The sequence below is a fragment of the Ziziphus jujuba genome, chromosome 1 (assembly GCF_031755915.1).
Source record: "Ziziphus jujuba cultivar Dongzao chromosome 1, ASM3175591v1".
In the NCBI taxonomy this organism is placed as follows: Eukaryota; Viridiplantae; Streptophyta; class Magnoliopsida; order Rosales; family Rhamnaceae; genus Ziziphus; species Ziziphus jujuba.
The window spans coordinates 11,221,331-11,347,256 of NC_083379.1; the positions used below are offsets into that span (position 1 = coordinate 11,221,331).

Below are 125,926 nucleotides of genomic sequence, written 5' to 3' on the forward strand. Positions count from 1 at the left end.
ATATTAAATAAATTTATCATAATTTGGATAAACATTTTTTTTTTTTTTGCTTTTTAATCCAAATACAGTACTACTAAATATTGTTATATTGATTAGAATAAAATTTTATTGTTTTTAATGTAGATGATAAATTACTAAAACTATAGAGAATATATTAATTTATCAAATTTGGATAAATATTGTGCTTTTTATTCTTTTTTTTTAGCTCCCCACCCCCCCCCCCCCCCCCCTTCTAATGCCTCGGCTTATTCTTTTTTATCCAAAGTCCATAGATTTTAGATAAATATTGCTTCAGTCCGTTTATGGTGTGGACGGTTCTCATGCGAACTATAGTATTGGTGACAGTTTTTCATAGTATTGGTGATGATTTTCTAAAAAACCATCGTTAATACTATGAAAAACCGTCACTAATACTGAGGTCCTCATACAGACCGTCGTCACCATAGAATTTCCGAATATTGCTTATAGATTTGTCCTAGATTTTGTTATTTTTGTTTTCTCAAGAAGTAATTTGTTATTATTTTTGTTTTCTTGAGAATTATTTTGTTATTTCTTAAAAACAGGTACTTTTTTCTTTTGTTACAAATGACCAATGGATACTTTGACACATAATTTGCATTCAAAATTTAGTTCTGGTACAATATATTATCCTTTGATCGTATTACGAGTTAACATTAGATGCTGAATTGAACATTTGAGAAACGAACCAAAAGACAAAAAAGAATGGAGACAAATTAAACAATTTATTTAACTAATATAATCATCCATAAAATTATAATAATTAATAATTAAATAAATCTTTTTAATTGAGACATAATAAAGGTTCTATTTTAAGAAACTCGGTAATTTTTTTTTCAAGAAAAATTTAATCAGAATAATTATTAATTTAAACTTAACTGACCTCGTAGTATTGCCACTATAAATGTCAAGCACAAAAAACTAGAGGTTAAGATGTGCATATTTAAAGTGTCAAAAACAAAAACAGATGTTTTATCCAAGCCAGCAATAATGCTCTTTGTTTAAAGCAAACTAAGAAGCGATAAAAGAGAAAAGAAAAAACTATAGAACAACAAAGGCTATTGTACCATTAATACCATACTGAAATGTCAAGCATAGTCCACAAAAGCTCTTCAATTCTTAAAGCAGAGACAGATATAAAACAGCAGAATCTAGCACACTTTGCCCGAAAATTCAAATTGCTCAAAAATTGACGGATTACTAGTTTTATTTTTATGTAGTGAAAGTCTAAATTTATTTATTTTTTTTAAAAATGCATATAACATTTGTCCCACCAAAACAAATTTAAGACACACTAAAACTTTTAATAATTAGTTATGTAAGTAGCTTTTTTGTTCCGGCTGTCCTCAGCTAGTTTGTATGATCAGCGGCTTCCTCTTCTTCACTAATGCCCAATTGAAGTTTTCTCATCATGCAAATTCTTGTGCTAGTGGTCTGAATCACCACCAATATAACAAGGAGATTCAACAAAACGCTCAGAGATCACAGCCTTATTAACTTTTTCATGCGAATAGCATACTTAGTGACATTGTTCTCAAACTTGTTCTTCAAGGCCTTCCTTTTTCTTCTTCTCATCTTCACTTTCCTCAAGTTTCGGTCCTTCCTTGGTACATAGCCAAGAAACAAGCTTCTATAACTTTAATTTCCTTAAAAGTTAAAACCGGCAAAGAGCGAAGTAAGCTATTAATCAATAGCTTTAACCCATGTAAAGAACTTCATAACACTTTATCTTCAGCTTCTCAAGGCAGGGAGAGTTCTCAACAGCGTTTTTGCTCTCACCACTCTTACTCAAAGTTAAATTAGTAAATAATAATAATAATTCAGTAATTCAGTATCTTTTTCTTATGAAGGTTAAATTAACTTAAATTGACTGAGAGTGGATGAAGTCATTTTTTCTTTTTTTTTTTAACCTTTTTTTGGGTGCTATGAAAGCTTGGTGTCTGGATGGGAGATTCAACTGGTTACATGAAAGTGCTTGGGGTCTGGAACATGATGCAAGCAAACAAAATTTAGATGGTGGTTCACTGTAGAATCTGATTTAATTTGAGAAGATTACCTGTCCTCTGCACAGGACTTGGTGGAATCTCACACAGAAACAAAATTCAAGACATATAGAAATGTGAGGGTGATAGAGAAAGCACTTAAAATGTAAGCAACAACAAACTTAGGTGTGGATTTTCCACGAAGATTTGTTCAATGATAATGAAGTCCAATGAATAGCAGCAAGTCAAATTAATCATGGAAAAAAGGATAATGGTTACTTGCTTCACAAGTTATTCTTCATAACCTATTATTAATTCAAGTTTTCTCCAGTTTTGTGTTTAGGCTGAAATTATTTTTTTCCTCGAGTGTATAGAAGTAGAACATAAAGGGTCAAGAGAAGAAGTTTCTTGGATATCAAAAAAAGTAGAGCATAAGAGCAGTGGAGTTTTGCAGAGTTCAAGCTGTTCGACTATTCTTCAAAATTGTAGACAGCTGCTGTAAAATTACATTTTAATTTTGTACATCCTAGTTCTGATGTTTTTGGTAAATCTTTTGAGTTAACCCTACCTGAAGTAACCGGCTTCACAGGCTTCCTTGTTGAGAAAACTCAGTATGATATACGGCCATGCAGAGGAAGTGGACACACAAGGATAAATGCAAAATCTGATGGAGAAATGAGGACAAAGAAGACAAGAGTTGGTGGGTGGCCAAATCTCCAGAATTGCCGGACAGTGAGTGGGAGCTTTTTCAATGTTAATGCTTAATACTCAATGGGAGTAGGCTCATATTAACGATTAGAGAAAAATTAAACTGCTGTGTGCCTTTGCCAAATCAAAGCAGTCAGGCAAGACACCTCAGGTATTAATGTTATTTCATGGAAAAAGAAAGTAAAGGACAAAGTGAAGTGGCTATCAATAGGTCCGGAATCAGTTCTAACTGGCCATAAAACAATCCATATGATTTACTATCATGTCAAAAGACAATTTGTCAATAAAAAAAATACATGCTCAATTGTATCAGACCAAACACATTCTACAGGTGCAAACACAGATCATGAACTCTCTGCTTACTTCCGCAGTTGGGGTTTACAGCAGACACAGGTGCCATATCCCGCTCATACGGGAAAGTTGACTCCTGGTGGATCTGGAACCTGGGGGGTTGCTCTGAGAAATCCGGGGGAAATGAAAGCAGAATTCGTTCGGATCCTCCCACAGGTTTAATCTCTTTTTTAGCGGAGTTGTTTTTATAAGGTTCTTGCTGCAAATTTTTCCAAGAGATTGTATTAAACATCTTGTATCAAAGAAACAAGAAAAAGAAAGAAAAATAATCGAAACGAAACGACCAGATATATAGTGAAGATGAAGAATTAATGAAGATGGATTACACGGACCATTCGCGGCGAATCATGGTATACAATTTTAATTAGCCAGAAAACTCAAACTGGAGTTTAAAAAAATGTGTTTGGCGGGCTTGGGATTCTGAGAGAGTCAACAAGAAGAAAGGAGAAAAAAAACGGTGATGCTAAGCTAAGACATATATATATAAATGGATACAGTTTTAGCCAACTAACAAACATTGGAAAACAGTTGCACTGACTACTATATATTACCATTTACAAAGGAATGAAGACTGCCAGCGCAGCATAGACAAGTCTGACTCAGCAAGTCAGCTCTTTTTACTACTTTGTCAAAGATTTGATAAAAAGATTTTAGCCTTTTTTTTAATTTATTAATACATATAAATCCGGTTACAAAATTCTTGGGGGGTTTTTTGTTTAATTTCAAATTTATATCTTGATAAATAATCATAAATTGGATTCATTTCATTATTCTGTCCTCTCCTGCACTTTCTTGGAAGACAAACAGACTACTCGACTGCAAGCGCAACGAAATTGCCACCCACGAGGCCATGACCCTCTGCGAAATCTCCCAACGTTCCAAAATTTCGCTGTTGACTGTTGTTCCTCTTCCAAAAGCTTTCCCGGAAAATGAGTTTTCGTCTAACTGATAACTTTCTTCAATTTCCCAAGAAAGTGCGAATTGTATTTTATTTTTTTGATATTTTATTTTATTTTAATTATTAATTTGTCGTAGACCACCTGTAACGACCTAATGGGGTCCTAGTCCCCCATTTTTTTTTTTATTTTTTTTATTTTTTAAGTCAGAGTTCCTATTTACCCAAACCCCATCCTGTTTTTTAAGGTATAGATCCTCAACTAGTAAAACTATAATTAAAAGAAAGTGCAACTTAATAAGCCCACGGCCACGTCATGGACCTTGTATTTCTTAGTATAAAAATTTTCTCTATTTTCTTTAAAATGAAGAATTTCAATTTGTTTAATAAAATTGTGCCATATCAACTTTTTAGTCGTTATTAACTTGTAAACAATTACATTAATCATTAATTGGTGCAAATTTACTTATATAATTTAAAATTTAAAATTAATTAACAAAATATGTGTATTCAAAATTGAATTGCTAATTGATTATTCTTAAAAATATATATATATATATATATATATATTATATGATATATTTTCATGATAATTTCTTTTTAATAATATTTATTGTTAAAAATAAATTAAGAGTAAAGAAATATTTTCTTTGGGTTGGTCACTAAAATATTTTTCCAAACGACCAGCTTTACCATATTTGTAGAATTTTTGTCTTTTTGTTTTTTATGATCTTGCTTAGTAAATTCAATATTATCATGACCAACAACGTGCTTCCCCATAAGATGATAACAATCTTTTAATCTTATTTCAAATTCACATGCCAATTCAATTTCATCAACCTCGCTTTAGACATCTTCCTTATGATGGCATTCATTACATGTGCTGTTGTTTCAAAATGAAGATTATAATTATGCTAGTAGACAAAATCAATTACCATATATTTTCCATATTAAGAACGATCACTAAATGTGCATGACAACCAATCTTTAATTTTTGTTGACCTCGTTTTATATTATAATCCCATTTATTTTTCACTTTGATTAGCTTCTTTATCACATATAAATATTCTTGAAGTGATTATTCCAATCTTTTTTGATTTATTGGCATACTCTTTTCTAATATTAAAACTAGCTCTTCTTCCATTTTCATTATAAAAATCATAAAATTTTACTTATTGATGGTGTAAACTCTATAGACATTTCTGGAATGACAATCAGCATTTGTCATAGCCTCCTTTATTATTGAATCTTTTTCTTTACTACCAATTTTTCTGGTCAAATATCCTTACAACCAACTTTATTTTTAATTTTTTTACTTTTAATTTATTTTATTATTTAATTATAAATATTATTTTAACATAATTATCATGGAAACATATGATAGAGTATTTTTATGATTTTCTTTCAGAATAATCAATTAGCAATTCAATTTGAAATATACATATTTTATTTATTAATTTTTAATTTTAAATAACCAACTTTATTTATATTTATATTTTTACTTTTAATTTATTTTATTATTTAATTATAAATATTATTTTAATATAATTATCATGGAAATATATTATAGAGTATTTTTATTATTTTCTTTCGAAATAACCAATAAGCAATTCGATTTTAAATACATATATTTTATTTATTAATTTTAAATTTTAAATCATATAAAAAAATTAGTATCAATTAATAACTAATAGGATTGTTTCTAAATTAACAACGGTGATATGGAACAACTTTACCATCCGGAAAGTTGATGTGGCATAATTTTGTTAAGCTGAATTGAGATTGTTTTTTGAAAAACTGAATTCAGATTTTTGGTTTGACGGAAATTGAGAGGGTCTAGTCCAATGTCTTGGGCCTTGTGGATTTTTTGGTAAATAACACAAAATATAATATAAAAAACAAAAAGAAAGAAGTTGTAATTAACATGACATGGCTTTATTTCATTTGGTGCATACCAAATCAGATAGCTATAGGTGTACTGGAATATTTTCTCCACGTACACCATGCCTAATTGGCCGTACGTTATCTTTCAAGTTCCATTTTCTGGGGCTCTGCCTTTTTTCCATCGACAGCAGCTTCTGAAACTCAAAAATGGAAGCTCTCCGATCTCAAAGCTTTTTACTTCGACCCCAAATCCCATTTACCCTCCAACCTGCAAGGTGAGAAAAAAAAGGCCCTCTTTCTCACTAATTTTTGGGTGCATGTTTCTTATGCTGTTGCTCTTCTTATTAGCATCATTCAGTTTTCTTCTTGTAGTGTGTGAAATGGAGCTTCAACTCAAAACTAATTCAGTTTTCTTTTTGATTGTGTGGTTGCCAAATTAGGATTTGGGTATGCCTTTTTATTTATTATTTTGGTAATTATTTGATTTGAAATTCAGAAATGATGGTACTCTATCATGTTGCTTCATCTTTCTGAGTCTAAAACTGTCTATTGGTTCCAATTTGCGTTTAGATTGTCGCCATTTTTTATTTATTTATTTATTTTTTTTTCATGAGAGATATCTGCAATAGGGTTGGCTTTCTGGTCGAAATTTTGATTTTTTTCTTCAAAAAAGATGGGCAAATACCATAAGGACATGATGCTAATGAATATACTTGTTTTGGGTTCTTTCTATATTATCAAAACAGCAAACAAGATTGATTAAAAATGATTCCTTTCTATGGGGGGGAAAAAAAAAACAACAAGTCTTTATCTGTCGAATCATGGTAATACAAATCTGTGAAAATGTTCCATTTCCTCAGTAGTAATAGTATGGATGTTAACTGTTTGACACTCGGACGCAATGCTGATGTGTTTGGAATAGGTTATCCAAGAATGGTACAGTAGAGAACTTGCACAAGGGATTTCGCCCACTGGCTGTCCAAGGGTTGTCAAGGAGGCTGCTTCTGCAGTTTATTGGAGTCAATTCTGTCCAATTACATCCTGTTTTTGCTGTGCCCTTGCCAGAGATGAAGGAACCTGAAGTCATTGGGCAAAATGTTGTATGTGGTTTTTCATTCATTTTCAGCTTTTGAATTATCTATGATATTTATATTGTAGGTCGGAAACAGAAGGTTAATTTTGATCTTTCCTTTCTCATATATAATATTTATTTTTGGATTTGAAGTCTTCAGGACATTGAAGCTTCCCAGCGGTGTTAGGATTCAAGGTATAGCATTCATAAGATTCCGCAGAATATTTGCTCGAGAAAGATATTTAGTTCATGTTGGCAGTAGACAAAATAAATTAAGCAATAGTTTATATTTGATACAGCAATTCATTATTCTGTTTCTGTCTTTTTGCATAATTTGTTTTTCTGTTTTGCTTCTGATAAACGATATTGCTTCACTGCCCAATGTACAAATATTTTGTTTCCTTCATACATGATTTTCTGTACATAATTGGATGACCATTGGGAGATGAAGATGGTATTTCCGTACGTCTTTATAAGCATGCTATTCCAGCTCAATTACTTAGTAAAATGGCAGAGACTTTAGAATTCCATGAAATAAAAGGGCATACATAGTTTATCATGCATGCAAAAAGCGAGCTTGCACATGATGAATTTTTGGTTTTGAATTTTACATTAATCCTGAGTTTCCCTTTAATAGAGATTGTTGAAGGGAAAGGACCTGAAGCCCATGAAAGAGATCTGGTTGAAATCAATTATGTATGCAGGCGTTCAAATGGATATTTTGTTCATAGGTAACTTTGTGCACTATGTTGCCATTGTGAGGATATTGTTTGAGTTATTATAGTTTTCTGGTTCAACTTTTCATACTTACATAAGTTAGTCTATGATACTGTCTCGCCTTTTCTGAACTCGTAATGTGTTTCAACATAGCACTGTGGATCAATTTAGCGGAGAAAGCACACCTGTTATACTTCCATTAGATGAGAATCGGGTTAGTTTCTGTTCCACTTTTATATTTGCAGCCTTCAATATTGGCAATGTGATTGTTTTGATATTTTCATGAACATTTTGTAATATGCTACATAATATGAGAAGTTCCTGCTTCTGACAGATTATAAAGGGTTTGAAAGAGGTTCTAATTGGCATGAGGGTTGGAGGTATTATCTCTAGCTTCCCTTGTCTGTACACTGCTAACATTTTCTTTAATCTAATTTATTGGGAACTCATTTTCAGGAAAGAGAAGGGCATTGATTCCTCCTTCTTTGGGGTACATAAATGAGGACTTAAATCCAATACCTGAAGAGGTTTTTACATATTAACCTTATCCCTTACTTGATTCACAAAAGCTTCTATTTCGTTTGCTTTTTCTTTGTTTGCCTCCTCTTCTGTGTGGAATAATTACTCCTTAACGCTATCAGATTATGATTACTGGGTATTTGTTGCAGTTTGGCCCTCGACGCAGTCTCTTGTCCCATGCGAACGAGCCTTTGATATTTGAAGTGCAGCTTTTGAAAGTACTTTGATTTTATCCCTACATACCAATTTTTTTATTTTTATTTTATTTTATTTTAATTAATTAATTAATTTATTTATTTTGTGAAAGTTATCACTATATACCTTGAAAAGCCAAAAGTTGTTTGTTTTCCACACAGAACCAAATAGATTCTTCTTCTTGTAGCTTTAACATTTTTCAAAATACGGTAAAAGAATGCTGCATATTTTGAAGAATGGCATGAACAAAAGTTTCTTATTATAAGTGATTTGAGTAAATGAAATTGCCAATAGTTCTAAAACGCTAAATAGGTACCAGTACCACTGAAGGCTTATGGATTCAGCCATGGGTTTAGTGTAATCCACATACAAAGCTATTTGACCAAGGTTTTGACAAACCATTATTGTTACTTTCTTTTCTTTTTAAACCCCTGATAAAACATAAAAAAGCTCCTATCCATCCATCAAAAAAAGAAAAAAGAAATAAAATAAATAAGATCCTTATTCATAGCTAAACAATTAGTAAAATTAATTAGTTAAAATAAGTTAGATCTAGTTCAAATTAAATAAGATATTGACAGTTAGATGGACCTGTTTAACGGCTAAGATGATTTGTAAAAAATCCTTGGCAACTATGTTGTACATGGAACAGCCATAGTACTGTCATTATTGAATAAAATGCCGATGAATGATGGTGAATATGCAGGAACCATCATGATGGGTCAAAAGTTTGCCATGTAAGAAGCAAGATAAAATATGATTATTGCTTTTTCAGACTAAATATAGTTGAGTGCTCCTCTAATCTATGGTAGAATTTTATGATCTCATAAATTGTGGCATGGTAACCATTTGAAGTATGGAGAAAGACAAAGCCTAAATTTTGCAATCATGTGGGAGCTTTGATGGAAATCAATTTGATCTCATTCAAAGAGAAAAAAGAAGAAGATAAAATGAAAATAAAGCCTGAAAATAGAGTTTTGACTTTGTTAGATCTTTAGCAAGGGGGTTTATAGATTATTCTTATCCTTAACTTTTATTTTATTTAGAAAAATAAATAATTAATCGACTAGACATAATGATGTATGATGTATTTCAGAGTTCCATGACTGGTCTATTCTTTCATAGTTTCTCTCCGCATTTGCAAGATCAAAACCATTTTAATTTTTTAAAACTAATAAATGTCAAAAAGTTAAAAAATAAAATAAAATAAAAACGACCCCCAAATAGTTTCCGTACCAGAAAAAAAAAAAAAATGAGAAGGAAAACGTCGTCGCTTGGAGCAATTTGACTGGCTTTTCTTAATTCCTACGCAGACATGGAACAGTGAAATGATTCGAAGAGAATTCGCAGAGCATCACTCTTGATAAGGAAGGAAAAAAAAAAAAAAAAAAAAACGTTTTATATTATTTTTTCCTTTTCCTTTTAATTTTTAGATTCTTAGAAAAATCTCGGAAGAGTGAGAAAGAGGGCGTCTGATTGGTAGGCGAGAAACGATGCAGAAAATGGCACAGGGTTGGTTCTCGGGGGGTACTGGAAGTGAGGTTACAGAGAAACCCTCCTCCTCTTTGCTCTCAGATTGGAACTCATATACGGCTGCACAAGCTTCAGAAGACAGCTCCTCTCTGGGCCTCGGCTTCGATCTCGAATCTGCGGTTCGGTCCGCAAATGACACCGTTTCTGGCACTTTTAACGTGTAAGCCTTTTTATTATTATTATTATTGTTTGTTTGTTTGTTTTTTTTTTTTTTTTTCTCTCCTAATTTTCCATTTCAGTGTTTTGTCTATTCAATTCTGGGATTTTTCATACCAAGGATGTATCTTTTTGCGTATGTAATTATACATAAGCATAATTATGAATTTATAGCTCAATCTGAAAGTGGGATTTTGCTATTTGAGTATATGACTGTGATCTGAAATGGGCTTTTTGATTTTCTGCTGCTTATGGGGTTTAGTAGCTAGTGTGTTCGTAGAATGAGCTGATCTCGTGGCTGAATTATGGATTGTGATCATACGTTTATTTATTTAATTTTACCTACGGGTATATGGCTTTCTGCTTGAATTCAATAAAAGAGTATTTTTATTTTTTTTATTTATTTTTTTTTTTTTTTGTGACTGCATAAGCAAATTCGGATATAGTTTTTGTGATTGTACGTGACTGCATAAGTGAATTCGAGCAGTCTTAACTCGGTCTTTAATTTTCTTTCTCGATGAACTTTGAATGGTAAGAGAGTCAATATAAAGGGGACGCAATAGAGTGGAGGGTTTTTGGGTGGTGTAGGAAGAGATAGAAAAGTCCGTTCTGTTTTGTTCTAAGGCAAGATCTAAAAAAATTACCCTTTTCTTCTATTTTTTGTATTTTGCTGGAACTTTAGGAAGGTGGGTTGTTAATTTATTAAACAATGCAAATAACATGTAACTTCTATGGATGCGTTGGTGCATTTTGTTCTTTTGACAGATGAAGTGTGCAAAATTCCCTATTATTGAAATTCAATATATAGATCTCAGAAAGTGTAAATGCTGTGGCCTTCTCTGTAAGGATTGGATGCTGGATACCCGCTTGGGATCTGAATGGAAGAGATGGATTCTTCATGACAAACAAAAACTCTTATTCCACTTGTTAAACAAAACTATAAGACCTTCACTAGATAAAATGTTGTTCTGTTATTTTTGCTGTTCTTTGATAATTGTCAGTGGCTTCTGATAGTCTCAGGAAGCCTATGTGTTGGAGAAAAAAGTGATTAATGTTTGGAAAATTTGCCTCTTTACAAACCTTGTAGTGATCTGGATGAGGAATTCAAGTGGTTAACGTGTGCAGTATTTTCGAAAATGAACTGAAGCAACCGAGATTCTTTTTCAATACAGAAGTAGCTACCTCTAATGTGGTATTGATTCTGTAACCTGACAAAGTGTTTTGAGTGTGCTGTTTGAAGGACATTTTATTTGAAGCTGATAAGTCTGAGATAGCTGATAGACTTATGGGTTATGAAAATTGCAAATATGTAGGTTCTAGAGGAAAAATACCATTTTAAGAAGGTAATTCAGGTGACTTTGAAAAGGATTTTATTTAGATGAGGTGCGTTAAAAGTTTTTCCATATATGATGCTGTGGTGAGGCTCTATAAGCGTTGAGCAGCAATATGGTTGCCGGGTATGCAATACTTTAGTAGAGATTCTATGCTTAGGTGAATCACTGATTCTATTTCTAGATATATGCAGTAACTTAGTTGGCAATTTCATATTGTCTCACACTACTACAGATTTTTTTAATATAAATCATATCTACTTGCTCTCTTTCTGTCTCTCTCTGTCTGTGTTTCCCCCTCTGTTCTCTCTTTCTCTCTCTATTGTTGGATTGTGGACCTTGTAAACAATTATGCTCAAATTGTGATGTGAACTTCCCATTTTAGGTAGGGGATATGGCAGAGAGTTCCAATTTCTCTCCTATATATTTTACTTTTCCATTCTGTGCAAATTTGAAATCTTGTGAAGAAGCGAATCGTTAACGCCCTAAACTTTACTATGAACAGAAGGCATCAAAGCAACAAAATCCTTATTTTTTGATTGTTTTGCTATTGATAGTGAAAGAAGAATGGGATAGTATGCCTGCACTTATTTTTTTCTGCAAAATTGTTTGATTAAACTGATTCTAGCTGTTCATGAAGTTGTTGTTTGACATGTTGAAAAAACATATAGGGTTTCTAAAGGGGTTAGAGATCTTCCTGGGAACTTCCAGTCTGCCACCAGTAGCGTCCCGTCAGGGAAAGCTCTCATGTACTTTGGTTTACTTCTGGCAACGGGGGTGTTTTTTGTTTTCATTGCATTTACCATGTTCCTTCCTGTCATGGTGCTAATGCCTCAGAAATTTGCTATCTGCTTTACACTTGGATGTGGCTTTATCATTGGGTCATTCTTTGCGCTCAAGGGTCCAAAGAATCAGCTTGCTCACATGTCTTCAAAAGAGGTATCTATATAACATATATCTTCTGTCTTTGTAACATTGCTTCTGCTAATATAATGCTACTAGTATTGTTGCCTTCCTAATTTTGTGTCTGTAAATTTTTCAGAGACTTCCTTTTACAATTGGATTTATAGGCAGCATGGTTGGTACCATATATGTTTCTATGGTGCTTCACAGCTACATTCTTTCTGTGGTCTTCTCTGTTTTACAGGTATCCATAAGTAACCTTTGTTCTCATTTTCTTCACGGCCCTTGTTGAGGGGTTTTTTCTGTTGTATATTTCTGTTTGTTTTTGCATATTTTTAGTGGATTTGATACAAATCTGGTTCAACTCCTAACTTCTAAATCATTTTCTTTTGACTAAAATTCTTGTTGCCATGAAACTTCCAGGTTCTTTCCCTTGCATACTATGCTTTTTCATACTTCCCTGGTGGAGCGGCGGGTATGAAATTCCTAGCATCCGCTCTAACCTCTTCAGTAATGAAATGTTTTGGGAGGTGACCACGTCCTTTGTTCACATTTGTTGCCTTGTATATTTCGCTCATGACTTTGAGATTTTTGCCAATTTAGTTGAAATTTGGAATTGCCTGAGATAAATTGTTGGGTTCAAGCCATCGTATTTAAACCTTCCAGATTTCTATGTTTCTCAGAAAGTCCTAGTGAAAAAATGTAAATGCGCATTTCATTTACCAAACATTTTGTAAGGGTCAATGAACAAAAATATTCTATCAGTATAAGGCTATGTTGTTTTGCTCTTATGTATTCTCCCACTTGATAATGAGGGCAACACAATTATCTTTCTGTCGAGTTAAGAGAGACTTATTTTGTCATGTTGTTTGATGACAAGAATATGGTTGAAAGCTAAATGATTTTGTATATTATAAGCTCTCTGGAGAGATTTTCTTGCATGCTGAATTTCTGTTGAAGTTTTAAGAAGGAAATCCGATCTGCTGTTTTTGCATGATCTTAACTCTGTTCTGAACATACAAGATGGGCTTACATATTTTATGAAATTAGCCAGTCTAAACAAGCTACTGCGATTTACACAGTTTGTCAGAAATCAATCTACAAATATCTGATAGAAAGGAAGGCTGCAGTGGCAGATTGCTTGTTACAATTTTAGAGTTTTCTGGTATATCAGCGCTAACGAGTTATGGTAGGACAGGAAGAATCTTGAAAACACACACTGAAGAGGTTGGCTTGGTGATAATCTAATTTCACTAGAAGATAAAAAAATTGGAAGGCTTCATTGCAAATTGTCCAGGATTGGTAGGGTAGTCATTCCTAAATAAAGCTCAGATATACAATGGCTCCACCTAACATGATGGTTCCAAAGTGACCAGCAGTTGTTGCTGATAACGTAAGGTACATTATGGCAGTGTAATGCGACTTACCAGCCCGCCTTATTCGTGTTCAATGCCCTGTGAGCTTTGTTGATCTGGAATATGGGCCAAAGGTGTAGGCAGAGAAAAAAATAAAATAAAATTATATATATATATATATATATATATATATTGTCAAATTCAAATAAAGTTTATTTTATTTTAATAAAGTAAGAGATATGGCTATTGAATTGCATCAAAAGTTAGAATTTAAAATTTAAAAAGTGATCAAATATGAGATTTATGATTTATTAAAATTCTATTTAAAAAATAAATAAATCCTGTCGAAATTTATTAATCAATAAATATAATTTTAAATTCCAACCTTTAATACACTTCAAGAGCTGAAAAATAAAAATATTATATTAATCCTTGTATTAAGGATTTATATTTGATTCTAACTATATATATGTGTATGTATGTAGTATGTATGCATGTATTCCATAATGATCCGTGCTAGATGGGATCCGTACAAGGGCAATAAAGTTAGGTTGAGATAACCAATTTAACACATTGTTTTGTTGTCCTTTTTCTCTTGCTGCTATTAGCTTGAATTTAGAGAATTTTGGAATGCTCCAGTGTAAGATTTGAAATACCTTGCGGTGTTAAATTTTTCGGAAATATTGTTATCACTAAAACCATGTAGTTTGCTATATGACCTATTTATTTTCAGCAAAACCAGAGTCTGCCTAGATTCATTCATCAAAAATATTCTGCCTAGATTCATAAATACGGTAGTAACGGTACCATATTATAGTTTAAGTGCACTTTGTTACCTTCCCCTTTATTGTGCAAAGCTTGATGAGCATATGCGTTTTTGGCTAAAATACATTTTATTTTTCGGAACTTTCATATGTTTGACATTTCACCATCTAAACTTTAAAAATTGTCACATTGCCACCTGATTTATTGATTTTGTGTCATTTTGATCTAATTTCTAACAGATGTGTTAAAAGCTTAACAGAAATTTATATTAAATGGTGATTTGGAGTCATTTCCATTTTTGGCTAGGGTCTCTGGTTTAGCAGTCTTGGGAAACAAGTTATGCCAACGTAAAATTTCATTGAAGGCTTCCTTTAAAGATTGGAACTTGGATTGGATGGTTTCAAAGGATCTTAGTAATTCTTCCATCAATATATCTTTGTGGATTTAATATCAAGACCTCATTTATTAACTTTAGATGAATTACTACACAAACTTCATTTTGTTTTTTATTTTTTATTTTTATTTATCAACCTTTTAATTACTTTAAAAACTGAAATTGAATAATATAATAATGGTTTATACAGGTTTTAGTAAACTATCAAAATTTTATATGGGCAAAATGAGTCCTATATGAATTTTGTAAACTATAACAGTTTTAAATTTTAATTTGAAGCAATATAAAAGTTGATAGATGAGACTAAATAATTTTCTATCAAATGACCTGAGATCTCTAAGAGGATCTTTATGGATGTCTTTTTAACTAACTTAGCCAAAGAGAGAAAAAAAGAAGCTCCCTGAAACAAAACTTTAGTTCACATCATTCTTCACTATTTGACCAAGTATTTTATAAGTTAATGATTTCAACATATACCCATTTCACTTTCAATTATATATAATTGTTCTTAAAATCCCCCCAAAGCAAGCACCTCTCCTTCATCGAAAAAAAAAAAAAGGAAGAAATGCTAAAGTTAAAAGAGCTGACAGCATTAATTAGCCCACAAATTTTGACTGTTGGATTTTGTGATGGAATTGCTTACCAAGTTATGTGGTTTAGGTAAAGAAAAGGGTTTTATTAAGCTATATTTTAAGAACTTGTTCTACTTCTGACTCGGCATTTCATTTTCTCTGATATATAAAATGAATGAATGATATGATAAAAGGGGCGTTTGGGTACCCATATCCAGAAATTAAGGGAAAATATGGACCTCAATTCTGTGATTAGGGGACAAAGATTTGACCTTCAATATGAAGCTTTTGTAGGAAATGCATTGTATTTATATAAAGCCTTGTCTTTGGTAACCAAAAAAACAACTATAGAAAGCAAAAGGCCTCCTTCTCCACTAATTAAAACAAAGCAAAAAACAAAAGAAGCTAAGTGATGATGGGTTCAAGGAGCTTAACATGGTTCAATCAAAGTATTATTATATGTATAGCGGAAAAACCAAGAAGGCAGAGAGCCAAGATAGGGTTCAATATGGTGAACCTTAGTTAATACCAGTACCATATCAGTTGGTCACCCACTCGTTAAAAAAAAAAAAAAATTCAAAGAAAAATAAAAAGAATGGTACATTTAATTAAGCCGGCTGCAAAAGTATCATGAACTCGGAGATTAAATGGCAAATCTCAATTATAAGAGACCTGTTAAGTGAAAAAAAAGAAAAGAAAAAGATGCTGAGATGTTTCATGTAGTCAAATCTATTTGCATCATTTGCAGGCAAATTGCTACACCCAATTATGCAGCATTCACATTTTATGATTTGATTTGATTTGTGAAAAGCCAAAAGCAACACAGTGTTCCTTTCAACTACGTGTATTATTGATACCCAAAATTGAATGTCAAATAGAAAAGAATTGTAGGATCTGATTGCCAAAATCGACACTGATTTGGGATATTGATTAGAGTCCGAATTTGAGAAAGAAAAAAGGGAAATGAAGAAAAAAATATATATAAGAAAAAGAAGAGAAAAGAAAAGAAAAGAAAAGAAAAGAAAAGAAAAGGTCCTTGGTTTTCTTGTACCAAGAGTAAGCAATTTGCATGACTGATTGGAAGGGAATTCTCTTATTATTAATGGAGGATGGTTATGGGCCCTTTTGATTTGATGAGATTAAATCTATAGACTATAGGCAATGACAAATCTTGTTATGGGTCCATCATGGTATACTAATTATTACTTTTATTATAAATTATTTAGTCCTTTATTAATATTATTATTATTATGGGATTAAAAAGTTTTTTAGGGGGTTTTATCCAATTTGCTAAATCCATAGCACGTGTGGCAAGAACCAATCACAAAATGTCCTTATGACGGTACATATGATAGACCACTCTAAGGGTCCCACTTGCATTTCCAAACACACTCTCTCTCTTTCAAAAAAATAAAAAATAAAAAAATAAAAACCTTCTCTATCATGTGCTCCATGATTTTGGCAATAGGAGGAGAAGCTTTATTTATGATTTTGGGCATAGGAGGAGAAGCTTTAATATTTCTGTGTTCAATTTCAATTTCCCACATAACTGAATATTTCCTTAACCATATTTATATAAACATTTCTTTTTTCATGAACAAAACTTTGTCTTTCAAGTTTTCAACAAAGATGTGCATCTCAAATGCCATATACCCTAAGAACTGACAATACCAATTAAGAAATTGCACCCCAAGGGAACTGGGGGGTTTGTGGCTTGGCATCTCTGTGACAGCGTTAAAGTTCATAGACTAAAAAATATGAAATTTTCTATATGTAGCACCATGAAAGCTTCTAAATATAATCCAAGTTTCCAATTCAATTTTTCTTCAAGGGCCATGAGGAAAAAAAAAAAACCAGTAATGTCGAAGCCATGTCATGTGACTCTCCAATTCCTTTCATATTTTTTTTTTCCTTCTAAAATACTTGGCCATTGACAAAGATCAGATTCCATCACTCATCACTCATGCTTTTGATTCTGATAATATATAATGTACTTTGACATTACACTTGATGGGATCTAAGATGTTGTCCTCGGTTTGATCTGGATCCAAATCTCAATTCCTATCCTACCTGTGAAGCCGAATATGAGTCAATTTATATATATATATATATATGTTATGACTTTCATTTTTCTGTTAGCATTATTGATAAGTTGATCGACACGAGCGACTAGAAAACAAGAAAACCCATAATTGATTACAGAAGAAAATTAAATCAGCTAAATATTATTTTGCCTATCCACCAATTTTCAATCAAAAACTTTCTAATTGGTTAAGAAATTAAAAAATTTTGTTATGAAAATGACTCTTATGTGTTTTTTGTTGCTTAGCTTGGTATTATTGGCATAAAGTATTATGGGACTGTTTTAGCTGGGTGTACACATCTTCATCTTTTAAAATCTTATAATTAGCTTCAAATTTTAAATAAAAAAACCTTTTTCTTTCTCTTAACAAATAATGTTTGTTTAACAAGGTCATCTTTTTCTTTCAAAATCAATACGTAATATTTAATGGGAAACATTGGAATCTAGGTGTGTCAAAATTGTCAAAAACATTACCAAAATCTAAAAAGATGTTTCGCAAAGTGATCTTTCTGTTTATCCTAGTGGGCAGTTAAACTAGGGTGAAAAAGATGACATGACCTTCTCCATTCGTGCATTTCAGATATCTTACAAAAACATCCTTTTATTTCTTAGACAAGGAAGCCTCTTTTCCGTAGCTTTCTAACCCAAGAAAAAAAGTATAAAGAAAAATATTAAAAAAAATATATATCAGTAATAATATGTAGGGTGGGATTCATAGAGGGACCATTTTTCAGATAAAATAATTTTTCTCACCCCTATATTTAGCTGGTCTCTTTGTCCCTTCTTTTGATTTTGGTTTACCTTTTGCTTTTCTCCTTCTCTTGCTTTCATAGATCTTCTCTTTTTACTAACATATATTTCTTTTCCTCATTTTTTATTTTCTGTTAGTAATTTTGTATTCATAAGGTAAAGCAGTTTATAGCTCTTTCATTGTCAAGTAACAACCAAATTGACAAATGAGTTCGGTCAAGTTTTTTACTCTTCAGATCCACATCTTTGAACTCGTAAATTTAAATAATTTTTCTTTCCCTTTTAAGGTAAAAAGTATTATAAACCCGACAGTAAAAAACTGCCGATCAAAACTGTCTAAAATTGTGCACATAAAATAAGTTTCTACTGTTTATAATGAGTGAAGCATAGTGGAAAAGATTGAAACTTTCCCATCTTCTTACAAATGAAGAACATGGGGTCCATCAATGAAAGTGCGCCATAACTAAAAGGAATCTATATGGAAATTTACGGTCAAGATGAGGATAATTTAGATATTTTTCATCATCATATAGATTTTAATTTTAAAATTTTACAAAAAAAAAAAATTAGTTTTACCATTAAAATGTGACATAGAAAGAGAAAGTTGCTTCTTATATGCATACATATAGTTGTACACCTTATAATGGTCTATATCAGTGAGTATTTGTCAATTAAGGACATGGTTTGGTTATTAATTGCTCATTGGGATTTTGGGATTGTAATGAATATCTGCTTTTTGATCTATTTGAAGGGAACATTTTTGTTCAAAAACATTGTTATATGCGGAAGTTGTTTTCATACATTTTGTCTAACATGGGAGAGAACATGGCTGTAGTTATTTCAACAGATAACCATATTATCTAATTGCTATAAAAAGCAATATCTCTCAATCAACAATAAAAACCTTCAAATTAAGTTAGTCCCACCTTTTCATATCGAATTTATTTCTTCTTATACAGATCAAAATGGAGTTGAATTGCAACAACTCATAACCAACATGATAGAAAATTTAAAATCCATCTTTAACTGCAATTATGAGCTAAAAATTTAATTTCCTTGGACTTTTTTTTTTTTTTTAATAATGAAACAGAAACAAATTAAGAAAGCACATGCTACTTCCATAATTTTCCCAAGAAACAAACAACATGTAAAAGTTGAATTATTTTTATTTATTTATTTTTTTGAATTCAAACCCGTGACACCATGATAATGCTAATTGAAATGGCCGGATTACTTACCGTTTCGTGGTCCATTATTGTTATTATTATTTAATAACCATCACCTTTGTTTTTGAATGGGCTATTTGGATCTGATAGGAGACTAGGAAAATAATTAAGAACTCTTAAGTTAGTTTTATGTTGTCCCTTCCACTCAAGGCCAGCATAACTTTCTTTGTCTTCTTTTTAATTCATTAACATCAAAGACCGCCCGACAGCATGACCAGAGACTTGCATTTTTAATTTTTTTTATAAAAACCATATATTATTTTTAACATATTCCTCACTTACCATGTGCCCTTCACTACTCCACTAGATTCCAAATACATTTTCCATCACCATCTATATATATATATAAACAAATGAAAATGGATCTCCATTCCCATTTAAAAAATTACTATACATACCCATTCTGCTTCTAGAGAATAAATGATTCAAATATCTCAAATTCAGGTTAATTCACAGAACAAAAATTCATATATTTTTTTACATTTACCATGTTGACCTTTTGCTAACCTTGTTCAATAACCTGACCAAATTCTTAATGATTAATGCTAATCAAGTCCTTGACCATAGTGCTTTCCCTCAGAAAAGTTGATGGCTAAGGAAATGCAACTGGGTAACAAGCTAGCTAGCACATGGCTGGCTTAGCAATTGTGACCACAAAAATTGAATATGGACCACTTTCAGTCCTCCGTTATTTAAGAAGATACTGTCATCTTGGTTAAGGATCCTTCAGCTAATACAATCCATGGAGTCTCTGTGCTAGGTTGGTTTGATCATTAAGCTATCACTTTCTTTGAAATTAATATGTAACAATTCCGAGCCATATCCAAAAGTGTTAGCCGACAAGTTAATTTTGGGTCCTAAACTCATTCGTGTATCGTATCAAGACGTAGTTTGTAGCCAGTATGAACTTATATGATATCTATTAAGGAAATAGCACCGCTCGATTAGGTTTAAGGCTGGTTTCACTTTTTACCTTAATTCTATCATTTGCAGTAAAATTGAATACTAATATTAGTATTCTTACAAACAAAGAACTAATGAGGAATGTGGATCGAATATGGTATTATTGTCGAAGGGAGCAATAAAAAAAGTAATGTCTTTTTGTCAACACATTCAGCACCATGGAGTACATTTCTATGAGTTAAAATCAAGTTGAAAAAGAAAAAAAAAAAAAAAGAAGAAACTTAATTATATGCACAAAATAACAAAGAGAAATCCATTTAGAACGCAAAATCCAAAATTCTTTCAGGTCATTAATTGACAGGATAACAAAAGAAAATAAAACTAAAAATAAAAAAGTTCGATTTTACCAAAATAAAACCAAAAACCAATCTGCATCACTATCTCTCAATTAACAATAATAATAATAATAGAATAAAGAAGTAGCTCTTGGATCCAGAACTTCTGCTTTTCTTTCTATAAACAAAACATGGGATTCCCCCCTCTACAATCCCAAAACAGATCAACAGCTCTCTTCTCTCAGCAATGCCTGCTACTCTAAGGAATCTCTTACTTTCACCTAATATCTTCTCCTTCACCTTATTCTTAGCAATAAACATTCTTTTCTTTTCATCTTGTTACTCCATTGATGAACAAGGACAAGCTCTTCTAACATGGAAGAACAGTTTGGTCAGCTCCACAGATGCACTGAAGTCATGGAATCCTTCCGACTCAACCGCATGCAAATGGTATGGGATTCACTGCAACTCGAATGGAGAGGTGGTCGAGATAAGCTTGAAGTCAATAGCTATGCAAGGCTCACTGCCTTCAAATTTTCAATCTCTCAAGTCCTTGAAGACCATTATCCTGTCTTCAACCAACCTCACTGGAACAATTCCAAAAGAATTTGGAGATTATAATGAGCTCACTTTCATTGATGTTAGTGACAATTCACTAACCGGCGAAATTCCAGAGGAGCTATGCAGGCTAAGCAAGTTGCAAACTTTGTCCCTCAATACAAACTTTCTTGAAGGAGAAATTCCAGCAGGCATTGGAAACCTTTCGAGTCTCGAGTATCTTACCCTGTATGACAATCAACTCAGTGGTGAGATTCCAAAGAGTATTGGAGCACTGAGCAAGCTGCAAACTTTTAGAGCAGGAGGGAACAAGAATCTTAAAGGTGAGCTGCCAAGTGAGATTGGAAACTGCACCAATTTGGTCATGTTAGGCCTTGCTGCAACCAGCATTTCTGGTAGCCTACCTTCATCTATTGGAATGCTGAAAAAAATTCGAACCATAGCCTTGTACACTTCTCTGCTGTCCGGTCCTATCCCTGAAGAGATTGGAAACTGCAGTGAGTTGCAGAACCTTTTCTTGTATCAGAATTCGATCTCAGGTCCAATTCCAAGAACAATTGGGGAGCTCAGCAAGCTTCAGAGTCTACTTCTGTGGCAGAACAGCTTGGTTGGTACTATTCCAGATGAGCTTGGAAGCTGCAGAGAGCTCGAAATGATGGACTTATCAGAAAATCTTCTGACAGGAAGCATACCAAAAAGTTTTGGCAAGCTTTCCAATCTTCAAGAGCTTCAGCTGAGTGTCAATCAATTATCAGGTACTATACCTCCTGAAATCTCAAACTGTACTGCTCTGGCTCATCTTGAAGTGGACAACAACGAAATTTCGGGTGAGATTCCTACCCTTCTTGGAAACCTGAAGAGCTTAACTATATTCTTTGCCTGGCAAAATAAGTTAACGGGCAGCATTCCCGAGAGTCTCTCTGACTGTGAAGAACTTCAGGCTCTTGATCTGTCATACAACAATCTTATCGGTGCAATACCAAAACAGATTTTCGGGTTGAGGAATCTCACAAAGCTGCTTCTACTTTCCAATGATTTATCTGGTTTTATACCGCCTGATATAGGCAACTGTACTAATCTGTACAGGTTGAGATTGAATCACAACAGGTTAGGAGGTACTATTCCATCGGAGATTGGCGAGTTGAAGAGCTTGAATTTCGTTGATATGAGCAACAATCATCTTGTTGGAGGAATTCCTCCATCAATATCTGGCTGTGAGAACCTCGAGTTTCTTGATCTTCATTCAAATGGTCTAACTGGTTCTGTTCCTGATACTATGCCAGGAAGCCTGCAGTTTGTGGATATCTCAGACAACAGGCTTTCGGGTCAACTGACTCACGGCATTGGATCATTAACAGAGTTAACAAAGCTCAATCTTGGAAAAAATCAAATTTCAGGAAGAATCCCAGCTGAGATCCTTTCTTGCAAAAAGCTTCAATTGCTAGACCTCAGCAGCAATGGTTTCTCAGATGAAATTCCCAAGGAGCTTGGTCAACTCCCTTCACTTGAAATCTCTCTCAACCTAAGCTGCAACCAACTTTCGGGTAAAATCCCATCAGAATTTTCTGGTCTTAGCAAGCTTGGAGTCCTTGACCTCTCCCACAACAAGCTCTCTGGGGATTTAAATACTCTCACAGACCTTCAAAACCTTGTCTCTCTCAATGTCTCCTTCAACGACTTCTCTGGTGTATTACCAAACACCCCGTTCTTTCGAAAACTACCTCTCAGTGACCTTGCTGCAAACAGAGGCCTCTATATCTCTGGCGCTGGTGTTGCAACTCCAACGGATAGCATTGGAGGTTCCGGCCGCAGAGCAGCCATGAAGCTAATGACGTCCGTCCTCATTAGTGGCAGTGCGATTTTACTCCTGCTTGCAGCATACATGCTGGTGAAAAGCCATATGGCTAACAGCAAGCTCATGGAAGATCAAAGTTGGGAAATGACTTTGTATCAGAAGCTCGAATTCTCAATTGATGATGTTGTCAAGAATCTAACATCAGCAAATGTGATTGGCACTGGAAGCTCCGGAGTTGTCTACAGAGTGACAATTCCAAATGGGGTAACACTGGCAGTAAAGAAAATGTGGTCTTCAGAAGAATCGGGAGCATTTGCTTCTGAAATCCGGACACTTGGTTTGATACGACACAAGAACATAATCAGGCTCTTGGGATGGGGATCCAACAGGAATTTGAAACTACTGTTCTATGATTACCTACCAAATGGAAGCTTGAGCTCTCTGCTACATGGTGCTGGGAAAGGAGGGGCAGAGTGGGAAGCTAGATATGATATTGTTTTGGGAGTTGCTCATGCTCTTGCATATTTGCACCATGACTGTGTTCCTGCTATTATGCATGGCGATGTGAAAGCCATGAATGTCTTATTGGGTCCTAAACAAGAGGCTTATCTTGCTGATTTTGGGTTAGCAAGGATTGTGAATTCCAATAGCGATGAAGATGATTTTTCCAAACCAAGTCCAAGACCTCAGCTTGCTGGTTCTTATGGATACATGGCTCCAGGTATTACCATTTTTTTTTATCAAAATAGAATTAACCTTTTTTTTTTTTTTTTTTTTTCTCTTTTTCTCTAATTTTATTGAATTAAACCGCTAACTATTATCAATTTTTTTTGGGGTTATGATTTCAGAACATGCTTCAATGCAGAGGATCACAGAGAAAAGTGATGTATACAGTTTTGGAGTAGTTCTTTTAGAGGTATTAACAGGAAGGCATCCATTGGACCCAACTTTGCCTGGTGGTGCACATTTGGTTCAATGGGTTCGTGACCATTTGGCAAGCAAGAAAGACCCAACTGACATTCTTGATTCAAAGCTGAGAGGGAGAGCTGACCCAACAATGCATGAAATGCTTCAAACACTGGCTGTTTCATTCCTCTGTGTGAGCTCCAAAGCTGATGATCGTCCAACAATGAAAGACATTGTTGCAATGCTAAAGGAGATTAGGCATGTGGTCCCCATAAGACCAGAAGTTGATGTGTCAAAAGGAGGAGGAGGGTTATCAGCAATTCAGTCATGTCCTCAAGCTAGGAAGGTAGATTTACAAGGATCTTCTAACTGCTCTTTTGATTTCCCTGATGATTCCATGTCATCCTGAAAGAAAGAAGGATCTCAGAAGTGAGAGGCTATATTGTTCCATCATATTTGTGTATATTCATTGGAAAAATCCACTAGAGCAGAGGAGAATATTAAAGGAGAAAATTGTAGGTTGATTTTCTTGTTTTTATCTTTTTGATTTTCAATTGTAATTTCAGTTTATGTGGTTGTAGATTTTGAAATAATTAATCTATTTAGTATAGATGATGTATAATTTAAGAAGACAGCTTTATGAGGGTATTGAATTTTAGGAGTTGGAAGTAACACTTTAATGGTACCTCCACTAGAATAGGGGGGCTATCTTGGGAACAGTGATGGCCTTGACTGTCTTTAGGAGGTGAGAGAAACCCAAGGGGAATGTACAAGTTAAGAACAATGATTGGTACTTCTGGATTTATGTAATTAGACTTATTGAAAGGAAATGGGATTCCTTCACATCTCTTTCTCTCTCTCTCTCTCTCTCTCTCTCTCTCTCTCTCTCTCTCTCTCTCTCTGTGTATGTATGCAAAGAGCCAGTCTTTCCAGCGGTGATCACATGGTCCAAGGCTCCATAGATCACATGACAATGTGCTGTCTTTGAGTGGGACTTTCCAGCAAAGAAAACTATTTTAGAAGAATACTAATCTTGGGTTAGAAGCCTCTAAATGTCCTGATCAGGAGCACGTGGAGAAGCAGGACCAATATACTTCAAATAAATACCAAAACAAAATACCTCTTTTCTATAAGAACGCTGCACATGGTTTCCTGCATTAATTATGATCATGATGGAGAAATCTATACAAATGGACGAAGTGGTTAACTAGGAAGAACTATAATATAATATTCACTCCAACCAAAAAAAAAAAAAAAAAAGAACTCCAATATAATGTTTTTCCAAAATTTCATCATTTTTAAAGTTAACCAACAACGAAAATTGAAAACTAACTTTCTCTGCATGTGCCAAATATATGGTGATCAATGACCAGAAAGAGTACCCTTGTTGATGATCAATCATTTAGAATTCACAGACTTTCAGATTGAACCAGCCTTTTTTTTTTTCTTCTTTTTTTTTTTTTTTGGCTAACTACAGGCAACAAGTAAATGAACACAAGCAAGAATGCATGTGAACTTTTACTATCGGTAAGAAAAATGTGATTTCAGCAGAATCTAAGCAACGCCCACTTGCTTTGTCTTAGAGTAGTGTCCTTGGTATGGTAGGGCTCATCCCACCTAAACTAGATGCTGCCAGCTGAAGCCGCAATAAAAGTTTGGCTCTGACATGGGCTTCAAGCTACTAATTTTCTGGCCACAGCAATTGTTATGTGCAATAACATATACCCCAAACTGATCCAGATTACACAAATTTACATTTCAATTGGTGGTCGTGGACCCATAAAACTTTGTTCTTACATGCCTTGAGGATGAAATGGCTTAATGTGCACTAGGGAGGAAATTCAGATTCTAACTTCTTTACTATGGAGCTGATAACTTCCCAATGAAACCCGCGATATTGCAGCCATCGAATAATTCGTGATTTCCTTGTTTCTTTAGGTGCATCTTGACCTCTGAGCCATTGCTTTGAGGCCTGAACAAATAAATGATCCATTGAGAGCTTTGACAACCCATGACTTGACTTGCCATCTTCACCACATTCTTCATCCTGAAAAACCAGCTTTATTGCCTTCTCTGCTTCAACTTCACTTACTCCCTTCTGGTAAAGTGCCTGATCATAGAATAATGGTTAATACATAATTGTGGCCAATTTTCTTTGATATAGGAAAAGGAAATTGGGCCATGAACAAAATAAAAAAGCAACATAGTTCTTACAGATTGTGCATTCATTCAAGGAACATATTTAGCTAAATCAAATACTTACTTGCTTGATCCGCTTTGGTCCCCAACTTGAGGAAGACCATCTCGAACGACAAAATGCTTCCGCATACAAGCCATCATTGATTAACCCTCTACATTAAATTAAAAGGGTCAAACTTGCATAAGATACAACTAATATCCTTAGTATATGTAAAATGAGGGTGGGATTTTAGAATTCATTGGTCTAAATGAAAGAATGAGAGCAGTAAAAAAAAAAAAAAAATATCCATGCTTCGGAATCAGTTTATATGTGCACCCATATGAAATTTGGTTATTACAAGCAACTATCCTTTAATATATCCTCCAGAGAAAACAGAAATACTTAAGGATGTTTGGGTGATAAAGGAAAACTAAGGGAATAAGTATCAAGCACTCAAAATAGCCCTGTGGCTAAAGTCTTAAGATGCAATTACGTTTGGCATTTTGTTCTTTCTCTTCAAACCGATAAGAGTTTAAGAAATTCCCTCGGTGGAAAGGTACCCCCTCTTCTTGGTTTATTTGGAAATTTCAACTTTTAATCAAATCCAATAGTGAAATTCACATGACTGGTAGCCCCAAAAAAGGTATATGTCTAATGTGGGCTTTGGGCCTAGTACTAAGTATCAGAATCAGAAAGGCAGCTAAAGGAAAAGACAAAATACCCAGAATGGGTACATTATTCTCGTGTTACTTGGATTTATCCATCTCCCTTCGATTCGTCATTCTTGTGCTTCTTGTGAATGTTACTATGAGCAGATAATTTCTCTAACCCTCTGTATTAAAGCCTCCTAATAACAAGGACTGTTGTTTTAGCTGGTAACTTACTCAAGTGAAATTTTTCCAACATAATAATTTCAAAGAACTGGTAGACAAAAAACCCTAAGGCAACAACGTTCTTAATTATTAATTATGCACCTGCTCTGGAAGTCATTTATCACTGACTCAATTATATTTTCGGAGAATCTTTGTCCGTGCAATTTCTTCTTTAGTTCAACTGCAGTGAAAGCCCTGCAGAGGAAGATAATATTCTTTGAAAAACTAAAAGACTGCAACAATGAGTTTCTCTACTTGATAGCAACAGACTAAAAATCAACAATCTCTTTCATGAAAAAGATACCAAAGCAGAGATATGAAGTTACAGAAATAGTGTCAACCTTGTTGCAAGTAACTTTATTGCCAAATTTTCAGCATCATGCTTAGATTTAACAGATTGTAACACATCCTGATCATGATGTTTCTTTTGGTGACTTTCCAACTCTTCAATAACCAGCTCCGGCTCTTCAATGAGTTCATAACCCATAGCTCCAGGATCATGATCAACTTGACCTTTCAAATATAGACATGATACAAATGTGTTAAGCATGCTAATCGATATTAAATAGCCTAAATCAAAACTTGATACCAACAGATGCGACCAATGGATATGGATTTTTGGCATAAGCAAAAGCTAAAGGCATTAGTTTTTTCTTTTATTTTCTTCTCTTTTATTTATTATTATTTTTTGTTAGCTCTCATGGCCTAACAGGATATTTTCTCCCCAAACTTGATACGGAAGAATGAATTTGTTAGGTTCTCATGTTCAAAGCTGTTGTTTTTGTGCACTGAAGCTTTCCATATACCATAACCACAGTTCAAATATTAACATTACTAGCAACAACCACAAAGAGAAAAAATTTATGTTTCAGTATTTGCATTAAAAATAATATACCTTTTTCAGAAACACTAAACGGCAAGCTACTAGCAGGCCTTCTTTTATATCGAGGCTTCTCACCAAAATAAATATTTTTCTCTTCTCCACTTCCACCATATCTTATCTCATTCACCAATGCACTTGTATCTGAAAGTTTGCAATCTTCTTTCTTTTTGGAATCTTTAGGTAGCTGGTCATTTTCCAATTTGTTAATCTTAGAAGATTTCTTAGGAATGTATCTAACGGGACCTGAGGACCCGTAATCTCTGCTTTTCGAGCATGCTATTGAACTTTTCTTGACCCTGAAAATGAAATTTTTAGCATTAAAACTACCACAAAGTTTTCAATAGCCACAGACCCATTTTCTTATATGACATATTTTAGTTTTGTTACCAAGGAAACATAGGAAAAGATAAAATCTTGATGGCATATTTTATTCAGATGTTCCACTTTTTCTAGGAAACAAAACATTAATGTAAGAAAACGGATGAAGCTAAAATTAGAAGAAAGCTCGCACCAGGGAATGAGGAAAATCCGTAATTGAGGTTGTAATAGGGTTCTGAAAGTGAGCATTGCCGCCAAAATCACCACTTTTAAAATCGATTGTGAGTTTCAGAGATCGAAGATTGAAACCCTAATTTGTGATGAATTAGGGTTTCGTTTAAACTCGGGGACGCGGGGTGTTCCCGGTGTGGGCTCTCTATTCAAACCCGAAAGAATAATGCAAAAGCCCACTTTCACGAGGTAAAAAGAAATTATTATCATTACGTATATTTTTATTTATATATATGTATAAATATAAAAAAAAAATATATATATATATATAATATATATATATAAATAAATAAATAAACACACTTATCTGGGCCTGTTTCTGCGTTGGAAGATGGAAACCTTCCCTATTGTATGAAGCTTACATTGTTTTTGGAAGGATTCACCCAAAAAAAAAAAAAAAAAAAAAAAGAAAGAAAACAACATTGTTTTGGAAAGTGTCAAAAGGTTGTATCAAAAAGTTTGGATCAAAGCCTTAATAATTGCAACTAAATAGACCTTTTTCCTTTGGCTAAACTCAAATTCAAGTACTTCAATTTTTTTTTTTAATGCAATTTTTCATTTCAATTTGTTGGATATGAAGCTCATACTTGAAGAAAAAGTCAAATTGGATTATTGTTACCTGGTTCTATTATTACCTGATTAGAAAGACCCTTAATTTGGCCAAAATAAACCATAAAATTTAATTTACATCTCCTAACCCAATATTGTTATTGGCAGAAATGTCTAAACCAACCAAAAACTATGCGGGTCTTCAATAAAATTTATAGGATTAGGATAGAGGGAAAAAAAAAAAAACAAAAAAAAGAAGCCAAAACTAAAGGAAAGTGGACAATTTGTATTCTATAATAAAAGAATATTTAGTACCAAATTATAATGACTAGTCCCATAAACTTTTTGGAGAAGGATAGTTTATAAGATGAAACCTGGAATGTAATATTGACAATAATATGAACAATGATGTACAACTACTATTAGTTATTCAGTTTTCCAGGCGTATAGAAAATGGGAAAACTCAGTAATTATTCCATCACTGCAATTTCTTTCATCTGGGTTACTATTGTTAGATTCTCCATCTAGCTTTCCTGGCTTGAAGATAAACAATCCCTGGCCTGAGCCAGGGCCGCTGAACAACCAATCATGAACATCCCAGAAAATTTGCAGAGGTACATTATTCACCATCACAGTCTCATTCCCTCTGAATCTCCAATTCAAGTTCATGATCCGAACCGCCACTGCCCCATCAACTCTGATATTCATTTCCGGATCACCAGGCCCTGATAGTGAGTTCTCAATAACAATTTCATGCTCTTTATGGTCTGTACCAACCATGGTTCTGGTTGAAAACATTTTTTTCCCATATACACTCTCTTTCTTGTGCAACAAGGTAGCTTCATCCAAGGACGGTCTAGACCTAGCTCTCTTAAAAGCGTCTTTCTTTAAATCTCCCAGCAGTAAAACCACCTCTTCATTGGATACCAAGGCAACATAATAATCTGAACATGGCTCCGTGGCGCTGGTGAATTTCGCCTGTCGAAAATCCCAGAAAATGTCTGCTCTTGTTCCATCTATTTCAAAAGATTTGAGACCTTTCTTGCCCCAGAACTGCCAAGCTTTTAAATCAATTTTGCAAGTGTAGCGGTTTTCTTGGGGAGGATTTTCTACTGTGATGCTAAGGGCATGGCTAGTAAGGTTTTTGCACCATGTCACCGAGACAATGTAATACATATCGGCTAATTTGGCTTGGTATACACAGGTAACAGAACATTGAGGAGCTCCCTTGCTTGTTGTTTGAGGCTCAGAAACTTTCTCATTAGATGATGATGATGATGAGGTTGGAATGGAGAAGGTTGCAGCTTCAAGAGCCATTGTTTAATATCCTTGAATTGGTGCAGCTTTGGATTCAGCCTGCAAATTTAATATTGAAGAAGGGCTATTGTTGGTTTTTAATCATATCAAGAAATTCAAACCCCCACCCAGAAAAAGGCTTTTCTGCAGAAAAATAAAATAAAATAAAATTTGCAAAATTCATATTAACTTTTGTTACCAGAAAAAGGCAAAGTACAAGGTCATATTGAATTTGTCCACAGCATTCAAAAATAAAAAAAAAAATAAAAAAAAGGTATATGTTACCTGGAATTAGAGGGTGTTTCTTGAATTGTTGATCTTTGAATTTTACCAAATTCATGAAAACGCTTTTGAGAGATACAAAATAGGAATAATAAAGAATTGAATGAAGCCCCAGTTTACAAAATTTTGCAGGGATTAAAATTCGTTTTAGGGGGACACTTAGAGTAACCTCCAAAATGTCAATGTCTGGATGGAGCATTTGGATAGACTGACACGGAAATCTACTTTAAGGGTTTTCGTCTCAGCTTAGCCTGTAAAATGAGCTGTTTAAAACAGAAATTTTTTCTTCTTCATTTTTTTTTCCCTATAAATAGGTTGTTGCTTCTCAAATTAAAAGTTTCTAGTTATTTGTTGAAACCATTTTTGTTAGCTAAATAAGGTGTATTTTCATATATATATATATATATATATATTTTTTTTTTTTTACCTTTTAGTTATAATACCAAATGAAGATTTTAATGTTTAAATGTATTTGGGGAAAATCTGAAAAATCTCAATAAAGTAAGTTATCAAAGATTAGTTAAAAATGTTAAATTGTTTATCACTTAATAAAACCAACCTCATTAAAAACCATTTTGCTGATTTGGTAGGTAACTCTGGCACCATTGAGTATAACCCAACTTGTTTAAGACTAATTTTAGTAAGTACATTACACGTTTCTTGTTTCCTAAGGTGGACTTCTCCAGTTGAGTCCAATTGTAAAAATGCCATTTTTCAAATTCGCACGTTATTTATAGAATTTGTTGTACACAAAATATCATTTCTATGTTATATTAGAAATTTTTTCAGAAGAAGAAACAAAATTCTATGTGTCACATTGTAAGAAATGAAATTAAGTTGTTTTTTTTTTTTTTTTTTCTCTGTAGCCCTAGAAGAATACTTTCACTTATGTTCTCAAAAACATGCTCAGAAGAAATTTTTTATACAATCGACAAACTAGTTTTCAATATAAACATTTAAAGCCAAGTACTATAGCTATACAAAAAAAGTGGTCCAGAAAAATACACAGAAAATTTTAAGTTGAATTACAGAGAAAAATTTCCTATATGGTGTAAGAGAAAAGGTTTGACAATCTTATCTCAAATGAGGTCCTCTGCACCCACAAAAGTATGCAAACTGGAGCTCTAATAATCATCATAAACTCATAGTTTATAATATTCCTCAAGGTAACATAAAAAATTTCCCACGAGGTGTAGAACGGCTCCTCCTGAACTCGGGCATGGATACATTGCTGGTTTCCTTTTGGTTTGGATAACGAATTCCACCATTTGGAAGCTTGTTTTCAAGTTTACCTCCCAGTAATGGCTCCACTGCCTGCACTAGTCCTCTGCATTTATAGAATATAATTGAAAATAAGCATATTAAGTAAAACTATTCTTCTTACAACTTAACAGGATTGAGCAAAACTTTTTCTAATATGATCAAGGGTTCGTTAAAATGTTTTTCTCTACCTTTAAAAAAAAAATGTTATTAGAACAGTTATAATAATGATGCATGAAAATGTCATAGAAACCTTACTATGAAACGTTTTAAATGTCATTGAAAGATTTTTTTTTATTTTTTGGCAGTGAATTAAATGTTTTAGTCAGTTGGTTTATTAAGATTGAAGTTTTTTCTAGTTATATACCTTGGTTCAAGATTCTGCGAATTCCTTGACAAGTTTTGACGAATCCTTTTCACCTTCAATGCAGCATGCACAGGTGAACCAAGAGGAACATGCTCATTTTCTGGCTCAGAAAAGTCACTCTTGAGAGGAGGCTCCTCCACCTTTTCACTGCCAACTTCTAAGTCTGAAAGCAATGTTGTCATCACATCTGACTTTTGAAGCCTGGTTGGGATTATTTGGTGCTGCTTTGCCTTAGCTTTATTCTCAGGCTTGCTTTTCCTTATACCACCTTGTCTTATATTAAGAGCTTGTTTAAACTGTTCTTCTTCATGTTCTTGGTGTACTTTCTTGGTAGTCATCACCTTCTGAAGGCTGTACAATGTATCTGAAATGTTCTCTTGCCTTGTCTGATCTTGTGCACTAATTTGTACTCTCGAGTTGTTATCAGTTGATGGAAGTATCATTGGCATTGTTGCAAGAGATTTATTAACAGGAACTCTTGCTGGAAATGGTATTTTTGCAATTGGTTGGTTATCGGCCGCATCACCCTTAACTCTGCTTCTAATATGGGCTCCTCTATCAGTAGATATTGATCTTCTAACAGGAGGAGATGGTGATCTTGGCTTTCCAGAGCTTGCTAGTTTATCTTCAGCCATGAATGGTATCTTTGGCATAGTATCCTTCTCTGTAAAACCTGAGGGAAACCTCGACCTCCTTTGCTTTCCTGAAGAACAACTTCTAGCCTAAAGAGAAAGATGAAGCAACATATATGATCAGTGTCTTGTACTACATAAATTACATTAGCCAACATTGTGCTTGTAGTTGATCTTAGATATTTTCTGAAAAAAATATATTTCATCTCAACATGCTAGCTTTAAGCTGAGCCATGGCTTCAATACTTTGATATGTTATCAAAATCAAATAAAATGATTTAATCCTTTATGACTTACTTCAGAGATCTTAGTATCATCCAAAGGTCTTTGAGAGGTTTCAGGCTTCAATCTTGGAATGCGAAAAGGTGAAACAGCCCTTGCTTTTTGGGAGTCAATGGTGCTTTTAGTACTCCCACCTTTATGTTCTAGCTCAGCTTCCTTTTTCTCCAATGCCAGTTTAAGGTTTGATATCTAAAAAAACATACAGAGTTAGTGAGTTTTTGTTATGACAAAACCAATTAAGAATTTCATGAATGAGTGCAAGAAAATAACCTCGTCTTTAAGTTCTCGAAGTTCACCAGTTTCTTTATTGGATCGAGCTGCCCCGAGGTCTATGGAAGCAACCCTTTCAGCAAACTTAAGTGTACTAATTGTTTCCCCAAGAGCATTAACTTCAGGGTTTATATGTACAAACATCATTGTCTTGGCTTGCCCACCTGCACATAAAATTGTTTGCATGTATCAAACTTTGTGCTTAAACTTCAAACTAACTGCTTCATACATGGAATTGAAACAACTAGGTTATCATATTATAATCTTCCTCTTAAATTGACCATATTATGCATTTTGAATGTGTCAAGAGCAAAATCAGTACTCAAGGAAAAAATTAAATCATTTATGAAGAATTTCTTTTAGTATTACCTAAAGAATCTTGCAGCACTTGAGTAAGCTTGCTGTTTCTGTAAGGAACATGAGCACTCTTTTGTGCAAGAGCAGAAATGACATCTCCAAGTGCAGAAAGCGATCTATTTATATGTTGGGCTTCTTTTAGTCTCTCACCAACAGCCTCAGATTTATCCACCCTCTCGCTTCCAGCTAAATCCACAAGATGGAGGCATCCCCTAAGAATAGATCCAGACACCAACTCTTTTCCATGGACATGAACTGTTAAAACACTGTAACAGGATAGCCAAACCCCAAAATTTTACTTGTCGAAATAAATTGTTACCAGCAATAGAATTTATCAATAATGTAAAGCAAAAAAAGCCCTTAAAATTTCAAAGAAAGTGAAAGAAAGTCTCTACCTATGTGAACGGCTACTCCTCTCATTTAGAGCTGTAGCCCCTACTGCACGATTCTTTTGGCCAATCTTCATCAAATCAAGAACATCTTGGGTACAAGTAACTCGAACCAAACTGGCGTCGGGGACATTAAGGCCATTCAGTTGAGAATTGTTTCTTATGTCCAATGTTCATGTAGTTAAGGTATCAAAGTAGCAACACAAGTAATTTTTGTTATTTTGTAACACTAAAAATTAGTCTTAGTAGGAATTATTATGTAGAAAGGATTGTTATAATCAAATTGATGACTAAAAGTAGATTTTGAAAGGATATCTTCTGTTAGAACCATCACTGACTAGAAGGTCTCTCACTTGTTCATTGTATATCTCTATCATCTGCACTGCAACTTCATATCTTATTAAATCTATCCTTGCCTTCGATATTTGAAATAAGTCACGCAGGGCTCGATAGTTTACACCCCATGTTACTTCGCTTGTCAAATCCGGACCACTCTGTAAAAGAGAAACATGCAGGTTATTACATAAGTTAATCTGAAACAGCATCTCAAACTTACAGCAAAATTGTAAACTGTCTGTGCCGAAACAAAATTCAATAAAGGCTGGCTTTTACCATTGTGTATGTCTTCCCTGAGCCAGTTTGTCCATAAGCAAAGATGCAAACATTAAAACCATCTAGAACAGACCGGACCAATGGCTGAGTGTCAACGTATATTTGCTCTGCACATCACAATAAACAAAATGTCAAAGCAACATCCTTTAATTCATGGATGATCTTAAAATTTATACATTTTTACATATCTGTGATAGCAGCAAAATTTGTTATGCAGTAAGCTTTTCATTTCCATCAAGTTATGGTAGCCTTCTAAGCGTATATTTACTCTAATTTTTTAACTTAAGGGTGTTATCACATTGTGAAAATTCAAAAGAAATTCACATCTTTTAAATAAATGATGTAGGGAAAAAAAAAATGAAGAAGAAGAAGATGATGAAAGTCAATAGAAAACCCAAGTTTAAGGTAACAAAAATTACCTTGTGTGACATTCGTTCCAAAAACTTTGTTAAATGAAAACACCCTCCTTGCTTCTTTTCCCTGCTTCATGGGATTGACAATCATGATATTTCCATTTTCTCCAATGTAATCCACAGTGGACTGCCCATTTGATTGCCCTGGTAAGAAGGGCCTCACTCTACAATAAACTCTAATAGTTCCTGCAAGAAAGAAAGTTTCATCAATTAAGTTCCATACACTGTAACACTTAAGTTTAAGAAGTTGAAGATAATACCTTTAAGGTCCTGGACTTGATTGTAAAGAATGCGATTTTCCTCTAGAACTTTGTGGTAGGAGTTGGAGGCCACTTGTAGATCCTTAATATGATGCTCTGACACAAAGAAACATGTAATTTCATACTATCCTTATAACAAAAATAAGATAAGTAAAATGAAGACGTCTTTTTATGTAGACTCTTACCAAGCCTTCTAAGTTCTTCCTCCCAGTGGGAATGTTTCTGTTTGACATCCAGTTTTGTCTCATGGAAAGACGATTTGAGCTCCTAAAAATATCCCAAGACTGATGACTCCAGTACAGAATTTTAATATATGAATTGACATGTTCATAGATAAATATATAAAAAAAAAAAAACTGCAGTCGAGATCACATGCCATACAAGATTTACAAAATCAAATTGCAATCAGCAGTTTGCTTCCTCAAATTTTTCTGTTGGGAAAAGATACTGCCATTGTGACACAGCGAACGAGCAAAATGAAGGAATGATACCTGAAGATGTTTCTGTTGAATGTCAATTATCTCCCGGTCACCAGATGAGGGACTGATTATATGCCGAACAACCTCGCGTTTGCCACCACAGATACAGAATTTGGACACATCACTTGAAGCCAAACTAGTTCTTTGACTAAGATAGCGTGAAATGGCTTCTATAAATTCAGATTTAGATAGATTACCCATATCACTTTTCAGTATTTTCTTCAAGAATATTCCAAGCTGCAGAAAACACAAGAAAATAAAAAAAAGGAAAAGTTGGTTCAAGAATATTCCAAGCTGCAGAAAACACAAGAAAATACAAAAAAGGAAAAGTTGGTGAAGATGGGAGCAATGATTTTACAGTCCCATCCAAAATTCAATCACAGGGAAGTGCTTTTAGATGGTAATATCAACCTAGATATATGCATACCTGAGTTCCTTGAGAAACAAGCAATGCTGTGAAATCCTTGACTACCTTACTGAGTAAAGTGTCAATTACCTACAAATTTCCACACATATAACAGAATCAGAAGTCATAGAACAAAATATTTTCATCCCATAATTAGAGAACAGAAGCAACTGTTTTTTGTAGTTTTAATTTTGCTTAAATCATCACGATGACACAATAAAAAAGTTTGTCCCTGTTTAGTAACATGTAAATATCATAGAGAATTAATTTGTTTCTGGTGCTCTTTATCAATAATACTTCTTTCCAAATTGCTTACTTCATCATAACAGTATATGTACACAACATGAAATAAGTGGTAAGAATCTTACCTACCATTGAATTCAAAGGCAAATCATCAATCTCATTAGTCTCTTGAAGGTAGGCCTGTAGAAGTCCAAGTCCAAAACGATCGAAAAGGAAAGCAAGAACATTGGCAGTTCTAGACTCTTCAATTGAGACCTCATTAGAAAGATGGAGAAATTCTAATAGCTGTTCATACTGTGACGATTCAGAATCATCCAATGACTCATCGGTGGTTTCACTGCCAACCAAGGAGGATGGGGATCCTTTTGGGAAAGACGTGATCCTCACCGTCCCTCCATATCTCCACACTCCAATCCCACCTGCTTGCTTCCATTCATAATATCCTTTGAGGCATAGAATGCAATCCACTACTTTACTTGATGAGCCTCCCTGTAATTCCAAGTTATTCAATTTCAGGAGCAGGATAATAGCAGCACGGATAATGAACTAGAACCCCAAAAAACCAGTGACAAACAGGAAATATATGCATGTTTTCCTAGTGAATATTGAAAGTTAAGAAAGAAAGACCTTTTCCAAATCAGAGGCTTCAAATGTCAAGAGCTTCATTTCTTTAACAGCCTCAAGGAAATTCCTCATGTTCTCAAAGTATTGAATTGCAGACTGTGCAGCCCCTTCTGTTGACTGAACTGCTATAATTGGATTTTCCACCACCTTTTCCACAAACAAAAACAGAAAAAACAGAAAACAAAATCAGTACCATGAATTAGAACACACAACAATAAACCATGCATGCACGTAGATAAGTAGTTGTTGAGCACATTTCCTTGTGCCTTGGTAAAACGCAAAGTATATAACATTGAGAAAGAGGTTCAAACTATAACCTTGAGAACAGCGCCGGGATTGACTTTGTTGAGAACGTTGCAAAGAATGAGGCCATTGCGGAGTGCCAGGCAGAACTCTTCCTCGGAAGGTTCTTTGGACAGTGTTCCTGAGGCACCATGGTCCATCTGACGCAGCCATTCAGCGGCTTGGTACCTCCTTGAAGCTGAAAGACACACAATCATACACCGTTATCAGTTTCCAAATTGAGAATTTTTCTCTTCCATATATCCCTCTTTGAAGTTGTTCATCTAGTAAGGACAAGTTCAAAAAAAAAAAAAAAAATGCTAATACTAATATACATCAAATCTTTATAAATGGAATGAAATTGGCCCATTTGGATGATCCATTTTTGGATTTATGGCCTAGAAAAGGTGAAATCAATACTAGTCATCATAAATCATTTGTCAAGTATTTGGTTAACAAACGATGTAACAAAATGCTATTGGTTAATAAATAATGGAATTCACTAGTTCGATTTTTTTGTTTTTTGTTTTTTTCTTCCTTTCATCAACTTAACATGTCCACAGTATCATCGCGTGGCAAAATCTTTTTCTCTTCCCCTTTTAATTAGTTAATTCCTACACCATTTGATACTTTATCAACAAAATTGTTTTCGAAAAAAAAAAAAAAAAAAAGGGCAAAACATGAGAGACCCAGTGGCTTTCATTTCGTTGGGTTGAAATGTTTTTATTCCCACCACCCAAAGTTTGAGGGATTTGTAGTGGAAGGTCTAATCATAATCAAAGATATACAGTGGTCTTCTAAATCCAATTTTAATGTTTGACCTTTTTCTTTCGGCGAGAGTAGTCTGCAAGTATGAATAAGATTTTAATTTTGCTCATTTGGACTCACCTACACCCACTAATCACTGTGGTGGGTCCATATCAGCCAAAAAAGTGATGGGATATCACTATTCTTATTTTCTATCACCACCAGACTGCTTAACATCGTGACGTGCCCTCCATATCCCTTTTTTTTGTCAAATTATTCCAAAGCCATTTTCTCGAAAGAGATAAAAAATAAATAAATAAATAAAAGTGAAAGCAAAAAATAAAAACCTTGAAAGGAGAGTCTACAGAGTTTACATATTTGTTTTCTATTGCATTGATATATAACTATATCACTATTGAAAAGATTCTTGGTGGATTAAGCATTAAAAAAAGTGAATTTTGTTACCTGCTTCTTCGGCTTTTCTCTGAGCCAATTCAAAGTCATTGATAATCTCCTCAGTGAATGCATATGGAGCTTCATTTTGAGAGTTCAGAGCCTTTATTCCTCTCATGTTTTTGCAAGGAGAGTTGGTCGTGAAATTTGAATTGGAGTTGCCGTTTTCTTGTGGCATTTTTTGGCTTCTAGCTACCTAACTCCAATTGAAAAATGTTATTTTATTTTTTTACCACCCCAAAGTTTTGTCTTAAATAAATTAAATTAACCCCCCTGCAGAGAAAACAAAAACCAAGTATTAGACAAAATCCATAATCAAACTTCAGACCGATATCTGACACACACACACAACAATTTCAGCAGAATTTGATAAAGAAATTCAAATTCTTATATAACAAAACAAAAACTAATAAATGGGTAACAAAGAAAGAAGGTGAAGCAAGCTTTTGATGGAGAAAAGTAAACCCAAGATGTAATTCAAAAACAGATAGACTCTTAATCACCTTTCGAAGTGAAGGAACACAATGTATACATTTCAGCCAAGGATTTAAACAAAACCCAGAAAGCAAAAAATAATTCAGAAACATACAAGAATGAAAAATGCAGTAAGCTCTATAAGACTTCACCTTTAAAGGGTCTTGGAAAATTTTGAAAGAAAAACCAGAGAGAAAATGGAGAATGAGAGCAGTAGCTGGAGGTGGTGAGCTTAACTTAGATCTGATAATCCGACCCAGAAATGGAACAAGGACATGAAGCAAGAATCTCGTGTGTTTTTTGAAACAAGCATTCAAAATGGTAGTAGAGAAAGCTCAATAAATGCTCTACAATGTTGTCATCGGAGAGAGAGAGAGAGAGAGAGAGATGAGTATAGGAACAGAGAGAGTTTTGGAAGATAGAGAAATAAATTATAACAGACGACCCTGAAATTGAAACGTTGGGTTTCTCTCTTGCCAATACTTTCGCTTTAAAATATTATAAAAATGTCTTTTTTTTATCAATAAATATCATAAAATGTCACTCTGCCACAGTGCTATATATATCTAACGGTGTTATAGTTTATTACCATCTACTTTAATTAATTAATTTGACGGAGGGTTATAAATTGTGGTAGGCAGAGAAATTGAAAGAGAGTCATTGTTTTGACTATGGAGGGTGTTGTTATATCATCTCCATTGAAGCTAAGTCAAATCATATTATGCCAAGCGTAGCTACCGCGGACCCTTTTGTATATTAGACTCGACTGCAGGATCTAGCCCAAATGATGGCTTAGTCCATAATATATGCTTTAAAAAAGTGTTTTTTTTGGTGAAATACATGCTTTAAAAAAGTTTTGCTCCCTTAAGACTCCATTAGAATTATATGTATGTGTCTATGTATATATGCTAACGGTATTTGTAAAATAGATGGCCGTTATATCTGTCAGGTACTTGTCGACTATATATATATATATATATGTATACATAACACGATTTGTGCAGTTTTTTCCATGAAGATGATACCATATCTTGGTCTCATTGAATTGTTAGTTGATTGATCTGGTCAATATATATTAATTTGACTTCACATGAATTTGAGTTTCAAAGATGGTATGTATGTGTGTGTATATATCTGTACATATATATTACTTTAAACTTTTAATTCCCTTTTGTTTGGCTAAAATTTGAAATGTAATTTAGTAAGCAAAAAGGGCTTTTATTTGTAATTAATCCTGGCATTTGAAAATATTTATCAAGAAATGGCATTACTTGTAAGGGATGACCTACAAATTATGGGTTGGGAGGAAAATGTTCTAGCACAATTTAATTTTTCTATCAGAAACTTTTTGAGTTTTAGTTTTATGCTATACCCATTTTTCTACACTAAATTAACATTTTGTTTAATATATATATTCTTAAGAGTTTGGTGAGGAGGAAAAGAAAGATTACTGAAAATCCCAGTAGATTCGCCTGAGAAAACTGAAAACAGAGTATCTCTCTATTATTTATTTATCCAGTGATCCATAATTTTATTCAGTTTGGTGGATCTCATGGCGAATTCTCTCATGACTAGAGGAACACATATTTCTCAAAAAAAGAAGAAAAAAAAAAAAAAGAGAGAGAGAGGGGGGGGGAGGGGGGGGGGGGGGGGGGGGGGGGGGGGTGTGGAATGACCAATTTGTCCCCATAAGTGTAGTTGTCAATCAAATAAAGGAAGGTATGGTGCTTTCAATATCTCTGCCGGTGCTGGCTGGGTCACAGTCTTCAATCTTCATGGAATAAAGGCAGTGAAAAAATCAAATTGACAGGAAAGAAAAAAAAAAAAAAAAAAGGGAAGAAGAAAAGAAATTTAAAAAAAGAAGGAAGTCGTTATGTTTTTTTTTGAAATGAACAAGAGGCAAAGTCCTATTGAGGTCCACTTTCGAACGTTGGATCCCATCATTTAAATGATTGCAAGAGGAAAGCCTTTTCGATAGGCTTTTTCCATTTTGTACCCCATTTCATCGACCATTTAATAGAAGGTTCCCTCTATCAAATTATGGCCTAAATTTGCTTTTAATTAGCTTTTGTTTTCATTACTTAAAGCTATTCGGGAGAATACTTGTTCCATAAGCATATACTATAGTGGTCAAATTTGTCACAGTAATTTTTCTTTTTTGTTTAAAAAGAACCATTTTGGTATATTTATGTGTTTTCCAAAAAAACAAAAAAAGTATATTTATGTGTTTGTGTTTATGTGGTCGAATTCCGTTTACTATGACTTCATTTCTCATTCCTAAACTGCCCTCTCCTTTTTAAAATAAATAAATAAATGCTCTTTTTTTTTTTTTCTTTAAGTTTGGTAGGAACTAGTTAATGAGTCTTTTCCTCTTTTCCTATTTTTCTACAAGTTTGGTCCTTTTTTTTTTTTTTTTTTTTCTTCTTCTTCTTTAAAGGTTATATAATTAATCAATTTGCGAGATCAATGGAGCACTCAAAGGCACTTGGTGCTGCACATCATAACTTATATGGGTGATTTTATAATTTTTGTGCACTATAAAAAGTGAGTTCAACTACTATAAAATTCGATACCAGCACATGTTCATACATAGTTTAATTAACTTTTTTTTTTTTTGGCTTTGTATTTGTTACATCTATAGTTTAAGACTATGCTATATTTACATGTTTTGGATTTATCTGGTCTTCAAACAGGAATCAAAAGTACCATGGAATATTGTTACTTTAGCCTCTTCCATTATTATTGTTAGGTTTCCTTTTCTAGAATTGTGTTACTATGTTTCTGCATGCTTTTTTTTTTTTTTTTTTTGGCAGATGCTGATTATCTTTATAGCAAGGGTACTGGTTGATGAGATTGGTTAATTTCATGATCCTGTGTAGCTAGTTATAGGTTTCTTCCTAGCTATAGGTTTCTTAAGTGTTAAAGTAGACACAAACACATATGTGTGTCGGTGTGTATATATTCCAAAATGAAGATAAAAAGAAAGATTAATTTGTTGCCAAAAGAAACTCAGTAACTTTAGCATGTTTTTTGGTCTTATGGAGTTCCTGGGAGTGTGCAAATAGAACTCATATTGTAAATGACTCAATGGTCATCTTTTTTGGGAGGGAAAGATTATAATGTTGGTGCATGAGAGAAAATGATTCCTGAGGTCCCATTGCTATATATACATATTATCATTGCTATAGATACATATTATCATTCACGCATGCTACCTGCCCTCTTTAATGTGCGTGGTTTATATTCATAGGCACCCCAAAAACAATGGTCTTAATCTTCCTCTCCACATATGCCTTCATGACTTTGTACTCTCTAATAATTCCAAATTTTCAATTTTTCGTATATTATCTACATAAAACATGTGTATATATTAATCATATTATAGTTAGCTAGCATGCCTGCATTATGGTAGTCGTAGATCCCTAATTATAATTCGTGTGATATATAATATTAAATTATATTTAATAAGGATTTATATCTATTTTATAATGTACATGCAAATCCATTATAATAAAATTAATATATATTATGTATATCAAACTTTTAACAAAATAAAAAAAAAAAAAGAAAAAGAAAAAAAAGTAGTAGCCGCTTAGAAGATTGTAAGTGTTGTAACCTAGCCTACAAATAATGTTGTTAAAAGAAATTGGTAGGATATCCTACAATTACAATGAAATCCCGCTCCCTCCTAAAGGTGAGATCTACGGCATGTTTGGATAAAGATAAAGTTAATGGAAATCTAATTTTCTTGGAAAAATGATAACTTTTTTTTGTTTGGATACTTATTGTGAAGTAGAAAAGTATGGGCCCAGGGAATTAGATTCCCACCAATGTAGAAAAATATATGGAAATGTTTTTCCCATTTATAGGTGTCATTTTGAGAATTCCAGAAAAAATAATTTTAAATTTTTTTTAAAATACATATTTACCTTTAATTTATTATACAATATTAAATTTAATTACTTATCAATTCCAACTTTTCCATTATTCACCAAACATATCAAAAGAAAAAATAATTTTAAAAAATTAAATTCTAAAAAAATCAATTTTAAAAATCAAATTTTCTCTTAACTTTCCAAACACCCTACTATCTATCGTATGTGAAATCATAATGGCATGGAGCTTTGCAGTTGTATGGGGCTGGGATGATACACGAACCCAAATACGATGGGCTTCCATATCCACTTTTTCTGTTCTCTTTCTTGGGCAAGCAAAATATATTTGAAGAGTTTTTATCAGAAGCCCATTTCTACAACAGGCCGAAAAGGTAACAGTGAGCCTACAAAATGCAAGTATATCACCGATATTTTCAGATGCAAAGGCAGGAAATTCTGCCCGCTTGCACTTCAAGGAATAACAACCTGCTCGGTTTGAGAGAGGACTGAGAATCTTTTATCCATAGAGTATGGTCTTTCTTGCACCTATTTGACAAAAATAATAGAAAAAAATAAAATAATAATTTTGTTTCAAAAAGTTGCCGTGCCATTCTCTTGAAGATGGCTCTTTATATATATTTTTTAATATGCTGTACAAGGTAAGTATATATGCTGTACAAAGTAAGTATATCTCCCTCAATAATAAAGTCAACTATACAATAAAATATATACAGAAAAAAAGGCTGAGAATATGGGATGTGATGAAATTCCCAATTCAATAAAAAATGCTATTTAATGAGTCATGATATGCTTTAACACCCTCCCTCAAATTGATGCAGGTGAATCAAGAAGCATCAATTTGCCAACTAAGAACTGATGTCGTATCTTTGTCAAAGCCTTGGTTAGAATATCTGCTGCCTGAAATTCAGTAGAAACATAAGGCACAGTGATGATATTATCAACATATGCATCCCGAATGTAGTGACAATCTACTTCAATATGCTTAGTTCTTTCATGAAGTACAGGATTGACAGTGATTCGAATGGCACTCATATTATCAGCATAAAGAGGAGTAGGATCGGCTCGAGGAAAACCTAATTCTGATAAAAGACGACGAAGCCAAACAATTTCAGAACAAGCAGAAGACATAGCACGATATTCTGACTCAATAGAAGATTTGGATAGTTTCCTTTGCTTTTGACACTTCCAAGAAATAAGTGCATCACCAAGATACATACACCATCCAGTGGTCGATCGGCGGGTATCAGGACAGCCAGCCCAATCTGCATCACTATATGCTTGAAGAATAAGAGATGAATGTGCTTTATAGAATATTCCACGACTAGGAGTCCCAATCAAATAACGAATTATCCGTTTAACTGCTGCAAGATGGAGATGCCGAGGTTGGCGCATAAACTGACTCATCAAATTAACAGCATAAGAAATATCTGGTCTAGTAATGGTTAAATAAATCAAACTCCCAACTAGCCGACGATATATTGTGGGATCAGGAAGCAAATCACCATCCGTTTGAGAATATTTCACATTAACTTCGAGTGGGGTATCCACAGGAGTAGAATTCTCAAGTCCGGCCAAAGCAATTAAGTCATGAGTATACTTGTGCTGGTTGACAAAAATACCTCGATCAGAATGATGTACTTCAAGTCCAAGGAAATAAGTAAGAATTCCAAGATCTTTCATGTGAAATGAAGAATGTAAAGAAGCTTGTAATTCCTTAATTCCACCAGGATCAGTACCTGTAATAATAATATCATCGACATAAACAAGAAGAATGGTGATATCAGCAGCAGAATGATGAAGAAACATTGAAGGATCATTATAACTCTGCTTAAAATCCAATGTGCGAAGAAAATTGCTGAATTTTTGGAACCATGCACGTGGAGCTTGTTTAAGTCCATACAAGGAACGACGAAGACGACAGACATGATTTTGAGAATCAGATTGTACCCCAGGTGGAAGTCGCATATAAACCTCTTCTTGAAGATCTCCATGTAAAAATGCATTTTTGACATCCATCTGAAAAAGTGGCCATGATTGCGAACCTGCAATAGCTAATAAAGTGCGAACAGTCGTCATTTTGGCAACAGGTGCAAATGTCTCATGATAATTAATTCCAAATTCTTGCCAATTTCCAAGAGCAACTAGACGTGCTTTATAGCGATCTAACGATCCATCAGATTTTTGTTTAATAGAGTACACCCATTGACATCCTATAGGCTTACACCCTTTTGGACAAGGAACAACATCCCAAGTATGATTTTTTACCAGTGCATCTAATTCTTCATTCATAGCATCCCTCCAATGCTCATAATTCTTAGCTTGTGAATAAGACTTGGGAACATTGGTAACAGATAAAGCAGCCATGAGAGACAAACGATCAGGAGGTTTAATATGTCTAGTAGACCTTCGAAGAGGAGGTGCATCAGGCATATTAGAAACGTCACATTGTCCTATAGATATGTCAGGACCAAGATTAAGAAATTCACCTTGTTCAATAGGAGGATCAGAAGCAGGAATAGGATTGCGAGAAGAACCTTCAGTGTCTTAACTATTTTCTCGGTGCTGATCATCTATCCCAGTATTAAACCTTACATTCTCAAGTTGATCAAAATTAGGAAGATAAGAAGATGAAGAAGTAGAAGAATCAGACACATGTTGAAAAAAATAGATATTCTCAACAAATACTACATTCCGAGATATACGAATACGACGAGCAAGAGGATCATAACAAAGATAACCTTTTCGATCAGAGGCATAGCCAAGAAATGCACATCTTGCAGATTGAGCAGTCAATTTATTTCTATCAGATGAAGGAAGATGAGCATAACAAAGACATCCAAACACACGCAAGTGATTGTAATCAGGATTGTTGCTATATAAACGAAAATATGGGGTTTCATTATCAAGAACAGGAGATGGCAAACGATTAATCAAATGAACAGATGTAGACAAAGCTTCAACCCAAAAATGCAATGGAACTGATGCATCAAGAAGTAAAGTTCTAGTAACATCCAAAAGATGACGATTTTTCCGCTCAGCTACTCCATTTTGTTGAGGAGTATCGGGGCAAGATTTTTGAAAAAGAATACCCTCACTTTGAAGAAAAACTTTAAAAGCATCAGACATATATTCACCACCAAAATCAGAACGCAAGATTTTGATAGAAGTGGAAAATTGATTTTTAACATATGCCAAAAAACTCTTAAAGACTTCAAACACCTCTGATTTAGAATGCAAAAAATAAAGCCATGTATGACGACTATAGTCATCAATAAATGATACAAAATATTTGTGATGAGAATGAGAAGGAAATGGGGATTTACCCCAAACATCAGTATGAATTAAATCAAAGCATTTTGTACCATTGTTTTGATGAATAGGAAAAGGAAGAGTCTTACTTTTGCCAAGTTTACAACTATCACAAGCAAATGATAAATCCAAAGAAGTAATCGAACTCTTATTCAAAAATAAACCACTCTTTAACAAGGTTAATAAAGTTCTAGAATTAGGATGGCCCAAACGTTTATGCCATACCTGACTTAAAGAAACAGGACTAAACAAAGAAAATAAAGATTTATTATCAGGATAGACAGATAAGCGTAGAGGAAATAGTCTTCCACATTTAGGTCCCATCCCGATCACCTTCCCTGTTCTCTGATCCTGCACAATACAACCAGATGGTGAAAAAGAAACCTTGCAATTCTCATCAACTAATTGTCCCACAGATAAAAGGTTGGAAGTCAAATGAGGTACAAGAAACACATTATTTAATGGCAGAGAATGTGGAATATCACCAATTGCTTTAACTGGAAGTTTGTCTCCATTTGCTGTTTGGATTTCCAAATTACCAAGAGATGGTTTCACATTAACAAGAGATTTTGGAGAAGAAACCATATGATTAGAGGCACCAGAGTCAATGTAGCAAACATGAGAATGAGTAGCAGTACCTGAAATGCCAAGAGTTGAGAGAGCTGAATAAATGAGTTGTTGCACAACTTCAGGAGTTATATTGGTCATTCCTGAGCTAGATATAGATCCAGAATCAAATCCAGGTGTGGAAGAGCTGTGAGACACATGCAAAGCTTGGGAGGTTCGATTTTGAGGTCTACGACGACATTCAGCAATCAAGTGACCAGACTTTTTACAATAGTTGCAAAAGTTTTTCTTACAGTAATTAGCTATATGCCCATACTCTTTGCAGCTATAACATTGCACTTTGCTCATATCTCGTACCTTGGCTTGAGTTGCATAAGCAATCTCCATTGGATTAGCTCTCTGATGATTCTTATTTTCAAGCACACTTTGAGTGACACACCGTTGCTCTTCACGAAAAAGTTCAGCAAAACATGTTTCAAGTGATGGAGAAGGAATTCGAGACATCAAATTGACACGAATTGGTTCATATTCACGTCGCAGCTTCATAAGAAATTGATCCCGTTGAGACACTTCATGAACTTGTTGCAAAATTGGTAAGCCCTCAGGAGGTACAGACGCATAAACTAGTTCTTTATATTCAGCCCACAAATTTAGAAAGCCAGAATAATAGTCCTGTATGGATAAATTACCTTGACAGTACTCAGACAATTCTAATTCAAGCTGAAAACGTCTAGCCGAATTGTCCTGATGATAAATTTTCTTCAAAAAATCCCACATATCTTTAGCAAAATGAAAAGATCTTAAGCTAAGGACAATCTGAGATTCTACAGATCCCAAAATCCAACTGATTACTTGAGCATCATTTGAATTTCATTGAGTGATTTTACCAATATCAGATTCATCTTTAGGCTTAGAAACAGATCCATCTAAATGTCCCCACAAATTCTTTCCTTTCACAAACATTCGAAATTGAAATTCCCAAGAAAAATAATTTTTCCCATTTAATTTAACAGGCAAAATATCATATTTTTCTGCCATTATCAAAACAAATAATGAATCAAGAAAAGAAAACACCACGTACCCGAGAAGGAGAACACAACAAGGTAGCTTGAATATTTGATCCCAAAGATGCGATGCTCACCAGCAGAAAAAATTGAAAAACCCAACCAACAACACTTAGATCAACAGAACCAAAAACTAGATCGAAATACTCTGTTTTGATATCCAAGGAACAGAACTCAATTTTGCCTCAAAAATTACAAAACGAAGGCTCTGATACCATGACAAAAATAATAGAAAAAAATAAAATAATAATTTTGTTTCAAAAAGTTGCCGTGCCATTCTCTTGAAGATGGCTCTTTATATATATTTTTTAATATGCTGTACAAGGTAAGTATATATGCTGTACAAATTAAGTATATCTCCCTCAATAATAAAAAGTCAACTATACAATAAAATATATACAGAAAAAAAGGCTGAGAATATGGGATGTGATGAAATTCCCAATTCAATAAAAAATGCTATTTAATGAGTCATGATATGCTTTAACACTATTTACCCAAAAAAGGAGGAAAAAAAAAAAAAACAGGAACTTTCTTACACCTGTTAAAGGGTTATTTTATCATTTTGTACCAATTGTATTAATTTAAGTCAATAACTTTCCAAACTATGCTCATATAAAATGCATTTATTGGTAGAAGCCATTTTTATTGTAGTGGTGATTTTTAAATAGAACTAACTTTAAGTTTTAATAAAGATCAATTTTGTATCCACTAATTCATTGACATCTAATAGACAATATTGGAATTTCAGAAATTTTATATATAATTAGAAATAAATGGATATGTGATTTTCCCTATAGAATCTCTACAACAGAAAGTCTAAAAGTTTTCTATATTTCAAAGAGTGAAATCCATTTTTATAATTCTAACAAGTTCTCTAAATTGAAAAACTAAAATAAAAATGAGATTTAACCTTTCAAATCTAGGGAGCCAAATACATTCTTTGTATAAAAATTTTTATACATTTTTAATCTACAATTCTCAATATACAATTATAATTATTATGTAGCTTTCTATTTCTTTTTTATTATTATTTAATTTTTCAAAAGGAAAAAAAAAAAAAAAAAGAAAGGGAAACCAGTAAGGAAAAGCAAATAGAAAAATAAATCATAATTATTTATTGAAACTGAAAAATAAAAAGTGATAATAAAGAATAGTATTGGAGTTGAATAAAAAATTCTACTCTTTATTATGTAAGATTTTCCAAAATGCTATTTATTTTGAGAAATTATATTCTTCAAAATAACTAGTATCATTGGAGATTCTTTTACAATTTAGAAAGCAAATTGCATAAAAAGTTTAAGATAAAAAGCTCAAAGCAATGAAAGACTCCACGCGACAAATATATAGATTCCATTTTCTTCAATTTAGTTAAGTTGTCGCCAATAGTGTAATATGTGTGAAAGTGTAAAATATCACCTAAAAAACATGAAGTGGTGGGCAAGGAAGACATTACATGCAGCGATATTCATCATTCACCCAAAAACAAAAAAAAAAAAAACAAAAAAAAAAGAAAAAAAAAAGCTGCAATATTAATAATAAAAAAAATTACAACTTACAGCTTGTACTCACCCTACCCCCAAGGACTTTAAAAAACACGGATTACAATTTTTTTTAAATATATAGTTAAAAAAAAAAAAAAAAAAAAAAAGGCCCCGTGTGAATGGTTTCTGTATACATATTGTTTACTGTAGATTTATCACCAAACAAAAATGAACAAAAGTTTGACAGATATATTATTTGACAAAGTTCAGGAAAAAAAAACCTTAGGCTTTGAAGGTTAGTGTTTGGCAGGAAGGAAAGAAAAAAAAAGCTGAGAAAATGAAATAGAAAACTTGAGAGTTCTTTTCAATAGAAAAATGACAAAAATGATTACATAAAAACGAAAAGAGGTTTTGCGCCAGTTAATATAGCTCATTACAGTTTTAACTAACTAACCCAACTTGAAAGAATTACTACCAATCTTCTTTATACATGTGGAAGAATTAAAACAGCTTAATAACAGATAGCTAACTAAGTAAATGAAGAACACGTGCAACTAAAAAGCAAGCACATGACTATGCTAAAACAGACTCTAACATTCCCCCTCAGATGCAACCTCTTCTTCTAGTCGTAGAAACTTCAAGTATTTTGCTGTAAAGACAAAATGCTACTCTTAATATCTTCCACATGCAATTTGCCTCGCAGTAGCTGAAAACGAAGAGTACCAAGAGGTTTAGTGATGATATCTGCTACTTGGTCAAGTGTTGAAACATAACGCACTTCTAAGCTTTTCTGGATGACTTTATCTCTTACAAAATGAAGATCAAACTCAATGTGTTTCACTCTTTAATGTAAAACTGGATTGACAGCTAGAGCAACAGCTCCTGTATTATCACTCCAAACTATGGGACAATCAAGATGATGATCAAGTTCTTTTGATAAATTTTGGACCCAACAAATTTCTGAGGTTATATGTTCTGAGCACGATACTCTGCCTCGGTGCTAGACCTTGCAATCACTTGCTGTTTCCTTGAGCTCCATGATACCAAATTTGAGCCAAAATAAATGCAATATCCATTTACTGATCTTTGATCATCAACATTTCCTGCCAAATCTAAGTCTGCAAACCCTTGAACTTGAAGAACAGAATTAGCTACAAGCTTTAAACCATAAGATAAAGTACCTTTGAGATGCCTAAGTACACATTTGCAAGCTTACCAGTGCTGAGTTGTAGGAGCTATTAGAAACTGACTGAGAGAGCTTACTGTGAAGGATATATCAGGCCGAATAAGGGAGAAATATTGTAAAGCACCAACAATGCTTCGATAGGTTGCAGGATCATGGTAAGGATCTCCAACATATTTAGAAAGCTTTGTACTTGAGCACATAGGAGTTGAGATTGGTTTTGCACCATCTAAGTTTGACTTCTTTAACAAATCAGTTATGTACTTAGCTTGACTTAAGAACATTGAAGAATCAGTTCTCGTAACTTCAATTCCCAAAAAATAGTGCAAAGCTCTTAAATCCTTTAGAGAGAATATATCATGTAACTGGTTGATCAGCTGAGTAACAAAAACTGAATTATTTCCAATGATAAGAATATCACCAACACAAACAAGAAGAAGAACGTAAGCTTAAGGTGTCTTGAGAATGAACAGAGAAGAATCTGAGACTGAATTTTTAAAGCCAAATGTAAGAGAACTATTCTTAATTTTTCAAACCAAGCTCGAAGAGCCTGCTTGAGTCCATATAGAGCTTTGGTAAGCTTGCAAACATAATTTGGTTTTTGCAAATCTTCAAACCTTTGAGGTTGCTCTATAAAAACAGCTTCAGTTAATTCACCATTAAGGAAGGCATTGTTGAAATCAAATTGCCTTACTTCCCAGTGATTTGGCAATGCCAAAGACAAAACAATACAAATGGTAGCTGGTTTAATCACCGAACTAAAAGTTTCTGTATAATCTATCCCAGGAGTTTGATGAAAACCTTTGGCTATGAGTCTGGTTTTAAGCATCTCAACAGTGCCATCAGCTTTATACTTAGTTTGAAAGACCCATTTATGTCCAATCAAATGCATGCTAAGATCATAAGGCATCGAGGTCCAAGTGTTATTTTGAAGAAGAGCATTATACTCTTGAGTTATTGCTTGTTTCCAAGCAAGATCAGCTAGAGCCTGTTTAACATTTGAAGGTTCTTGTATGGAAGCAAAAGAAACTGAAGGCAGAGGATATTTAGTACAGAGAAAACTTTTAGGTTTGAGAGACCTAGTTTTAGATCTAGTAATCATGGGATGAACAGAAGAGGTTGATGAAGAAGAAGAAATAGGAAGCAAAGGACAAGAAGAAGTTGAAGGTAAAACAACAGTTGATTGAACAGAAGAAGAATTAGGATGAAGAGAAGGAGATGTTGGAAAGAATTGAGAGTTTGGTATGAGTGGTAAACTATGAGGTGGAGAAACAAGAGGTCAATGATAAATGAAGAGAGGAGTAGAAGGAGTATTATTAGTATTGGAAAAGGACGTGGAAGAAGAAGATAACATCGAAATAAAATTTGAATCTGTAGCAAAAGGAAACTTAGATCATTAAACGTAAAATTTTTTATGATATAAATTCTACCTGTATGGTGAAGGCAGCGATACCCTTTATGGTCAGGATTATAGCCTAGAAAAATATATTTTTGGGTATAATATTCAAACTTATAAGCATTATAGGGTCGAACGAAAGGATAACATGTGCAGCCAAAAACTTTCAGGAAGTTAAAATCTAGTTGTTCCTTGAACAAAAGTTGGAAAGGTATTTGATTATGCAAAGCTTGGGTAGGAAGCCGATTAATAAGATAAACGGAGAACCTAAAAGCATCCCACCACAATTTTAAAGGCATATGTGCCTCAGCTACTAAACTCAGACCAACTTCAATAATGTGTCTGTGTTTTCATTCAACTCTTCCATTTTGGGAATGTAAATACGGACAAGGGTGGCAAAAAAGTATGCCTTGAGAAGTGAGGTAAGGTAAAAATGTTCTAAACTCCCCAGGAAAGTGGGAAGCACTTTAGATTTAAGTTTCAAAGGATAAATCCAAACATATCTAGAAAAGTCATCAAGAAACTGAATATAGTATCTAAAGCCTTCTGAGGAAACTACAGGTGAAGGTCCCCATAAGTCTGTGTGTATTAATTCCAATGGAATAGTATCTCGAGAAGATGAACTGGAAAACAAGATTACGTGTTGTTTACCAAGTTGGAAGGCATCACAAAAATGAAGAGGAATTGAATTTGATTTAAGATTGTATAAAGTAAGAATTTTATTAAGAACAGTAGAGGAAGGATGACTAAGTCTTTTTTGTAGTATATTAACATCTACTATGTTTGCAGCAACAAGAGACAATGAGTTAGATAACAAAGAAGAAAAATTGCTAACTGGTGTGCCTTTATTATTATTATTTTCAGAAAAAGTGGGTACAATAGCTGAAATACAAGAACTAGAAGAACAAACATTGTTATCATGATTCAAACATGAATATGAACTAGAACATTTATAAGTGGAAATTGAAATACAAGGGGAAACTGAAGTTGAGATACAAGAAGAAAACACAGGAACATCAAAATTCGAGTTATGACATTGAACAGCAGAACTAACTAAATGATCATTATTTTAAGAAAAAGAAGACTGTAACAAAGAATTATGGCTGGAAGAAAAACTTGGTGTTTTGGCTGAGTTGAGACCAGTGGCTAAGATGATGTTGTGCTTGGAAGCTAGAGATGAAAGAAGTAACAGCTTATAAAGCCCTCATTCTCTTACTCCTTTAAGAATTGGCTTCCCTTGATGATCCTTTAGCATGCAATGAAAGGAATAAAATTCAACAGACATATTATTGTCATGAGTCAATTTTGAAATACTAAGTAAGTTTTTAGCAATGTAAGGTACAACTAGCACATGTAACAATTTTATATCAGAATGACAGGTGGGAATAAGACTATTACCAATATGTGTAATGTCCATGTGTGCTCCACTTCCAACCATCAGCTTATTGGGCCCCTTATATTCAACTTGATTAAGTAAGGAGGTGCCATCAGCTACAACATGATTCGTTACTCCACTGCCAAGATATCATGAAAAATCAGCAAGAGTCATTGGATAGAAGCATCATTAGTGTAGATCAAGTGTCCTTGAATCTGAGAGTTTGAAGGTTGCGAGTAAGTAGGCAAATCCTTGTTATAACCAGAGGAAACCACTGATGGAGGAAGGTTGTTACCGTTACTGTAGGCCTGTGATCGAGGAATTGGAAGATGTGAAGCAGGGAAAGGAAAAGGTGAATTCTGAGATTGAACTTCAAACGGCTGATTGATAGCCTGCTGTGGGCAATGAAATTGAGAAAGAACAACCTGCTAAGGATTAATGTTGACTTCAAATGGCTGATTAATAGCTTGCTATTGTCTATGAAATTCATAAGGAACAAGCTACTGAGTATTAAACTGAAAATTTGAGTTAGAACCAGAATTGGCATTGGTATTTCCCACGTATTGACTATCAAACCTCTCGTAGCAATAAGCAGCTAAATGACCATAAGTTTGACAAATCTGGCAAGTGGGCTTAGAATTTCTACCACCTCCTCTACCAAAATTCCTACCTCTACCTCTTCCTCTACCAAGGATTTGCTGGACAGCATTAAAAACATGACTTTCAAAGGTTGGCTCATGAAAACCAGCAACATGATATTGATTTGGACTCTGAAAAGCTTGAAACTGGTTATGAAAACCACCATTGTTATGAAAACCACCAGAAGAACTATAATCATTATTAGATCCACGACTAGCACCAAATTTGGTATCAACACAATTTTTTGAGACCATACCAGAATCACAAGCAATGTGAGCAGCCTTGTATGACACTTCATAGTTAAGAGCAATATTTTCCTCCTCAAGTTGAGCTTCAAAGGATAAAAGATGATGTTGAATTTCATCCAATGTATGCTGCTTGGGTCTAACTTGTAAAACAGTGGAAATTGACTTAAAATCATATCCTAATCCCCTAAGGATATATAACACTAAATCTCTCTCAGTAACAGTATCACTAGCAACTACTAGCTTATCAGCTAGATTTTTCATTTTCAGTACATAGGCATCTACGGTAAGACCATGCTTCTTGGTACTTTGAATCAACTATCTGTAATGGAAGATTCTAGTAGGAGATTGAGCAGCATACCTATTAGAAATAGCATTCCATAGACTGAATGAGGTATCTTTTCCATTGAAATGCCCTAAAACTTCTTTCTCAATTGTGCTTCGCAGTCATCCAACAAGAAATTGGTCCTGAATGTCCCAATCTTCTTTATTCAGTTGATCGGAACTAGTCGATGAGCTTGGTGAAATTGTTTCGGGTTGAGCGGAATCAGATCTCTGATCTTTCAAATAATCTTCATAAGAAAGGAATTGCAGAAACTTAAGGAACCTATGACCTTTGATAACAGGTAAAATTTATGATTTCCAAATGAAAAAATTAGAATCATCAAGTTTGATGATATTGTTTGGAAACGGAGAAACAGTTAGGATTGGATTGTGTAGTTCCGCCATGGAATAAGGCTCTAATACCATGACAAAGTTAAAAAAAAAAAAAAAGGCCTTAGGCTTTGAAGGTTAGCGTTTGGTAGGAAGGAAAGACAAAGAAAAGCTGAGAAAATGAAACAGAAAACCAGAGAGTTCTTTTCAATAGAAAAATGACAAAAATGATTACTTAGAAACAAAAAGAGGTTTTGAGCTAGTTAATATAGCTCATTATAGTTTTAACTAACTAACCCAACTTGAAAGAATTACTGCCAGTCTTCTTTATACATGTGGAAAAATTAAAACAGCTTAATAACAGATAACTAACTAAGTAAATGAAAAACACGTGCAACTAAAAAGCAAGCACGTGACTATGCTAAAATAGACTCTGACATTATTGGGAAACAGACAATCAGTAAATCTCAAATTGACTCAGATGAAATTGAAATATAAAATTAATATAGATGATAAAGAATATATATAAATACCAAACAGATATATAACTTAAAAAACAAGTAACTTAGAATATTGATTTGTGTTAGGTAGGAAAGATAGAGTCTTGTAGATTGCAGTATTCTTAAGATAGTATTTCTCCTTCTTTATTATGCTTGAAGTTCTGTAAAAGACTGCCCATAAAACTAAACTAGCTGTTGTTATAAATTTAGTGCTGAATTTTTAACTCTTTAGAACTAGTATTATTATTATTATTATTTTCCCTCTTTGTATATTTATATTATATGATTAATGTAATTGTAAAAGTAAAAACCAATGTCCATGACAATAAACGATTTGTCTTATATAGAAATTGAAAACACTATTTAATGGAGTTGCATCTCCTCATAAAAGACTATGTATTTTCAGAAATCTAAATAAAGGTATTTTTCTGATATTATAACGTTGTTTTGTTTCATTTATGAAGTTGCATATCTTCATGAAAGATTGGGTCATTTCGGAAATCTAAATGAAGGCATTGTTTTTGGTTTTATAATGTTGTTTCATTTCGTTTAGAATTTAATATCTATTACAAAGCAACAATATAAATATATTTTAACTATAAAAATAAATATTTAATATTTATTTAATAAAAACAAATTTTGGAAAAAAATAATAATAATACATATTATTTATTAAGCTAAATTCAGAAAAGTGAAAATAGGATATATATATATATATATATATATATATATAGTATAAATATATTTCAACTATAAAAATAAATATTAAATATTTATTTATTTAATAAAAATGAGTTTTAGAAAAAAATAATAATAATAAATATTGTTTATTAAGTTAAATTCAAAAAAATGAAAATAAGAAATATATGTATCAATGCGGATTAGACTAGGCAACGTCCACACAACTCCAAAGGGCCGCTGATATTTCTGATGTTTTTCTTTGGTTTCTACTTATAAACCTTTAGAATGACCACACTTTTTATCAAACATCCGCAACATATATAACAATATTAAATTACAAGTACAAATAAATAATTTCACACTGCATTCACTTACCCTCATCATCAAGGGCTAGCTTTTTCTCACAAACATATTTATGCTCAGTGCAAAGGAAACCCACGTGAATTGAAGGTTTCAATTTGTTGTCCATCGCGCCAATAAACCAAAAGGACACGCGGTACATGACATGTTGAATACGATCGACGTGATAATATTGTCCTTCTTCTGGATGCCTACTCTCGCACGAATTCATTCGTGATGCCACAGGATGAAAGATATTTGACGTTTCTCGAATAATGGATTCCAAAAGGCACCTCCGTCAGTTGCAGGCTGGGTCCAATGGTAAGTTCTTCAAGATTAGGCAATGCCCCATCTTCTATTACCAATGAATTCAACCTACTTAAATCCGTGAGCACGAGAACTTTCAACTTTGGAAACCATCCTCCTTTCTAAAAGTGCAGTTGCTCACCATCATACGCATCGTTACCGATTACAAGCTTCAACAGGTTCTGCAGATTTTGAAGCAATTCCAGTGGATCATCATCTTTCATTAATCTTGACCAGAGAATCCATACCCTCACAAGATATTTTTGTGACCCATTCTGGAAATTTCCTTGAACGTCCCTTTTAAGTAGAGGCGTCTAAGAAATTGAGGGGGTGATGATGACATGTCCTCTAGATATGGAAAGAGTTTCAAGATGTTTTATATTCTCAACACACTCACAAAGTGCCCTTCCATCTTCACTTCTTAGTTTGACGATGCCCAACTTTTTCAACTGCGTTAAGTTTCTGAGCTCTTTGAGCAACTCAACTCCCAGCTATGACTACAACTGCAAGGGTAACTCTTCACATCGTTCGATAATTCTATGAGAAAGCTCTACTAAATGAGCAGGATAACGACCCTTGAATTCAAATTGGAAAGCCTTTTTGCAAAATAGTTCTCATGCCATGTCTAGAGGCAGAGGCTTCAACTTATGGACAAAGACAAATGATGATGATGTCTTGCAGAAGTTTGCAACATGTAAACTCCACGTTGTGATTATTATCCTTGCACCAATTTTATTATCAGTTAAAGCTTGTTGTATGACACCCCAAAAATCTATTTTCCAAACATCATGGAAAACGACAAGGTATTTGTTCTGTTGTAAGTATTCTCTTTAACATTTTTATCAGTTTTACCTCATCTATGGCATCCATATATCCACAGGAGTTGACTCCTTCTTTACCTCGCAAAACTCCTCCATCATGTTCTTCAGTATCTCTTCCATCCGGTATGATTGAGAAACTGCAATCCAAGCATGGCAATCGAAACTGCAATCCAAGCATGGCAATCGAACTAGTCTTTCACAGAATCGTAGACCTTTCTCACAAGTGTTGTCTTGCCCAATCCACCCATCCCAACCACCTCAATTACAGTGCATTGGGGCGATTCAACATCTAACAACCAGCCAATCAATTTATCTCTAGAAGATTCAACACCCACGACTTCAGCTTCTTGGAGATACAGGGCTTCTTTACGAGGGTCGTTCCACGAAATGCGTCCATTATCAGCTCTAGGTCCTTGCTCAATAGAAGAAGCGAAGCCATACCTTTCACTTCTCTCCTTAAAGTTGAAAAACTTCTGCTTTGATGTTCTGTATCCGAGAAGCAATATCATGGAGTGGTTTAGTTTGAATTTGATGATGATGGAATGACCAATTTACAGAGAGAACCAATGAAGCCGCCGCGGCGAGGGCAGGGGCGTTGTGCTTCTATTTGAAACGCCACTTCCCTTAGATGCTGCACCCATACTCGAACACCATTTTTGTAGTGTCTCTCCTTCAGCTTCAGCCTTGCTATCTGCTTCCTTGAGGAAACATTTGATGCTCTCTAGCTCACGTTTGATGCTGTGGACTTCAGAATGAAGGCCTGTCAATAAGTTTGCTTCATGACTTAACAATACGACGAGCTTGTCTAAAACAGAGCCCACTGCAATCTCCGCCATTTTATGGCCTGATCGCTTTCTAGTTTCTTTCCAGAGATAAGAATGCAGGTAGCATGTTGATTTTGGAGATGACTAACTTAATAATATTATTTTAGTGTATATATGTTGAATGGAATATTTTGATTTTATTATTTCACAATATGCTACTAGACTGTACAAGAAGAAAATTATCTCCATGAATAAATCCTAAAATTATGCTCTGTTTATTCGACGATGGAAAGAATTAGTTGGTTGAAAGTTTCTAGGTTAAATATATGTATTTGGAAGGTCTGTTTTGATGTCATAATCTGAAACAAACAGATGTAAAACAGAAAACCAGAGAAGAAAAGTACTTTCCAAGACAATAACCCAACTTGAAAATTATGTCTCAATAATTAACCTCCATAGTTATGAGCTAGATGATAGATATTATATTATTACAATCTTAAGTCAACTTCCTAAGATAGATTAATAGGCAATGCATCAAGAATTTTGCATTTTACTCCATGATATTAACAGTATTATTTATTTGTTTTCAGTTTAGAGATTAATTTTAATATCTATCATTTGATAGTCTCCAATACTTTAAGATCAAAAGAAAAAGCATTAAAGGATATATATATATATATACACATTACCAGCAATCGCATAAAGAGATTAATTGTAGTGAGATTGACAATATTTTAAATTTTAAGAAGTGGCTTGTTTCTTTACTTGGTTCAGTAGTAAGAGATCTATACATATATATCCTAAAAAGATAATAACAAATAATATTATTTTATGCAGACTTGCAGTTGTATGGAGCTGAGATGAATATGATGGGCTTCCATATCCACTTTTCTCGTCACTTCCTTGGGCCAACAAAATGAAAAAGTGGCCAATAAACTTGCATTTAAATCTTTATTTTTTTGAGATACAAAGCCGGTAAAATTACAAACTTCCACTGTAAAGTTTAACAACATGATGGTCCTGATCAGACAGATAGGATTGAATCAATTTTCTTACGTTGTGGCCTTTCTTGCACCTATTTAACAAAATAATAATAATAATAATAATAATAATAATAATAATAATAGTATTACTTGCATCAGTAACCGGTTAAAGGGTTATTTTATTATTTTGCACATATTGTATTAATTGTCAATCACATTCCAAATTATGCTCTATAAAACATGTGCTAAAACATGCATTTTTCGTTAAAAGTCATCTTTGTTGTTGCGGTGAGTTTTAAATAGAATTTTAAGCTTTATTAATAACTAGGATCAATTTTGTATCCAGTAATTCATTGACATCTAATAGGCAATATAGGCATTTCAGAAATTTTATGTATAATTAGAAATAAATGGATATGTGAATTTCCTCTTTTTTTTTTTTTTTTTTTTTTGGCTAAAAGGATGTGTGAATTTCCTTATGATGAAAAAGATGAACTGGATAAAAAGTTTAAGATAAAAAGCTCAAAAACAATGACAAGATTCGACATTTGACAAAAGTATAGATTCCATTTTCTTCAATTAAGTCGTCACCAATAGTGTGAAATTTCAACTAAGAAACATAAAGTGGTGGGCAAGGAAGACATTACAACCCACATGCGGTAATCCCCAAAAAAAATATATATATATGAGAAAAAAGAAAAAAAGAAAAAAGGACGTTACAACAACTTACAGCTTGTACCCACCACCATCCAAGGACTTACAGGTCATTTCCTATGCTGCCCTTGTACACTCACCTTTTTATTTGAATCCAAACACTGTCCTAGAACAGTAAAATACAATGGGAATGCTATAATTAAATCTCTCTCCAAATGATATTTATAAGTGAAAATTAGGAAAGTCCACTGATTAAGGTGTGGGGTAAAGTTGTTTATACCCAATTCAAAGCAAACTGAGTATTGCAATTGGTTGTAATAGCCTCCATGCATGGCCTCCAAACTCCGGCAATCTTTGTTTCTTCATCGCCCAATTAGAGATTATCATATTCAATGAGGCATTAAAATTTCACGTTTTCATTCATAGACCAATGTGTGTGTGGGTGTTCGTAATGTGTATGCATATATGTCGGTATATTTGGATTCTTTCTTTTGTGGAATGGGACTTCACTGATGGAACCCATTATGCTTGGATTAGGAGTATATAGAAAGAGAGAGAGAGAGAGAGAGAGAAGGCAACTTTTGGGCATTACAGAATTCCACAAGCTGCTCAATCGCGATCCATGCTTTTCATGTTGTTAATTAAAAGTCTTTTTTTTTTTTTTTCTATAACAAAAAGAAAATACCCTTATTAATTAAATACATTGAATGTGTATATATATACACGAGGTTTTCTGAATTAGAAAAATATCTATATACATATATATAATTTTAAAAGCATTGTATTTTGTAAATAATACTAAAGTTATCAAATTTATTTTTATTAAATTTTATACCAGCTTATGAACATTGATTTACTGAATTAACTTATTAATTTATTTGATTAATTAATATGTTGATAATTAGCATGCTGCTATATTAATTGGTATTTAAAATTTGATAAACAAAGATAGATTTAATAAAAATTAAAATTTAATTGGTATTCAAAATTTAATAAAAAATTGATGCAGTATTTTTATTTTACACTAGCTTTGTCTTAATCACGGACACTGAATCTGTCAAACATAGATTAGTTTGGTGTTACTCAGATTATTAAGTGACGAAACCCGTTAAGCCAAAGATAGATTAATTATTGCAAATTTTTATGTTGTTTTCTAATCTCATCTAGGTTTATTTATTTATTTATTTATTATTATTTTTTTCACTCGTGACAAATCTATATTGATAGGGTATGCAGTATTAGATGTACTAGAAGTATTTCATGTCAAATATATTTAAAAAAAAAAAAAAACGATGGTTTTGTTCTTATTTCTCAGTAATTAAAGCAAAGTTTTGGTATCCTCTAGAATCTGAATATTACAATAAAAGAGCCCAAAAGAAGAATAATAAAAGCTGAATATAAATACCAAATATATGGGAAAAGTCCGCATCAATCTTTGTTCTGCTGAGACACGTAAACATTAAATGAAAATGACCCAAAAAAAATAATATCCTAATAGAACAAAAATAATTTTGGACCTTTGCTCAACCATCATTTCTACAAAGGGGTAATGTTTTAAAGGACTTGGATATTGAAGATTGTGTTGAAGAAAAAAAGTATTCATATTTATCCAAAATGATGGAGAATAATAAATTAATTTTTAAGAGGCAGCTCGGATATTTGATATGATAATTAATATTTATGGAAATTACCACTTCGGAGTTTCACTTGGATGGTCTTTGCTGAATCCTGCATAGCGGTCTTCTCGAAGTTTCAAAGTAATCTTGGAGTTTGGCTATAAATAATTTCTTGATTCTTTTTAATAAATATATTGGACTTTTTTTGCTAAATAATAAATATATTGGACTTACATTCCTAGATGATAGATTATTTATATACCCTAACTATTATGCAGTGTGACCAGTGGCGAATCTTCCTAAGGCCCAGGCCGCCCCTCAATTTATTTTTTCTAAACATTTTTACTAATTATTTTCCTTAATTGGTTGATTATCATTTAAAATTTAGGCAAGTGCCTCTCTTTAATTTACGTTTTCCTATCTTGTATTTACATATTTACTTGTTTAAATTTAGTTTTTGCTTTTTTGCTTAATCTGTTTGTCTAATCCAACTCTAAATACTTCATTAATCATTGCAAAAATACTTTTAGAATTTACATATAAGCTTACACAAACTTTTTTTTTAAGAAAACAAATCTAAAAATATCTTCCATTATTTTTTTTTATTTAAATATCTGTCACTGTTGAAACTAGTTTTTTATACAACAAAAAAGAAAAAAAATCAATTTCTAAATAATTTTCAAGTTTATTACATATAAAATATTTATCGTTTTAAATATTATTTCTGTTATAACTATTTTATTATTTTATATTACTACATCATAATAATTGAATATATAATATAAATTATTAATTATGTATTTGTTCATAAATAAATAATTTTAATTTTATTATCAATAATTATAATTTAATTTTTTTTGAAATTTGTTTTTAATTGTACATTGAGTGTGACCACACTTGGATTGGGTAGTGGATTCTATATGCTTGGAATTTATTATTGGAAAAATAATACCTGTCCTTTTTTTTTTCCTTCTTTTTCTTTTTTTCTCTTTGGCCAAGATGATACCTGTCCTTTTCGTTTACAAAGTAAAACTGATATGATTTTGTTTTTTTTGGTGAAACCAGCTGTCTGAATAATACTCAACAGTAACAAGGACAAACTTAAATTAAAAAAAGTAACATTTGTATTTATTATTATTATTTTTTTAGAATTGGAAATTCTTTTTCATGTATGACAGCATAAACGTTCTGAAAAATTTTGTCTTTCGTTTAATATATATTTTTTATTTTCTAAATCCTGCTATTTTCCTTTTTTATTTGATGATTTTTGTTTAATTTTGTGTTTGTTTATTTATTTATTACACCTTGGCGAAACATGATGTTTTTGGATCAAAGTTTAAATCCTAAATAGGAAGATGTTGGTTTTACAATTGAACCAAAAAATTAACGTGAATCAAGAATTTTGTTTTGGTAAATAACGTGGACCAAGAATTTAATTTTTTGTTTACCTACATGCTTGACCACCAACTCATTTGGAGTACTCTTTTTTGTGCGTTTCAAACTTTTCATTTGTGGTATTTGTTTTTGTCCTGATCCCAAAAAAAATAAAAATAAAAAATTTATAGATAACAAGGTAGAAAGGAAAAAAATTAATCTATTTTTCTTTATTAATATTTAAGATGTAATTTTCTTTTAAACTGATATCCGTTAAAATAAAAAATATAATTAATATGTAATTTCAATGAAAATTACAATTTTAGAATATTGTAATTTATGAAATATATTGAACAAAAATAATAAAGGAATGATGATAGAAAAAAAAATTGCAAATAATAAACAGAAGCCAAATTCATAAATTAAGAAAATTTTTAACGAAAATCGAAAGATTGCATTTTATATAATATTATGATTTTCTAATATATTTTTTTCCCATCTCTATGAATTTAAAAAAGTAAAGAATATGCAGAATATTTTTCACTTGTAGATCAAAAACAAAATTTATCAAAAACTAATATGGAAAAAATCTCAAAATAGTAGGTTAGAAAATACAAAACAATATTTAATATGCAAATGAAAGAAAATATATATTATACCTCTTAAAAATGGTAAAATTTTGGGATTGTAATTCTGAATTTTTGCAAAATTTATTTCTTTTGCTTATATCCAAAACGACATAATATTTAAAATATTCAGTGTACACAAAAAAACCGACTAACCCAAAAAATATAGTTTTTGTAGGCAAATACAAAATGAAAACTAATTGATAGTGTGATTTTTCAATAATATCTTAATAAAGGAAAAAAAAGAAGTAATTATTATGTATTAGATGTATCAATAAATTAATATAACAAATAATATTTACAAATTATCATAATCATGAAAAAAATATTTCATCAATAAACTAATATTTACTCTCAATAAAAATAATTAAAATTTAAATAATTTTAAAGATTACTTAAGAACAGCTGGACTAACCCCGTTGAATGGTTAAAATGATTTGCCAAAGCACTACAAATTACCGGCCTCATTACATTGACATTCTACTTTTTATCTACTATTATTCCTTTTATTAAAAACAGTTACTCCTTTTATTATTGTATTTTCCATGCAATTAATCATGCATCATATGCTCTTTACAAGACGATCTAAACGGTAATATTAGCCGTTCAATTTTCATCACACCCCGTTAATTAAGAAAAAAAATACTAATTTATAAGACAGTACGACAATTTTTTTTTTAGTTTGGATTACAAAAGATTGTGGAAAAAAAAAAAAAAGGTTTAGACGACAAAACACAAAATACAGGATGGGATATTTTAAATTTAAGGAGTGAGATGTAATTGCTGAAACCATGGATATGAGTGAGTATACAGAAGCGAAACCCATACCGTATGCTGGATATTGGTGAAAAAAGAGTGGGGCCCAGGTCCGAATCAGTGCCACGGTGGATAATTCAATCCAACACCTTGCCAAAGCCAAGCCGAGCCAGTAGTAGCATAAGCGTTTTACTGCACCACCGCACGACCAAAAATATCAGAGCGAGAGAGAGAGAGAGAGAGAGAGAGAGAGAGAGAGAGAGAGAGAGAGCACTGGTGCTGTGGCTCCACCTGTAATTTCCATGCAAGTCGCGGCCCATTTTTCTAAACATGGACTTCGGTGCACGGTCTCCCTCAGCACTATATATATATCACCCAGACCCGCCCTCTGTCTCTCTCTCTCTCTCTCTCTCTCTGTGTAATTGCCTCTTATCTCTCTCTCTCTATAATTTCTCCAAAGCGCCTCTATAAAGCTTGCGTTCAAATCTCTCCCTCTATCTCTCTCCTCGCACACCATTTTCTCTCACTAGATCATCAGGTACGATTGCATTGCTTGATTCCTGAATTTGTTCCCACTCTTTTTCTGTTTCAGAGTTTCAATCTATTTTTGTTTTGTTTTTGTTTTGTTTTTGTTTCTTCTTGTGATTCTGGAATTATGTTTCGGTTTTGATGATCAAGCATGTGCCACACGCATTGGATCTCATCTGCGGATTTGAAATTGCGTATGAATGGTTGCATTAATGCTTCGATTTTGATTTTGATTTTTTGTTTGTTTGCTATTTAAATGCACAAAATGAATAAACGTAGTCAAGTTGGGGTCCATTTCGGGTTGCTTGTTTCTGTGTCATTGTGGTTCCGTAGAATCGAATCCAGTTTTTGGAGTCATTCTGTGATTCCGATTCCGCTTCTCTGTTATGTTTGAGAGCGTGGATGCTACACGGAACTAGAGCTGGAATGCGGTATGATTGGGTTAGCTGCATTATACTCCTACGTATTCAATTTACATTGTTGTTGCCTTTTTATTTTGATCAGTAACTGCTGCTCGGTTTGTTCTTTGGAGCTACTGTTGACGCATTGGGCAGCAATATCAAACCCAAGTATAAGCTAATATAACTCGTCGATTATGAACATGTTTGTGTTTGTAAGGAAACTGATTGGTTTTATTAGCACCTTTGTTAATGTTAGATCCCCAACACAAGTTTGATGGGTTTTGTTTGATCACTTTGCTGTTTTACAGCTTATCATTATCTGTTTTTGGGTATAACTTGTGTCTTATTTTCAATACGTTGGACTTTTATGCCGCAAAGTGCAAACAAATTTTCAAAGAGTGTTTCTAAAGCAGTGTAATTAGAGACTTTAGAAAGAGATATTTTTAAATAGCCTGGGCGCATTTTGATTGGTGCATGATGATACCAATTTAACCAGCCAAGAGTTACAGTAGGGTGCATTGATATCTTAAGTTTAAAAGGATAGCATGTGTTTTTAGCTTGCTATAAAGTCATTTGTATTGATTTTTGTCTTGTCGTGATTGCACTAGTAATTGTTTTTTGGTTTTTGTGATAGGTCTCTGTCCATGGATTCTAAATCAGTTGTAGACTTAATAGAAGCCTCCTCAGGGGTTCATTTTTCCGGATTTCACATGGATGGTTTGGAGCAAAGAAATACAGAGGTGGAGCAACCAACTACCTCAGCTACAGATAACTTTCATAAACAACCTTTTGTCATTGGTAAGTTTTGGCTTGGGAATTATGTTGAATCATGCTTAGCCTGTTCCTATTTAACTTGCAACTTTGTAGCATTACTTATTAGGAATTTTCTCTTAAAAAAAAAATGGACTTGCAATTTTATAACTTGAATTGGCATCTGCCCGGCACTCTACATGGTGATTTCAAGAAATTTACTTTAATAATTAGTGTACAATTACTTATTTGGAATTTTATCTTGTTGTTCTCAATGATGATCCTATTGCTAAGGCTTAAGTTAGAGACAGAAAATATTTTTTTACTAATTTTTATGACCTTTTAACTTTTATCTATTGATCTATGGTTAGGTATGTGCATTTTTATGTAATAGTTACTATCCATTGAGTTATTTTCTATTCTAGTCTCACAAGCACCAATACATGGCTTTCATGGCAGGGGTTGCTGGTGGAGCAGCATCTGGTAAGACCACAGTTTGTGACATGATTATACAACAGCTTCATGACCAGCGTGTTGTTCTTGTTAATCAGGTACTGTTAGCCTAATTTATAGGTTGTTTAATATAGTGATTTATTAAAAGAATTTATTCTTCTTTTTTTTGCATATCCTTATTGTGTTTATTTAAGTAGCTCAACCTGGATGAATGACAGGATTCCTTTTATCATAATTTGACTCAAGAAGAACTTTCACGTGTATATGAGTATAACTTTGACCATCCTGGTAAGGGCATTTTAACTGATGAATGTTAAATGCTGCAGTGAATATTAAAGTATCTTATCTGTTATTTTACTTAAAAACTGAGTTATATGAAATGATCTGACTATGCTATCGTTAGGTTTATGTTGGTCATATTTGAAACTCCTTAATGGATTACTTCCTTCAGTTTTCTTGTTGTACGATCATTTTATGGTTCCATAAACTTTAGGCACTTCACATTTATCTTTAAGAATCTAGCATTTTTTTATTAGAATTTTAGAATCTGGTGTTGAAGACCAAGCTTCTCTGTTCAAATAAACTCTGGTTTGTTCCAAACTAAATATCTGAACAATCTACATGTTTCATGGTTTATATATTCTGTTGTGGCTCATTTGTTTCTTTTGTCAGATGCATTTGACACTGAGAAACTGTTATCTTCTATGGATATGTTGAGGCATGGGCAAGCAGTGGATATTCCAAAATATGACTTCAAAAGTTACAAAAGCAATGTGTTTCCATCCAGAAGGGTAACTCTTTTGTTGTTTTCTTATTGTTTGTTTTCAAAATTAAAGGGTCTAAATCAGATGTAGTTCAACATATAAGTGCCTCTTGTTTTAGCCCTGTTCATTGGCAGCAATCAAAATTATAGTTATACATGAGCTTAAATTCGTTATTTGTCTCTTTCCTGTATTGGGAACCCTAACTGTTACGATATCCTCCACAGGTCAATCCGTCCGATGTTATAATTTTGGAAGGAATTCTCATTTTCCATGATCCCCGTGTACGGGAGTTGTTGAATATGAAGATATTTGTTGATACAGGTCATCTATGTTTTTTTTTTTTCTTTTCCCATTTTGACTATTAGATGTAGCATTTTATTTCTAATGCTAATGTACTTTACTGCAACAAATTTGGAAGTGCAAAATGTATAAAAAATTGAATGCGGTTACAACACTATTCATTATCATTGGAAGAATTCCTAACATTTTATTCTCTGGTCCTATTAGGATAATATATATTGTTCTCTGTTTATCTTTATCAAGAAGCGTAATGGTGATTTAATTACTGCAAGTCTGAGTCCACAGAAATTGTAGTTTTGTTGATACGTGTCCCACAGATGTGTTTTCCTATACATCTTTTAAACGAATTTGTTTTGAGAGTTACATTCCCAAGAGTGAATTATGTTGTACCTGTTACAAGTTGTATTGTCTGTCCTTTTTTATGCCATTGCATATTATAGTGTTACTAAGTCGCAACACTTGACACTGCAAAATTTTCAGTGCAGATGCTGATGTTCGTTTGGCTAGGAGAATAAGGCGTGATACAGCGGAGAAGGGCAGGGATATTGGTACTGTTCTTGATCAGGTTTGTCAATGTTCATGTGATCAGTCGCACTCTGATATATAAATAGGTAATATTAAGAAGGTTACTTCAAGCATTAATATAGACATGGGAGAAACCGGGAAGGGGGGTTGTTTCTTGGTAGAAATTTTTTTAGAATTTTAGTATTAAGGAGTATGATCAATAAGATTGGCTCTTGAATTTACGTAATAGCAATCTTGTCTGTTAACCTTCTATATTTCATTCTTAGCTTAAAATACTTCACTATAAATAGTTGGATGATCTATTATTCCCTTTCCCCTGCACCCTCTTTCTTTTTTCTTTCCTTTGTTACCCAAATTTACAAATTTAGGTTAGCTATTTTTCCAGTTTTATCTTTTCCTTACAAGTTGATTATTGTTTTTATGCAGTACTCAAAATTTGTGAAGCCTGCTTTTGATGACTTTATTCTTCCTACAAAGAAGTATGCTGATATCATTATTCCTCGTGGAGGTGATAATCATGTAGCCATTGATTTGATTGTACAACATATATGTACGAAGCTTGGTCAGCATGACCTTTGTAAAATATATCCTAATTTATACGTCATTCAGTCAACGTTTCAGGTATCTCATCTTTCGTATTTTCTCTTGAGCTACATAATCATTACTCTACCGTGCTTGTTAGTTAGTGGTTCTCTTTTGGTGTGTAACTATTGCTTATCTCATGCAGATACGGGGCATGCATACCCTCATACGTGATTCTCAAACAACAAAACATGATTTTGTTTTCTATGCTGATCGGTTGATTCGTTTGGTGTGTATAATGTTCCTTAAATTTAGGGATCATTTGATGATTTTGAATTCAGTTGTAGGATGGGGCAAAATTCCTTACCCTGTTGCACTCTAAGTTTCTTGAATGCTGACCAGGTTGTTGAACATGGCCTGGGACATCTACCATTTACAGAAAAGCAGGTGGTCACTCCAACTGGTAAGCTTACATTTGTGCTTTTTACTGATATCTTTTGGCTCTCCAATTTCATATGTCACTTTATGTTGGAACTTAAGATTTACATGCTATAAAGTAAGTGACTTTGATATTGTGCTTGATGAGTTTTTGTTGTATAATTATGTAAATGTCTGGTGTTTGAGTCCTGCTAACTCTTTAACTTATTGTATTTTACATGTATGGCCCATATTTTGTAATTAGGTAGGCCTACACACGAGGTGGGTATTAACGGTCTTTTATTTTAACTTAATATACATAGTTCATTTCCTAATGGCTTAAAATTTAGATTGATGGTAATTTAATAGTATACCAATAGCTAATTTCAGTTTAGTAATAAAAGCTATTTGATGTTCATGTTAACATGAGATCAATCGGTTGCTTAAGTAATGCCAGTTATGTTACTCAAGAAAGTTATGCTTTGCTAATCTTGTAATGTCTCATAACACAATTGACTCTCACTTATTCAAGTATGAAATTTCACATCCCATGCTTTTGCTTGTGTATCTTCTGAGATGTTACTGGTATAGGAGGAAAAAAATAATATTAAGTGATCATTTTTAAGATGGCTTGTCTTCATAATATGGACAACAGGAGATATTTCATGCTATATTAGACATTTTACTTCGTTCATTATTTTGGTTGTTATTTATAGGTTCTGGCTCTAGGAGACAGTGATTACTAATGTATTGCTTCTAACTTACCTCTATGGTGTGGATGCAGGGTCTGTTTATACTGGTGTAGACTTCTGCAAGAGATTATGTGGTGTTTCTGTTATAAGGAGGTAGGCTTTCATTTGTGGCATCTCATTATATATTTGATGTCTTTTTCCTTTTTATTTTAATTGGCTTTTCTATGATCTTGGGGTTGCCTTCTTAGATTTTACAAAAGTACTTGAAAGGTTTAATTTGTAAAATTTCATAATATACTACTAAGGGCTTAACCAAACCAATTATCTTATGTCCTGTTAAACCTCATTTATGTTGTATGATAACATTCTCATACCAGTGGTGAGAGCATGGAGAATGCTTTAAGAGCATGCTGTAAAGGTATCAAGATTGGGAAAATTCTTATTCATAGAGAAGGGGACAACGGTCAGCAGGTTTGTGCATTTATCTGAGTGTGTGGAGTTCCATGCAGTGTTTTTATTTTCATCAACTTAATCCATTTCTACATCTGACTGTTCCGTTGATTCTTTATTGCTGGGCAGCTAATCTATGAAAAACTACCTCAGGATATCTCAGATAGGCATGTGTTACTATTGGATCCTATCCTAGGCACAGGTTTGTTTTTGTACTACTCTTTTCTGAATTGTTTTAATTCTTATGCTAGGCATTATGTGGTCCTTATTGTAATGAACATGGAAGCTTGTCAAAATTGGTTCCTTAGATTATGGTAGTTCTCAACAGTCAACCCTGTTTGGCATATATGCTTTGACTTTTTGTTGTTACGTTGGCTGGTGTAGCTAAGGAATTACACTTTTTCTTCAGGGAATTCTGCTGTTCAGGCTATATCTTTGCTTCTGAGGAAGGGTGTACCGGAGTCCAACATTATATTTCTCAATCTTATATCTGTAAGTTTGGTTTATCCCAATCTTGTGTTCGTTCATTTCTGGGTTTCTCTCTTTCTCTTGACTACATAAAGGGCTAAATCTAATGATGGTGCAAATCCATTAACCAGGCACCTCAAGGTGTACATGTGGTCTGCAAAAGCTTCCCAAGGATTAAGATTGTGACGTCTGAGATTGAAATTGGTCTGAATGAAGATTTCCGTGTCATACCTGGCATGGGTGAATTTGGGGACAGATATTTTGGAACCGATGATGATGACCAGCAAATGGCGGCTGCTCCACAGTAATTCCATCAAAGCTGCCTTCTTGGTCTAATTCATTTATCATTTTCAGTTATCATCATCAGCAGTCATGAATATCAGCTAGAACTTGCTTGACTAAATATTGTGCTGGGTGCTGCTTTTCGAGAGTTGAAAAGATTTTGACTTCATTAAAGTGAGAAATCACCATCATTTTAAAAACTTCTTTTATATAATTCTGTCTTGGAAATTTTGTTGCAAACTGGGGGGTGTTTTAAATTTCAAGTGTCTTTAGTTAATTCTCTCAAAATACCTTGAAAAAGGGTTGGATGGTTACAAAAATTACATTTAGGCAGAGTGAGTGATGTTTTGACTCTGTATCTGTGCACTATATATATATATATATATATATATATAGAGTCTAGCCCCCATAAAAATTTTACTATACATACAATTTTTGTGGCATTTTGGGGAGTAACATTCAGTGACAAATGAAAAGCCTCCTCCCCATGATATATGTATTTACTCCATATACTCATTATATGATATGATAATAAAAATATATTTTACTGAAAACTACTCTGATGTGCCTTTTTCACTTTCAATGCTCATTTTACTTTATAAAGCCTAAATTTTTAGAAGCTTTTGGTTAATTTAATTACCATGAGAGAACTAAGTAGGTTGATCTGAATATGGACGGCATTTGATGGGTGAATATAGTGGAAGTGACATACAAAAACAATAAAAAATTGGAAAAAAAAAAGAAAAAAAAAGAAAAAAGAAGTGGCTGAATGAAACACATAGAAGTTAGTAAAGTCCAAAAGTTGAGGTTTGGAGTGTCATGCAGCACCTCTTCAAGTTCTCCAAAAAATAACAAAGAGAAAAGGATGAGGGGCATTTGGTATTCCACACAATGTATATGAAGCTCACGTAAGAGGAAGGAAATGAAAAAAAAATAAAAAAAGAGACATAGAAGTGGAAGCTAATGGATGAGTTGCCACTTGGCAAGGAGAGTGATCACTCATTGCTTTATCCGAGGATGATAACCTTCGTTGGGCTAATCTTGTGACACGTGTTCATTGATGGTATAGATCGATTCTGTTGGTATATTCCATTAAGGGTTATCTATTTAGATTGTTGGCTCTCTTAACCTTGTTTTTGCATTTTCGTCCCCTATACACCCCACTCTTCCTCTCACTCCATCCAAATATCATCCTAAAAGCTTTAGCCATGTCTGCCTTTGTTGGAAAGTATGCTGGTAATCCCACTTCTTTCTCTCCCTACATAAATATATACACACTTTAATATAAAAAAAATAAAAAAATAAAAAAATTGAAGGCTCATCATGATCAATCCCCTAAGTAAAAAGAATATCGGAAACGATAATTAAATCAAGAAACACATTAAATACCATAGTTGTTGTTTGTTTCCTTATTCTTGTTATTTTTTGTACTAGATGAGCTTATCAAGAATGCCAAGTACATTGCAACTCCCGGCAAGGGCATTCTGGCAGCCGACGAGAGCACCGGCACCATCGGGAAACGTCTAGCCAGCATTAAAGTTGAGAACATCGAGCCTAACCGCCAAGCACTCCGTGAGCTTCTCTTCACCTCTCCAAATGCACTCTCCTTCCTCTCCGGTGTCATCCTCTTCGAAGAGACACTCTACCAGAAAACCTACGATGGAAAACCGTTTGTCGAAGTCCTCCAGGAGAACAATGTCATCCCGGGTATCAAGGTAGACAAGGGCACCGTCGAGCTGGCTGGAACCAACGGCGAAACCACCACTCAGGGATTCGATTCTCTCGGCGCAAGGTGCCAGCAGTACTACAAGGCCGGTGCACGGTTCGCCAAATGGCGTGCCGTGCTCAAAATTGGTCCCACAGAACCATCCGAACTTTCTATCCAGCAGAATGCTCAGGGCTTGGCTCGATATGCTATTATTTGCCAGGAAAATGGGTTGGTGCCTATCGTGGAGCCTGAGATATTGACTGATGGAGACCATGATATTAAGAAATGTGCTGCTGTTACTGAGACTGTGCTCGCTGCTGTTTATAAGGCTCTCAATGATCACCATGTTCTTCTTGAAGGGACTCTTCTTAAGCCTAATATGGTCACTCCTGGTTCTGACAGCCCAAAGGTATAGAAAAAGTTAGTTTTTAATGAAAATGCTCATGTTTTTGCATGTTTATATACATATATATATATACATATATATATATATATATATATATATATATATATATCTTCTACATATCCCAGAAAATCAATATGAGATTCTAGAAATTTCAAAATTTAGTTTACCAACTGATATACTAATATTCAATTAGTTTTTTTTTTTTTTTTTTCTTTCTAATTTACTTATCTAATTAAAAATTTATCAACCAATAATACATTAACATATATCATTTAATAAATATTTATGATAAACATTTTGATGCCTTTAGCAAGCTAACGAGATTAATGTCATAATTAATCATTTTTTAATTTAATTTTTTTTGTTTTTCTTCTCTAAAATAGCAGAGTTTCATTAATTTTTGCACATATATGTTTTGTGTATATATATATATATATATATAGGTACCACCGGAGGTGATAGCAGGGTACACAGTGACTGCACTCCGGCGGACAGTCCCAGCGGCGGTACCAGGTATCGTGTTTCTATCGGGAGGACAGAGTGAGGAAGAGGCAACGCTGAACCTGAACGCCATGAATAAGCTGGAGGTGTTGAAGCCATGGACACTTTCGTTCTCATTTGGGCGTGCATTGCAGCAAAGCACACTCAAGACATGGAGTGGGAAGAAAGAGAACGTAGGGAAAGCTCAGGAGGCGTTCTTGGGGAGGTGCAAAGCCAATTCAGAGGCTACTCTTGGCAAGTACATAGGTGGGGGTTCCCGTGGACTGGCTTCTGAGAGTTTGTTCGTTAAGGGTTACAAATACTAGCTTGCTTACCTTGGCCTTAATTTGGAGTTTGGAAAAGTATGATCAGATGGATCGGTGTTAATTTGATATCAAAATTTTACAATGTATTTTGTTTTCATCTTTCTTGTTTGCATGCTTACTGCTTACTCTTAATTGGTACATATTTTACAAATTTATTACGCATTTTTTTTTTTTTTGATAAGATTTATATACCATTACAATCTCTAGTGTAATCGGGCAACTTGCGTATAACTATATTATAATTCACGGTATAAGAGTTTTCAACCTAGAAAATGGTAGGATTTCAACCTCTATATTCTTGGCCAGAGTCCAATTTCCCCATCAATCTCTATGAGTTATAAGCACTTAAATAAAATTGTATTTGTCTCACTACGTGGAAAAAAAGGAACCAAACCAAATTGGTAAAAAGATTGAGCCGTTAATTAAACCGTTAAACAGGTGTGAGAAAGAAGGTGGTTTTATTTTGAGGATATACCACTCATTGATATGGCTATGCCATGGAAACAAGCAAATTTAACCATCATATATATAAACAAAATAAAAGTGAGATTAATTCATAAAAATAAAAAATAAAAAAAAAGTGAGATTAGCTTTTTACTTAACTGCTTTACTTGATTGCAAAAATACAAGTAAATTATGTATTAAAACTTAGTATGCATGCATGTCAACTTAGCCTACATAATGACAAAGCAATCATTATAAAAAAAAAAAAAAAAAAAGAATAAAAAAGAAGAAGAAGAAGAAGAGCAAAGCAAGCACCTGAAATTTATATGCCTTAATTTATTATCCTTTTTTTTTTCTTTCTAAACTTTATGATACCATAAAAGTGAACCTAATTAATTGGTAATGCTATACTTATCAAATTTATCTATTAAATTTTGATTAAAAAATATGACAATTTATTAATAGTTGATAAATTAATAATAATCTAAAAATATCATCAAAGGACAATTCAATAAAATAATGTCAAATTATTTGGTAATTCAAAATTTAGTTAATAAATTTCAAGGTTTTAGAATTATTCCTATTTAAAATACTTTGTCATCTTGAAATTTTTATCAATTTCCATTGTAGTTCTTTTTTTTTTTTTTTGTTTTTTTTCGTTTTTTGTTTTTTTGGGATGGAACATTCACATGAGATTTAACTACCACAAATGTTTATTTATTTATTTGAAGCACACAAATGTTTAAGTAATTTCAACACATTTTGAGCATGTATAATAAGGAACCAAACTCCATTTCCATTTAATATTTTCTTGTTTCTTATTAATTTGTAATACATGTGGACAACAACTTCGGTGAGAAACGCAATCAATTAATTGAAAAGTATTATTTTTGGTAATATTAATTGAAAAGTATTATTAATTAGTCAAATTGTTTTATTTTGTTATTATTATTATTATTTTGGTTTGATGTTAGCAGTGACAGTTGTTCTGCTTCCCCCTTTTTTTTTTTTTTTTTTGGGTAATGAGTTATGTTTTTACTTTTTAAAGGAAAAATAATTATTGCGTTGATAAAATGGAGTTGGAGAGTATAAGACGAAAAACGACATCGTTTTAATGAAAGTCTGAGTTAATTTCATGTAAAAGCTCCACCGAATGTCCATTTCGGTCCCTCTGGAATTCGCTGCTCCAAAAAGCGAAAAACCATGTCATCGTCTTCTTCAATCTCGTCGTCGGTCCGTTTATTCACAGCCAGAATACCCACTTCTCTCTTCACCACCAAAACCCTCTCGGCCTCACCAACGCCAAAGAATCCCTCTTTCTTCAGACCCATCTCATTCCAACGAATCCCAGCCAGTAAACCACCACCAACAGCAGCATCACCATCACCATCAACATCGAGCTCCATATCCCTGCAACCCATTGAAGAACTCCCTCCAAAGCTTCAAGAAATCGTCAAGCTCTTCCAGTCCGTACAGGAACCCAAGGCCAAGTACGAGCAGCTCTTGTTCTACGGCAAGAACCTCAAAACCCTCGATTCCCAATACAAAACCAAGCAGAACAAGGTCGAGGGCTGTGTCTCTCAGGTCTGGGTCAGATCCTATCTCGATTCCGATAGAAACGTCGTCTTCGAGGCCGATTCTGACTCGGTGCTGACGAAGGGACTCGCTGCGCTGCTCGTCAATGGACTCTCTGGCCTGCCAGTCGAGGAGGTTCTTCGCGTCTCGCCTGATTTCGTCGTGCTTCTTGGGCTTCAGCAGAGCTTGACGCCTTCGAGGAACAATGGGTTTTTGAATATGTTGAAGTTGATGCAGAAGAAAGCGCTTCAATTGCTCGTGGAAGCTGAAAGTGGAACAGAGGGAGTGGAAAGTCCGAATCCTGGGTTGAATTCCGCGAGACCCAATTCGGGTTCGGAAACTAATAACAATGTGGGAAGTTCGAATTTTGGATTGAATTCTGAGTTGGGTGTTGAAGAGAAATCGAATGTCGAATCCAAAACCCAAGGTGGGTCGAATTTGGGTGATTTGGGAAGCAGAGGGAAGAGAATTAAGGAGATACTGGAAAAAGAGCTTAGGCCTATTGAATTGCAAGTGGAAGATATATCATATCAGCATGCTGGGCATGCTGGGGTTAGAGGAACTGATGGGGAAACACATTTCACTTTGAAAGTTGTGTCGAAGGAATTTGAAGGAAAGAGTTCGGTGAAGAGGCATAGGCTTATTTACGGTTTATTGCAAGAAGAGTTGCAGAGTGGGTTACATGCATTGTCAATAGTGGCAAAGACACCATCTGAAGTTTAGTTAGTGGTTCATTACAAAAGAGGTTCACATTTTCTTTTTTTTTTCCTTTCTTCAAGGGGAAAAAAAAAAAAAAGGAAAAGAAAAAGGTCACTTTTATTTCATGTTAAAGAGTGTCAATAAGGTGCTTTTTTTTATTTTTTTTATTTTTTAAATTAATCAGAAGCATGGTTACTCATTGTTGTCCTGTTCACATGTTTTTTAGAGTCCTGATTTTCCAATGTAAATTACATACACTGTTGTTAAGCTTCTTATGAAGCTTGAAATTTGAGCTGGCATGTATTTCAATGGTAGGTTCTTAAAGATTATACTTGAGAAGACCTAAAATTTCAATTCTAATTGCTTGATAATATTCTCTTTGCGAGTGGGTTTTTAAGCACTGTTTGCTTTTGGAATAAGGTATTGTAATGCAGTTTAGACATGGAACTTCTTTTACAAGAATTCTAGTATTATATGATTTTCGTTTCTTCTTATCTTATGCACTGATCATACTGGTCCGGAAATGTCGTTATTCTATATTGGAGCTTCTTAGGCGAGATATTCTATAAAATGGAGTTCCTGCTATAGATGAACTCTCCTTTGGATGTTCTGGATTATGCTATGATTCTTATGAATTGTTATTAAAATTAAAAAAAAAATAAATAAATAAAATATAGAAGGGTAGTGAATATAGAAGTGAATGTAGAATACGACACATTCTGTTGATTTTGCATGGATCTTTACCCCCTTTTTCCACATTTTAAGCTCTACTTTGATTGAACTGTGTAGAAGATGGATACATTCCTTTTTCTAATTTGTTTATCTATTTATTTTGTGTGCTTGTGAGGTGAGCTTCTCCTGATCACACTGCACTTGTTGCTCCTTTATTTCAAGAAATATTTGTAGTTTGGTGAGTTATGAACTGTCAGTCTACAGGTTACATTCCCATGAGCTTGTTGACAAGGTAATTTTTTACCATATGACAACAAATATACCAGATTCAGCAAAAGTTAATTTCTGTAGAGCTATATGATAGATATTTGTTTATACTCCAGAAATAGCAATTAGCCCTTAATCTAAACAGAACTCAGTTACACCATATTTAAAGGTTGGTCTGGCAGGGCTGAGTTTGCCGGAGTCTTTTGTGGTTTATTATTTACTGTGTCATCATTTGGCTTATCAGATGCTGGAAACTGCTTGATTCATGATAGGCTCAAGCACTTACTACCAAACCAAGCGCTTTAGCTGATAGCTAATCAGGCGTTTATTCTGTTTTCTTTCGCCAATGTTCCTAATAATAGAGTGCTTGGTTTTGATACGATAGTCTGAGTCTGATTCATTGATGCTGGTGTAGTATTCCATTACATCATAATAATAATAATAATAATAATAAATAAACATCTGAGGAAAATTGGTAGAAGATAATGTTATAGAAAATGTGCCACCATCCTGCTTCCCAGGAGTCAAAGAGGAAACTAGGTGGTAGTTTTGTAAATTTATATCTTTACAAAAAATACCAGTTTTAGGTGGTAGTTTTGTAAATTTATATCTTTACAAAAAATACCAGTTCTATATTGGTTCTTATAGCTTTATAAAAACTATGATAGAGATGCACAGTGCTCTAAAAGGTAGCGATTCTTTGAGTACTAATATTTGTATATCGTTATGCTTTAAAACTACATTAAATTTACATATCTATGCATGCGACTCTTCAACTCTTAGATAGTAACGTAGTGGTACATTTTTCAAAGGGACAATGGGTTTCAAAAACAGAGTTTAAAAGATAAAAGGTTAACAAAGACATTGTTTTTCTTTGACCATCTTTATTATTATTTTACATGTGCCATTTTTTTTTTTTTCAATCTTAATTTTTAAGTTTTCTTCTTTGAGTTACAAGTTTAGGGCTCGCTTAACACTATAAGCACATGGACTGTACATAGTATTTCTGTTGCTAGAGGAAAGATACTATTGTCTAGCGTATATTTTTGCTTCCAAACTGAGGAGGTCCATAGCTACAAAATTTCTGTCTCTTTTAGCTTGGAAAGTTCATTATCGACCTATTACAAGTATTTTGACTTTAGGCTTATAGCATGTCTTTCTTTGTTGCAGCTGAGTGTTTGTAAATGAAAAAAACTTGTTCAAAGGGCAGAGGACAGGTTGGAGCTCAAGACAGATCAAGATACAATGACAGAACCAGAAAATGTGCAGTAATTTATCAAATGGCAAGACTAGTTGTTTAGATTTTGTTTCAGAAGTTTTAAAACAGATGTTTATTTTGGTTATATGGTTGTGGCCAAGTCTGCTTATGGTTGAAACTTTTAATCATTAAGTTTGATGTGCCTATCTGTTGTAATCATGAACTCATCACAAAAATTTCAGATTACAAGATACTGGAAATTCCGATATGATGATATTTTGGAGACTAAAATCTACATAATCTATGAACTAGTGGAAAACATTTGTAGTTTCCTCGAGGCATGCACTTTCATATTCTTAGGCCTTATGATATGATATATAGTCAAATATTTGTTTACGCTCCAGAAATTCCATTAGTACTTAAACCTAAACAGAAGAAATTGAAGGAGAAAAAAAGATAAAAAGAAATTATGTATCATAAATTTTCATCTCTTTGTTCTGCAACTTCTGGCAACTAAAGCACCAGTTGGTGGACCTGTCATCTGCAACTGGCATCTACTATGCAACCAGTAGGAAAAATGGATCATACCCAGCGTGGCTCTAACTTTAAAAGTCCCTCTCATGTTGTAGTTAACCTTGTTGCTTTGAACCTGTGTTCGAAGTTCATGAGCGTGATTCTGAGGCAAATAAACCAAGCTTGATACCAGGTGAATTGATTCCAACCTTGTTTCTCCAGGTCTTTGAGTGAAAGGCTGTAGAGCTTGAGTTGATATGAGCCTGTCAGAAAAGTAGAGCTCTAGATCCAAATACTCGAATCTTACATCAATTTTCCGATTCGGGTTGGAGAAGTTTGCTAGGAAAATGAAGTCACCGTTGAAGTATTCTGGTGAGTCGAAGTAGATGGCGTTAAGGTTAGCATTGGGGATGTCAAACAATGGGATTTTTGGTCTTACAACAAGGAAGATGATTAAAGTTGCAATTCCAAAGAAAATAAGGAGGAGACTAAATATAAGACAGAAAATAGCACCGCACCATATTAAAGGGTTGGTCTTGCGAGGCTGAGTTTGCCTGAGTATCGTGTGCTTTATTAGCTTTTCTGTGTCACTATTTGGCTTCTTAGGTACTGGTGTTGCTAGATTCATTGCCGGTTTTGATATGATAATCTGATTCAGAGATACTGGCGTGGCATGCCTTTGTGGTGGGGTTGAAAAAGGAGGTGTTTGTGGAGGTGCAGGTGGAAGAGGAAGCATCTTTAAGAAGTGCTAAAGCACAAAAAACCACAGAAAAAAAAAAAAAAAGAAAGAATGGATGAATGAAGAAGGAAGATGAAGATGGTATTTGCTTTTAAATAAATTAGGAAGTTGATTAGATTAAGTAAAGAGTAGAAAAGAAGCTTTTGATTGAGGGGCAGTGGGACCAATGTGCTTGTTTTTGGTATTAGGAAAAGGCAGTGTCGGTGGGAGTTAAAGTTGGGAAATTGAAATGTTTTGGTTTGAATGTTTTTCTGCTTTTGAAATTTCTGTAGTGTTTGAGAAAGACCCAGAAGAAGTGGCTCTCCTTTTTTGAACTTGTAATCAAATGGTGTAACATATGGTGGAGTGTCAGTCCAATGAATGGTTTAGATTATGAGGTATTATTAATTATACCAATCAAACCATGTGCAAGTTTATGTGATTAAACATGAAAGCCCGATAAAAGAGCTTTCTGCCAGAAAGTTAAAAAACATAAAATAATGATAATGCGCATATGTACATTATAATAAGAAATCTAATTTGTAATCAATATCAATGCGGTCTTGTTAGTGTACAATTCACTGACGATTGTACATAAATGAAAATTGATTCGATCTGGGTTTATTTGTCTATTTTGTCTACTTTACAAGAAGGAAAAAGAGAGATGAAGGAAAACAGAGCTTTTTTTTGGTCAACATTTCAAGAAGGAAAACAGAGGTTTGAACTGCTTTTCTTAACCACTATAAATGTGTGATAAAATGTATGTTCTTAACCTTTTTTTTCCTTTTTCTTGTTGAACTTTGGTTGCCTATTCTGACCTGTTATGCAAACTTCTTTTTTTTTTTTTTTTTTTTTTTAAGTCAAAAGATTTATCGACTTTCTGAGAAATTAACTTATATGTAAGATACAAGTCATGAGGCTTTATTTTGAAATGGAAAAACAAACAAATAAAAAGAATAATTGTAAACTAAGAATTGAATTCTCATGCATTAGTTTCTAGATCTAAACAAACAAAGTTATAAAGCACCTAGCAGGTCATTTATAGACTACAAAAAGAAGAAGGCATCGAACATGCTACAGGCAGAGGCAACAGAGTAGGCCAAACAGGATAAGAAACTGATATCTGATGTTAGCTAGGCTAATTCCATCCGCATGCGATCAAATAACTGATAAATTAATACATTAATTACCATCAATAAATTTTCTTTTAAAAATAAGAACAAGAAAAATTATTATTAAGTTTTTAATTTTAATTTGAAAAGAAACAATAACAAATAATCATAGTAGAAATATATATATATATATATATAAATCATGAAGAAATTCTCTTAAAATTTTATATCTCATGTAGAAGGATTTGCACCAGATATCATAGATGTGAAGCTCAAATCTTTATACTACAGGGCACATCAAGCTTATTAAATCTTTGGTACCATTTTGTTCGCTGATTTTCTTTATTGGGTATCACATAACACAGACAATAGCAAGAAATCTGGAATAATTTAACAACAACCAATTTCAGCTGAGAATGAAATTAGGCACTGAAAGATAGCAAATTGTTTGAAAGTAAGGTTAAACATAAGTCAATAAACATCACTTCAAACTTAAAGGGCAAGGGGAGGGCAACACTTGGAGTTGACATATATATTGGAAATTGTATTATTACTGAGCACAGCAAAACAATTAAACGAGCTTGGAGAAGTGAGACGATATCCACCAAGCAGCAAGGTAGTAGCGGTACCGCCAAGCCACTTGTACATGTATAGTTGAAAGCTCTCAATTATTTTACCTATCACAAAATCATGTCATAATTAAGCAATTAATCAGACCGAACCAGTATGGTGATCAACCGGCAGAAATTGAAACCAAATATATGCCTTGAAAATAACAATACAAGTATCTAAGAACATGTTTGATATGGTCAGCAATGCCAACTTATTTGCCTCAAGGCTGCTCGAATAAATTTTTAATAAAAACAAAATTCCTAGAAACGATTAAGGGTTTAGGGCCTAATAAGAATATATATATTGTGAATAAGAATATATTGTTTGTGTAAGCTTGGGGTAGAAGAATTAATATAAAACCCAAATTCAGAACAGCCACGTTACTTATCCTTTTGCATTGTCTTCGAAAACAGAAATATACATTTTCAATTAAGGGAAATAGTAGACACATGTTCTAATAAGGCCACTCCAACTAGCAAGAAAATATTTGCTGAAAAAAGAAAAAAGCAAGAAAATATCTTTTATTTTTTATTTTTTATTTTTTTATAGAAAAATAGGAGTTCTGTCCTGTTCTAGCTATAAATTAAGGCAATACAACAATGCACAAATTTTTATTTTATTTTATTTTAATTTTTTGATATTGAATGCATAAATAAATTAAACATGAAAATGCATATATGTTTGGATCTGCATCCAAAGTAGCTAGTTTGGTTGTTGGTCACATGAATGCCCATTCAATGTTTAATTACCAGAAAACTAAATAAAATGCACAGTGTTTTTTATTTTTTTTATTTTTTATTTTTAATATTGAATGCATAAATGAATTAAACATGAAAACGCATGTGTTCGGATCTGCATCCAACATAACTAGTTTGATTGTCGGTCGCATATGGATGCATATTTAGTGTTTAATTACATGAAACTAAATAAAATTTCAATGGTTCTAATTTAAGTAATTTATAGTAGAATTCAAGAATTTAAATATTAGCACAATTACCTGACAAGTACGTAGGACTTAATTTATTTCTTCCAATTGACAAAATCAGAACAAACGGAAAGTTTCATATTTTCCTCCATCGCGCCTATAACTGATGCCAACATAAGGTACATGTTGAACGATCTCATAGTGTTGTCCTCCTTCTGGAAGCATACTATCCTTGAACTCCTCCGACATATCATAAAAGCAAAGATATTGAAGGTTTTTCAAATGTTGGATACCGGATGGGACCTCCTTCAATTGTGGACTGGGTCCAATGTTGAGGCTTTCAAGATTCACAAGTGATCCTTCCTCTATCACCACCCTTTCCAGTCCACTCAAATACGTGAGATCGAGCTCCTTCATTTTTGGGAACATCCCCTTCTCAAACTGCAATTCATCACCAACGTATGCATCACACTGTATCCAGAGTACCATTAGGTTTGGCAGATTTTTCAAATTCTGAATCGGATTATCTTCTAATTTTGACCAATCAAAGTATATTGCTGTCAGATTTTGAAGTTCCTTGATCCATTCTGGCAACTTCATTAAACGCCCAATTAAGCAGAGACGTTGGAGAAATTGAGGTGGAGATGACATGTTTTCTAAATCGATCACATCATCTTCACTCGTTGCAGTTACTGCCAAAGATTCCAGGTGTTTCATCTTCTCAATACACTCTCCCAAAATCCTTCCATGTTCACTTCTGAGATTACGGATGCCCAACCTCCTCAACTGCGTCAACTTTCCCAGCTCTTCAATTACCTCAGCTCCCATCTCATTTACTTCCAACTCGTATAACTTTTCAAGGGATTTTAAGCTCCCAAATCCTTGTTTTAGTTTTATTCCTTTCCTTTGAGCTATGCAAAAATGCATGGTTAAGTCACTATTGTATCCTAAGAGATGTCGTAACTTGTGAAGCCTTCTGATCTCAGCAGGTATCTCAGACACAAATGATTGCTTTAGATCCAGAGTCTCAAGATTTACCAATTTCCCTATGGACCTTGGTAGCTTCTTTACTTTGGTGTTTCGAAGACTCAAATATCTTAAATGAAATAACTTCCCAATATCTTCATGGATTGAATCTATTGGAGCATCTTCAAAATCTAAAAATTTTAGAAGCTTGAAATGCTTTGCCAATGTACCTGGAATAAAAATGTAGTTTAGGAGTGTCTGATTCTGATAATTGTTGAAATTCAAAATACTACGTACTTGAGAAACTTGATCTGCATCTTGAAGAACAGTAGTGCATGAATTGTTGACAATTGATAGGCGTCGAGTTACTATTTCTCCTTTTAAAGTGGACTCATTTCCATCAACAACATGGCAAAAAAAACTTGACTCCATTTTTTTGACAGCAATCTCATGCAAAAGATCATGGATGCGACAAGTTCTGACTCTTCCAACATTGTCTACCAAAGACACCTGAACCAGACTTCTATGTATTAGTTCAAACAAATACTCAAGTGCAACTTCTTCTAATGTTTTATCCTTTTTCTGGTTCACAAATCCTTCAGCAATCCATTGTCGAATTAACCTTGAACATCTAATGGAATAGTCCTCCGGATACATGCCAAAGTACAAAAAGCAAGATTTAAGATGGTAAGGTAGATCAAAATAACTAAGAGAAAGGATTTTTACTATGCTTCTAAGATGAAGATTATTATCCAGCTCTGAACTAAGGCTATCATGCAATTTTTGCCATTCAACAGTTGTCTTGTTTTTTGTTTTGAGAAGACCAGCTATGGCTACAATAGCAAGTGGCAGCCCTTCGCATTTATCAACAATATTACGAGACAGCTGCTCCAGATAGGTTGGACATTGTCCACCATAATCATACTGAAAAAGCTTATTGCGAAAAAGTTCCCAAGCTTTTTCATAAGCCAAAGGCTGTAATTCATGGACACGAAAAGATGGTGAAATTTTGCAAAAGTTTGCAACCTTCATATTTCGGGTTGTGATCACTACTCTACCTCCATTTTTATTATCAGGCAAAGCAATTTCTATGTCTCTCCAGAAATCTACTTTCCAAACATCATCGAATATCACAACATACCTTTTGTGCAGCAAGTACTCTCTTAATTTTGTAGTCAGCGTTAACTCATCCATTTCATTAATTCCATCAGGAGTAGATTCTTTCTTTTCCTCGCAGAATTTCTTGATGATGTTCTTTAATAGCTCCTTGTTCTGGTATGGATGAGAGACTGTTACCCAAGCATGGCTGTCAAACTTTTCTTTGACCGACTCATAGACCTTTCTAGCAAGAGTAGTCTTGCCCAAACCCCCCATTCCGACCACTGAAATTACGGTTCGTTGAGTTACCTGTTCATCTAGCAACCAACCAATCAATTCAGCCCTTGGAGATTCAATACCCACTACTTCATCTTCCTCTAGATAAATGGCCCGTTGTCGAGAGTTGTTCCATGAAGCAGCCGAAGTAGTTGTAGATCCTACCTCCATGGAATCAATGCCATAATTTTCTCTTCTATTTTCGATTTGACCAACTTCTACTTTGATGTGTTGTATCTGAGACGCAATCCGGTGACGTGCTTTTATTGTGATGATGCAGCGAGCACGCTTATAGAGGGAGCCAATGAAGCCACCTCGGCGACGATTTTGTGCCAAGTGAAATCTGTGATCATCAATCACGTCTTCTATACGAAACGAAACTTGGGTTAGCTGTTTTACCCATGCTTTAACGCCTTCTCTAACTGTGTCATCTTCATTTTCGGCCTTCATGTCCGCATCCTTGAGGAAACGTTTGATGCTCTCTAGCTGATTTTTGATGTCCTCAACTTCAGAGTGAACGTTTCTCAGCAACTTTACTTCTTCTGTCAGCAGTGGGGTGAGGTAGTCAACAACAAAGCCCACTGCAGTCTCCGCCATTACTACCTCTCTCTTTAGCTTCCGTCTTGATCGATGGATGAGAGGTTTGTGGTTCTAACAAGTAAGAAGAATCATCAGCGTGAAATGCTGCAATGGATGTCCAATTATGATAGGAGCAACTCTGTTTGTCTGTTTGGTTTTTTTAAATTGAGTGAATTATCCAATTTTCTGATGAAGAGGGACAACGTCCATCTTGTTTTTGATGAATAATGAAGTCAACTATTGGAAGCTGTGAGGCAGGTTGGCTCTTAATTATTTGTCTTTTAGCAGTAGACACAGGTAATATGCTCAACCACCGAGCTCCCTTTCGTCTCAAGAGCACCTGAATGTAGGTCCCACTAGAAAGAATAATTTGTAGCGCGTGAATGTAGGTCCCACTACAAAGAATAATTTGTATGACCAGCCCAATTCCAACATTTAAGAAGACCAGGTACAGCATCTAGAGACTAAAATTACCACCCCCAAACCAAAAGGTAAATAAATAAATAAATAAAATGGTAAGGTTGTAAGTCATGCATAATGGAGTTTTTTTTGATAGAATCATGCATAATGGAGTCTTTTTTTGATAGAATCATGCATAATGGAGTTCTGAATCCTTCTTTCAGGTTCATGTAATGCCATGTGACCTTAAGATGATCGTCCTGGAAGCTGAGTCAGAAGATGAGACAATCATTGATAGCTGCGATGCAGGTTACCAGCAAATGGGTATAATTTAACTACCTATTTCTGAATCACATTTATAGTTTACAAACATCCGTATTTATTTATTTATTTTTGTCACGGGCATGAATGTTTTGAGTTATTTTTTATTTTTTTCAATTAGAGCAAATTGTGGGTTATTTTAGATTTAAAATACGTCAATTATATTTTATTTACACATAATATGTAATATTTATTTGCGGGAGATCGGACTTGAAAGCAAGGAAGGATCAGTGCAAGTTGCAACTAAGCAGTACTTCATTTTATAGTGAAGACGTTTTACCTAGTCTTTATATATATATACGAATTAGTTTCTAGTGCCTTTCTTCTTTGGTTGAGAAGTGTTTAGCATCACAAATTAGTTTTCACATTACTGTTTCCACAGCTCCCAAGGTACACAAGTCAACACTTTTTTTTTCTCTCCGTCTCTAACTTCTCTGTATTTCTCTAGCAACATATATTTCTCTCTGTCTCTGTTTTTCCTCTGGCAATTGCAATCCTGACCCAACTCAAAAAAAAAATTGCATTCTTAACCTGCAGATGAGTTTTTGCCAATGATTCTTGGAGTCCTACAGAAACATGAAAAATAAATAAATAAAATAAAGTAACAGTTAGTGGCTACTTTTCCACCGTTAGAAAGTCTACTTAAACAAAACAGAGTCTCATTGATATTAAGCTGGCTAATTAAGACTAGCCTTGCAATTTGCATTATAATATAAAAGGTTTATGGCGCAAGTGGCACTTGGTTTTGTTTTATTTTAAGCAAAGAAAGAGAAAGGCACATAAATTAAATAGTGCCAGCAACCATAGACAATTACAATTTACAAAAAAGAAAAATAAAAGTAGAAACAAATACTAAGTTGATTTTTAAAAGGGATCTTGATTTGTTCAATGACAACAAAGTCATGATCCTATCCAAAGTCTAGGCTAATAGTTTGTTGCGATTAAATTAATGCTTCAAAAAATTCATTAAGGTCCTATTTGATATAATTTTTAAAAGATTAAAAGCAATTTTTAAAGTTCAAAAATTATTTTGAAGAGTATTTGGATAATTTTTTGAAAATGTTTTAGTTTTCATAAGCATTTTTAACTACAATTAATAAAGAGTGGTTTTCTTCAAAAGCAATTTTGAAAAAGTAAAAATAGAAGGAAAAGTTATATCAACCAGTACGTAATTATGTTAAGAAAAATTTGAAGTCTCCTAAAGTCTAAACATAATCCATAATCAAATTTTACTAATTACATTAAGAAATGTGAAAGTCAAAAATATAAAAATAAAGAGCAAATAAAAGCATATTTAGTAGTGCTTTTGGAGCTCTAATAAGTGTTTTCATTAAGAAAAATAAACAAATAAACAAAGCACTTACCTATGTGTTTAGCAAAAAATTAGAAAGTTCTTTTTTAATAATAAATAAATAAACAAATAAGCACCCTAGGTTCTTTTAAGAGAATAACCAAGGTTGATACTTCTCCAATTAAATGTTTTAAAGTGAAAATAAAATAGTTTAAAGTGCATTAATTAAAATAAATACTTCTCCTAAGTTGATCATCCTAGAAGCTGAGTTAGAAGATGAGATAATCATTGATAGCTAGCTACGATGTAGGTTGACTCTTAATTTGTTCTTTACTAGCAAATGGGTGTAATTTATCTACCTATTTCTGAAGCACATATATAGTTTACAAACATCCGTATTATTATTTTTTTTTTTTTTGGGTCACTGGCATGCATGTTTTGAGTTATTTTTTATTTTTTCAATTAGAGCAAATTATGGGTTATTTTAGATTTAAAAGACATCAATCATATTTTATTTAGGCATAATATGTAATGTTACGAAAATATGACAAGAACAATAGTAATAAAATACACACAAGTTTACTGAAAAACTTTTGATGGGAAAAAACCATGGGCAAAGAAAAATAAAACTTTTATTGAAAAAGATTTGTATAAAATGTGAGCAAAATAGAGCGGCTAAAAACTCAATACAGCTAAAAAACCACCATAGAGCTCCAAATAATTCCACAAAATAAATTTCATCAAATGGGTCATACCACGAGCTTTTTGGATCAGATCAATAAAAATTCGAATCAACAACTCTAACGATCTCAATCTTGATACGAATTCCATACAAGGAATAAAAAACACAAAACTCCAATATTTGATAAAGCTGCCATCCTCTTCCAGAAAAGCCCTTAAGGGCAAAGCTTAGCAACGAACACCAACCAAGTCCAAGCAATGCTCAAACTTGGCTACTGGAAGTGCCTTGGTCATCATGTCAACAAAATTATCATGAGTACTCACCTTGCTGATAACAATATCACCATGAGCAATAACATCACACATAATATGCAAAACATTTGATCTTTCGTGAGAAAGACTGCACTCTGACTGTCACAAAAGATTGTGATAATCTGCAAAACATTACTAAGCTCACCAAATAGTCCTTTCAACTAAATAGCTTCCTTACAAGCCTTGGTAATAGCCATGTACCTTGCTTCAGTAGTTGACAACGCATCTGTATTCTGCAAAGTAGTTTTCCAACTGATAGCATAGCCACTAACAGTAAACACATACGCTGTGATAGATCTTCTTTTATCTAAATCTCCAGTGAATTCAGAATCTACATACCCAATGACTCCATCTCTAGTCTTTCCAAACTGCAAACAAATATTAGAAGAGCCATGCAAGTATCTGAAAATCCATTGAACTGCTTTCCAATGTTCTTTACCAAGGTTCGCCATGTATCTACAAACTGTACTAATTGCATATGACAAATATGGATGTGAATAAACCATAGCATATATGAGAGATCCTGCTACACCAGAATATGGAACTCGAGACATATAGTTAACCTCATCATTCGATTGTGGAGATAAAGTAGACGAAAGTCTGAAATGAACTGCTAATGGTGTACTAACAAGTTTGGCATTTTGCATATTGAACCTACTAAGAACTTTCTCAATATATCCTTTCTGACTAAGATACAGTGTCAGGACCCATCCAAAATTCCTCACCGGAACCCTAGACAAGCCCTGATCCTAGGGAAATACCACCGAACCTTCCAACGGAAAATCCTGCAGCACCTCCCCTCAGGGTAAGACTAACCAAAAATTTCCTGCACTGAAAACACACTTCTATAATCATCTCCTTATTCCTCCCACAATACTACAAATTGATTCCATAAATTACAGCACTTCAAAATAAATAACAGCAAATCAGTGCAAAAAAAGATAACTACATGTCCAACACAGTATACAGAGTATTATACAAATAAAAGTGAAATTAATACAATGACAGATGAAATAGTACAAGATGGAGAGGAAAAGGGAAGAAATACTTCTTGGACTTTCGGCAATGAACCGAGACGTCGGGCTCGCCCCGGACGATCAACGTCTCCCAACCTGGACCTAGGGGAACGGAATTTAAAAACGTGAGATGCTAATCATCTCAGTGAGTGACCCTATCTACTGTATAATTATAATACCACGATAACTAAGAGATAAATAATAATTAATTAGAAATAATAATTTCTCTCAAAACCCTTACGATTCTCTCGGTTGGAAAAGTTCCCCTTTTAAAACCTTTTCACAAAACCTGTTATTCATAATACCCGAAAACCAAGAAATCAATTTATTCAATTAAATATCAAATAAAATATAATAAGTCAGGCATCCAAAAATTTATAATTAAAAGAAATTAATTTATTGAATAATTAAGTAAAGGGAAAATTAAACCAATTTTAAATCCCCATTCAATTAAATAATAAAAACAGCATTAATCATATTCTTAACTCCAATGCAATTTCAAAATATTTATTTTAAAATCCCAGTTCTGAAAATTACTTGATGCACCCACTATATATCAGTGGCTCCAACAGTACCCAGAGTCCTAAGGTACCGCCAGACAGGAGGTTATAGAGAGAAACCGGCATACGGTCGCGTGGTGTCCCACCGCGCAGCTGCAAACAGGTGTCCAGGCCATGGAGGGGCGGCCTACCCTCATCCGATGGCAAACACAGGACAACCCCATAAAATCACCTACGCGCTACTCACACCCACCCGCGCGCTAATCACATCCGTGTGCAAACTAACCATATCACATATAAACAGAACACCAGTACGTGTATAGTGCATCTAAAAATCATAAATCAATACATCTCAAAATTTCAATTTTTCCATAAATATACCGGGTTTATCCCATCCAATTAAACCCGTAATTTTTCCACAATTCCTTTATAATCATCATCATAAATTCATCGCATAAATTCCATAATTTTCAAATCCAACAGCTCTCAAATCCACCAATTTAAATATTCAATTTTTCCAATAGCATAAATATTTTTGAAATATAATAAATTAAATCACATAACATTCCATGGGCATACTTATAAAAATTGAAGTCACCAACATAAACAACTATTTTTCTTGAAATATTTGAAAATAAAATCATGCCCAAAATAATGTTAAAACCACAAGAATTTCATATATAATTGAATTCCACAATCCTCAATACCATAAAATAATTTTCACATGGCATAAATTTATATAATGCATATTTTCTTTAATTGAAATAAATCCACCAATAACTTCCACAATAAATCAATTAAATATTTGACACATAGAATATAAATTTCAAATATTCAAATCACACATAATATTCACAAATTTAATTCCCGAAATTAATTTGAAGGTGGGTCACTCACCTTCAGCACGTGTCTCAATCAAGATCCTCCACAGGATCGACTCCACTACTCGCACGTGCACCTAAAACATCCACAATACACCAAACCAGATATATTAATATTTTAATCGGGTAACTCCCAAATGGGTACCAGGAGAGCGAACACAAAAGACAACCAAAGTTGACGAGTAATATACCGAATTGAAGCTTGAGCGACGAGGATTACAAATCCGGTCTTACTTCCCGGAGATCGGACCGGTGGTGGCCGGAATCTCGCTGAAAAGTTTTCGGGATTCAACTCTTCAATCCTCTCAATCCATCGCGAATTGGCGGAAAAGGACCCCGGATTAGGATTCAGGGGGTCAGGATCAGTGAAGAGGGACCGGCGATGCAACTGGGTACTTGCCGAAACAGTGATTTCCGGCGAGCCGCCGCAGTCACCGGCAACCGTCGCCGGCAGCAGCGCGTGTGGTGGCCGATGGTTGAGATCTTTGGGGGTTTTGTAGATCAAGGGGAGAGGGTTCCAATGGGACCGGCAGTGAGGCAAATGGAGGCCAAACGGCGAAGAAATCGGGGCTTGAAGGTTTTCGGCGCCTCGCCGGAAAACGCTCCGATCGCGGCGCGTCGGAGGTCCCATGGCCTTGAAATTTGGTGGGCTGGCCGAAAATGAGGAGGTGGTGAGGTGTGGCTGGCGCGTGTGGCCTGAAAATGGCCGGAAAGGAGTCAAACAGCGGTGGCCGGCGGTGGAGGGGAAAAATCGCTGCCGAGCTTCGGCGGCTCGATCTGGGCACGTCCGACGACCGGCGGTCGTGAGATTTTGGGGTTTGGCCAGAAATGGGGAGGGGGTCCCGTCTGGCCGGCGCATGTAGCAAGTATCGGCAGGAAAATGTGACAATTCCGGCGGTCGGTCGTTTCTCTCTGTCTCTCTCTTTCTCTCTCCTCTCTCTTTTTTTCTCTCCTCCCTGATATTTTTGCCAAATAAAAGCCACCGTGGGTGATACAGTTCACCCACGTGGACCAATCAGGTGTTGACATGTGGCGTTACTATGCACTTAAGCCAGATATAATAAAATATTACGGTATCCGGCAAACTTTACACGTCTATAACTTTTTAACTAGATGTCCGATTTAAGCGTGCCACTAGTCTATGAACTCGTATCGACGAGTACTTTACAACCATACAAAAGTCAAAGCAAAATTATACAACGATAAAAAGTCAACTCCTGGCACCTTTTGGACAGTTTGCACCATGACTTGTTTTGCCCATAACTTTCAAACCGTAGCTCCGTTTTCAACGTGCTACTAGTCTATGAACTCGTGCCAACGTGTACTTCGTAACGGTACCTCAGTCAACCTAGAATTCCAACCGGAACAAAAAGTCAACTTTTGACCCCTTCGGTCAACAGTCAACGATCAAAGTCAACGGTCAACGATCAAAGTTGGAAAATTTCCGTTGTACTTTGGGACGGGGTGTTACAATCTTCCCCCCTTACAAAAATTTCATCCTCGAAATTTCTTACGTCACTGAAACGCATAAGAATATTGATTGCGGATTTGAGCCTCGAGCTTCCACGTCGTTTCCTCGACTAGATTAATTCACCACGAGACTTTTGATCTGAGAAAATAGTCTTATTGCCCATAAGCATTCTTCATGATTTAAAAATCTGTCTGAGTCGCTCCATGCATGACAGTTCGTCAATGTCCTTTCGTAGCAACAATATGTGAATTACGCTGCATACCCGTATCTGCTTTCCCGAAAATACTAACTTGCATGCCACAAAACCAATTCTCCCAATGACCCTGGAGAACCAATGTAACAAGAACTTGGCCCTCTTTGTCAACCAAAGCGTACGATTCTCTTCTACGGAGATAATTTCAAAAACTTAATCTCGGACTTCAAATTCAACATCTTTTCCATGCACGTCGGCTTAACTCATTTGTCGATCTTGAGCGGTCTTCAGACTCTCTTGGATAACCGTCACCTTATTCATATTCATCCGCAGGTGTTCACATCCAATTCACATTGGTCGTCGTACGGTGCTTCTCCTTACCTACTTCACTCCAATACAGTGGGGTTCGACACTGCCTTCTATATAGAATCTCATACGAAGACATCTCGATGCTCGCTTGGTGGCTAATATCGTAACGAACTCTATCGATGCCAATTGCTCAATCCAGCTCCTTTCGACATTGCATAATGCATGGTCTCAGCATAACTTCCAAGTGTGAATTCTGCACTTTGCTTGTCCATTGGCCTGTGGTGGAAGGCGATGCAGTCGTTAAGTCTCGCTCCAAGTATATCTGTATACACACAACTGTATAGCTCTTCTTCCGAACCTGAGTAGCTTAACTTAGCAAGTATAATAGAGTCCTCATCCACCATCACTGCACTACCATCACGCCTAATGGTGAATTTTAACTTTGCTCTTGTGCAACCTTCCTCCTCATGCCCACTAATTAAGGATATTCAAACTAGGCCACGAGAACTCAATCTACCAGTCTTCGTCATGGTCGAACGCTAACCATAAAGTGCTTTTGAAGCATGCATCCTTAAATCAACAACCAAGTAGAACTTTAATCGCTATCCGGATCTTGCTTGATTCTCTAAACGTTGTCGTACCTTCTCTTTGTGAACGGTAGTTTAAGCACGAATCCATGTTTACATCTCCCCACCCGACACGGAAATGGGCAAGGATTGAAACTACCTCAACGTTTCTATTCCCCACTTTTACTTGTCGGTGACTTAAGTACCTTTATTCGAATCTTGCAACTTCCTTTATCGTGGCAACCCATAATGTCATCTAGTGAGCATTCCATGCATCTTTGTACCCTTGGGGTGTATCACATACATTGAATCATGTGCTTCCTTTAGGATCTCCTTTTTGAACTTAACGATATCCTACTTTGGATTCTCAATTGGCGATACTTAACCCTTAAGTCGCTCTTGGAAAAACCATAACATAGAACAAATAATAAAATATATTTTTCAAATATACCACCAACATAAAATATACATAATTTATCAACCCAAATTAAATTTCCAAACTTCTTCGAAAATCAAAATATAATTTATGAAATTTACTAAATAAATCAATGAAATAATAAATAATACAAAAATTATTTTAAAATACCTTAACTTGCATAGGCAATTGTTAAAACTCCTCATTGGAACAATAATAAAAACATGAATAAATGCATCAATTCATATCTTAAAATCCATAGCATAAAATGACATGTGCACGCTCGTAATGGAGGTACGTACGACACCTTCTAACATGCTACGTGATCCATGATTCCAGCTGTTGCCGGCACTCTGCTACCAATACAAACCAGGGTGGTTGCCTATATTGGCCGTCCAATCCCCTGGACTCATAGGCAACATGATTATGGGGCTAGCTCTACATGGACCACATTGGTTCGCCGCCTCCGTATGGTGTAGTATATGCAATATAATATCAAATAATATAACATACAAATACATGTACGAACACAAACCAAAAATACTTGAATAAAATACCCTTAAATTTCAAATATCATCTTGAAAAGTATTTAATTTTTAATAATCGATCGGAAAAAATATATTTTGACACCTTGAGGTTGATCGACACACATCCATACTCGACAACAAGTATCGATTATGGGTGATGACCTTGCTAAATTGTTGATAGCTGATACACACCCTTAGGCAATCATCCTTCTTCTCCATGAACAAAACGGATACCATTCACGATGATATGATTGATCTAGTGAAACCTTTATTCACCAACTCTTGCAGCTAAACCTTCAAGTCCTTTAACTTTGATGGAGTCGCACGGTATGGCGGTACTGAAATAGGTCGATGTCCAATGCCAATTCAATGGTGATTTGAAATCCTTTTTACGGTCGTAATCCAGATAACCTGTTGGGAAAAACGCTTCCGATTTGCTTCCCACTATTAGCGGTTCCAACGCTCACCATCTTCTTTGGCATCAACCACCTGGGCCATAGACCCTTAATAACCATTCTTACAATGACGGCAGAAATTAACCTCCATAAAGACTTCCTAACTCCTCCAAAAAGCACCACTTCAGGTAAGCTGAAACACTTTAACTTTATTCCTTTATGCTAGCGGTCCATAAACATAAGAACTACTCAATCCATATCTAGGACCACTTCGAATCTCAAAAGATTCACAGAATTAGATTTGCCCCCATGACTTGACCTTCAATAAGGAAAAGGCAATCCTCGACCATTGACAAGGCCATAGGAATTCCCCGTTAGGATAGATGATTCTAATTGACACCCTCGAAGATTAGAGTTATTCAAACTCGGGCAACGAATTTGCTTCGAGATAAAGGGAAGAATGCTTTAAGATGGGTAAAATGAGAGATTAGACGCGGATGGGACGCACAACAATGCACAGTCCCTTAGGAATACTAAAACCTAGAGCTCTGATACCAACTGTCAGGACCCATCCAAAATTCCTCACCGGAACCCTAGACAAGCCCTGATCCCAGGGAAATACCACCGAACCTTCTAACGGAAAATCCAGCAGCACCTCCCCTAAGGGTAGGACTAACCAAAAATTTCCTGCACTGAAAACACACTTCTATAATCATCCCCTTATTCCTCCCACAATACTACAAATTGATTCCACAAATTACAGCACTTCAAAATAAATAACGGCAAATCAGTGCAAAAAAAGATAACTACATGTCCTATACAGTATACAGAGCATTATACAAATAAAAGTGGAATTAATACAATGACAAATGAAACAGTACAAGATGGAGAGGAAAAGGGAAGAAATACTTCTTGGACTTTTGGCAATGAACCGAGACGTCGGGCTCGCCCCGGACGATCAACGTCTCCCAACCTAGACCTAGGGGAACGGAATTTAAAAACGTGACATGCTAATCATCTCAGTGAGTGACCCTATCTACTGTAAAATTATAATACCACGATAACTAAGTAGATAAATAATAATTAATTAGAAATAATAATTTCTCTCAAAACCCTTACGATTCTCTCGATTGGAAAAGTTTCCCTTTTAAAACCTTTTCACAAAACCTGTTATTCATAATCCCCGAAAACCAAGAAATCAATTTATTTAACTAAATATCAAATAAAAAATAATAAGTCAGGCATCCAAAAATTTATAATTAAAAGAAATTAATTTATTGAATAATTAAGTAAAAGGAAAATTCAACCAATTTTAAATCCCTATTCAATTAAATAATAAAAACAGCATTAATCATATTCTTAACTCCAATGCAATTTCAAAATATTTATTTTAAAATTCCAGTTCTGAAAATCACTTGATGCACCCACTATATACCAGTAGCGCCAACAGTACCCAGCGTCCCAAGGTACCGCCAGACAGGAGGTTATAGAGAGAAACCGGCATGCGGTCGCGTGGCGTCCCACCGCGCAGCTGCAAACAGGTGTCCCGGCCATGGAGGGGCGGCCTACCCTCATCCGATGGTAAACACAGGACAACCCCATAAAATCACCTGCGCGCTACTCACACCCACCCGCGCGCTAATCACATCCGTGTGCAAACTAACCATATCACATATAAACAGAATACCAGTACGTGTATGGTGCATCTAAAAATCATAAATCAATACATCTCAAAATTTCAATTTTTCCATAAATATACCGGGTTTATCCCATCCAATTAAACTCGTAATTTTTCCATAATTCCTTTATAATCATCGTCATAAATTCATCGTATAAATTCCATAATTTTCAAATCCAACAGCTCTCAAATCCACCAATTTAAATATTCAATTTTTCCAATAGCATAAATATTTTTGAAATATAATAAATTAAATCACATACAATCCATGGGCATACTTATAAAAATTGAAGTCACCAACATAAACAAATATTTTTCTTGAAATATTTGAAAATAAAATCATGCCCAAACTAATGTTAAAACCACAAGAATTTCATATATAATTGAATTCCACAATCCTCAATACCATAAAATAATTTTCACATGGCATAAATTTATATAATGCATATTTTCTTTAATTGAAATAAATCCACCAATAATTTCCACAATAAATCAATTAAATATTTGACACGTAGAATATAAATTTCAAATATTCAAATCACACATAATATTGACAAATTTAATTCCCGAAATTAATTTGAAGGTGGGTCACTCACCTTATGCACGTATCTCAATCAAGATCCTCCGCAGGATCGACTCCACTACTCGCACGTGCACCTAAAACATCCACAATACACCAAACCACATATATTAATATTTTAATCAGGTAACTCTCAAATGGGTACCCGGAGAGCGAACACAAACGACAACCAAAGTTGACGAGTAATATACCGAATCGAAGCTTGAGCGACGAAGATTACAAATCCGGTCTTACTTCCTAGAGATCAGACTAGTGGTGGCCGGAATCTCGCCGGAAAGCTTTCGTGATTCAACTCTTCGATCCTCTCAATCGGTCACGAATTGGCGGAAAAGGACCCCGGATTTGGATTCAGGGGGTCGGGATCAGTGGAGAGGGACCGGCGGTGCAACTGGGTACTCGCCGGAACAGTGATTTCCGGTGAGCCGCCGCGGTCACCGGCAACCGTCGCCGCCGGCGGCGCGTGCGATGGCCGATGGCTGAGATCTTTGGGGGTTTTGTAGATCAAAGGAGAGGGTTCCACGGGACCAGCGGTGAGGCAAATGGAGGCCGGACGGCAAAGAAATCGGGGTTTGAAGGTTTCCGGCGCCTCGCCGGAAAACGCTCTAATCCCGGCGCGTCGGAGGTCCAGTGGCCGTTAAATTTGGTGGGCTGGCCGAAAATGAGGAGATGGTGAGGGGTGGCTGGCGCGTGTGGCCTGAAAATGTCCGGAAAGGGGTCAAACGGCGGTGGCCGGCGGTGGAGGGGAAAAATCACCGCCGAGCTTCGCCGGCTCGATCTGGGCGCATCCGGCGACAGGCGGTCGTGAGATTTTGGGGTTTGGCCCAAAATGGGGACGGGGTCCCGTTTGGCCGGTCGTTTCTCTCTCTCTCTCTCTCTCCTCTCTCTCTTTCTCTCTCCTCCCCGATATTTTTGCCAAATAAAAGCCACCGTGGGTGATACTGTTCACCCACGTGGACCAATCAAGTGTTGACATGTGGCGTTACTGTGCACTTAAGCCAGATATAATAAAATATTACGGTATCCAGCAAACTTCACACGTCTATAACTTTTTAACCAGATGTCCGATTTAAGTGAGCCGCTAGTCTATGAACTCGTATCGACGAGTACTTTACAACCGTACAAAAGTCAAAGCAAAATTATACAATGATAAAAAGTCAACTCCTGGCACCTTTTGGACAATTTGCACCACAACTTTTTTTGCCCATAACTTTCAAACCGTAGCTCCGTTTTCAACGTGCTACTAGTCTATGAACTCGTGCCAACGTGTACTTCGTAACGGTACCTCAGTCAACCTAGAATTCCAACCGGAACAAAAAGTCAACTTTTGACTCCTTCGGTCAACAGTCAACGGTCAACAATCAAAGTTGGAAAATTTCCGTTGTACTTTGGGACGGGGTGTTACATACAATTTACCTGCCTTTCTATCTCTAAGAAACTCCATTCCACGAGTCTTCTTCGCCACTCCCAAATATTTTATCTCTAACTTTCTACTAAGTTGGGCTTGAACTTTTCTTATCTCTCCCTTATCCTTGGCTGCTATCAACAAGTCATCCACATACAAGAGTAAATAAATAAATAACCCATCATCACTTTCTTAAAATAAACACAACTATCATAACTATATCTCTTAAAGCCGTTAGAGATCATAAATTAATCATACCTCTTGTACCATTGTCTGGGAGACTGTTTCAAGCCATAAAGGAACTTTTTCAATAGGCACACATAGTTCTCTTTACCTGAAACTAGAAAGCCCTCTGGTTGTTGCATGTAGATGTCCTCCTCAAGATCTCCATGTAAAAATGTTGTCTTCACATCTAACTGCTCAAGTTCAAAATCATACATAGCCACAATATCAAGCAAAGCTTTAATTGAACTGTGCTTTACAACTGGTGAAAGCACATCTGTGAAGTCAACATCTAGAACCTGATTATAACCCTTTGCAACTAGTCTTGCCTTATACCTGCCTTCTTCCTTTGTAGTTTCAGGTAAAGAGGACTATGTGCGCTTGTTGAAAAAGTCCCTTTATAGCCTAAAACAGTCTCCCAGGCAATGGTACAATAGGTTTGATTCATTTATGATCTCTAGTGGTTTTAAAAGATGCAATTACGATAGTTGTGGTGTTTATTTTAAAAGGAACGATGATGGGTCATTTGTTTACTTACTATTGTATGTGGATGACATGTTGATAGCAGCCAAGGATAAAGGAGAGATAAAAAAAGTTAAAGCCCAACTTAGTAAAGAGTTCGAGATGAAAGATTTGGGAGCGGCGAAGAAGATTCTTCCTATTTACCTGAAACTATAAAGCCATCTAGTTGTTGCATGTAGATGTCCTCCTCAAGTTCTCCATGTAAAAATGTTGTCTTCACATCTAACTACTCAAGCTTAAAATCATGCATAGCCACAATACCAAGCAAAGCTTTAATTAAACTGTGCTTTACAACTAGGAAAATACATTTGTGAAGTCAACGCCTATAACTTGACTATATGATACGAACCTAGGACGACCTGCTCCTAAACCCGTATTATATTAGCTCGGATCTTTAATTAAGTTCAAGTTCTAATGGAATGGACCTCAACCCCTAACCAACCTGTGGTTAGAAACCTTGGTATAATGTAGACGCCACAATAGGGGATGGAAAACCTATTGATAAGTCAAGCTAAAACAACCAATTCTCTAATGGTGTTTTAGGTGTTCTCAAAGAACAAAGAGATAATTAATCTCACAAGTATTTTTTTAGTCAAATCAAAGTTGTTTTCTTATTGATAATTAAACCTTTAAATAGGTTACAAAGCCACGAAATAAAACCCTAGAACATAAAGAAAACCAGCCACCACACATAAAGAAACCTAGTTGGCTGAAACTATACTTCCTTTCCTAATCTAAGTTTGATTAATTAATTCCTTTATATTAAATTAGGGATTAATTAATTTACAATGGAAAGAATAAAATAAAAACCTTCCTAAAGTTATTTTTCCAGAAAATAAATAAATAAAAGCCAAAAAGTAATAGTAGTTTCCTAAAACAAAAAGTAAAAACAAATTAGGAAACTAAAAATGCTAGCCTTTTTGATCAAGTTGACTTTGATCAATCTTTGACCTCTTTGAGCTTCAAATAAGCTTCTAGATGATTTGTAGGATGCCAAATAAGCTGAATATGAAGTCCCACACGTTGCCCATGCTTGAAAAAAATAAGAAAAGGCTAATACAGTAAAATACAGTAAAGCCAGCAAGCAATATAGCAAATTCGGCCAAATTGTTGAGGTTGTCCGTACAAGCCCTTTTTGATTGCATTTAAGGCTGCTTTAACTTGATTCCATGACCTCTTAGGCATATGTATTGAACCCATAAAGCATTGGAACCATTTCATGCTTCCCGGACTCCAAAAATGTACCAAAACCGTCACCCGGGTCCGTATCGGCTTCCACCACTTGAATGCTTAGAATAGGCTTTGTATCTTCAAGTATGGACAAGCTCTGTTGAGATTGATTACCCCCAGTATAAATACTCCCAGGTTGTCCTTAAATCTCTTAATTTGAGCTCTTGTGATTGGCCTAGTCTTCATCCGTGTCGAGTCAGCACCACAGCGGGTTATCGGTGGAGCGGGCTCGGGCGGAATCACATCACTATAACCCTTTACAACTAGTCTTGTCTTATACCTGGCTTCTTCAACTCTAGGTATTCCTTCCTTTCTTTTGAACACCTATTTGCAACAAACAACTTTCTTACCCTTGGGTAATCTCATCAATTCCCATGTGTCATTCTTATAAAAAAAATTTATCTCCTCCTACATAGCAATCATCCATCTCCAGAATCGTCACAACTAATTGCCTCTAAATAAGTATAAGGTTCTTCACTTGAATCAATACTCTCTACTACATTTAGGGCATAGTGTCACGTCCCGTAATTTAAGCCCGTGACAGTAGGCAACCAAATCAGCCTCAACATACCTCTATAGAGGTCTAATATCTCTTTTAGGCTTATCTTTAGCAAAAAAATACTATGGTGTTGGAGGTTGAGGCATATAAACAGCATCACCATGTATCTCTGAACTAGGTTGAGATGTAAACTTTGACGTAGATCTTGATCCAATCTGAAACTTCATATGTGTAATTGATTTCTGCTGACTTGTATTGCAAGAGTCACTAGAAGACAACTCTCGCAGCATAAATTTTCATCAAAGACAACATCTCTACTAATTATGATTCTACTGGTTTTAGGACACCACAATTTATATCCCTTAACACCAGACTTATAACCCAGAGTAACATTCAAATTAGAGTAATCAGCAAGAGTACCAGACCATGCCTCTAGAAGAGTCTTTTACTCAATAGCAGTTAAAGGAGATTGATTAATGAGAAAACAAGCCGTAGAAGCCACCTCAACCTAAAACGAATCTAGTAAACCAGCATTAGGAAGCATTCACCGTACTTTCTCCATTGTAGTCCTATTCATCTACTCTACCACAACGTTGTGGGGTTTTACAAACCATATGGTGTCTTACAATTCCTTCCGACTTGCATAGGATATTAAACTCGTAAAAAAAAAACTCCAAGCCATTGTCAGTGTGAAGATTGTTTATCTGCGTCCCTGTTTGCTTCTCTATCATAGTCTTCCAATCTTTAAACGCGGAAAATGATCCACTCTTCTGTTTCAGAAAGAACATCCAAAGCCTCCTAGAAAAATCAGCAATAATGGTCAACATATAACTAGCATCTCTTTTAAAAAGCACTCTAGATGCTCCCCATAGGTTAGAATGTATATATTGAAGTATCTCCTTGGTGTTGTGAATGCCTTTTGTGAATCTAACTATTTTCTACTTCCCAAAGATACAGTACTCACAAAACTTCAGTTTGCTGGTACTCTGGCTGCCAAGAAATCCTCTTTCGTTAAACTTAGCCATATCATTTCACTCATGTGACTAAGACGCATATGCCAAAGTCTAGTGACATCACCATCTGGCGAAGAATGCGTAGCAACAGCCACATTGCCTGTAATAGTAAAGCTCTGCAAGACATATAACTTGGCAGATTTTCTTTGCCCTTTCATCACAACAAGAGCACATTTGCTAACCTTCAAGACTCCACCTTCACTAGTGTACTTGTACCCTTTTAAATCAAGAGTACTTAATGAGACGAGATTCCTTATCAGATCTGGGACGTATTTCACATCCCCTAGTGTCCTGACATCTCCATCAAACATCTTAATCCTGACTATTCCAACACTTGCAATCTTACAAGATGCATTATTTCACATCAACGCAGCACCCTTAGACATAATTTCATATGTTGAAAACCAGTCCCAATTAGGACACATATGAAATGTACAGCCATAATCTAAAATCCACTCATCACAAGATTTAGAGTTATAATCAGAAGCAACAAGAAGATCTCCATCACTGTAATCATCTTCTACAACATTGGCCTGACCTGCATTGTTTGGTTGTTTTTCCTTTTGATTAGCAGCAGCTCTCTTATTCTTATTCTATAATTTATAATACTCTGATTTGATGTGCCCCTTCTTCTTACAGTACCTACATACATTTTCTTTATTACTAGATTTTGATTTGCCTTTTCCGTCACCACCAAAATTCTTATTTTGCATCCTATCTCGAATAACAAGATCTTCTGCTTGAGTCTCAGATCTCATTACAAGTTGCTTCATCTTTGCCTTAGAGAATAAGCATCATAAACCTACAAAATCCTATCTCTAAAAGTTGAATATGAAGAAGGCAGCAAACATAACAAAATCAGCCTTAAATCCTTTTTATCATACTTAACCTCCATAGCCTCTAAATCAACAACAATTTCCTTAAAGACAGTTAAGTGGTAAGCCAAAGATGTACCTTCAGACATATGATGAGAATACAATCACTGCTTCAGATGCAATTTGCTAGTCAAACTTTTTGTCATGCACAATTGCTCCAGTTTCAGCTAAAATGTAGTGGAAATTTTCTCCTTCAAGTCTGATTAGAGAGACAAAGTTGAATTTAAGTTAGGGCTTTACGATCCTTATGTTGTTTCTCTTATATAGTCCAAGATAATGACATCTTATCAAACCTTAATTGTCAAGACCCGTCCAAAATTCCTCATTGGAACCCTAGACAAGTCCTGATCCCAGGGAAACCCTACCGGATCCTCCAATAGAAAATCCAGCAAAACCTCCCCTAAGGGTTGGACTTACCACAATTTTTCTGCACTGAAAATACACTTCTATGTACACCACCTTATTCCTCCCACATTACTACAATTTAAGTTACACAACTGGCAGCACTTTGATAACAAATTATATAAAAAGGCATATAATAGAATTAATTTAGTAAATAACCAATTAAAATATACCATCACAGATTCTCATCCGCCCACACCACCCACTAAGTGCTGCACATGTCAAATACACTTTAAATATCATTTTACAAATATGCCAATGCGTAACATAGAAAGAAAGGTAAACTACATCACATTAACAATAAAAAAAAACAATAACAAACGTTTTAACGATGATGGTATTGATGTAACTTGCCTGAGGGCTATTATATTCCCACACATGTATTAATGCAACTTGCCTGAGGGCTATCCCACATGCCCAGAGGCTACCACTTGCCTGAGGGCTATCTCACATACCATCACAGATTCTCGTCCACCCACACCACCCACTAAGTGCTGCACATGTCAAATACACTTTAAATATCGTTTTACAAATATGCCAATGCGTAACATAGAAAGAAAGGTAAACTACATCACATTAACAATAAAAAAAAAAACAATAACAAACGTTTTAACGATGATGGTATTGATGTAACTTGCCCGAGGGCTATTATATTCCCACACATGTATTAATGCAACTTGCCTGAGGGCTATCTCACATGTCCAGAAGCTACCACTTGTCCGAGGACTATTATACTTGCCCGATGGCTATCTTTCTTGCCCGTAGGCTATGATACTTATCCGAAGGTACCATATGGTCATAATAATAATAAAAACAATAACAAAATTATTTACTAAAATCTCAATAACTGAGAATAGCAACAGCGATGATACTTGATAATAGTTTTGTTAATAAATACCATTGATAATAACAATAATATCAACTATAATTATAATAATGATAATAATAGAAATTGGAATTACAATAAAAATAATCATTATAAATAATAATAATAATAATCCCGATAACAATGACAATAATGATTAAATAAACAGTTAAATACAATTAATAGTAATAAGGATATAATAACATCGATTAAGAATATTAGTAAGAACTTAAATCACAAATAGATAACATAACATAAATACATAAAATCATATCTTAAAATTCATAGCATAAAATGAAATATGCACGCTCGTAATGGAGATACGTACGATACCTTCTAACATGCTACGTGATCCATGATTCCAGCTGTCGCCGGCACCTTGCTACCAATACAAACCAGGGTGGTTGCCTATACTGGCCGTCTGATCCCCTGAACTTGTATGTAACATGGTTATGAGGCTAGCTCTACATGGACCACATTTGTTCGCCGCCTCCGTATGGTGCAGTATATACAGTAAAATATCAAATAATATAACATACAAATATATGTACGAACACACACACACACACACACACACACATATATATATATATAGATATATAAATATACTTGATGCAACATACTATATACCAGTGGTGTCCGAAGGTACCCAGCATCCCGAGCACCGACTGACGGGAGGTTAAAGAGAGAAACTTGCATACGGTCGCTTCGGCGTCTCGACAGCGCCGCTGCTTAATCCGTCATCCCGGCCATGGAGGGGGTCGGCTTATGGCCAATATCAAACTTGCCTACCTTCGGTCCGATGGCAACTCACAGGAGACATTACAACTTGCACGCTTATCATAATCACATATACAGTACAGAACACCAGTACGTGTATGGGTGCATCTAAAATAAATAACCATATTTATTATTAAAATACACAATTGTTTCCAAAATTCACCGTAGGAATTATACCATTTTTCGAATTCACCATCCCACATTTTTCTTTAATAACACCAGCATAAATCCACCGATAATAATATACAAATAATTTTTTCCCAAATCATAAAATCAATTAAATAATATTCCAAGGGCATAATTATATAATTTGAAACCACCAAACTTAACCAATATTTTCCTCGAAATATTTAAAGCCAAATCATGCCCAAAAATAATATTAAAATCCAAGTACACTTAATTAAATGAAAACACCTTGCTCATACGTAATGAATACAATTAAATCACAATAATAAAAATCAAGAATTCCTTAATAAACCAAATTTCCATTTAGCATCAATAAACATAATAAAATTTAAATCATAATTTCATAAAATTAGTCTCTTCCACAATAATTCAATATAATCAATTCCACAAACTTTCAAATTAATTCATACTAAATGTCAGTAGAACCACATACAATTCCACAAATAATTAAGCATATAAAGATACATTTTATTAGCTGTCATAACTTCACAGTAACCTCCCAGTAAGGTTAACAATAATTTAATAGCAGTTTAAAATCTACAGCTTTCCAAACTTAAGAAAACATTAATTCAACCCATATTTATGTAATTCAACACAATTGGACATCATCAATATAAATAACAATTATTTAAACATCACACATACATTTTTCAGATTACCACATTAAAATAATATCATTTTATCCAAAAATAGTATCTTTCAAAATACTCAATCACAATTCACAAATAAGGTACCAAATCAAAGCTTATAACGAGGACATCAAGAATATATCTTCAATTTGCCCCACCGCCGCCGGAGATGGTCGGAATCCCATCGGGGAGTCACGGCCAATTTTGAATTCCATAATATCCCACAAACGAGCGAGGTTTGAGCCAATTTGAGCTTGGAAACGGACTCAAGGGGTTAAAATTGGTGGGAATGGACTGGTTGCACGGCTGCTAGCTGCCAGAAAACTAGCCGACGGGGAGGAAGCCAACTGCTTGTGTTACGCGCCGATCCTGGCGCGTTAGCCACTCCATCGGCCGGAGATTGAGTGGCTGAGGTTGTGCCATCGTGGGTCGCCGGTCTGTCCAGAGCGTGTGGCCTGCTGCCATCCGCACAGTAGTCAATCGGCCGGAGATGAGGGAGGAGGAAGGTGGATCCGTTGGGGAGGGGGGGGGGGGAAGGAAGAAGAAGAAGAAGAAAATCGTGCCCCCTGTGTTTTTCCCCCTTTTTTTTCCACGTGGGGAGAAGAAGAAACGAAAAAGAAATAAAAATAAAAAGAAATAAAATGAAATAATTAAATAATATTATTGTATAAAATAATAATAAAATAATATGGTATTTAACCATAGTTGACATGTGGCATCTCACCGTTGTGACACATGGCACCTTTTATTAAGTTACACGTGGCACACTGTTCACATATTTAAAAATAATATTAAAATAATATTGTATTTGAAAACTCTACAGGTCCATAACTTTTAAACCACATGTCTAAATTGGACGTGCTACTAGTTTACGGACTCGTATCGACGAGTACTTCACAACCATGCATGAGTCAAAGCTTAACTTTGCATGAACAAAAAGTCAACTCCGGCACCCCTTGGACAGTTTGGACCTCAACTTGTTTTGCTCACAACTTTCAAACCGTAGCTCCGTTTTCAACGTGCTACTAGTCTATGAACTCGTGACAATGTGTACTTTTTAATGGTACCTCGGTCAATGTGAAATTTTATCAGGAGCAAAAGTTAATATTTGATCCCTTTTCGGTCAACGACGGTCAAACCCGGTCAACCTTGGTCAAATTTGAGAAATTTTCGGTGTACTTCGGGACGGGGTGTTACATTAATAGCACATCTTCCAAACCCATATGCACAAGAATAGCCCACATCTTGACCTACCATATAGGAAATCTGGTGTCGTGATCCAATAGCGGAGTATCATACTTCGTAGTTGCCATTGTCAAAATCAAACCTTGCTCTGATACCACTTATTAGGAAAATATGACAAGAACAATAGCAATAAAACACACACAGATTTATATGAAAAACCATTGACGGGAAAAAGTCACTGGCAAAGGGAAGCAAAACTTTTATTGAAAAAAATTCACAAAATAAATTTCACCAAATGGGTTACACCAAGAGCTTTTTGGATCAAGTTAATAAGAATTCGAATCACCAGCTCTAACATGTAATATTTATTTTTAGGAGATCAAACTTGAAAGCAAGGAAGGATCAATGCAAGTTGCAACTAAGCATTACTTCATTATATTATAAAGACGTTTTACCTTGTCTTTATATATACAAATTAGTTTTTAGCGTGGTCACACTTGCCATACACTTGCCATTCTTCTTTTTAGCGTCACAAATTACTTTTTACATTACTATACCCATAACTCCTAATATACACAAGTCACCACTTTTATTTCTCTATGTCTCTAACTTTTCTGTATTTCTTTGGCAGCTTATATTTCTCTCTGTGTTTCTGTTTTCCTCTGGCAATTGCAATCCAGACCCAACCAAAAAAAATTTAAAAAAAATTGCACTCGTAACGTGCCGATGAGTTTTTGCCAATGATTCTTGGAGTCTATAGAAAGACAAAAATAAATAAATAAATAAAATAATAGGTAGTGGCTACTTTTCCACCATTAAAAAGTCTACTTAAACAAAACAGAGTCTCACTGATATTAAGTTGGCTAATTATGACTAGCTTTGCAATTTGCGTTATAATATAAGAGGTTTATAGCTCAAGTGGCAATTGGTTTTGTTTTATTTCAAGCAAAGAAAAAGAAAGACACATAAATTAAATAGTGCTAGCAACCATAGATAATTACAATTCATAAAAAATAAAAATAAAAGTAAAAACAAATACTAAGTTGATTATTTTAAAAAGGGATCTTGATTTGTATGAACAATCCTATGCTATTAATGAGGTACGCCTTATTAAAAGACTTTTTAATTTGAAGATGCCTTAAATAAGTAGTTTTAAAGAGCACCATAAATAAATTTAATGAGATGATGGATTAGTTAAATTTTGTTTCTATTAAACTTGATGATGAGATACAAGCTTTGCTGATTCTTGGACAATTGCTCGATGGAAAGGTATTGCCACTTCAAAATTAATGGTTCTTTTAGAAAACCTAAGTTGAAGTTTTCAGAGATTATGAATATGATCATGACTGAATCGATCAGAAGGTGGGAGGATGGATCCTCAAATATAAGTTCTACATTGAATGTGGTAAGCAGAGGCAGGAGTAAAGGCAAGGGATAGGACAAAGGTCATTCTAAGTTATGAGCAATAGATCCAAGTCTATGAATCATAGGAACATCGACATTAGAAACCGCAAGGATGTGGAATGTTGGAATTGTGGCGCACTACAAGGCGCATTGCACAGATCCTAAATGGGACAGTGATAGCAAATAGGCAAATGTTGTGTCAAAGTATTCGGATGATGCTTTGATTTGCTCAATAGAGAGTAAAACTAAGTCTTGGGTTCTTGACTTGGAGACATCATTCCATGCTACTTCATGTAAAGAATTACTTGAAGACTATATTTCAGGCAATTTGGTAAGGTTTATTGGGTGATGACCAGGCATGTCACACTGTAGGTAATGGAATTGTAAAAATCAAGCTGAATGGGTAGGTTTAGAAGCTGCATGATGTGAGACACATCCCCAACTTAAGGAAGAATTTGATATCCACTAGTCAGTTGGCAAAGGAAGGATATGTGACAATATTTGCAGCAGACAGGTGGAAGATCTCTAAAGGTGCTGTGATCGTGGCTCATGGCAAGAAGAATGAGAGACTCTACCTGACAACAAATGGTTGTGGGTTTTTTGGAATTGCTTAATGTAGAGAGGAATCCAATTTATAGCATCGTAGACTTGGCCAGATGAATGAAGAGGGGCTAAAGATCATGCAATCGCATTAGAAGCTACTAGGTTTGAATCAGTGGATATTGACATATGAGAGAGCTGTTTCCTAGGAGAGTACAAGAGAGTTAGCCTAAAGATAGTTGGTAGAATTTCAAAGGATGAGAAGCTTTAGTTAGTGCGTACAGATGTATAAGGACCAACTTTAGTTTTATTATTGGGAGGTAAGTCATACTTTGTGACCTTCATTGATGACCATTCAAGAAAAGTTGGGGTTTATTTTCTAAGATAGAAATCAAAGGTTTTTTAAGGTGCTCAAAAAGTAGAAAGCTATGGTGGAGAACAAAATAGGGTTGAAAATCAAGAAGCTATGGTTAGACAATGGTGGTGAATATGAAGACAATAAGTTTAAAAATTTTTGCTATGATAATGGAATTAAGCTAGAGAGAACTATGTTGGAGACCGTAAAGTAGAATGGTGTACAAGAACGGATGATAAAAAATTTACTAAGAAGCCAAGAGCTTGAGGTTATATGTAGGTTGCTAAAGTAATCTTAGGTAGAAGTAGTCAATACAACTACTTATCTGATCAATCGAGTACCATCAGTATTATTGGAGTATAGAATACCAGATGAGGTATGGAGTGGGAAATAGGTTAGTCTTTACATTTGAGGGTATTTGGATGTGAGATCAGCGTGGGAGAGTGTGGGGCATTAACAGGCTACCTGATGTTTAATCCACAATGTTTGGGTGTAAATTAGGGGACGATTCAAAATGTAATAATAGTTATGATAGTGAAACCAATGCCTTTTCATAGTGGTTAGCTTTATGGTTGATAAGAAGTTAAGTATGTTCAGACGAGAGCAATCCTAAAATGTGTGACCTCCTAAGAAGATCTGAATGAAAAATCTCATATCGAGTGCGGTGGATGAATCCAATGGAGAAGGGGTGTTACAAATGATATCAAAGTCTGTACCAAACCGGAAGTATGACTCGTAAACATCATGGAACTTACATATTATATCAATCGACAATGTCATATATTCAATTTGGGTTATTTTGTTTCTGGTTTTTTTATTGGGGTTATTTTGTATTTATTAAAACAATTTAATTACTTAATAATTAACCCCTTTTTATCCCAAAAAAAAAAAAATACTCTTCGAATTTCTTTTATTAAGCAAGTCCATTTTGTAGGATTAAAGCTAAAATTTTAAAAAATAAATAAATTAAAATAGAATAAACATGACATTCTGAATTAATAGCTGGTTTTATTCTAATTATGCTCGATGTCACTTTGTATATATACTTATTATTATTATTATTAGTGTTATATATATGTACTTTAGGGTGGATGGATTGTTATATATATATATATAGTTCATCTATGGTGCGGACGGTCCTCATGCGGACCACAGTATTGGTGACGGTTTTTCATAGTATTGGTAACGATTTTCTAAGAAATTATAAAAAACCATCAATAATACTGCGATTCTCGTATGGACCGTCATCACCATAAAATTTCTGTATATATATATATATATATATATTAATGACTGAATGTACGTACACAATTAATTATCTCATAAAATAATAAGCGTGCTGGAAGAGTACTCAGACAAAGACAAGTAGCATCCATAGGTAGTGGCGAGGCAGTTAGACTCTCCTTTAGCAGCAAATGGGCATAATCTAAGTACCTATTTCTTAATCACATGTATAATTTACAAACATCTAGGAAAATACGTATTAAATGAGTCACGGGCATGTTGTGCATTATTTTTTTATTCTTTTTATTATTATTATTTAAGCTTCTATAGTGCGTGAGATCGGAGTGGAAAGCAAAGATCAATGCAAGCAAGTTGCACAACCGACCACTATTACAGTTGTCTAAGAAAACTTTTTACCTACTAGGCTACTATTATTATATAATATATATTAGTTATTTAATTGCTTCCTATGCAATACAATTTTGTATTAATTATGCTATTATATATATTAGTTCTTTAATTGCTTATTAATTATGCTAGTTTTGCTAGAAAGTATTAATTAGCTTCAGTATAATCACATTTGGTAACAGCCTTGCCGTTTACACCGCTGCCATATACAAGCCGACACTTCCAGTACTCTTTCTCACTGGCTGCATTTCCAATAATCTAAACAAAAGAAGGAAATTTGTTTTCACTTTTTTTTTTTTTTTTTTTTTTTTTTAAGGGTAAGACATTTGTTTCACTTTGGTTGAAACGATACTGGACTGAGCAACTAATTATTAAGCCTAGCCTTGCTATTTGCATTGCAGTATAAAAAGGTGTACAAATTACAACTCCACCGACAAGTACTGATTTAGCCAAGTAATAAATAATTTAATTTCTTTCAAGAGGAAAAAAAAAATACTGTGAGGGGCAGAGCCAGAAAACTACCTTGGGGGGGGGGGAACCAATTTAATTACCCCAGTCAAGTTCGATTTTGACTGTGGGCTGCTTACTAATACTAAAAAGGACAATACAATAATCAATACTCATTTTATGTACTACTATACAAAATATTTTTTTATGTTTTTTGGCTACTGTGGATGGCCCCCAGGCTCCCCTCCTCCCAAACTCGATCCCGAGCGCACACAGGCTGGGATGCGGAAACTCTGCCACTTGAGCTCCCCGGTGTGAGTCTTTACTACTACACTAAATTTTTTAGTCTTATACATACTCACAAAATATAAATACATGGAATATTTATGCATTAAAAAATTTATAATATAGATCTTCTGAGATAGAATAATATACCTAACATTAATATATAGTTTAATAATACAAATAAATTGTTGATTGAACTCTAAAATTTTTTTGTATAGTTCTTAAAGAATAGATTTACCGAGCTAAAAAGGGGACATCAACAAAAGTATAATGTCAAGAAACTGAAGTAGAATGAGATTAATAAACTAATCCGAAAAAAAAAAAATCTTCAAATGTCATAAATGATATACTACAAAAACAAACAAGTGTAAATGAAATACCAAACCAAAATTTATAAAATTAAATTATTGTCTTTTATTACAAAAAACTATACTACCAATATAAGATAATACCGAATCTAGTGCAGTCAGATAATATTTTAAATGCAGATAAGAATTTAATTTGCTTCTTGGGGGGCGCAATCATCTACTTAAAAAAGAAAATAAATTTTTTACCATATTATCTAAATTTAACATAGGCAGCTATATAAAACAGTAACAAGGCCTGGGGCCCATGGGCCCCACTGTTGAATTGTTAATTGTCAAATAACAACATTATCATGAACTGCTTGCGTTTGTCAGTAAGTTTTCACATGCAGAAGTCTAGCAATTTGTGCAATTAATGCAGCAGAAATTTAGTACTTTTTTTTTTTTTTTTAGGTAGAAATTTACTAATTGATAAAAATCGAGAGTCCAGAGGTCCCGATCTCCCATGATCAAATTTTACTAATTATATTTGGAAATAAAGGTATAAGTAACGGTGTCATAATTAACGTGGGCAGTGCATAATTAGTGTGGACAGGTACGGAATACTAATAGATTGTTTGGTGTATAATTTTATATTACAGATAACGAGAAATCTCACAATATCGAATCTTTTTCAGATCAATTTTTGGATTCTAAAAGAATTGATGTTTTTTTAAAAATTTTTGAATAAAAAAATATATATCAAATAAGATAGTTAAATTGGAAACAATATTAATAGAAACCGATAAGTTTATTATTGGAGATGAAAAGTTAGAAATGGTATCAAAATTTGTATTCGATCAAAAATGTACTAATAAAGACGTTGGGAATAGATTATGACAACTAATATGGGTGGAGAGTTATAAATAGTATAAGAATCTAGACCTGATTGGAAGAGTACTAACAAGGATGTTAGGCCCTAAGGAAATAGATTGTGATGATCAGTATGTACTAATGAAGACGTTGGGATAGATTATGACAACTAATATGGGTGGAGAGTCATAAATAGTATAAGAATCTAGACCTGATTGGAAGGGTACTAACAAGGATGTTAGGCCCTAAGGGAATAGATTGTGATGATCAGTATGGATGGATATTAATCACTGATAGGCTACTTGGTGTTAATCCCATATTGTTTAAGTATAGATCAAGGAATAATTCAAATATAATAATAGTCACTCTCATAACGTTGAGACATTTTCAAAACAGTTGGCCAACCAGTGTCTTAGGCCCTAAAAAGGGTGGTTTATGATGACCAATGCAGTTGAGGAGTTACAAATGGTATTAAAACCTGTACCCAATTGGAAATGTGCCAGCGAGGATTCTAGGGTCCAAGCGGATAGATTGAAAGTATACCAGCGAGGACGTTGGGTCCCAAAAAAGTGAATTGTGACTACCAATGTGGGCAGATACAGGGCATTTATACTCTATTTGATGTCTAATCCCATATCATTTAGGATGTAAATTAACAGATGATTCAAGTATAATAATACTCACTTTCATAACGCTAAAGCTAGTTAAACATGTTCATATAAAAGCAATCCAAAAATAAATAATATTCTGAACAAAAAAATCCATCGATAAAGATGAAGTGTTACAAATGATGTGAAATGGATTGTCCAAATTAAACTTTAGCCATAAATTTTAGCATTAAAAATATTCATATTAATTTTTTTCTTAGAGATAATGGCCCATTATATTAAACAAATATAAACTTAATTGAAAAAAAGAAGAAAATGTCCAAATTAGACATAGTGGAGAAGAAATTTCCATTTCTAAAGGGGACACAGATGTAAAAATGTAAATATATACATAACAATTCGGGATATTATCACCATCTCTGACCTATATTGTTGGTGATATTTATACGTTTTCAAACTATAAAATTATACTGATCATGGTATGTATGTGTATATATGTATATATGTATGAATGTATATCTTGGGGGGAAAAAAAAAAAGCCTTTATAAGTTATTTATTAGCTCTTTTCAATGATTGAAGAGAAACTCTACTATTATAGGACAATGACAAAGACAAGGAAAAAAGAGAAATAAAATGGTCATCCATATTCTACCTATAAATACAATTATTTTTTTAGTGCTTCTATTCCATTTAGGAGATTTTAATCATTAGTGAGTGAGATACCAAAGTTATCTCATCTTGAGGTCGATGATATGGGATAAAGCTTTTTAAAGAGTTACTAAAGTTGACACAGTTGAGGAAGTTAGGCATTTATGAACTTGGAATTAGAGATGGCAGGTCTATGTGTGAGTGTATTGAGAAAATGAAACACCTTGAATTCCTGGTAGTAATTGCAACAAGTGAAGCTGAGATCATTAATATAGATTTTATATCATCTCCCCCTCCATTTCTTCGACGCATTTTTCTGGGGGGCCGTTTGAAGAATTTGCCGGAATGGATCACAAAAAACTTGAAAACCTAGTCCGATTACAAATCGTTAGGTCAAAATTGGAAGAAAGTCCAGTGAAATGCCTACAAAATCTGTGTAACATAGTGGACCTCGAGATACAATATGGTACACAAAATGTCGGCAATTGCACTTTGAGAAAGTAGATTTTCCAGATCTGAAAGACACTCAAAATCAGATCATTAACCAGATTGAATTCCCTGATAATGAAGCAGGGATTGTTTCCTAATCTCGAAGTTCTTTCAATTGGTCCGAGTCCACAACTGGAGGAGGTCCCCTCTGGAATCCAGTATTTGAAAAAACTTAAACTACTTGAGTTTTATAATATGCCCGATGAGTTTATAAACAACATTCTTCCAGAAAGAAAGTAACACTCTTTGATCATTCAACATGTACCGCGTATCGTCATCACTTATAAACGTAATGGGGGGAAATTTGATACCTGCAGTTGGCATAGATTTTGTTGATTTGAACAAATGTGCGGGAAAGCCATAATCCATCAGGTAATACAAATATTGATATTTATATTCATTATCTGTACTAGGGTATCAACTTTGTAGAAATACCTTTCTCTGTCTAACCTCTCTGTTTTTCTTTGATATTCCTCTGTTTTGCTGTGGCTGACAGAACAATGAAACATATACCTGCAGTCACTAGTTGCTACTTTTAACTCTTATCTCTTCAAATTTTGCGTTGTTTTAGTTTGTATCACATCAATTTTATTTTTATTTACACAATGTGTATATATATATATATTTATATATATACCATATATGAAAGCAAGGATCAATGGAAGTTGCAACCAACCACTACATTATACAAAGACCTTTTTTACCTAGCATATATACATATCAGTACTTTCATAGAGTCCTCTGCAATCTTATTTTGTTGTTCCAGAGTTGTTTATTCTTTAGTTGAAATAAGCATTTGCGTCACATTTGGTAACAACCTTGCTGTATCTGCTAATAAACAAGTCAACACTAGCATTTTATCTCTGTCTCTAACTCTAACCTCTCTTCTTTTCTCCGGCAATTGCACTTTTATAATATACCAATGAGTTTTTGCTTGCAATTTGCATACACATTATAAGTATAGCAAGAAAACGCTTTGATTTTAATTTTCTTGTAAAAAAAATAATAATAACAGCCAGGGATCTGGTAGTTCTGTAAATTAAGGTGATAAAACAATGCACAAACGAAATAAAATAGTTGAGTACTCTCAATAATTTTACCTATCACAAATTAAATAATGTATGAAGTAATTAATCAGTTTGAACCAGTATAATGATCAACTGCCAGAAATTCTAACCAAATATATGCCTTGATAAGAACAATATAAGTATGTAAGAACATGTTACTACAAATGCACAGCAATTTCTTGTCAAAGTCAATCAATACTTGTCCCAACTTGTTTGCTTCTAGGTTGCTCACATAGATTTTTAATGGAAACAAAATTCCTAGAAAGGGTCGAGGGTTTCAGAAAGGCCTAATAAGAATATATTATGTCTTTTTTTTTTTTTTTTCTTCTTTTTCTTTTTTTTAAATGAATAAGAATATACTATTTCGCATAAGCTTAGACTAGAATAATTAATATAATAGTAATACTTGGATACCAAATAAAATTCAAATTCAGAACGTATTAGCAGCCACACTACTTATTCTTTTGCAGTCTTCAGAAAACAGAAATACATATTTTCAAGCAAGGGAAATAGTATATATATATATATATATATGTTCAAATAAGGCAACTCCAAGCAAGAAAGTACCTTTTAATTTGTTTTTCTTTAGGAAAAAAACTGGGGTTCTGTCCTATCTAGCCATAAATTAAGGCAATACAGCTGCTGTTATTAGCAAAGTTCTATCTTTGTATAACTCAGATTTTCATACCAATAAGAATTCCTCATTTTGTGAAGCTTGTCAGTTTGATAAAAGCCGTTTCTCTCACTTTTCTTTATCAGATTCGCGAGCTTTAGCACCACTAGAACTTTTTCATGCTGAAGCCTCTCCTGTTTCTAAAGGAGGTTTTCGATATTATATACTCTTTATAGATGGCTTTTCAAGATATACATGGATTTATCCTATGCAACTCAAATCAGAAGCTCTTTCTATTTTCAAACAATTTCATGTAATGGTAGGAAGGTAGTTTAATACCAAGATTAAAGGCTTACAGTCTGATTGGATGATGAATACAGGTCTTTTCTTCCCTATTTGAAATCTTTTGGTATTATTTTTCAACATTCTTGTCCTCATATGCATCAGCAAAATGGAATAGCTGAGAGAACACATCGTCATATTGATGAAATTGGTCTTTGTTTTCTTGCTCAAGCTCACATGCTTTTGCTCTACAGGTGGCAAGCTTTTAGCTCTGCAGTGTATGTGATAAACAGACTCCCTACTGTTGTTCTTGACTCCAAGAGTCCATATCAAATCTTGTTCGATAAAATTCCTGATTATGAGTTTTTAAAGATCTTTGGCAGTGCTTGTTACCCCTTTGTAAGACCTTTTTATGCTCATAAATTTCAGTTTCACACAGAAAACTGGGTGCTTATTGGTTACGGTGCAAACCACAAAGGTTACAAATGTTTAGCTCCAAGTGGTAAAATCTTTGTTGCAAGAAGTGTTAACTTTAATGAAAAAGAATTTCCTTTTTCTTCTGGCTTTATGTTTCAAAGCTCATCTAAGCAGTTTCAACTCTCAAATACTTCTTCCACAGCTCCTTTGGTCTTATTAAAAGCTAAAGTCTTCTCAAAATATAAAACAAACTTCATCTGGTGCTCAAGACTCCAACGAATTAGCCAACAATTTTATACTACCAGAATCTATTAATCCAGTCACAGTTTAATCTGATCATACTTCTGAGCAGCCTATATTACCTTCAGTAGGTCCTTATGAACTTAGTCTTGAAGTGGTTTTACCCACTATATAATCTGATGACTTAGCTGCTCAATCCGTTTTATCTCTTGGTAGAAAGGCACAAGTTGTTTCTACTCATCCTATGCAAACTCAATCCAAGGCTGGTATTTACAGGCCAAAAATGTTTACAGCAGCTCAATCTACTTCTTCTCTGATAGATACAAAACCCAAAACTGTTCAAGAGGTTTTGGCTCATCCAAAATGGAAAGCTGCTATGGATCAAGAATATGCAGCTCTTCTTAATAATAAGACATGATATTTGGTTCCCTATAATTCTGAAATGAATGTAGTTCGCCACAAATAGGTGTTTTATATAAAGAAAAATGCAGATGGTAGCATTCAATGGTATAAGGCATGGCTTGTAGCTAAAGAGTTTCATCAACAACTTGGATGTGACTTCATTCAAACTTTTAGTCCAGTTATTAAACCGACTACTATCAGAATGGTTTTAAGTCTTGCTATTGCAGAAGGATGGGCTGTGAAACAATTGGACTTTAATAATGCTTTTTTAAATGGAGACTTGCATGAGGTTGTTTATCTTTCACAACCTCAAGGCGATGTGAATCCACAGTTTCCAAGTCTTGTTTTTAAGCTTCACAAAACTATACATGGCTTAAAGTAAGCTCTAGGAGCTTGGTATGATAAGTTGAAAGGGGCTCTTCTCCAAAAAGCTTTAGAAACTTTGTATCAGATTCGTCATTGTTCATTTTAAACAGTAAGACTTCCTATACCTTGGTCTTGGTATATGTTAATGATATCGTTGTTATTGGTTCAAATAGAATGTTATCAAGAAGTTGGCTGCAGATCTCAATTCTTACTTCTCCTTGAAAGACTTACGTGATCTCAGTTTCATTCTTGGCATTGAAATCAAGAGAAGCTCCAAAGGAATGTTGTTAACATAAATAAAGTACATCTATGATTTACTGAAAAAGACCAAAATGGATGGAGCTCGGGCCTCACCATCACCAGTGGTGGTGAATAAACCGTTGACTATGAATGGAGGAGATATTATGCATAATCCTGAGTTATATAGGAGAACTGCTGGAGCTCTTCAGTATCTTACCATCACGAGACCTGATGTTTGTTTTGCGGGAGATAAACTCAGTCAGTATGTTCAAGCACCTACATCTTTACATTTGAACGTTTGTAAGAGGTTACTTTGATATTTGATGGGTACAAGAGACCATGGTTTACAAATTAGATCTTCTATGAAATTTGTTGTTCACGGTTTCTCAGATTTGGACTGAGCCAGTGATCGTGATGATAGGTGTTCAACTAGTGGATATAGCATTTTTGTTGGTTGCAATATGATTTCGTGGAGATCTAAAAAGAAGGCTGTGGTGGCTCGCTCAAGCACTGAGGCTGAGTACAGAGCTTTAGCTCACATAACATCAGAGCTATGTTGGTTGAATTTACTCAAAGAGTTACAGCTTCACTTACCAAAGCTAATTATCTGGACTGACAGACTTAGTGCAGCTGCATTAGCAGTGAATCCTGGGCTTCATCAGAGGACTAAACATATTGAGATTTGTATACATTTTGTTCGAGATAGAGTCTTGGAGAGAGCTATGGAAATTCGGTGTGTGCCAACCAAAGAACAAGTAGCTGATGTATTCACAAAGGTATTAGGAACTTCCAGATTCTTGTATTTACAGTCCAAGTTCAGAGTTGTTAAACTGTCTGAAGACTATCTGCTTATTTGACTTTCTGTCAAACTATTTTGATTGAATAACATAATCAATATATAAGAAAAAAAAAAGGGGTTTTGATGGGGCATGTTGGTACAGTATACCACGTTAGCATTGTTATTTGCTCGTTAGAATGGGTGTAACTAAATATCTTGTAACTAAATATCTGATGTGTCATTTATGGTTAGTATTTGGTTAGAAGCTAAAGAAAAGTGTGAAACTGCTTATTTTATAAAAGCCATCTGTATCTTTTCCTGTATCTTCCTTGTATGAAAAAAAGAACTCTCAATGACATATCTGATTTTTCCTCTTTCTTTTCCACTAAATCTAGCTTTTCCTTTTCATTTTCTAGCTCTCCAAACAAACCTTGTTTCTCCAGGTCTTTGAGTGAAAGGCTGTAGAGCTTGAGTTGATATGAGCCTCTCAGAAAAGTAGAGCTCTAGATCCAAATACTCGAATCTTACATCAATTTTCCAATTCGGGTTTGAGAAGTTTGCTAGGAAAATGAAGTCACCGTTGAAGTATGTGTTGTGGTTCTCTGACCACTTTAGAGAAGAAATATGAGAAGAAAAATAAAAAAAGAATTCTATTACTCTCTTGGAAATAAAATACAAAAATACAAAAAACTTCTCTCTTGGATTCTCACGTGGAATCTCTCTCTGCACTCTCCAATTCTCTCTGGAATTGCTCACTCTTCTCTCAAGCTCTCTCTGGAACTTATTGAGCTTGCTCTCTTGGCTTGGTTTACATGCAACGGGAAGGAGCCTATTTATAGGCTTACAAGGTTGGTTGCATAGCCACAATTTTCAACAGCTTAGCCCACAATTGTTGATCAATGCATTTTCGGTACAGCAATGGTGTTAAAAATGGTGGCTGTGGTTGGTGCGGCTGGACTTCACAATTCTCCCCCTCCAGCCGCATTTAAAACTGATGGTCATCTGCCATCTATTCCAGCTATGTCTCTGCATAGCTTCAGCTTCTCTTGAGCAACAACTTTTGTTAGCATATCTGCTGGATTCTCTTTTGTGTGGATCTTCATCAGTTTCAGCAACTGTTGATCTATTACTTCGCGTATCCAATGATAGCGGATGTCAATGTGCTTTGTACGGGAATGATACATTGAGTTTTTGCTCAAATCCATGGCACTTTGATTATCACAATGTATCTTGTAGTCTTCTTGCTTGATGCCCAATTCTGTGAGAAAACGCTTTAACCACAACATTTCCTTACCCGCTTCCGCTGCGGCAATGTACTCTGCTTCAGTAGTGGATAAAGCAACACACTTCTGCAATCTTGACTGCCATGACACAGCTCCCCCTGCAAAAGTGTAGAGATAACCTGATGTAGACTTTCTATTATCAGGGTCTCCGGCCATATCTGCATCTGTATAGCCTTCTAAGATTGGATCACCTCCCCCGTAGCACAAGCACAGCTTCGATGTACCTTTAAGATACCTGAGAATCCATTTAACTGCTTCCCAGTGTTTCTTTCCAGGATTTGAAAGAAATCTGCTCACAACACCTACTGCGTGAGCAATGTCTGGTCTGGTACACACCATTGCATACATCAGACTTCCTACCGCTGAAGAATATGGTACTGAAGCCATCTCCTCTGTCTCTTCTTTGGATGAGGGGCACAATCTTTTACTCAACTTGAAATGATTTGCAAGTGGAATGCTGACCGGTTTGGCTTTATCCATGTTGAATCTCTTTATCACCCGTTCAACATACTTCTCTTGAGATAGCCATAACCTTCTATTTTTCCTGTCTCGGATTATTCGCATTCCCAAAATTTGTTGAGCTGGTCCTAAGTCTTTCATATCAAAGGACTTAGACAATCCTTTCTTCAGCTGACTAATCTTCATTGCATCTTATCCAACGATCAACATGTCGTCCACATATAGCAAAAGTGCAATGAAGTTTCCACCTGAAACTTTTTGAATATAAACACACTGGTCTGCTGCAGTCCTTTTATAGCCTTGACTCACCATAAACGAGTCAAACTTCTTATACCATTGTCTTGGTGCTTGCTTGAGGCCATACAAGCTCTTCTTTAGCTTGCATACGAGGTTTTCTTTCCCTGAAACCTCAAATCCTTCTGGCTGCTCCATGTAGATTTCTTCATGTAAATCACCGTGAAGAAATGCTGTCTTCACATCCATCTGTTCAAGCTCTAGGTTTAGACTTGCTACTAAACCAAAAATGACTCGAATTGAAGTCATTTTTACCACTGGTGAAAAAATCTCATCAAAGTCAATTCCTTTCTTCTGAAGAAATCCTTTTACCACCAATCGGGCTTTGTGTTTCACCACCTTTCCGCTGCCATCTTTCTTGAGCTTGAACACCCATTTATTCTTTAGTGCCTTCTTTCCTGTTGGAAGCTTAACCAACTCATAAGTATGATTTTTCTGCAAGGATTCCATCTCATCTTGCATTGCTTGCAGCCACTTTTCCTTCTCTTGATGAGAAACAGCTTCCTGGAAACTCTCTGGCTCCCCCTCTTCAGTAAGCAGAATATACTCAGATTCTGAAAATCTCTTTGATGGAATTCGGCCTCGCTCAGATCTCCGAACTTGTAAACCACTGGTTTCAGGAGATGTACCATCATCTGACCACTGTGATGGCCCTGCAGCTGCTTGAGAGGATTGAGTCTCCCCCTGCTCAATATCCCCTTCTTCCTCCTGGTCTGCTTCTGGCATATCTTCATGAACCTCATTATCCTCTGTGGCTATTTGTGCTGGTGTTGGATTAGGACAAAAATTCTCGGCACTAGAACTACAATTAGGAGACATTCTGGGCTTTTCAATGTCTTCCATTTTCTGGTTTTCATGGAATACTACATCCCTGCTTCTAATAACCTTGTTTGTTTTCGGGTCCCATAACCTGTATCCGAATTCTTCATCTCCATATCCTATAAAGATGCATGGAGTAGATCTTGCATCGAGCTTCTGTCTGAGCTCCTTGGATACATGTACATAAGCTAAACAACCAAACACTCTTAAATGAGAGTAGGAGGGAATCTTACCCGACCACATTTTCTCTGGAATTTCAAAATTCAACGGTACTGACGGTGATCTGTTGATTAAATAGCAGGCGGCACGAACAGCTTCTCCCCAGAATGGCTTTGGCAGCTTAGCCATACTGAGCATACTTCTGACCTTTTCCATAATGGTTCGGTTCATTCTTTTGGCTATTCCATTATGTTGTGGGGTGCGAGGGACCGTCTTCTCATGTTGAATGCCGTGTCTTCTGCAGTAGGCATCGAACTCCTTGGAAGTATACTCGCCTCCATTATCTGAGCGGAGACATTTCAGCTTCTTTCTTGTTTCACGCTCTACCATGGTATGAAACAGTTTGAAGTAATCCAGTACCTGGTCCTTTGTCTTCAAGAAATATACCCACACCTTCCGTGAAGCATCATCAATGAAGGTCAGGAAATACTTGTTGCCACCTAATGATTCCACCTCCATGGGACCACAAACATCAGAGTGCACCAGACTAAGCAACTCTGATCTTCTCAATGCAGAGGAACTGAAGGAGATTCTATGTTGCTTACCAAACAAGCAGTGATTACAAGGATCTAGCGCAGCATCCTTGCAAACAGTGATAAGCTTCTTCCTTGCCAAAGTGGACAATCCTTTTTCACTCATGTGACCGAGTCTCTGGTGTCACAGATTTTGAGACGCCTCTCCTTCTGCAATATTGAGGCTGTCTGCACATATCTTCACATGAGTCTTGTACAACGTTCCACAAATATGTCTTCGGGCGACAACTATGGCACCTTTCGTCATTTTCCATGTGCCTTTGCTGAAGTAGTTGTCATAGCCTTGCTTGTCTAAGGCTGCTCCCGAAAGTAGATTAAGCCGAAGGTCTGGAACATGACGGACATCCTTCAAAGTGATTGTACAACCAATATTCGTTTTTATCTGAATATCACCAGTTCCCATAATCTTTGCGAAACTGGAATTTCCCATCTTTACCGTACCAAAGTCTCCTGCTTTGTACGTTTTGAAGAAATCTCTATGTGGAGTGACATGGTAGGATGCTGCAGTATCGACTACCCACTCAACATCTTGGGTTGATATATGAAGGCATGTCTCTTCTTCGGTGGAGCAGAGCGCCACTTCTCCTGTACAAGTGACTAGTGTCTCTCCATCCTTCTTCGGCTGATTACCTTGGAGTCTCTGCTCTCTCAACAACTTTCTGCAGTTCTTCTTCATGTGACCCTCCAGGCCACAATGATAGTACTTATACGATGATTTTCTGCCGTCTGTAGATCTGCCTCTGCTCTTGCTCCTGCCTCTCCCCCTATCTCGACCACCTCTTTGCTGTCTTCCTCTCTCTGTGACGAGGGCATGTGACTGATCTATGCCAATGTCCTTTCTCCTGGCCTCTTCATTAAATAGGGCATCCTTAACCATAGACATAGTAAGTTTGCCATTCGGGGCTGAATTGCTAAGAGAGACTACCAATGTCTCCCAACTGTCTGGAAGAGAGCTTAGAAGTAGGAGGACCTGATCCTCATCCCCTAGTTGGTAATCCACAGCAGATAGTTGATTTACCAAGCTCTGGAACTTACTGGTATGCTCGGCTACAGAAGTTCCACTCTGTAATGTTAGATGTACCAATCGCTTAAGCAATAGGGCTTTGTTCCGAGCAGTCTTGGCCTGGTACATGTCCTCCAATTTTGTCCAGAGGGCATATGCATCCGTTTCCTTCGCTACATGATGGAAGACACTATGGTCGATCCATTGCCTGATCTGACCGATCGTTTTCTTGTTTAATTTCTTCCATTCTGCTACTTTGCTGGGATCGGGGTTTTCTCCTTTAGCTTCTATAGGATCAAACAGATCCTTACAATTGAGGAGATCTTCCATCCGAGGTCTCCAAAGTGTATAATTTGTGGCAGTGAGCTTAACCATAGCTCCCGAAGATGATTCTTCCATTAACATTTTGGCTTGACCAAAAATGGAGCTGAATTTGGCAAAACGGAGTTAACCGTTGCGTCCGGAACGGCCGAAAATGGTGGACTTGACTCTTCCGGGGTCAAAATATAATTACCAGAAATTTTGGGGCAACAATGTAATTTCATAAAATTTCTGGGTCAACCTGCAAATACAGAAACTACAGGGGTCAATCTGTAATTTCCAATAGTTCAGGGGCTGTACCGTAATTTCAGAAAACTACAGGAGTCAATCTGTAATTTCTAATAATTAAGGGGCTGTTCTATAATTTCAGAAAACTACAGGGGTCAATCTGTAATTTCTAATACTTCAGGGGCTGTTCTGTAATTTCAGAAAATATTGATGACGTGGCAGATGGTGCTGACGTGTCAACACGTGGCAGATGACGTGGCTGACGACGCGTCGGCTGGCGTGGCAGATGACGTGGCAGGGGTGCGCTGACGTGGCTGCTGACGTGTCTGCTGACGTGGTCGTCTTCAACCTCCAGACGGCGCGTGCGGCGCGTGAGGCGCGTGACTTGTTGCAGACAACTTCAGGTGGCGCGTGCGGGCGCGTGCGACGGTTTCTTTCTCTCCGGCGAACTTGTGTGTTCTCCTCTCGTCGGGTACTTTCACCTGGTATTGTCAAATTAATTATTTGAGCAACTTTTCAAAACACCAACTTGAAAAACAGTAGCTTTGTTTCTTCAAATTTTGAACCCAAGCTCTCGACCTGGAGCTCTGATACCACTTGTTGTGGTTCTCTGACCACTTTAGAGAAGAAATATGAGAAGAAAAATAAAAAAAAATTCTATTACTCTCTTGGAAATAAAATACAAAAATACAAAAAACTTCTCTCTTGGATTCTCACGTAGAATCTCTCTCTGCACTCTCCAATTCTCTCTGGAATTACTCACTCTTCTCTCAAGCTCTCTCTGGAACTTATTGAGCTTGCTCTCTTGGCTTGGTTTACATGCAACAACGGGAAGGAGCCTATTTATAGGCTTACAAGGTTGGTTGCATAGCCACAATTTTCAACAGCTTAGCCCATAATTGTTGATCAATGCATTTTCGGTACAGCAATGATGTCAAAAATAGTGGCTGTCAAAAATGGTGGCTGTGGTTGGTGTGGCTGGACTTCACAGTATGCCGGTGAGTCGAAGTAGATGGCGTTAAGATTAGCATTGGGGATGTCAAACAATGGGACTTTTGGTCTAACAACAAGGAAGATGATTAAAGTTACAATTCCAAAGAAAATGAGGAGGAGAATAAAAGACGGAAAATAGCACCGCACCGTATTAAAGGGTTGGTCTTGCAAGGCTGAGTTTGCCTGAGTATTGTATGCTTTATTAGCTTTTCTGTGCCACTATTTGGCTTCTCAGGTACTGTTGTTGCTAGATCAATTGCTGGTTTTGATATGATAATCTGATGTAGAGATACCGATGTGGCATGCCTTTGTGGTGGGGTTGAAAAAGGAGGCGTTTGTGGAGGTGCAGGTGGAAGAGGAAGCATCTTTAAGAAGTGCTAAAGCCAAAAAAACCACAGAAAAAAAAAATGAAAGAATAGATGAATGAAGAAGGAAGATGAAGATGGTATTTGCTTTTAAATAAATTAGGAAGTTGATTAGATTAAGTAAAGAGGAGAAAAGAAGCTTTTGATTGAGGGGCAGTGGGACCAATGTGCTTGTTTTTGGTATTGGGAAAAGGTGGTGTAGGTGGGCGTTAAAGTTGGGAAATTGCAAATGTTTTGGTTTGAATGTTTTTCTGCTTTTGAAATTGCTCTACTGTTTGAGAAAGACCCAAAAGAAGTGGCACTCCTTTTTTGAACTTGTAATCAAATGGTGTAACATATGGTTGAGTGTCAGTCCAATGAATGGTTTAGATTATGTGGTATTATTAATTATACCTATCAAACCATGTTGCAAGTTTATGTGATTAAGCATGAAAGCCCGATAAAAGAACTTTCTGTCAGAAAGTTAAAAAAGTATAAAATAGTGATAATGTGCATATATACATTACAATAAGAATATCTAATTTGTAACCAATGTCAATGCGGTCTTGTTAGTGTATGATTCACTGGAGATTGTAAATAATTGAAAATTGATTCTATTTGGGTTTATTTGTCTATTTTGTTTATTTCTCAAGAAGGAAAAAGATAGATGAAAGAAAACAGAGCTTTTTTTTT

General features: G+C 34.7%; 12 protein-coding genes and 2 long non-coding RNA genes across 26 annotated transcripts; 6 read left to right on the forward strand and 8 right to left on the reverse strand.

The window, feature by feature from the left end:
- Positions 1-5,928: 5,928 nt before the first annotated feature.
- On the forward strand, positions 5,929-8,606 carry LOC107416756 (peptidyl-prolyl cis-trans isomerase FKBP16-1, chloroplastic). Of its 2 annotated transcripts, none has more exons than XM_016025288.4 (8): positions 5,929-6,113; positions 6,761-6,928; positions 7,071-7,105; positions 7,548-7,641; positions 7,781-7,841; positions 7,962-8,007; positions 8,084-8,154; positions 8,296-8,606. In XM_016025288.4, the coding sequence occupies exons 1-8, from the start codon at positions 6,046-6,048 to the stop codon at positions 8,371-8,373; spliced, it is 621 nt and encodes a 206-aa protein (XP_015880774.3). In that variant the 5' UTR covers positions 5,929-6,045; the 3' UTR covers positions 8,374-8,606. The 2 variants fall into 2 exon arrangements, with proteins under 2 accessions (XP_015880774.3, XP_060675548.1); XM_060819565.1 differs by lacking the exon at positions 5,929-6,113 and adding an exon at positions 6,133-6,662.
- A 1,086-nt stretch (positions 8,607-9,692) lies between these two features.
- Positions 9,693-13,053, forward strand: LOC107416746 (protein transport protein SFT2). The gene is made up of 4 exons (XM_016025276.4): positions 9,693-10,034; positions 12,033-12,300; positions 12,404-12,508; positions 12,688-13,053. The coding sequence occupies exons 1-4, from the start codon at positions 9,835-9,837 to the stop codon at positions 12,796-12,798; spliced, it is 684 nt and encodes a 227-aa protein (XP_015880762.1). The 5' UTR covers positions 9,693-9,834; the 3' UTR covers positions 12,799-13,053.
- Positions 13,054-20,673: 7,620 nt separating this feature from the next.
- LOC107416766 (LRR receptor-like serine/threonine-protein kinase RGI3) lies at positions 20,674-24,749 on the forward strand. The gene is made up of 2 exons (XM_016025298.4): positions 20,674-23,721; positions 23,849-24,749. The coding sequence occupies exons 1-2, from the start codon at positions 20,895-20,897 to the stop codon at positions 24,313-24,315; spliced, it is 3,294 nt and encodes a 1,097-aa protein (XP_015880784.3). The 5' UTR covers positions 20,674-20,894; the 3' UTR covers positions 24,316-24,749.
- Positions 24,750-25,260: 511 nt separating this feature from the next.
- LOC107416775 (uncharacterized) lies at positions 25,261-28,579 on the reverse strand. Of its 2 annotated transcripts, XM_016025305.4 has the most exons (6): positions 28,352-28,578; positions 27,853-28,136; positions 27,299-27,470; positions 27,060-27,152; positions 26,170-26,257; positions 25,261-26,016 (listed from the first exon to the last, which is right to left on the reverse strand). In XM_016025305.4, the coding sequence occupies exons 1-6, from the start codon at positions 28,405-28,407 to the stop codon at positions 25,735-25,737; spliced, it is 975 nt and encodes a 324-aa protein (XP_015880791.3). In that variant the 5' UTR covers positions 28,408-28,578; the 3' UTR covers positions 25,261-25,734. The 2 variants fall into 2 exon arrangements, with proteins under 2 accessions (XP_015880791.3, XP_015880799.3); XM_016025313.4 differs by lacking the exon at positions 27,060-27,152 and having other exon boundaries at positions 28,352-28,579.
- Positions 28,580-29,204: 625 nt separating this feature from the next.
- LOC107416573 (uncharacterized) lies at positions 29,205-30,701 on the reverse strand. Of its 2 annotated transcripts, none has more exons than XM_016025092.4 (2): positions 30,520-30,701; positions 29,205-30,294 (listed from the first exon to the last, which is right to left on the reverse strand). In XM_016025092.4, the coding sequence occupies exon 2, from the start codon at positions 30,253-30,255 to the stop codon at positions 29,365-29,367; it is 891 nt and encodes a 296-aa protein (XP_015880578.2). In that variant the 5' UTR covers positions 30,256-30,294; positions 30,520-30,701; the 3' UTR covers positions 29,205-29,364. The 2 variants fall into 2 exon arrangements, with proteins under 2 accessions (XP_015880578.2, XP_015880569.2); XM_016025083.4 differs by having other exon boundaries at positions 29,205-30,378.
- Positions 30,702-31,419: 718 nt separating this feature from the next.
- On the reverse strand, positions 31,420-39,504 carry LOC107416563 (kinesin-like protein KIN-14F). Its single transcript, XM_060820114.1, has 18 exons — positions 39,219-39,504; positions 38,605-38,865; positions 37,428-37,591; positions 37,114-37,257; positions 36,616-36,975; positions 36,265-36,333; positions 35,850-36,074; positions 35,544-35,625; positions 35,359-35,454; positions 35,105-35,284; positions 34,686-34,792; positions 34,387-34,567; positions 34,080-34,242; positions 33,697-33,950; positions 33,328-33,491; positions 33,073-33,246; positions 32,144-32,865; positions 31,420-31,843 (listed from the first exon to the last, which is right to left on the reverse strand). Exons 2-18 carry the CDS (start codon positions 38,768-38,770, stop codon positions 31,678-31,680), a joined length of 3,417 nt encoding a protein of 1,138 aa, XP_060676097.1. The 5' UTR covers positions 38,771-38,865; positions 39,219-39,504; the 3' UTR covers positions 31,420-31,677.
- Positions 39,505-43,526: 4,022 nt separating this feature from the next.
- Positions 43,527-48,243, reverse strand: LOC125419286 (retrovirus-related Pol polyprotein from transposon RE1). 7 transcript variants are annotated; one of them, XM_060814004.1, is made up of 3 exons: positions 46,910-48,229; positions 44,036-45,013; positions 43,527-43,859 (listed from the first exon to the last, which is right to left on the reverse strand). In XM_060814004.1, exons 1-3 carry the CDS (start codon positions 47,613-47,615, stop codon positions 43,786-43,788), a joined length of 1,758 nt encoding a protein of 585 aa, XP_060669987.1. In that variant the 5' UTR covers positions 47,616-48,229; the 3' UTR covers positions 43,527-43,785. The 7 variants fall into 7 exon arrangements, 5 of the variants coding, with proteins under 5 accessions (XP_060669987.1, XP_060669954.1, XP_060670003.1 ...); XR_009635461.1 differs by lacking the exon at positions 43,527-43,859 and having other exon boundaries at positions 44,559-44,698; positions 44,910-45,013; positions 45,449-48,241; XM_060813971.1 differs by having other exon boundaries at positions 43,527-45,013; positions 46,910-48,214.
- A 4,537-nt stretch (positions 48,244-52,780) lies between these two features.
- Positions 52,781-55,290, reverse strand: LOC132800003 (uncharacterized). 2 transcript variants are annotated; one of them, XR_009634945.1, is made up of 3 exons: positions 54,583-55,121; positions 53,361-54,360; positions 52,781-53,208 (listed from the first exon to the last, which is right to left on the reverse strand). It is a non-coding gene; the product is annotated as an uncharacterized LOC132800003 (long non-coding RNA). The 2 variants fall into 2 exon arrangements; XR_009634944.1 differs by having other exon boundaries at positions 53,361-55,290.
- A 9,001-nt stretch (positions 55,291-64,291) lies between these two features.
- LOC125422494 (uncharacterized) lies at positions 64,292-64,832 on the reverse strand. The gene is made up of 2 exons (XR_007241192.2): positions 64,587-64,832; positions 64,292-64,487 (listed from the first exon to the last, which is right to left on the reverse strand). It is a non-coding gene; the product is annotated as an uncharacterized LOC125422494 (long non-coding RNA).
- Positions 64,833-65,858: 1,026 nt separating this feature from the next.
- Positions 65,859-71,401, forward strand: LOC107407445 (uridine kinase-like protein 3). Its single transcript, XM_025069802.3, has 14 exons — positions 65,859-66,022; positions 66,434-66,525; positions 66,646-66,715; positions 67,100-67,218; positions 67,416-67,512; positions 67,977-68,056; positions 68,443-68,637; positions 68,744-68,827; positions 68,941-69,001; positions 69,740-69,800; positions 70,025-70,118; positions 70,227-70,299; positions 70,507-70,589; positions 70,697-71,401. Exons 1-14 carry the CDS (start codon positions 65,869-65,871, stop codon positions 70,871-70,873), a joined length of 1,440 nt encoding a protein of 479 aa, XP_024925570.3. The 5' UTR covers positions 65,859-65,868; the 3' UTR covers positions 70,874-71,401.
- A 226-nt stretch (positions 71,402-71,627) lies between these two features.
- On the forward strand, positions 71,628-73,929 carry LOC107407446 (fructose-bisphosphate aldolase, cytoplasmic isozyme 1). Its single transcript, XM_016014731.4, has 3 exons — positions 71,628-72,083; positions 72,282-72,964; positions 73,405-73,929. The coding sequence occupies exons 1-3, from the start codon at positions 72,056-72,058 to the stop codon at positions 73,765-73,767; spliced, it is 1,074 nt and encodes a 357-aa protein (XP_015870217.2). The 5' UTR covers positions 71,628-72,055; the 3' UTR covers positions 73,768-73,929.
- Positions 73,930-75,335: 1,406 nt separating this feature from the next.
- Positions 75,336-78,905, forward strand: LOC125423971 (sufE-like protein 1, chloroplastic/mitochondrial). Of its 3 annotated transcripts, none has more exons than XM_048480024.2 (2): positions 75,336-76,531; positions 78,595-78,905. In XM_048480024.2, the coding sequence occupies exon 1, from the start codon at positions 75,415-75,417 to the stop codon at positions 76,507-76,509; it is 1,095 nt and encodes a 364-aa protein (XP_048335981.2). In that variant the 5' UTR covers positions 75,336-75,414; the 3' UTR covers positions 76,510-76,531; positions 78,595-78,905. The 3 variants fall into 3 exon arrangements, 1 of the variants encoding a protein (XP_048335981.2); XR_007242712.2 differs by having other exon boundaries at positions 75,337-76,630; XR_007242714.2 differs by having other exon boundaries at positions 75,337-76,595.
- Positions 78,906-78,993: 88 nt separating this feature from the next.
- Positions 78,994-80,151, reverse strand: LOC107409499 (uncharacterized protein At1g08160). The gene has a single exon (XM_060819539.1). It carries the CDS (start codon positions 79,869-79,871, stop codon positions 79,107-79,109), a length of 765 nt encoding a protein of 254 aa, XP_060675522.1. The 5' UTR covers positions 79,872-80,151; the 3' UTR covers positions 78,994-79,106.
- A 1,249-nt stretch (positions 80,152-81,400) lies between these two features.
- On the reverse strand, positions 81,401-85,662 carry LOC107416851 (disease resistance protein RPM1-like). Its single transcript, XM_048467675.2, has 2 exons — positions 82,575-85,662; positions 81,401-81,642 (listed from the first exon to the last, which is right to left on the reverse strand). Exon 1 carries the CDS (start codon positions 85,437-85,439, stop codon positions 82,620-82,622), a length of 2,820 nt encoding a protein of 939 aa, XP_048323632.2. The 5' UTR covers positions 85,440-85,662; the 3' UTR covers positions 81,401-81,642; positions 82,575-82,619.
- Positions 85,663-125,926: the final 40,264 nt, after the last annotated feature.

What these genes read in the sequence shown, in the direction of transcription:
- LOC107416756 (XM_016025288.4), top strand. Translation starts at nt 6,046, where the DNA reads ATGGAAGCTCTCCGATCTCAAAGCTTTTTACTTCGACCCCAAATCCCA. An exon ending in TTTACCCTCCAACCTGCAAG is followed by an intron (nt 6,114 to 6,760) that starts GTGAGAAAAAAA and finishes TGTTTGGAATAG; the next exon opens with GTTATCCAAGAATGGTACAG. An exon ending in CAGCGGTGTTAGGATTCAAG is followed by an intron (nt 7,106 to 7,547) that starts GTATAGCATTCA and finishes TCCCTTTAATAG; the next exon opens with AGATTGTTGAAGGGAAAGGA.
- LOC107416746 (XM_016025276.4), top strand. Translation starts at nt 9,835, where the DNA reads ATGCAGAAAATGGCACAGGGTTGGTTCTCGGGGGGTACTGGAAGTGAG. An exon ending in GTTTCTGGCACTTTTAACGT is followed by an intron (nt 10,035 to 12,032) that starts GTAAGCCTTTTT and finishes AAAAACATATAG; the next exon opens with GGTTTCTAAAGGGGTTAGAG. An exon ending in TGGTCTTCTCTGTTTTACAG is followed by an intron (nt 12,509 to 12,687) that starts GTATCCATAAGT and finishes TGAAACTTCCAG; the next exon opens with GTTCTTTCCCTTGCATACTA.
- LOC107416766 (XM_016025298.4), top strand. Translation starts at nt 20,895, where the DNA reads ATGCCTGCTACTCTAAGGAATCTCTTACTTTCACCTAATATCTTCTCC. An exon ending in TTATGGATACATGGCTCCAG is followed by an intron (nt 23,722 to 23,848) that starts GTATTACCATTT and finishes TTATGATTTCAG; the next exon opens with AACATGCTTCAATGCAGAGG.
- LOC107416775 (XM_016025305.4), bottom strand. Translation starts at nt 28,407, where the DNA reads ATGCTCACTTTCAGAACCCTATTACAACCTCAATTACGGATTTTCCTC. An exon ending in CGGATTTTCCTCATTCCCTG is followed by an intron (nt 28,137 to 28,351) that starts GTGCGAGCTTTC and finishes TTTCATTTTCAG; the next exon opens with GGTCAAGAAAAGTTCAATAG. An exon ending in ATAAATGACTTCCAGAGCAG is followed by an intron (nt 26,258 to 27,059) that starts GTGCATAATTAA and finishes AATTTAATGTAG; the next exon opens with AGGGTTAATCAATGATGGCT.
- LOC107416573 (XM_016025092.4), bottom strand. Translation starts at nt 30,255, where the DNA reads ATGGCTCTTGAAGCTGCAACCTTCTCCATTCCAACCTCATCATCATCA.
- LOC107416563 (XM_060820114.1), bottom strand. Translation starts at nt 38,770, where the DNA reads ATGCCACAAGAAAACGGCAACTCCAATTCAAATTTCACGACCAACTCT. An exon ending in GAGAAAAGCCGAAGAAGCAG is followed by an intron (nt 37,592 to 38,604) that starts GTAACAAAATTC and finishes TGTGTCTTTCAG; the next exon opens with CTTCAAGGAGGTACCAAGCC. An exon ending in AGGAGTAGCCGTTCACATAG is followed by an intron (nt 33,951 to 34,079) that starts GTAGAGACTTTC and finishes ATCCTGTTACAG; the next exon opens with TGTTTTAACAGTTCATGTCC.
- LOC125419286 (XM_060813958.1), bottom strand. Translation starts at nt 47,615, where the DNA reads ATGTGGGATTTTTTGAAGAAAATTTATCATCAGGACAATTCGGCTAGA. An exon ending in CTCAACTCTTGGCATTTCAG is followed by an intron (nt 46,790 to 46,909) that starts GTACTGCTACTC and finishes AAATCCAAACAG; the next exon opens with CAAATGGAGACAAACTTCCA.
- LOC107407445 (XM_025069802.3), top strand. Translation starts at nt 65,869, where the DNA reads ATGGATTCTAAATCAGTTGTAGACTTAATAGAAGCCTCCTCAGGGGTT. An exon ending in GTATAACTTTGACCATCCTG is followed by an intron (nt 66,716 to 67,099) that starts GTAAGGGCATTT and finishes TTCTTTTGTCAG; the next exon opens with ATGCATTTGACACTGAGAAA. An exon ending in ATGTGTTTCCATCCAGAAGG is followed by an intron (nt 67,219 to 67,415) that starts GTAACTCTTTTG and finishes TATCCTCCACAG; the next exon opens with GTCAATCCGTCCGATGTTAT.
- LOC107407446 (XM_016014731.4), top strand. Translation starts at nt 72,056, where the DNA reads ATGTCTGCCTTTGTTGGAAAGTATGCTG. An exon ending in CTTTGTTGGAAAGTATGCTG is followed by an intron (nt 72,084 to 72,281) that starts GTAATCCCACTT and finishes TTTTTGTACTAG; the next exon opens with ATGAGCTTATCAAGAATGCC. An exon ending in CTGGTTCTGACAGCCCAAAG is followed by an intron (nt 72,965 to 73,404) that starts GTATAGAAAAAG and finishes ATATATATATAG; the next exon opens with GTACCACCGGAGGTGATAGC.
- LOC125423971 (XM_048480024.2), top strand. Translation starts at nt 75,415, where the DNA reads ATGTCATCGTCTTCTTCAATCTCGTCGTCGGTCCGTTTATTCACAGCC.
- LOC107409499 (XM_060819539.1), bottom strand. Translation starts at nt 79,871, where the DNA reads ATGCTTCCTCTTCCACCTGCACCTCCACAAACACCTCCTTTTTCAACC.
- LOC107416851 (XM_048467675.2), bottom strand. Translation starts at nt 85,439, where the DNA reads ATGGCGGAGACTGCAGTGGGCTTTGTTGTTGACTACCTCACCCCACTG.